Below are 144,179 nucleotides of genomic sequence, written 5' to 3'. Positions count from 1 at the left end.
CAATGCCAAATGGTATGTGTTTCACTTCTTTTCCATTTTTTCATTATATATTAGTTTAACCGATTAAGGTTAATTATTTTTAATTATTCATTAATTACAGAATACAAAATTTCAATTTTCAAGTCTTAAATACTTCTGTCTGGATTTTGCCCGTTGGAATTTCTGAATTTGGGTTGGAATGAACTCGAGGAAGTAGTCAATGAGTCAAGCGTGCCAAGCAACATGTATTTCCATTAATCCATTACTTCTAGTATTTTGTTTATTCATTTGTAGTTGTATGGTTTTTAATTTCAACTATTTATTAAAAGTCGATCTATATTAAAAAAAAAAAACCCAATATAATTGTAGAAATTAAATCACATTTATGATTGAAAGTAAAAAAGATCATAAATATAGAATCCAAAATTGTGAAATTTATAAAATGTATAGTTGTTAATAACTAACTATTAAAAATTTCGATCTAAATTGGCAAAAAGGAACACACCCGGTGGGACTCGAACCCACAATCGCCTGATTAGAAGTCAGACGCCTTATCCATTAGGCCACGGGTGCTTCTTGTTTACTCCTTGCATCGAATAATCTAAATCTGAAATTACTCGGTACCAAAATATAGATTTACTTGATGAACTGCACTTCAGTGCAGCAGCCTAATGAATTCTCTCATGGCATCTATATCGTCTCTTCCACCCTCAAATTTCCCGGCGGCGACGACGGCCGCCGCTGCTCTTCGTCCAGCACTATTAGTATCCGCTGCCATTACTCACCGCTGGCAACTACCTCCTACCTGCAATTTCTACTCAAACCCCCCTAAAACCCTATCTTCTCCATCACATATAAGGACAGCCACCTCCGTCGTTTCCATAACCGAAACCACACCATTGAATACTGAAGCTGAGGTCTCACTCCCGCTCAAGAAGGTTCTTTCTTCTTCTCATACTTCATAATCATCTGTGTATATCTATCTGCTGTTTGTTTGCGTTAATCGTTTCGTTTCACAGTTTTAGTCTCTTCTTTAAACTCGTAATTATTAGGAATATGCGTTGATTGGTTACAAACTTGAGTATCTTATCTCTACACTTGCTCAATTTTGACCAAATTTGAAAGTGGTTTCTATTGTTGTTGTACAATTGAAGTGTCATCTTTTCCCTTCTTTTACCTAACGCATTCTCTTTCAACAACTGAACTTTGATACTTTATCAAGGGTTTAGGCATTTCACATTTACATTCTGTACTCCCATTTCTTCCAATTGAGAATGAATAGAAGGCGAAAACATTCTTTTTTTTTTTTTTTTAGGTTAAACAGGTCAATTTTAGATTACAGATTAACATAGATTCCTTTCTTCATTCTCTATATGACTACAATGTTTAGTTTGTGGATTTTGAAGGTTTTGATTCCAATTGGATATGGCACAGAAGAAATGGAAGCTGTGATAATGGTAAACATCCTTCGCCAAGCTGGGGCCCATGTGGTTCTTGCTTCAGTAGAGCCTCAACTAGAAGTCAAACTTTCAGGAGGCACCATACTTGTTGCAGACGTTTCCATTTCTGAATGTTCAGATCAAATCTTTGATCTTGTTGCACTTCCTGTAAGTTAATCATTTTCATCTCCATTACTTTCTAAAATCCCTATTTGTAACCAATGGTTTTATGGTATTTCTTTCAGGGAGGAATGCCTGGATCTGTTCGATTAAGAGATTGTAAAACACTCGAAACAATTACCAGAAAACAAGCTGAAGAAAAACGGTTATATGGGGCTATTTGTGCTGCTCCAGCTGTCACACTTTTACCTTGGGGTCTTTTAAAAAGAAAGAAGGTATTATTCTATATATTAATCTTTTTTATTTTTATATGTTACTACATTTTAATAAAACTTGTTGGGACTAAAATTGAATTTATATTTCTCATTTTCAGACAACTTGTCATCCAGCATTTATACACAAACTTCCAACATTTCGAGCAGTTAAAACAAATCTTCAAATTTCAGAGGAATTAACAACAAGTCGAGGCCCTGGAACTTGCTTTCAGTTCTCTGTTTCATTAGTTGAACAGCTTTTCGGTGAGAATGCTTCAATGGAGATTGGAAAATTACTAGTAAGCCCTTCATGACTACATACTCTTCCATTTAAGTTTCAAGAGGGGTAATTCTGTCTTTTCCACTTTCGTAAAGTTAATGGACACTGCTGATGAGGTTTCTAGGAAGGAAGAGTTCAATGAAGTTGACTGGGCTGTTGACAATACTCCTCGTGTAAGATTTTCGTATTTGATCATTTTAAAAAAAAAAATTATATAAATAAATAATATTGATTTTATTATACAGGTTTTGATTCCAATAGCAAATGGAAGTGAAGATATTGAAGTGGTGACAGTTGTCGATATTTTACGAAGAGCTAAATTAGATGTTACGGTTGCTTCCCTTGAAAAAACTTTAACCGTTTGCGGGTCCCACGGTATAAAAACCGTTGCAGACGATTTAATCAAAAACGTTGCGGATTCGATATTTGATTTGATAATTTTACCTGTGAGGCAATTTATAGACATATTTTTAATAAATTCTATTTATTTCAAAGTTTAATATGTTTCTGAATAATAAAACATTAGGGAGGAATTCACGGCGTAGATCGGTTACAAAAATCCAAGATTTTGAAGAAGTTGCTTAAAGAACAAGTTTCTAATGGAAGAAAATACGGGGCGATATGTTCTTCGTCTATAATTCTACAAAAACAAGGCCTACTCCAAGTAAGTGGCTGTTTTTTTTCATTTTTTTTTATACATTTTTGTTTCTTTTTGCTAATGGCAAAAGTGTAATTTATGGTGTCTTGCAGGACAAGAAAGCAACGGGGCATCCGTCTATTGTGAGTAAGCTTGAGGGTAATGTGATTGTTGATTCTCAAGTTGTGATTGATGGTGGATTAATTACATGTAGGGGTCTTTCTAGTACCCCGGAATTCGCGTTAGCTGTTATTGCTAAGTTTTTTGGGCATGGAAGAGCAAAAAGTGTAGCATCGGGTCTTGTATATGAATATCGAGCAACTTAAATGCAATAATAAGAAGCTATTTATATTTTAAAGCAGTAAAATAACAAAGATGTGTATGGTCTTGTATAAGTGTAGGTTTCACTAGAAAAACCCAAATTGCAAAAAAGGTCAAATGACATTGGAAAAATATCTTACGTACTTAGGAGGCTTAAGGATTTACTAGGCGTGAAATCTATTTATTGACTATATGTTTTATATGTATACGACTTAAAAGGTTCAAATGATGTCAATGAGGTTGGTGTGGTATGTCGTAGGTGTGTTATTACAAAAATATAGGTTGGTTGTAATTTAAAAAAAATATATTTACCAATCTATTGTTGTTTTAAACTTATTTACCAAAACATGGTATATTTGTTTTTGGTAACTTCCAATTGCTTAATAAAATCCATCGTGATCTGCTTTCACTTTCACAGTGGAACCTTCAATGGCTGCAACTTTTCGTGAGGGCGTTGGTACTTAGCCTTAACCTTCCTGCAGGTTAAGTATCGCTCGACAAACCAGGCCATATCTCCCTTGATACACGGTCACCAATAACTATGTTTCATGTCAAGATACATCTTGGTAGCCTCCGGATGAATGGAGAATCTCGACTTGTGAGTCTCTTTCATCAATACCCGTTGAGCCCCACCTGTATTCGGTACCCAAACCTATCCATGAAAAGTCAAAAGCCCTCTGATGTCGATATCAAAGGTTGAAACCTGTCAAAAGCCGTCTGATGTCGATATCAAAGGCTAAAACCTGATTGATCACTCGCTTACTTTTCTGATTCTCTTCCTTTATGGTGTCCGATTGCGCTTCTTTGATTGTTTCCAAAACTGAGGTCATCACAGTCATCCTCAAACACATGTCCTGAATAGGGGTACTGATCGCCCTCTAGCTCAAGGTGTCGGCCACCACATTGGCCTTACCCGTGTGATACAGGATTTCACAGTTATAATCTTTCACTACATCCAGCCACCTCCTATGCCTCATATTCATGTTAGGCTGACCCATAAGATATCTCAGGCTCTTATGGTCCGTATAAATGGTACAACGAACTCTGTAAAGATAGTGGTGCCAAATCTTAAGAGCGAAAACCACCGCCCCCAATTCCGAATCATAGGTGGGATACTTCGCTTCATGAGGCTTAATGTTGTCTCGAAGCGTATGCAATCACACGCCCTCTCTACATCAACACAACACCCAGCCCCAAAATGGATGCATCACAATAGACCACAAAATGCTCAACTCCCTCCGAGAGGGCAAGTACCGGTGGCTCACAAAGTCTAGCAAAGAGTCTCGAATGATGCTTGTTGCTCAGGCCCCCAACTGAACACAACATCCTTCCTTGTCAACTTGGAGAGAGGAACTGCAATCTTGGAGAAATCTTGAATTAATCTCCTATAATATCATGCCAAACCGACGAAGCTCCAAATCTCAGATGGAGAATTTGGCACTTCCCACCTCATCACCGCCTCTATCTTGCCTGGGTGGACCACGATAGAGTTCTGATTGACGAGGTATCCTAGAAACTAAACCTCGCGCAACCATAAATCACACTTAGAGAACTTGACGTATAGCCTTTCCGTTCTCAAAACCCCAAGAATCTCGCGAGAAAGTTCATCGTGCTGCTCTATGGTCTTTGAATAAACAAAGATGTCATCGATGTAGACAATCACTGACCAATTCAATATAGGCCTACACACCCGGTTCACGAGATCCATGAATGTCGCATGTGCTTTGATGAGTCCGAAAAAGCTGATGGGATTTGAGCATTCTAACACTCCTAAGTGTACATGCAACCCTAGATACCTTGGATCTATGTTTTCTCTATTATACATGCAAATATGAACTTCCAAGGTATTATCCTAATCTAGCATACAAAACAATGAATATAACAAGATAGAATACATACCTCTTTGATGTAGAAAGTCTTCATGAAGCTTGAGTGCCTAGTGCCCCAAGTGTAACACCTCAAATGGTTCACACAACACCAAATACACTTGGAATAACTTGAGAGAAATCTACACTTCATGAAATCGGCTAGCCCTTCTATTACACTCTAGTGACTGATTTTGGTGAATAATATGATGCTTATATAGTGTGTTACAATTAGGGTTACACCATGTAAACCCTAATCGTCATGACCTTTCATTTCCATGACCCATGGGTTATGTAACCTCCATGGAGCATCCATGGAGCATCCTATGGGTTTAACTCAACTTGATTATCCATGGAGCTTTGACCCACTATATAAGTTATGGATGATTTGCACAATCAACCCATATACTTAATTAGTCTTCTTTTGATCACTTAATTAATCCTAGATTAATTCTTGATCAATACTAATTAAATAATCTTATTATTCTTATTATTAATATACTAGAACTTATAATATATTAATAACCATAAGTGTCTTATTTCTCTCATTTTAGTCTATCCAAGTGCATGATGCCATGCAACCCAAATGGACCATGCCGGGTCGGGTCAAGTCTTACCAATTATAGTTATGGACTTAGACGTTAATCCAACAGTCTCCCACTTGGATAAGTCTAAAACTATTATTGCGTATGACTTCAGGAACCGACTGGCAATCGTAGCTCTCAAAAGCTTTTGTCGAACTCTGACCTTGTCGATAAACTCTGACCTTTGTCAATGACTTGTCCATTAGATAAGGGATCATATATTCCTCCATTCTAGATATCATATGGACTGAGACATGGATTATAATCATTCTCTTTGTCCATTTGTTGTTTCTCGATTTCCGATTTATGACGACTGACTAATTGAACAAATCAAATCAGTCCTGGCCTGGCCGAGCACTTCCATTTGTCATCATCAAATCATCGAGGGGCCCACAGATATCGCTTTTATCCCGAAGGTAAAAGGAATGGATAAACTTCGACTCATATGGCTTGTTCTACTACTTGTTGAATCATACACAAAGACACGTTTTATAACATCGAGTTACCAATGCGTTTTCGTGCAATCAATGTACTATTAACTCATAGTAACAACTCATATCTCTAGGTTTGAAGAATATAAGATATTATCGTCTCATGATCACTCGTGATAAAATCCATGAAGTGATTCCAATGAGCGCGGGTTGAATCTAATACTCAGAACTTATGAGCATTCATGAGTGTTGTAGCCCTTTGTCCAACACCTTAGACCTCTGCAAGCCAACCCATGACAGTCTTAATTCATATCTACTTCCAACATATGACCGACTGTGGATGGTTTGAATAACTTAGTCATTTCGGAAGAATAACCTAGTTTATTCTGGAAGTCAAAACATGCAAAATGAAACACAAGAATAATTGAATCCAATATGGTATCAAAACCTATGAACATAAATAAAACACCTGTTATTTATCACCATATGATTACACATTATTCATTGTATACTGTTTCAGTTATCAACTTTATTCTTGAATTTAAAACAATAGTTGTCCCATGCTCCAAGCATGTACACTATGTTTTCTAAACACTAGTCATGCCACACACCAAGTATGCATACTATGTTTGTCTATGATCTTTACTTTGTGAAATTGATCAACTGAACATAAATCCAATGATCCTCTTTTCACAGTCCCAAATCCTTACTGCAAATGCAAGAATTCCAAATTCATGCCATTTACTAAAATCTGTTAGATTCTAAACTTATATGCATTGATCCCCTTGTAATGATTATGCACAAAGTCAGAAAGACTTGACAACAACCATTACAGAGCATTCCAAAGGAGATCAGCTCCTTAGAAACATCCTTCTTGCATTAAGTTTCCTAATCTTACACAAATTAAATAATTTCTAACTTTGAAACATTTCCAGATTCCATTTTGACTATCACTTCTGAACAAGAGTTGCCTCCTTACAAATTATGTCAATATGGTCCTTCCAGAATTATCACTATACTTCCAACTGTCCTTGAGCAACCAATCTTTGGTAAGCCTTAGATTGTCCTCAACAATTGCTTAATCCTTTTAGTCATATCCAATTCTATACCTTTTCCTTTCTTAATGCCCCAGGAATTAGGAAAATTTTAGAAAGGATAAATATAGCACATGTAGTTGATCCTATATCCGAAGCATATGGGACACGATTCATGATGTCTCACATAAAGACTAAACCAGTCTTTCGCTATAACATTTCCATTTCTATTTGTCAAGTTCTCGTAATTCAGATTATGAAAAGGGATGCCGTAATCATAATCGAATTTTAGAACGCAAATAATGGACCCATATATAGAATTTCCTTATGTTGAGCCATTCCAACATGAAATTCATATATATATATATATATATATATATATATATATATATATATATATATATATATATATATATATATATATATCCTTGACTAAATGATTAAAACCTCATGATCTAAGCTTATAGATTTGAGATGAAGTATAATTTCCTCTCCCTTAATTATAGCAAAACAACTCTTTCCCAATTGACACTTTTGTTTTCTATAATTAACATTGCTAACTTGCAATACTTATCATAATTATCATGCTCACACTAGCATGATGATTATTAGCATAACACTTATGCTCCCACTAGCATTGACATGTACTCAGAAATCAGCTCGACTTCTAGAAATCAATACTTTATTGACTTTCTTACCAAAGTTCAGATTTCTGATACTAGATTGCTTTGATAAAACTTTATCATAATCATACACCTTATCTTAGATAACTCACAGGTGTGTCTAAACAATTTTTAAGAACTATGAAAAGGGATGCCGTAATCATAGTCTCAAGTGTTAGACCTTTGCCACTTCTCACAAGTCCATGTTAGTGTGTCGGTAAACCACACACGCTCCACTAACGACTTTGAGAATGAAAATATCACAATTGCTATCTAGCTAAAATCTACTTAGTGAAAGTGTTTCCTCACCATCATTTTCATGAATCGGAGAGAAACCTTATGACACTTAGATTTAATGGTGTATGTGTTCTTATCCATGTGAATTGTCAAAATCATAGTCACAGGACAAGGATAATGACAAATCCAAACTCATATGGAATGAACTCAATCTAATTTCTTACCACCTGGCAGCTCAAGGGTCTGCCATTTCTTCCAAGTTGTTGTGCAACCAATTAAGAAATCTAAGAACTCATATGCAAAGACAACTTTAATTGGAATGGGCATAGAATATGTCAACACGATAGGTGATGAACCTCAAGTCGTGTGCTAGTGAGGAACTTCAGGTTTCATTCTTGATTAGTTCTTGAGACTTTCAAGACCTTTAAGACTCCCACTGTCCTCTTGACATATAAGACTCTCTTGTCAGATATTCAAGAGATAGTGTGGATTCTAATCAAGACAAACACTTCACACAATTGGCCTTAGTTGGTCTTTGTTTTATCCAAAACATCACAACTTAACAATTTCAAATGTACAAGAGTAGAAAACTTTTACTCTTACATTTGACAAGTGTTTTAAACATTCTCTAAGACATGTCACTCAAGTTACAATCTTGGAGTATGACTCTAAGACTTATATTGGAACGAAGTATGACTCATATTCTTGATTTAACCATTTCAACAATTCAAGATTCCTCTTCTTAGTCATAAGAATGCAATAAGATTCCCTTAGAGAAATAATTGTGCTATGGTTTCTTGATCATTAATATGATCACAAAACTGATACTAAAGTACTATCCCATCTTTTCAGATTTGAGAAACTTTTATCCTTCTGCCTAATTTGATTCTTCTTATTCGCTCTGCCATACATTGGAACCTTTTCCAATGTCTCAGAGTTACACTTAAGCTTGTAAGTATAATCATATTTACTGAGCTTTAGTAAACTATAGCGAATAGTCTTATCGATCTTTTGTGGTGGACTTGACCAGTGCACAAGAATGTGTACTCGATCCCTTAGTCCTTCACTTGACTCACACATCCATGTGAACAAGTAGTTAGTCTTAATTTTTTTTTCAATGCTTGAAAGTTCTCATTCATCATGCTATACAACTTGCATGATTCCAAGTTTCTATCCAACTGAAACTTGGGTGATGAGAATCTTTCCTTATTTGGTAAATTTAGACACTACCACAAATGAAAGAATCAAATTCATATTTCCACTCTTGCTCTTAATGGAATCTCATAAGCATCAAAAATTTCCACATATGCCATTGTAAGGATATTTTAAAATAAATAAAATCAAAATTTTCCTTTTATTTTAAAAAACTTTGCGGAAGAACTTGTCCTTACAATCCATATGAAAACTTGTTGTTGTCTATTCCTAAGCAAAAATATCATAACTCCTAAGAAGTAGCTCAAGAATCCAATCTTCAAACTATGCGATAGAAATCCATCTACGCGATCAGATTCAGCATATTCTGTCTCTAAGTTTCTTCACTTTTCTTTGATTCTTAAAACATCAACATTTGACCCAGTCACATCATGTATCAAGAATCTCAGAATAGAAACTTAGCAGAGTTAGATATGGATTTTACCTGAAGTAGAGTCAAACTTATTGACTTTAACATCCTTAGGTAAATTTGGTAGCTTCGCATCCAATGCCCCTTTCTTTGGCAATATATAAACATATGGACCCTTTGGTAATAGGACTATCTCAGACTTAGCTTTTCTCTTTACCATTTGGTCAACCGAGTTGACTATGGCCGATCCCTTTCCATTGGGAAGAAAGAGCTTTACTGGATATCCAATGTCATTATTGTCAATGTCCATAAAGTTTTAGGAAGTTGATCTTAGCAAATAGATAAGGTCATTAAGGGTCTTTTCATAGTCTGGTTCATAGGAGTCCCAAAGGAGCTCACTATGTGACTTAGAAAGTGATTGAACCACCAGCTTTCTCAAGACTTTGACACCCAACTCTCCCGGCTTGTCAATATGTGACTACATGTCCAAGATGTGATCTCACCTAGACCTTGACTTGCCAATAGGGCTTGAGTGACCTTAAAATTTTCAAGAACTTGTGGGTTACGGAGAATAATTGGAGGAGGTGAAAGAAGTACGATTTCCATGGGACATCATCTTCATTTAGGAAAGTTTGTTTCAAGAGATTTGGGAAGATCATAGATGTCTAAACCAGACATCTTTTGGGTGATATTCAAGATAGTTGATCTAAAGTCCTTAATATGACACCCAATATGAAATATTAAGGCTAGGACCCAACAAACTATTTTATAACTTAGAAGAGGGATGCCGTAATCCAAGCTATAAAATATTTGAAGGTAGGTGAATGACGATTCACCAATTTCCACCAAGATAAACGAAATGTATTATTAGGTTTTAATTGGTTTTGAAACTCCTAGATCTTTGAGATTCATTGAACTGTTCAATGGCATGTTTCAATCTCGAGTGTGCCCTTTAGGTTTTGTGACTGGGATGCCGAGGATCACAAAACAAGGTGTGAAGTAACCATGCAAATTACTTGGTACCCTTAAGTGTTTACCCCTCAATCGATGTGCCGGTTAACCACACACGCTCCATCGATACTATGATAAACATTAAGTTACCCTTTGCCTACCTTGTTAAATACGAGTTAGTGTGCCGGTTAACCACACACGCTCCACTAACCGACTTAAACAAAGTGCAAAGTGTAATTTCATGGATTAGCACAATATTTACATTTTCCTAAGTAACTAAGATTGGGTATTAATATAAGGTTTAGTTTCTTAGTATTTATCATTAATACTTTTAATGAAGGGAGAATTCTAGTCCTTGTCCTACCCGTTCGGATAACGACCCTCCACCGGTCAAGGAAGTGGTGGGTGAGAGTGGACACCCATTAAACTGCCATTTTATAGGCAGTAACCTTATACCCCCTTATAGACCGGCTTCGTGAATGAGGCCTACTAATGGTACGACTGACTTTACTCTTATACATATATATAAATATTATTAACTTATATTATTATAAAGTATAAGGGTTGAATTTTAACTTTTAAAATTCTAAGGGTTAACTTGGAATTAAAGTATTCATAAGTGAAAACTTTTCAAATTCCAAAACTTGAGGGCAAGTTTTGAAATTATTCAAAACTAATTAATTCCATAACTTATGTGTTTAAAGAAGTTTTAATCCAAAAACTCTTCAAGTTCCATAACTTCAGGACAAGTTATGGAAGACTTTAAACCAATAAAAGAATTAACTTTTCTTTATTTTATATCTTATGGAATTAATTAAGGTTACACTTTTTTATTTGTTTATTATTTAATGAAGAGACTCTTGGTCCTCCATAACTGGAGGACAAGTTATGGAGTCATAAAACCATTTAATTAGAACTAGACTCTTCATTTTTGTAACCTTTGCCAACTTTTATGAGTTTTATGAAACTTAAATGTGACTTTTCATATAAATTGAGGACAAGTTACAAAAACACATTTAAGAATCAACTCTTGGATTAATTTGGATTCAAAACAACTATTTCACTCAACTTTTCTATGAATCTAAGCAACTCATAAGAACAAGATAATTCAAATCAAACTTTTTCATGTAATTAGTCTAAACCTTAAACTAATAAAAAACATTAATCTATTGACAATTATCTTTGAAATTGGATTAGCATGAACATTACCACATCAAAAGCAAGTTTATAAGTCCAAAAACATCTTAGGGTAATGTTCCTAGTCCAATTCCAGCCAAAAAAGTCGAATTTATGGTGTCTAGGGGTCCAACTCGTCGAGTGCATGAACCAACTCGGCGAGTTGGATGCATTTTGCCTTGGACTCGGCGAGTCTGTTGGGCAGACCGCATCAAAACTCGATTTTTCAGCTACTTTTGGAAGTATAACAAGAAAACAAGCCTAGTCTCTGATACCAATGATGGGATTTGAGCATTCTAACACTCCTAAGTGTACATGCAACCCTAAATACCTTGGATCTATGTTTTCTCTATTATACATGCAAATATGAACTTCCAAGGTATTATCCTAATCTAGCATACAAAACAATGAATATAACAAGATAAAATACATACCTCTTTGATGTAGAAAGTCTTCATGAAGCTTGAGTGCCTAGTGCCCCAAGTGTGACACCTCAAATGGTTCACACAACACCAAATACACTTGGAATAACTTGAGAGAAATCTACACTTCATGAAATCGGCTAGCCATTCTATTACACTCTAGTGACCGATTTTGGTGAATAATATGATGCTTATATAGTGTGTTACAATTAGGGTTACACCATGTAAACCCTAATCGTCATGACCTTTCATTTCCATGACCCATGGGTTATGTAACCTCCATGGAGCATCCTATGGGTTTAACCCAACTTGATTATCCATGGAGGTTTGGCCCACTATATAAGTTATGGATGATTTGCACAATCAACCCATATACTTAATTAGTCTTCTTTTGATCACTTAATTAATCCTAGATTAATTCTTGATCAATACTAATTAAATAATCTTATTATTCTTATTATTAATATACTAGAACTTATAATATATTAATAACCATAAGTGTCTTATTTCTCTCATTTTAGTCTATCCAAGTGCATGATGCCATGCAACCTAAATGGACCATGCCGGGTCGGGTCAAGTCTTACCAATTATAGTTATGGACTTAGACATTAATCCAAAAAAAGCATCACCATGAACTCGTAATGCCCATAACGAGTTCGGAAGGCCGTCTTCTGAATATCCTCCTCTCAAACTCTTATATGATGGTAGCTAGACCTCAGATCAATCTTGAAAAACCAAGATGCCCCCTGCAACTAGTCAAAGAGATCATTGATCCTCGACAACGAATAACGGTTCTTCATCGCCAGCTTGTTTAGTTCCTGATAATCAATTCACATTCGGTGTGAACCATCCTTCTTCTTGACAAAAAGGATCGGTGCTCCACACAAAGAACTGATCAGTCGTATAAACTCCTTTCCTAATAGCTCTTGAAGCTGAGAGGGTAACTTGTGCATCTCAGGAGGTGCAAGATGATACGATGCATTGGCAATTGGCACCACACCAGGGATCAAATCGATCCAGAACTCTACTTGCCTCTTTGGAGGCACACCAGGTAACTACTCTGGAAAAACATAAGGGAAATCACGCACAACAGGAACATCAAAAATGGAAAACAATATCTTCTCACCCACCCAGGTACCCACCACATATGCCAGATAACCCATACACCCATGCTGCAATCTCTGTCTCGCCCTGGCGGCAGAACAGAAAGTCGATCATGACCTGGTAGCCTTGTCGTAAATGGTCAACACTCCCCCACTAGAATCGCGAACAATCACCATCTGCCGCTCACAGTCAAGTAGAGCCCTAAACTGGCTCAACCAATCCATACCCACGATAACGCAAATTTTTGGATTAGGTTTCTAAGTGTAGCACCTGGTTCCTGGTACGTACTCCTTGTAATTAATATTTCGTAATTTATGTAATTTTGCCTTGGACTGGGCGAGTTGAAGGACCAACTCGCCGAGTAGAAGCGGGATGAGACGCGGGGTCTGAGCCTCAGACTCGACGAGTCAGTTCCCGGACTCGGCGAGTAGGCCCTGTTTGGGCAAAAACCCTAACCCGGGTGTTTGCACCCTATTTAAGCACACTAACTCGGCCTCCCTTGTCCCTAACACTTCCAGGAGAGTTGTAGAGCGAAACCCTAGCCCATTTTTGTCCTTGTGAGTGATTTTGGCATTGTGAAGGAAGTTTGAAGCTCAAGAGAAGAAGAAGGAGGTGGGAGAGTGCAAGGAAGAGAAGTAGATCCGATATCTACCCTACAAGAGGCTTCCATTAAGGTAGAAAAGTTCCTACCTTGATCACTAGTTCATTAGATACCATTTTTGTCCCTAATTGGTGGTTTTCAAGCCTTAAAACACCATACTTCATGTGTTTGTGCTCTATGATCCGAAAGGACTTCAGATCTAGACCTTATGGACGTATTAGAAGTATAAAGTCTCTGTGGTTGAAGTGATTGAGATCCCTATTGAGTGTATTCATAAAGAGCTTGGATTTGCCTTTTGGAGCTTATAGGGCCATGCATGCACGTAAAGTTTGCAACTTTATGTGATAAGCATGCCCTAGGAACATATATCTATGGTTTACAAGCGTTGCATGTCTCATATTTGGTCTGTATGGGAAATAGGTCGAAGGGACTCGGCGAGTCCCAAAGTGGAACTCGACGAGTTCTATGAAGATGGTCTTAGACTCGGCGAGTTGAATGAACAACTCGACGAGTCCTATGAAGATTGCCTGGAAGTCGACGAGTTGTTCTTCAAACTCGTCGAGTTATATGAACTGTTACTGAATAAGAGGGGTTTAAGTGTTGAAGGTTCAGCCCCTCGTATATGCACGCGAAATTAGCCATTTAACGTGTAGTAATGGTCCCAGAAACCCAAATCATCATAAATGATGCTCTGATGAGGATTTGGAAGCGAGTAGGAGATCAACTCGTGGGAACTCGGCGAGTTGTTCTTGGACTCGGCGAGTCGGATCGCGGGTCGGTCCAATCGTCCCAAGTAGTGAGTTAAGGGTGACTCAGTGAGTTGGAAGAGGGACTTGACGAGTAGGACCAGGTTAGTAGGAGAGGGACTCGGCGAGTCTGTGCCATGACTCGGCGAGTCCAGTCCATTGGAAGCTGACTTTGACCAGGGAGTTGACCTTGAACCATGGGTGGGTCGGTCATTGACCTAAGGGTATTTATGAGTGTCTAATCTATGTTCATGATTTATAGTCAGAGGATTACCGGTTCAGCAGTCAGGCGCTTAGCAAGCAGACTTTCAGCAGCTTCTTTCTAGGTGAGTTACCTTCCAGTAACGGTGGGTCTACGACCACAATGCCGACCCACCAGTAGGAGTTGTATGATTAAATGGTTGTCTCTGTGATATTCATCTAGGGTTGCTACTACCTGCGATATGTTTATGTTCTAGTATGATATGATGTTATATGCTAGTGACAGTAGGGGAGATAGTCCCCAGATTACCGGTCGATAGGGCCGAAGGGGCAGTTATGCCCAACCATGCTAGATAGATTATGTGATATGTGATATGTGGTAGTAGTAGGGGGTGAAATAGTCCCCAGTATCTAGTCGAGAGGACCGCAAGGGAGACCAGCACCCAGATATGCTAGTCAGTATCCGGTCGAGAGGACCGAAGGGGAGGCCAACACCCATATATGCTAGTCAGTATCCGGTCGAGAGGACCGAAGGGGTAGGTCGGGCACCCCGATATACCTGAGAATATATGTATGTTATGTGGTTATATGGTATGTGGTACAGTGGGGGAACTCACTAAGCTTCGTGCTTACGATTTTCAGTTATTGTTTCAGGTGCCTCTTCAGCCAAGGGGAAGGAGCTGGCGCGGTAGCGGCATATCACACACACGCTCTTTGTTTTCCGCACTAAGAGATATTATGGGATTTATACTCTGACAATATTATGTTTTACATTTTGGGTTACAGTTACGAGACATGTTTTTATTAAATGATATGATCGTATGGCATTTTGTTACAAACGTTTTGCAAATCACTTAAATACAAAATGAAAATTTTGGCCCGTATTTTGGGATGTTACACTAAGCCCATAACTGTAATATCTATGTACTTAATTTGATAGTAGCATGGTCCTTCTGGGTTGCCTTCACCCTAGCAACTTGACATGATGACTTTTGGAGAGAGAGGTTGAATTTATTATTTGAAATAATAAATTGATTTATTAATGTATTATGAAAATAATATATTAATTAGAAATCATGTAATTTAATTAGTATTTAATCAGAAATTAATTTGGAATTAATTTTGGGATTAAATGTACTGATTAAAGGAACAGTGGCCGTTTTGCAAATCATTGATAGTTGTGAAACTAGGCAGCTAGACTCCTTAGAATGGAGTGGATGAAAGCTATAGGGAGGCCCTATAGATTTTATCCAAGGCTCCCTGATAAGGGTCCATGGGCTGCTTTAGCCTTAAGCAGGAAATTAGGCTTTCCTCTAGCAAACACTGTTAGCCCATAGCTATATAAAGACCTCAGCTGTTAGTATTTTCGGCCACTGATTACTTTCTACAAACCTTAGCCAAAATTATGAAGAACTCTTTCCTCTCTCCTCTCATCCTTTTGCTAGTGGTGTTTGTAAGCCATTAGAGTTGCGACATTTGAGGCGTTAAGCTTTCTAGAGTCAAGGATCTACAAGGTGTTCTTGTTATTACCACATAACAAGTAAAGTAAACATCAAAACCCTTTCATATGTAATTTTCGATTTATATATGCTAGATCTAGGGTTTTGCTTTGGTATTCAGTTTGCATGTTCAACTAGTCAAAAACTTAGATCCAAAACAATTAAGGTTGCATGATCACATAGGTTGTAGTTATGCTCAAAACCCATCAAGGCATCTCCCATCACAATAGGGATAATGTAACAACATAAATTTCAAAACAATTTTTCAATTTTTAAAAATGTAATTTCATTCATAAAGATTCTCAATTCTCAATGTATCACATAACTAATCCATAAAATCACATCCCAAGATCAAAATGTATGAAACTCCAATAGTGTGTACTGATCATGCCGGTGCCTTCCCGTGATCCTCACTGGTACCTGAAACACATACCACAAAACACTGTAAGCACAAAGGCTTAGTGAGTTCCCTAAAATACCACATATAACACATATTAGCCACTCGAGGCTATAACTCTATGGACATTCCGATCCTAACTCTGTGGACCCTCTGGTCCTAACTCTGTGAACCTTTCGGTTTTAACTCTGTAAACTCTGGAACATACACAACATGAATCACATAGAAATAATGCAGTGTATCACAATCACATAAATAGAATACAAGATACTCTGTCATATAACTCTAATTACCACTCTAGGTAAAGTATAGTGAGAAGACTCACCTCGGGTAACTCGGTAAATCTCGAACTCGGTAAAGATCTGGTCTAGCCTCCGCCTAATCACATGGAATAAGTACTCTAATCAATACAACTCTCAAGGCTAGACTAATCCCTCTCTTAGCACTCTCAGAAGGGTAAAAGATCATTTTACCCCTCTCATGGCTCAAAGACCCAAACATTGACCAGACCCTAAAAGTCAACTCTCCGAGTTACGCTGTGCGTACCAAACCTGTACGCTGGGCGTACCCGGCAACCTCATAGAATCAGGGAACGCGACTCCCTACGTTGTGCGTACTGGGATTACGCCCCACGTAATTCCGAGTTTCATGGTCCTTTGCTTTTGGGGTCTTAAACTGTTAAGACACACGTCCAACTCCCAGATCTGACTACCCCTAAGCCTCTTAATCCATAAAGTTGGTGACTTTAAGCCTTTGCATGGCTGTGAGAGTCACCAATACCCAAATCATTCCACTTCCAGCGCGTTAAGGCCTATAACTCAAACATGACTTCCTAATGACGACCAAGCTAGGATTTTTATGGATCAACAACACACATAACATTGAAATGGGACAAATCTAGCTCCATGGAACCCCATTTGCTCATAAAGTCTCCACCATTGGGACTTAAACCCTAGAAATGGACCATAAAACACTAAACCAAAATAAAGAGGAAAGTTCTAAGCTCTTTACCTCTAAGTGAAGCTCCTCCCCCTGAAGAACTTAGATCCAAGCTTGAACTCCAAACCCTAGCCTCCACAAGCAGCTCCCCTTCTTCTTCACTAACACACAAAGGCACTTTTAGCTCAAAACAATCACACACAAGCTTTAGGACGAAGGAAATGCTCTTATAGGGTTTCACTCTCTGAAATGGTGGCTGAGGATAAGGCCTTAGCATTCCTTTTATAGTGCACAAGCCACAAATTAGGGTTTGCATCTGGGCCCGCTACGCCCAGCGTAACCGTGGGTTCGCCCAGCATACCTAGGAGACACGTGGAAGGTATCTTGAATCTGACTCAACTCCACAGGTAGCTCCAAACGATATGCTACCCTGCCCACCCATATGGTCACCTTGAACGGACCAGTGTACCGGGGCCCCAACTTGCCCCTCTTCCTGAATCGGATCACTCCTTTCCAAGGAGATACCTTCAGGAGTACGAAGTCTCCCACCTGGAACTCAAGCTCGGACCGTCGCCTATCTGCATAACTCTTCTGGCGACTCTGAGCTGTTAACAACCTCTTCCTGACCTGTTATATTTGCTCTGTCATCTGTAGCACAAACTCAGTGCTACCCAACACTCGCTGCCCGACCTCGCCCCAACAGATGGGAGTCCGACACCTCCTCCCATACAAAAACTCGAAGGGAGGCATACCGATAGTCGAATTGTGGCCGTTGTTATAAGAAAACTCAGCCAACGGCAGATACATGTCCCAACTTCCTCCGAAGTCAAACACACATGCCCTAAGGATATCCTCGAGCTTCTGAATCATCCGCTCGTTCTGACCTTCCGTCTGTGGGTGGTATGCGGTACTGAAATGTAGTCTCGTACCCAACTCCTCATGGAATTTCTTCCGGAACCTGGAAGTGAAACACACCTCTCGGTCCGACACGATCAAGATCGGTACTCCATGCCGCGATACCACCTCTCTCACATACAACTCTGCCAGCCTCTCAGCAGAAGAGCTCTCACTAATAACAAGAAAATGAGCGCTCTTCGTCAGCCAGTTAACGATCACCCAAATTGCATCGACACCTCTCGTAGTCCTCAGTAATTTGGTAATAAAATCCATGGAAATCTGTTCCCACTTCTATTGGGGAATCTCAAGTGGCTGCAACTTGCCATGCGGTTGCTGGTGCTCGGCCTTAACCCTACGACAGGTCAAGCACCTCTCCACAAACCACACAACATCCATCTTCATACTGGGCCACCAATAGTCTCTCTTTTGGTCCAAATACATCTTAGTGGCCTCGGGATGGATTGAAAACCTCGATCTGTGTGCCTCTTCCATCAAAATGGTACATGCCCCACCCTTAAATGGCACCCAAAATCGACCCTAAAAGGTCAAAAGCCCTCGGCTATCAGCAATGAACTCAGATACCTGCCCAATCACCCGTTCTCTCTTGCGGTTCTCCGGTCTCACGGCCTCTACCCAGGCCTCCCGAATGGTGTCCAACACTGGAGTCATCACTGCCAACCTCATACAAACATCTCGTATCCGGGCACTCTCTGCCCTACGACTCAAGGCATCGGCTACAACGTTAGCCTTGCCCAGGTGGTATAGGATCTCGCACTCATAATCCTTTACCACATCCAACCATCTCCTATGGCGCATGTTCAGGTTGGGTTGATCCATCAAATAATTCAAGCTCTTGTGGTCCGTGTATATGGTACACCGAACCCCATACAAATAGTGACGCCAGATCTTGAGGGCGAACACCACAGCCCCCAACTCCAGATCGTGAGTAGGATACCTCGTCTCATGAGGCTTCAGTTGCCTCGATGCGTATGCTATCACGTGCCCTCTCCGCATCAGCACCGCACCCAATCCCGATATCGACGCGTCACAATACACCATAAAATCCTCCATCCCCTCCGGAACGGCTAACACTGGGGCTTCGCATAATCTCTGGTGAAGTGTCTCGATTGAGACCTGCTGCTCTGGGCCCCAATTGAAAGCCACGCCCTTCCGGGTCATCCTGGTGAGAGGAACAAAAATCCTGGAGAAATCCTTGATAAATCACTGGTAATAGCCGGCCAACCCCAGAAAACTCTTGATCTCTGAAGGGGATCTCGTCACCTCCCAACTCATCACAACCTCAATCTTGGCCGGATCGACTAATATCCTATTATGGTTGACAAGGTGTCCTAGGAACTGGACCTCTCGTAACCAGAAATCGCACTTGGAGAATTTGGCGTAAAGCCTCTCCGATCTCAGAACTCCGAGGATCTCCCTCAAATGCTCCTCATGCTGCTCTCTAGATCTCAAATACACCAATATATCATCAATGAACACGATCACCGAATGATCCAACATCGGCCTGCACACCCTGTTCATGAGATCTATGAATGCCGCCGGTGCATTGGTGAGCCCGAAAGGCATCACCATGAACTCGTAATGCCCATAACGAGTCATGAATGCTGTCTTCTAGATATCCTCATCACGCACTCTCATCTGATGATATCCAGACCTCAGATCAATCTTGGAGAACCAAGACACTCCCTGCAACTGATAGAACAAATCGTCGATCCTCGGTAAGGGGTAACGGTTCTTGACCGTTAGCTTGTTCAACTACCAGTGCACATCTGGTGTGAACCATCCTTTTTCTTGACAAAAAGGATCGGCGCTCCCCACGGCGAGCTACTTGGCCGAATAAACCCCTTCCCCAGCAGCTCCTGCAGCTGTGAGGATAACTCCTGCATCTCTGGTGGCGCAAGGCGATAGGGCGCCTTGGCGATAGGCGCTGCCCCCGGAACCAAATTGATACGGAACTCTACCTGTCTCTCGGGAGGCACTCCCGAAAAATCCTCAAGGAAAACATCCGGGAACTCACACACTATCGGGACCTCATCGACCGACCTTGGCCTCTCTGCATCTACTCTTGTATCCACTACATAAGCCACAAAACCACTACAACCCTGTTGTAGGCTCTGCCTTGCCCTAGCGGCCGAACAAAATGCTGACCCAGAACGGGTACCCTCACCATAAACTGCAAGAACTCCCCCACCAGGGTCTCATATGGTCACCAGCTGTCGCTCGCAGTCGATAACTGCTCCAAATCTACTCAAACAGTCCATGCCCACGATGACACAAACATCCCCCGTCACAATCGGGACCAGATCTATTGGGAAATCAACACCGAAGATCTCGAGTACACATCCTCGAATCACCTCAGTAGCATATACCGCTCGCTCGTCAGCTATGGAAACTTGAAGAGGTTGACACAACACCTCTCGACAGATACTGATGTGGTGACTAAAGGCTAACGACACAAAAGACCGACTCACACCTGAGTCAAATAACACCAAAGCAGGTACAAAACTCACAAGAAATGTACCTACGCATATCATAATATAAGCATAATATCTCAAACTCAAAATAAATAGATGAAAGATTACATACTAGCCACAACATCGAGCGCCGCGCGGACCTCCTCCGTTGTCAACTGGAAGGCTCTCCCACGAGCCTTTGGCGCCTCGGCCTTCACTGGCCGACACTCTGTAGCTCGTACGGCAGCAGGGGTAGATCCCTGCTGTGCTCCTTGTGCTGACCCCTGCAGCTATGGACACTCGACCTTCTGGTGGCCAGTCTGGTTGCAGTGGAAGCACACTGCAAATCCCTTGGGGAAATCCTTAACCACAAGTGCGGCCCTTCTGGTTCCCTAGTCTCGAATCGGCGGGCTTTGCCCGCTTGGCTGCCGGCTGGGACTGTGTCGGTCGCCGATCCCTCCCCCGAGACTCCGCCTCCTCCCTGGCCTGAGTCTCGAGCTCAATCTCCCTCTTCCGGGCATTTTCTTGAAGCTCGGCAAATGTCCGGTACGTTGAGTTCGCCACAAACACACAAATATATCTGCTCAGAATACTCAGGTATCGACTCATGCGTTCCTACTCCATAGACATATGCTTAGGGCAAAACATTGCCCTCTTGTGAAACATCCTGGTGATCATAGTAACAAACTCAGTACCCTGCTTAAGGGTCAAAAACTCTTGGGCCAACCGTTCCCTCTCCACCGGGGGAATGTACTCATCTCAGAACATAGTGGTGAACCTCTCCCAAGTCACCGCGACCAGCTCTGTAGAAATGAAGTGCGCTGTCACGAACTTCCACCAGTCCTTCGCTCCCAAGCGAAGCTGGTTCAGTGCGAACCGTACTCTCAGATGCTTCGGACAGGAACACGTGTAGAAGCACCCCTCAATGTCAGATATCCATCTTATCTCAGCTATCGGATCCTGAGTCCCATAAAACTCTGGTGGTTTCATGTTGCTAAAGTCTCGGAACAACAATGAGTCACCCCCTGCGGCCTGGCAGCAGTGACGGCTGCGGTGGCCATGGCAACAACAGCATCAGTAAGAGCGGCGTGCAGCTCATCAAAAGTCTCGATAAGCGTGGTCTTGATAGACCCAAACATCTCCGGTATCTCAGCCCGGATGGTCGCAGCCACCTCCTCATGAATCAACCTGCGGATCTCCTAGGATCCCAGATCACAAGTATTCTAATCTCACAATACATTAGCTACTCTCAAGTAGACCCCTCATAAGCTCCTTGCTGTTACCTACTTACTCTCAAGCATCTCACTGCAGCAGAAATCTCCTAGGCTAAGGCATCACAAATCAGGCCACTCTAGTCCTAATATAAGTACCTTGCCTGCTCTACCATGCATAACATATCATAATGTATCTCATAACACATAATGTAACGGTATTTTGGGAAATCACCGTTTGGGCGTTGGCTGACCGTACACACTGCTCTGTTCCGCTCATCTTAAACCCTTTAACTATTTTTAGAAAAAAATGTTATTGCGAAATTTTTTCTCAAATCCTCAGTTTGAGTTCAGATCGCCCGAAGGTGCATCCGAATCCCTCAAACCAAGGCTCTGATACCAACTTGTAACAACGTAAATATCAAAACAATTTTTCACTTTTTTAAAAATGTAATTTCATTCATAAAGATTCGCAATTCTGAATGTATCACATAACTAATCCATAAAATCACATCCCAATATCAAAATGTATGAAACTCCAATAGTGTGTACTGATCATCCCGGCGCCTTCTTGTGATCCTGAATGGTACCTGAAACACATAACACAAAACACTGTAAGCATAAAGGCTTAGCGAGTTCCCAAAATACCACATATAACACATATTAGCCACTCGAGGCTATAACTTTTGGGACCCTCTGGTCCTAACTATGTGAACCTTCCGGTTCTAACTCTGTAAACTCTGGAACATACACGGCATGAATCACATAGAAATAATGCAGTGTATCACAATCATATAAATAGCATACACAATACTCTATCATATAACTCTAATTACCACTCTAGGTAAAGTATAGTAAGAAGACTCACCTCGGGAAACTCGGTAAAGATCTGCTCTAGCCTCTGCCTAATTAAATGGAATAAGTACTCTAATCAATACAACACTCAAGGCTAGTCTAATCCCTCTCTTAGCACTCTCAGAAGGGTAAAAGACCATTTTACCCCTCTCATGGCTCAAAGACCCAAACATTGACCAGACCCTAAAAGTCAACAAAAGTCAACTCTCCGGGTTAAGCTGCGCATACCAAACCTGTACGCTGGGCGTACTCGACAACCTCACAGAATCGGGGAACGCGACCCCATACGTTGTGCGTACTGGGATTACGCCCCGCGTAATTCTGAGTTTTATGCTCCTTTGCTTTTGGGCATTTTGGTGCAAAATCCAGTCACTTTCGGATTTGAGGTTGTCACAAGGGCATGGTTTCAGATCTGGACTCCTCTAGGCCCTTATGGACATAAAGCCTCAAGCTTTATGAAGCTTTGGCCCTCCTCCATGTCCAAAACCTTCTTCTAAGGCTAGTTATGAGTGTTTTAGCATCATAGAGCTTTGCATGCACGTAAGGTTAACAACTTTACGTGATAACAACACCCTAGAAGCCTAGATCTACAGGTTGGAGCTTTGGTTTCACTTAAAAGCATGTGAATGAGAAATGTACTGAAGGAACTCGACAAGTTGCATAGTCAAATTGACGAGTTGAATGAGGGTTTCTCGCCTTCTGGATTCTGCATGAACTCAGAGAGTTGGAGAGGCAACTTGATGAGTTGGTTAGGGTTTTCCCGACATTGTGGACTATGCATGAACTCTACGAGCTGTCTAGAAACTCGGCGAGTCGAGTAGGGTTTTCATGATTTCTTGAGTTCTGAAGGAACTCGACGAGTCAGTTAGCTACACTCGACGAGTTGGGTCAACATGGACTGTTGACCTTGACCATTGAATTCGACTTTGACCAAGGGGTTGACCAGTTTGACTTCTGGGGATATTTTAGTAATTTGGAAATTTATAGATGGGGATCATTGGTGGATGTAGGTGTTTGAGTTTGGAGCTGTATTTGGGGAATTTGACATTATCATCCCGAGATACTTGTGAGGTGAGTTGTCCTCAATATACTAACAGAGTCAAAGGCACCAATGCCGAACCTTCTTTTGGATTGTTATCCTGGTTATTGCATGATGATATGCTTAGTGACCTGTTAGGTCGGTAGCCTGGTATATAGGATGATGCTATGTTAGTGACTGGTTAGGTCGGTATCCTGGTATATAGGATGAAACTATGGTTAGTGATTTGTTAGATCGGTATCCTAGTTATAGGATGATGCTATGTTAGTGACCTGTTAGATTTGTATGACTATCTTTATGTGCTAGCTAGCATATGATATTTATGTACACATGATTGTTTGATTAAGGGTTGGGTTGAGGCGGTCATGCTTTGTGCTTGTGCCAACATACCCAGTGCGGCCCGGATAGACTGCAGACTCAATTAGGGCGTACTAGTCAGGCCGAAGGCCCGATGAGTGGTCCAGGTATGCTGAAGGCCCTGAGAGGCGGTCTAGATGTGCCAATGGCTCGAAGAATAGTCCAGATAGAGTGATGGCCCTGCAAGGCGATCCATTTAGGCTGATGGCTCATTATGCATGCTGTTTATATGATATAGTTATGGTTTTTATGGCATTGGTATTTTGGGGGAAACTCACTAAGCTTTGGACTTCTAGTTTTGGATTTTGTTTCAGGTACTTCAGATGATCGCGGGAAAGCGAAGGCGTGATCGTGAACCTCCTTATATTTTTATGATTTGATTTTGGGATACTCTGACATGAAACCATTTTGAAAACAAATTTGTAATAATTATTGGTTTTTGAATGATTTAAAAAGTTTTAAATTGTCTTGAATTTTATGGATGTTACACATAGACACGACATTAACCCAGCTCCACAAATTATGGCAAGCTGCTGAGTCGGGAATGAAGAACAGTCATGCCGATTCTACAATGAGTGCTCATGTCACGCCCATTGGATCTGGGAAAGGAAAAAGAAGGAAGATTTATTCCAAATATGTCATACCCCAAAACCGGAACGACAAAAACGTTCTAGGGCGGAGGACATCATGTACAATATCACAACAATGCATAATAGCAAACAAGCAACATCATCCATTGCCAAAAATATGGTTTACATTACTGTTTATGTGAGAAGATCACAATGTGAATGCATTGGGAAAATAAAGATGTACTGTAGTATTGTATATAAGTAACTACCAACGTAGTAACTATCTTAAACCAATTTGTTAATTAAGGTAAAATGTGATGAGGGTGTTGTTGGATAAGGTGTCTAAGTCCATAACTATTTCTGGTTAGTACTTGACCCGACCCGACATGATCCATTTGGGTTGCATGGCACCATGCAATTGGATAGAATAAATGAGAGGAATAACACTTGGAGATTATTAATATATTATAAGTTCTAATATATTAATAATATTATTTGATTAGTTTGATCAAAGAATTAATTAAGTGATCAAAAGATAACTAATTAAATATATGGGTTGATTATGTAAATCATTCATATCTTGTATAGTGGGCTAAGAGGCTCCATGGATTATCAAGTTGGGTTCTACCCATAGGATGCTCCATGGATGCTCCATGGGAGTTAAAAACCCGTGGGTCATGGAAATGAAGAGTCATGACACATTAGGGTTTACATGGTGTAACCCTAGATGTGTCAACACTATATAAGGATCCCATTCTCCACCAAAATCGGCTACACACATAAGAAACAAGAGGGCTAGGCCGATTTCAAGTAGTGTGTATTCTCTCAAAAGTCTTTCCAAGAGCATTTGGTGTTGTGTGAAGCATTTGAGGCATCACACTTGGGGTGCTAGGCTCACAAGGTTTCAAGGAACATAAGCAACAACAAGGTAAGTTATTCTATCTTTCATTCAAGTTAGAAATTGTTCCCCATGTATGCTAGATAGGAATATAACCTTGGAATTCAACTTTGCATGATAATTAGACAAACATAGATCCAAGGTTATTAGGGTTGCATGTACACTTAGGAAGTGTTAGAATGCTCAAAACCCATCAGTGGTATCAGAGCCTAGGCTTGTTTGTTTATTATTTGTGCTTAAAAGTTGAAAAAAGTCGAAAAACTTGTTGTCTGCCTGATGAACTAGCCGAGTCCATAGGGAGACTCGCCGAGTTCACTTGTATCTTCAACCTACTCGCCGAGTAGGTTCATGCACTCGGCGAGTAGGAGCCACAGAGTGCAGATTTTCGACTTTAGTTGCTGGAAATGGACTAGAAAAATTACCCTAAACTGTTTTGGTACTTGAAAACTTGTTTTAGATGGTGTAATGTCTTTGCTAATCCATTTACAACAACTAGTTATCAAAATTACAAAATTTTAAGTGTATTTTTGATTCATGAAAGTGTACATATTCATGTTCTTGATCTTATGATGTTTAGATGATCATAGGAATTATTTGTAACCTATGTGGTAGTTTAATTCTTGATCATAATGTGTTTTAATGGAGTCCATAACTTGTCCTCAAGTTATGGAAAACCAAAAGTCACTTGAGTTAAAACCATTAAAAGAACACCAGAGTTAGAAAAATGAAGAGTCTTCATTTTTATTACTCTAATAAACTCATAAGTTACAAGAAATGAAAAGTTTTGAAAGTTTACAAAACTTGCCCTCAAGTTTTGGAACAAGTAAAGTCATGTTAAAAACTTTAGTTCCAACCCTTAGAATTTTAAAAGTTAAAATTCAACCCTTATACTTATATTATTATGATTTAATAATTATATATATATATATATATATATATATATATATATATATGTATGTATAAGAACAAAGTCGTCTTACCGCTAGTATGCCTCATTCACGAAGCCGGTCTATAAGGTGGGTATAAGGTTGTTGCCTATAAAATGGCAACTTAATGGGTGTCCACTCTCACCCACCGCTTGCTTGACCGGTGGAGGGTTGTTAGCCGAACGGGTAAGACAAGGACTTATAAATTCTCATTAAAAGTATGATGAATATTATAAAGTAACTAAATGTTTTATTAAATTCCTAATCTTAGTTACTTTAGGAAAAATGTGAATAAGGTGCTAATCCATGAAATTACACTTTACACTTTGTTTAAGTCGTTGGTGGAGCGTGTGTGTTTAACCGGCACACTAACTTGGACTTAACAAGGTAGGTAAAGGGTGACTTAAAGTTTATTATAGTATTGGTGGAGCGTGTGTGGTTTACCGGCACATCGATTGAGTGATAAACTTTAAGGGTACCAAGTGATTTGCATGGTTACTTCACACCTCGTTTTGTGATCCTCGGTATCCCAATCACAAAACCTGGAGGGCACACTCGAGATTGAAACATGCCTTTGAAAAGTTCATTGAATCTCAAAGAATCTAGGAATTTCTAAGAACCAATCAAAAAACCTAATATTTAATATTTCGGTTTTTGTGGTGGAAATTGGTGAATCGTCATTCACTTACCTTTCAAATATGTTATAGCTTGGATTACGGCATACCTCTTCTAAGTTATAATATATTGTGATTGGATCCTAGCCTTAATATTACATTTGGGTGTTTTATTAAGGACTCTCTTAATATCTAAACTAATCTTGTCCTTCTCTTTCAGATGTCTTCAAACAATGCTGCTTCTGGATCTAACCCTAATGGCTCCTTTACCCTTATAAACTTGTGTGGGAAAGTCACTTTTGATGGATCCAACTTCAATGAGTGGATCAGAAACATCAGGATGATTACCCGCTACGAGGACAAAGAATATGTCCTTGACAAGGAGCTTAAGGAGATTGATGAGACCACTGCAACTCCCTAGGAGATCGCTGACTTTCTGGCACATGAAAGGGATGCTACGAAAGTGGCATGCATCATGATGGCCACGATGACAGCTGAACTCCAAAAGTCTTATGAGGATTTCTACCCTTATGAAATGCACCAAGATCTGATGGAAAGATACCATCAAAGTGCACGACAAGAGAGGTATGAAATCATCTGCTCCATGATAATAACCATGATGAAGGACGGGGAATCCGTCACGAGCCACATGCAGAAAATGCAAAGGTATGTGGATCGATTGCTGAAGCTTAATGTGAACTTCCTTGAGGAGCTTGCAATAGATATCATTTTGCACTCCTTACCATCGTGCTATGATCAATTCCGCATGACATATCACATGAATAAGGAAGAGGTCACACTCAACAAACTTCAGGGACTTCTCAAGACCGCAGAAACAAGTCTTAAGGGGAAGTCGGTTGTTAACACTCCTACTCCAAACTCTACTTCGGTTTTGGCAATTGGGAAAAGTCGAAGGAAGAAGAGAAAGAGCTCTTCTAAGGGTACCAAGGCTCGGACCCTTGATGACTCTTCTTCAAGTGGAACCAAGAAAGGTTTTGTCACTCTTTCTTTTGACCCAAAAGAGGCTGAATGCTTTTATTGCCATGAAAAATCACATTGGAAGCGGAACTGCCCAAAATACCAGCAAGATGTGAAGGATGGGAAAGTTAAACCCAACCATGCAGGTATTTACACTATCATTTCTAATAACTAACCCCATTCTAAATCTTGGGTCCTTGATACCGGTTGTGGTATTCATATTTGTTGTGACTTGCAGGGACTAAGAAGAAGTGAGAATGTGGAGCAAGGAAGAATAAACTTAATCATGGGGAATAGGAAAGCTTTACCTGTCACCAAGATTGGAGTTTATACTTTATCGCTAAGTAGTGGGTTTAGTTTAGATTTGAATAAGTGTTGTTATTCGCCAGAAATGGCAAGAAATATTATTTCCTTTCATGCATTGTATAAATAAGGTTTAACCTTTTCGTTTGATAATGAAGTTGGTTCGATTAATGCTTTCTTTAATAATGTTCTTTATTTTAAAGCATTACCTTGTGATGGCGTGTATGAAACAATATCTGTGGTTGATAACTTAGGAAATAATGTATTGTGTATTGATTCTGTTAATAATAATAACTTGGATAAAGCATCATTATGGCATTGTCGTCTTGGACATATAAGCAAGAAACGCATAGGCCAACTCCAAAAGGATGGAGTCTTGGAGTCATTTGACCTAAAGTCAGATGATAGTTGCGAATCATGCTTACTTGGAAAAATGACGAAGTCACCCTTCACAGGCTCGTGTGAGAGGGGTGAAGGTTTGTTGGACCTTGTACACACGGATGTGTGTGGACCATTCAAACATGCCACAAGGGATGCTAATCGTTATTATTTGACTTTTACTGATGATTACAGTAGATATGGATATGTCTACTTGATCAAGCATAAGTCAGAGACTTTCGAAAGGTTTAAGGAATTTAAACAAGAAGTCGAGAATCAATTGGGCAGGAACATTAAGATGCTTCGATCCGATCGTGGTGGTGAGTATCTTAGTTTAGAGTTCCTTGACTATCTAAGGGAATGTGGGATAGTCTCACAATTGACACCTCCCAGGACACCACAGTTGAATGGTGTGGCTGAGAGGCGTAATCGAACCTTGTTGGATATGGTTCGTTCCATGATGAGTCGAGCTTCGCTACCAATCTCATTCTGGGGGTATGCCTTAGAGACTGCCGCCCATATCCTTAATCTAGTCCCTACAAAGAAAGTTGCCAAAACTCCTCACGAGATATGGACTGGTAAAGTGCCTAAACTAGACCACATCAAGATTTGGGGTTGCGAGGCTTTCGTGAGACGCGAGACTCATGATAAGCTCAAACCCCGAAGCGAGAGGTGTATTTTCATCGGCTACCCACAACAATCCTTTGGTTACCTCTTCTACAGAACTAGTGAAAATGTGGTCTTTGTAGCTAGGAGGGCTTTCTTTAGAGAGAGAGAGAGAGAGTTCATAAGCCAAGGAAACAGTGGGAGGCAAGTTGATCTTGAAGAAATTCAAGAGTCAAGCGGTGAAGGAACTTCAAACCCTAGCACTCAACTTGAGGAGGAAACTTCTGTTGAGCCAATTGACAAGTCTGTACCTCTGAGGCGTTCCACAAGGGTTAGGAATGCTCCTGAGCATTACTATGGATTCCATATTGATGTAGAAGGAGATACACTTATTAGTGATGAGACACTGATAGGTCTGGATGAACCTAACAGTTACGCGAAAGCCATGGCAGGCCCTGAGTCAGCCAAGTGGAAAGAGGCAATGGACAGCGAAATACAGTCCATGTATGACAATCAAGTTTGGAACTTGGTTGAGAATGTACCAGGTCATAAGACAGTTGGGTGCAAATGGGTCTTCAAGAAGAAGACCGACATGGATGGTAAATTACACACTTATAAGGCTAGACTGGTTGCAAAGGGCTTCTCTCAAATTCCTGGAGTGGACTATGATGAGACCTTTTCTCCAGTAGCCAAGATTAAGTATATTCGGGTTCTGTTGGCCAAAGCTGCATTTTATGACTATGAAATATGGCAAATGGATGTCAAAACCGATTTCCTTAATGGAAAGTTGGCTGAAGATGTTTACATGAGTCAGCCAGAGGGTTTTGTCAGCAACGAGTACCCTAATAGAGTGTGTAAGCTTGAGAAATCCATTTATGGATTGAAGCAAGCACCTCGCAGATGGAATCTTTGCTTTGATGAAAAGGTCAAGGAATTTGGATTTTCTAGGAGTGAAGATGAGTCTTGCATGTATGTCAAGGCTAGTTGGAGTATAGTTAGCTTTTTGGTGTTGTATGTGGATGACATACTACTTATAGGAAATGACATACCAACTCTGCAGGAAGTTAAGTCCTGGCTTGGGAAGTGTTTCTCTATGAAGGACCTAGGAGAAGCTACCTATATTCTAGGGATAAGGATCTTGAGAGATCGGAGTAAAAGACTAAATGGACTTAGTCAGAGTACCTACTTGGATAAAGTGCTGAAGAGATTCAGCATGCAGGACTCCAAGAAAGGAGAGTTACCCATCCAGAGTAACGCTAGATTGAGTAAGACACAAAGCCCTAACACTGAGGCTGAGATAGCAGAAATGAGTCGAATATCTTATGCTTCAGCTGTAGGATCGATCATGTATGCTATGACGTGTACTCGACCTGATGTAGCCTTTACCCTGAGCATGGTTAGCAGGAATCAGGCGAACCCTAGCAAGGCACACTGGACTGCGGTAAAGAATATCCTCAAGTACCTACGGAGGACTAAGGACTGAGTCCTTACCCTCGGTGGGAGTGATGACTTGAGAATTGTAGGGTATAGTGATGCTAACTTCCAGACTGATAGGGATAATTTCTGCTCTCAGTCGGGCTGGGTCTTTACCCTAAATGGAGGAGCAATTTCTTGGAAGAGTTCCAAGCAAGAGACAGTGGCTGATTGAACTTGTGAATCAGAGTATATTGCAGCTAGCGAGGCGGCAAAGGAGGCAATATGGATGAAGAACTTCATTGGAGACCTTGGAGTTGTACCAGCTATAAAAGAGCCAATGGAAATTTTCTGTGATAGTGAAAGTGCTGTTGCCTTAGCCAAGGAACCAAGGGATCATTGGAGATCCAGACACATCGACAGAAAATACCATTTTATCAGACATCGAATAGAAGAAGGACTCCTCGTGGAAAAGAGGGTATCATCGGATGAGAACCCAGCAGATCCCCTCACAAAGGGACTTACTCGGGTTAAGCATCTCCAGCATGCTCGGAGCATAGGGCTGAAGGATGATATTAGATTTAGTAGTTAGATAACCTTGAAATTTGTAAAGTGTAATTGACATTAGATGATGAATAAAAGGTGTTTTATTTATGAGTAAAGTGTTGCTATCTCTTGTCGATCGTTTACTATATTTCTTTTGCATGTTTTGACTTCCTGAATAATTTTGTTTGGTATAACATATTATTCAAACCTCCACATTCGGTCATATGTCGGAAGTAGGTATGAATTAATACTGTCATGATTGGTTGCAGAGGTCTAAGGTGTTGGACAAGGCTACAACAATCATGAGTGCTCATAAGTTCTGAGCATTGGACTCAACCCACGCTCACTGGAATCACTTCATGGAATTCTATCTCGAGTGATCGTGAGACGGAAATATCATATAAGTCTTCAAACCTAGAGATATGATTTGTTACTTACGAGTTGGTTATGCATTGATTGTACGAAAACGCATTGGTAACTCGATGTTATAAAACGTGCCTTTGTGTATAATTCAATGAGTGGTAGAACAAACATATGAGTCAAAGTTTATCTGTTCCTTCTTGGATTAGAAGCTGATATCTGGGGCCCCTCGATGATTTTGTTTTGACCTATGTACCGGGCCCGGTCAGAACTAAGTTGATGTGTTCAATTAAGTTCTTTGTCAAACAAATCGGAAATCGGGAAACAAACTGTTGGAAAATAAGTAAGACATTGTTCCATGTATTTTTCCGGCTGATATCTAGAACAGAGGATTATATGATCACTTATCTTAAATGGCGTATCAACATCTTCTCAGTTCCGAGAGACCTTGAAAGAGCTACGATTGCCGGTCGGTTCCTGAAGTACTGGAGTTATAGTTATTAGACTTATCCAAGTGGGAGACTGTTGGATAAGGTGTCTAAGTCCATAACTATTTCTGGTTAGTACTTGACCCGACCCGGCATGGTCCATTTGGGTTGCATGGCACCATGTAATTGGATAGACTAAATGAGAGGAATAACACTTGGAGATTATTAATATATTATAAGTTCTAATATATTAATAATATTATTTGATTAGTTTGATCAAAGAATTAATTTGGAATTAATTAAGTGCAAAAGATAACTAATTAAATATATGGGTTGATTATGTAAATCATTCATATCTTGTATAGTGGGCTAAGAGGCTCCATGGATTATCAAGTTGGGTTCTACCCATAGGATGCTCCATGGATGCTCCATGGGAGTTACAAACCCATAGGTCATGGAAATGAAGAGTCATGACACATTAGGGTTTACATGGTGTAACCCTAGATGTGTCAACACTATATAAGGATCCTATTCTCCACCAAAATCGGCTACACACATAAGAAACAAGAGGGCTAGGCCGATTTCAAGTAGTGTGTATTCTCTCAAAAGTCTTTCCAAGAGCATTTGGTGTTGTGTGAAGCATATGAGGCATCACACTTGGGGTGCTAGGCTCACAAGGTTTCAAGGAACATAAGCAACAACAAGGTAAGTTATTCTATCTTTCATTCAAGTTAGAAATTGTTCCCCATGTATGCTAGATAGGAATATAACCTTGGAATTCAACTTTGCATGATAATTAGACAAACATAGATCCAAGGTTATTAGGGTTGCATGTACACTTAGGAAGTGTTAGAATGCTCAAAACCCATCAGGTTAACCATACTTGATTGAATAGTAAAACACGACGATCAAATACGTCGAAACGATATGACATTCGTCACCCGGTCACACTGTAGCTAGCAGCAAGGTGTAGGATGATCAGTCCCGTATAGATCTATACACAAATTCACGCTCTCCCTCCAGGATACTCTGGTTACAAAACGTGACACAGCAGTAGATTGCCATGCCATGAAGTAGTGGCTCACATTAGTGTATAGTATTCTAGTGTTTGTATAGTATGTTCTAGTGGATTGTATGTTCTCTCTGTTCTAGTGTATGGTATGTTCTCTTTGTATAGTGTAGTGTGTGTTCCCTTAGTTTCTCATCATAGAATGTTCTTTCTGTTTCTCATAATAGTAAGTTTTTTTTGACTCATGAATGAACTGACTCTTGTATGTTTCATTGTACTAGAAATAGTGATTAGTAAATCCCTAAACTATACCTATTATAGTTTACTAGTAATGTTGTTTGAAATACTGAGTATGTTTGTACACCATTGCTACGCAAAGGTGTTGAACTAATGTAAGAACTTTTATATCTAGACATATATACATAATATATAACTAAGATTCAAACGACACTACGACAGATAACCTGATACCCTAAGTCCACAACCAAACAAGGAGTAGGAAATAAAGTGAGTTATCAGTCCTAAGCCCTTTCAACCTTACTTATATAACTATATCTATATAGGGATGATTTTGACAATATATAAGATTAAAAGAGTTTAATAAAGAGTTTAGCCTATAAAGGAGTTTAACATAAAAAGGAATTTTAACCATTTGAATGGTAACAGATGACTTGATGTCAGTTTCTAAAATGTTTTGAGGAGTTTGTTTGATAAGCAGTTTTGAAGTATATGAAATCCACTTGTTTGATAGTTATTAATCACATGTGATTGATATAATAACTATAATGTTATCAACTTGTATCCCCCCATAAAATCATTTAAAATCATTTAAAACGTAAGTTAAGGGGTATGAACTCACCTGTAGTGAGTGATACGGATGTAAGTTCGATATAGGATGCTTTGTGTAAATTGAAGCCTCAAGCACAAACGGATCCTATTAAGCATATAATGACACATATATGTATATAAATAGTGTTTATACAACTAAATATGCAAGGAAACCACCTTAGGGACTAGGAAAGACTTAGATTGAAGTGTTACAATCACATATGATTGGATCAAAGGGGTTATGGCCACACTAGGGTGTGTACGGCCAAGATGTGTATGGCCAATGGAGGGTACGACCGTACACTCATTGAAGAACATGCAAATGAGGTGTTTATGGCTTTATCTAGTATCCATTCAGTGATCATGATGATTTGTTGGGACATAAGAGGAGTTTGAGGCCAAAACGTGCACTAAACAAGGGTTTACGGCCATATGAGTGGTGTATGACCGTAAACCCTTGAAGTTCTTGCATTAGATGATGATTAAGGCTAGGAATCAAGTGTTTCTCAAGCTTAACTAGAATATGGAAGAGATACTTACACTTTTGGAGGTTCCTATGGACTTCTCGGCCTAAGAACTAGTAGGTGTTCTTGGTGAAAGTGTTGTATACTTGATGATCTACCCAAAAAGATGATTTTCATGGATGAAATCAAAGGTTGATACTAGATCAATAAAGATAATCAAATAATAAATGGAAGGAATGCTTACATTTTAGAAGATCAAGTTGAAATGCTTGATGATAGTTGAGAGAGAATTGACTTTTCTTGACTTGAAAGTGTAAGAAATGAATAGAAATGAAGGCAATACTCATATATGGGCATGATTTCACGACCATATTGGGTGTACGGCGGTACACCAATGTGTACGGCCGTTCACTCCTCTTGAAGGAGTGTTTGGCTCAAATGTAACACGATAAATTTAAGTGACTCATTCTTAAACCCATACCTTGAATGTACTTGTCTTAGAAATCTCAAACAAACTCTAAACAATGCTAAAAGATAGCGTAAATGAGTCTGAATTTGATTGAATTGAATGGTTGTACAAGACAAAAATTTTGGGTTGTCACATCATCCAGATTTTTGTCTCGAAATTAGTGTTTAAGCAATTACAAATAACTAAGTAAAAAGATGAGGATATTTTAGTTTCATTTGATCCTTGCGCTCCCAAGTGAATTTAGGTCCTCGCTTGGAATTCCAGCGAACATTCACTATCAGGATACGACTTTGCTTCATTTGTTTGACCTCTCGGTCTATGATCTCTATGGGCTCTTCCCCGTTGTTGAGGCTCTCGTTGATCTCAATCTCTTCGTGTGGGATTACAAGAGTCTCGTCGGACAGACACTTTTTCAAGTTCGAGATGTGGAAAGTAGTATGTACGTTACTAAGATCGCGAGGTAATTTGAGTTTTTAAGATATAGGGCCGATTCTAGCGATGATCTCGAAAGGACCTACGTATCTTGGATTTAGCTTTCCACGCTTTCCGAAGTGTATCAGACCCTTCCAGGGTGAGACCTTCAATAGCACAAGGTCACCCACCTAGAATTCCAAAGGTTTCCTTCTCTTATCTGCGTAGCTTTTCTGTCGATCTCTAGAGGCTTTTAATCGTTCACGGATTTGAACGGTCTTCTTTGTCGTTTCCTGAATGATTTTACGACCTGTGAGAGTGCTGTCAGGAACGTGTCCTTTAGCTAACTTTGTGTCACCCACCTCAGCCCAACACAGAAGGGATCTGCACTTTCGGCCATAGAGGGCTTCAAATGGGATAGCCTTTATGCTCCTGTGATAACTATTATTGTACGAGAACTCGGCAAGGGGTAGATGAGTATCCCATGCCTTTCCAAAATCAATCACATAGGCTTCCAACATATCTTCAAAAGTTTGAATAGTCATCTCACTTTGTCCGTCGGTTTGCAGATGGTAGGCTGTACTCATGTCTAGCCTAGTTCCTAACGAACTTTGTAGCGATTGCGAGAACCTTGAAGTGAATCTACTATATCTATTCGAGATAATGGATATGGGAACACCATGCAGTCGTACGATCTCCCTAATGTAGTTTCTAGTTAGTTTCTCCATCTTGTCAGTCTCTTTGATAGGCATGAAATGTGCGGACTTGGTTAATCTGTCTACGATTACCCATATGGTATCGAGACCACCCGTAGGCTTGGGCAACTTGGTTATGTAGTCCATTGCGATCCGCTCCCACTTCCATTCCAGTATCTCTGGTTGTTGTAGTAAACCTGATGGTTTCTGGTATTCGACCTTAACCTTGGTGCAAGTAAGGCATTTACTCACGAAGGTAGCAATCTCTGCTTTCATGTTAGGCCACCAGTATAGCTTTTTAAGATCCATATACATCTTATCTAAACCTGGGTGGATGGAATATCGAGTGTTGTGGGCTTCTGTCATGACCAAGTCTCTGAATCCACCGTGACTCGGTGTCCAGATTCGATCCATGAGATATAAGGCTCCGCCACCCTTGACTTCTAAGTTCTTATCCATCTCTCTCAGGTATTCACCCACCACATTGTCAGGTTTCAAGGCTTCTAGCCTAGCCTCCTTAATTTGTGTGGACAAATGTGAATGGATAGTCATAGTCAATGATTTGACTCTATGACCAAAGTACTCTTTCCGACTTAGGGCGTCAGCTACTATGTTGGATCTATCGGGATGATAATGAATTTCGCATTCGTATTCATTGAGTAGCTCGACCCACCATTGTTGTCTCATATTGAGCTCCTTCTAGTCGAATATATGTTGAAGGCTTTTGTGGTCTGTACAGATAGTGCTTTTTGTACCATACAGGTAGTGTCTCCAGATCTTTAGAGCAAATACAACTGCTCCTAACTCAAGATCATGTGTGGTATAGTTGACCTCGTGTGTCTTTAGTGGTCTTGAGGCTTAGGCGATGACCTTAACTCGTTGCATGAGGACATAGCTGAGTCCTTGGTTGGATGCATCACAATACACCACAAAGTCTTCTATCCCTTCTGGGAGGGATAGTATCGGTGCGCTGCATAAGGCTCGTTTCAGCGTTTGGAACGCCTTGTCTTGTTTCTCATCCTAGTCAAACGCCACGCCTTTCTGGGTCAATGTAGTAAGCGGTTTCGCGATCCTAGAGAAGTTACGAATGAACCTGCGGTAGTAGCCAGCGAGGCCTAGAAATTGACGAATTTCTGTAGGCATATTTGGTGCTGACGAGTTCTCAATGGCCTTTATTTTGGAAGGGTCCACATGAATTCCCTCTTCACTAACAACGTGGCCCAAGAATTCGACTCTTCGAATCCAAAACTCGCATTTATAGAACTTTGCGTAGAGCTTCTCTGATCGTAATGTTTTTAAGATCTGAAGAAGATGCTTACTATGCTCTTCCTTACTACGAGAGTAGATGAGTATGTCGTCAATAAACACAATGACGAACTGATCCGAGTAGGGACAACATACCCTATTCATTAAGTCCATGAATACTGCGGGTGCATTAGTCAATCCGAATGGCATCACTACAAACTCGTAGTGTCCATAACAAGTTCGGAAGGCTGTCTTGGGAACATCCTCCTCTAGCACTCGTAACTGATGATACCTGGATCTTAGATCAATCTTTGAAAAGTAATTCACCCCTTGTAGTTGGTCAAACAAATCGTCTATGTGAGGTAGAGGGTAACGACTCTTAATGGTTAGCTTGTTTAGTTCTGTATAGTCGATGCACATACGGAACGATCCGTCTTTCTTCTTCATGAACAAGACCGACGCTCCCCAGGGTGAGAAGCTTGGTCTAATAAAGCCCTTGCCGAGCAGTTCATTAAGTTGATCGGATAGCTCCTGCATCTCAGCTGGTGCAAGACGATAAGGAAATTTGGCTACTGGGGTAGCCCCTGGAACTAAGTTGAGTCTGAACTCGACTTGACGCTGCGGAGGTAATCCTGGGAGTTCTTCTGGAAAGATGTCGGGAATGTCGCATATTACTGGGATGTTCTTTATGTCTTTCATCTCTTGGCTCATATCAACAACATGAGCAAGAAATGCGTGACATTCCTTTTGCAAGTACTTTTGGGCTTGTATACTCGAGATGATACGAAGGTTCATGTCAGGTTTGTCGCCATAGATCACTAGGGTTTCGTTAGACGGTAGATTAAGGTGAACGACCTTTTCATAACACATGATGTCGGCACGATGAAGACTCAACCAATCCATGTCGATAATGACGTCGAAGCTTTTAATTGAGACCGAAATGAGGTCGATTGGAAATGAATGGCTATGTAGAGTTAGAGTACATCCTATCTATATACTGCTAGTGCTCTCAGTCTTTCCATTAGCCATCTCTACAGTGAACGGTTCTTTAAGTGCACGTGATTGTTGTTTAAGTAAGTGAGCAAATTTCTGGTTCACGAAACTCCTCTCCGCTCCACTATCAAACAATATACATGCATATGAGTTATCGAGGAGAAACATATCGGTGACCATTATAGGGTAGGCAACCACTTCCTCGTGGCCTATAGCCAAAACTCTTCCCAATCCGCTAGAGTTCCTTGCCTTCGGGCAGTTCCTCTTGTAGTGACCAACCTTGCCACATCCGTAGCAAGCCTAACCCACACCAACGCCGGGGACATGGGTGATTGGCCTTGCCGGAGCCTTGCAGAAATAGGCAGTGTGCCCTTTCCTGTTACAGTTAGCGCAATGCATTTCCCGGCAGGGTCCGTTGTGATGGAAGCTGTAGTTGTTGTATTTGGGTAAGCTCCCAACATACTGCTTCATCGACGTAGTAGCAGTAGGTGTTATCGCAGCATGAACGGCAAGGACCTAGTGCTTTTTGGTAGCATTCTGCGCCACATTCTTCTTCTTGTTATCCCAGAACTTCCGCTTGTTGCCAGCGGCCTTGGAGGGTTCTGGGATAGCCAGAGTTGTTGTTGTAGTTGGGGTGCAGACTCCATGATCGATGAGCTGTTGTGCCAATCGCTTGGCACTGTCGAAGGTAATGGGGTTTGAAGCTAAGACATTCCCCTGTAATGGAGGCACCAGCCCCCATATATACCTCTCTATTTTCATTCCCTTAGTAAGGATCATTCCCATACATAGTGCCACCAGATCGCTGAATTTGGCAGTGTAGGCCACTATGTCGGAGCCCTTCATGGTTAGGCTCTAGAGTTCTTGTTCAAGTTTCTGAACTTCGCCCCTCAGACAATATTCTTCAATCATGAGCTCCTTCAGAGCTTCCCAGCCCATATCATTAGCCACTATTAGAGTTAGTGACTTGACATGGCGATTCCACCACGTCAGGGCTCTGTCCGCGAAGGTGCAGGCAACAAATTTTACTTTGCTTCCTTCAGGATAGGAACAGATCTCAAAGATCGATTCCGTTTTCTCGAACCATTAAGAGAGGGAAATGATTCCACTAGTCCCATTGAAAGACCTGGGCTTGTACGAGCACTCTCTAGAGCGCATTGGAGTATCACGTTGAATGGAATAAACTGTTGTTCCACTCTCGCTAGTACCACTAGCACTGAATTGGGCTAAGGCTGCCGAAATAGCCGCAGCCACTGCAGCTTGGATAGCTTCCGGATTGTATTGTGGAGGAAGTGGAGGTTTTTGAGTAGGAGTTATCTGAGGATTATGCCTTGTCACTCTCCGTGGAGGCATCGATCAACTAAAATTTTATAAAGATGAAGATTATAGTAATAATCAGTTCCAAGTATAATGAGAGTGATCCATGGACTAACTCTCCATAGTACAACAAAACAAATGAGAGTATGATTGATATAGAGATCTAGCAGTAGAAGTCTGAAACTACTTGGATATGGGTTTCCCAAAAGATTCGATAATTGTCAATAATATTGGCATTAATGATGTAACAAGTTTGGGAAAAAAATGACCTAGAAGTAGGTCTTACATCACACCAGAATAAGAAAATTTTGACAGCATAGAGTCCTAGCAACAGTACTAGAAAGATAGGAATATTACAAGTAAAAGTGCTACATAGAGCATAGATACGAAGGCTATTCCTTAAACCAAAAGAAAGGACGAATAGAGCATCTTCTACTGGGGACGGGCACCCCAGGGTCGAACCCTCAAGTCAGCCAGCTGACGCTCCACATCAAGGAGGTGTCACTCGTATACTCTTTGACGTGCTCGGAGCTCTATGAATTCAGCTCGAGTTTCAGCTAAGGCTTGCAGCAGAGCCTCATTGTCCCTCATAGCTCTTTCGCGAGCATCTTCCAGGAGACAAATGCAAACCATATTAACTCCCGCATTGGCATTAACCTCCATGATTTGGTTGATGGTTGTCCTACCCTGCTCTTCATTTCGAGCAACCCTACGGACTAGAATAGGCAGGAATCTGTCTGCTGAGCCTCCCTCGCTCAGGTTGTAGAAGCTTCAGTCTCCATTGTATGGTAAGGGTTGACCCTGTTCCTGACTCCATGTTCCCAGATGTTCCGCCCATAGAGGCGTCAGGCCTTGAAAAGCCAGACGAGGGTTAGGATTTGGGATTGGAGCTACCAGGGGTAGATTGTTGACTTATGGCTCGGAGTCAGAATCCGGAAAGTTCTATGCGAAGTCATCATCCAACGGAATTGCATGATTCTCTTCAGGCTCCTCATCGATCCATCCTCCGATGACTTGGTTGGGAAAGTACGGATTGCCGAGGATATGGAATCCAGTCGTGTTATCTAAGCAAGAATAGGAGTAAAAGAAATAATTAATAGACATACTAATTAAGATAATTATAAGATGATCCTTACCAGTTACTCCAACATTTGCGTAGTGCATACCAGTCATATGTAACGAAAACAGGATAGACCTTCGAATAAGTGATCCTAACTCTAAGTCCACAACCAAACAAGGAACATGAAGTAAAGCAAAGATCATAGATTCTAAGTCGATAACACCCTAGTCACAAATAACTGTAGTGTATCCACTCAGAAACTATTGACATACTAATAAAGACGTTTTTAGTTTGCATATAAGTAATTATTGTAACACAAAATACTCCTATAGTATTTTAAGTTTTTGTTATATTCTAAAGTTTTCGTTGTAGTAGTGTCGGTAAGTTTTTAGACTTGGTGCAACATCACAACCATTCTTAGGCATACGCTAATCCCTTCTCAGAAAGATATAGTTGATCAGGATATATCATTCCCAAATCTTACTATATGTCCCCAAGCCTGCTTGTGCTGTCCAACAACCGCAATACTTTTGTTCTATCCTAGTGACACTGATTTTAGTATGAATGTAGGTGTGTATACTTCGGTTAAATATTTTATTATTTAATAGTATAAAATCTTGGTCAGAGTATTGTAATGCCGATGTCTTTATACTTTGTATATCTTTTATGGGTTGATATACTCAATTCACTATAAACAAAGTTCTGATACCAATCTGTCACACCCCAAAACCGGAATGGCGGAAACGTTTTAGGGCGGAGGATGTCATGTACAGTATCACAACAATGCATAATAGTAAACAAGAAACAACATCATCCATTGCATTAATAGCATAATTTGATACAAGTATGTTCTGTGTATAGTTTATAAGACACCGAAAATGAATAATCAAAGTAGAGATGAGTCTTGAAAGCTTCGTCTTCTCAAAACCTGGTCATCGGTACCTGTCTACTAGTGACCTGAAAATACAAGTTATTTTGAAAGAGTAGATCAGCATTAAAGCTGGTGAGTTCATAAGTATTTTAGTTTTATTGTTTGTATGAAAGTGTTTGTAAATGTTTGATGTAAATATTTGTAGGAGTTTGTAGTAAATGTTAGAATCTCCTAAAAAATCCTATATTTTCTACTAAAAATGTAGCCTTCTACCAAGGCCCGAATGTTTTGTATGTTGTTTGTTTGTAAAAGTGTGTAATTTTCCCAAGTATGTTTATCATTACCAAAAATATAGTTTACATTACCATTTATGTGAGAAGATAACAATGTGAATGCAATGGGAAAATAAAGATGTATTGTAGTGTTGTATATAAGTAACTACCAATGTACTAACTACCTTAAACCAGTTTGTTAATTAAGGTAAAATGTGATGAGGTTGAAACCATACTTGATTGACTAGTAAAACACAACGATCAAAGACGTCGAAATGGTATGACATTCGTCACCCGTAGACCTGCAGCTCCCACTGTAGCTAGCAGCAAGGTGTAGGACGGTCAGTCCAATATAGATTTTTACATAAGTTCATGATCTCCCTCCAGGACACTCTGGTTACAAAACGTGACACAACAGTAGATTGCCATGCCATGAATTAGTGGCTCACATTAATGTTATAGTATTCTAGTGTTTGTATATTATGTTCTAGTGGATTGTATGTTCTCTATGTTCTAGTGTATGGTAAGTTCTCTTTGTATAGCATAGTGTGTGTTCTCTTAGTTTCTCATCATAGAATGTTCTTTCTGTTTCTCATAAGCAGTGTTGAAGTATATGAAATCCACTCGGTTGATAGTTATTAATCAAATGTGATTGATATAATAACTATATTGTTATAAAATTGTATTCCCCCCCCCCATAAAAGCATTTAAAATCATTTAAAAGGTAAGTTAAGGGGTATGAACTCACCTATAGTGATTTATACAAATGTAAGTTCGAGATAGGATACTAAGTGTCAATTGAAGCCTCGAGCACAAACGGATCCTATTAAGCATATAATGACACATATATGTATATAATTAGTGTTTATACAACTAATTATGCAAGGAAACCACCTTAAGGACTAGGAAAAACTTAGATTGAAGTGTTACAATCACATATGATTACATCAAAGGGGTTTATGGCCACACTAGGGTGTGTACAACCAAGATGTGTATGGCCAAAGGAGTGTATGGCCGTACACTCATTGAATAACATGCAAATGAGGTGTTTATGGTTTTATCTAGTATCCATTCAGTGATCGTGATCATTAGTTGGGACATAAAAGGAGTTTTAGGCCAAAACATGCACTAAACAAGGGTTTACAGCCATATGAGTGGTGTACGGCCGTACACCCTTGAAATTCTTGCATTAGATGATGATTAATGCTAGGAATCAAGTGTTTCTCAAGCTTAACTAAAATATGGAAGAGATACTCACACTTTTGGAGGTTCCTATGGAGTTCACGGCCCAATAACCAATAGGTGTTCTTGGTGTTATTAGTGAAAGTGTTGAATACTTGAAGATCTACCCAAAAAGATGAATTTCATGGATGAAATCAGAGGGTGATACTAGATCAAGAAGGATAATCAACTAATAGATGGAAGGAATGCTTACATTTTTGAAGATCAAGTTGAAATGCTTGATGATAGTTGAGAGAGAATTGACTTTTCTTGACTTGGAAGTGTAAGAAATGAATAGAAATGAAGGCAATACTCATATATGGGCATGAGTTCACGGCCATATTGGGTGTACCACCGTACACTCCTCTTGAAGGAGTGTTTGGATCGAATGTAACACGATGAATTTAAGTGACTCATTCTTAAACCCATACCTTGAATGTGCTAGGCTTAGAACACTCAAACAGAATCTAAGCGAAAATGAGTCTGACTTTGATTGAATTGAATGGTTGTACAAAATAGAAATTTTGGGTTGTCACATAATCCAACAGGAAAGGGAAGGCCCATGCTGGAGGGTCTAGCATTAGGTCCAACTCGAAGGCCAACTTTGATGTCCGTATGATCAGTGATCTAAAGAAGGCCACTTGCTTCCATTGTAGTGAAATGGGTCATTGGAGAAGAAGCTTCCTAAAATATTTACAGGATTTGAAGGATGGTAAAGCTAAGGTGTCTTCTTCAGGTATTTACACTATTCATGTTAATAACACACAACTCTCTCATTCTTGGGTCCTTAACAAAGGATGTGATTTCCACATTTTTTTCTAATTTGCAGGGAGTAAGAGAAAGTAAGAAATGGAGCATGGAAGGATAAAACTGATCATGGGGGATATGCGATCTTCACCTGTTATCAAGTTTGGGACTTATGAGGTTGTGTTCAATAGTGGTGTTAGGATTAATTTGATTAATTGTTTTTATTCATCAGATATGACGCGAAACATTATTTAATTTCATGGATTGTTCAAACAATAATGCATGTTATATTGATTCATCCAATGGTGTGGAAAATGCATGTTTGTAGCATTGTCACCTTGGGCGCATACACAAGAAATGCATCGCCCAACTCCAAAAGGATGGAGTGTTGGAATCATCTGATCTTACGATAGATGGTGAATGCAAATCTTTTCTCTTGGGCAATATAACAAAATCACCTTTCAATAGATCACATGGAAGAAGTGAAGGGTTATTGGACCTAATCCATACGTGTTGAGTATTTTTGATATTGAAACTGATTTGGCATGTTTGGTTATTTAGGGAAGCCTTTGTTAGGGTTAATCATTTTATGATTCCCTATAGTGCCATAACAGTAGAAGTTCTTCATCGATCTCTTCTAAGGCATTGGTTTTATATTTATGGTAAATATTTTATGTTCCTTATAAATAATCATTAGGTTAGATTTTGATGTAAGCTTTTTCCAGATTAGGGTTTTCATTGTACGTTCATTTCATAATCAATATACACAAAATGCTTTATCAGATTACTTGCATATTATGGTGGTTGATTCTTGATTGTTCTTGATATTCTGCATTCTTCATCTCGGATTTATTCCCAACAAGTGGTATCAGAGTGGGTTCTTGTAGATCTCAGCGATTATTGCAAGAATCGATCTTGTTTATGGCGATATTTTATCATGAATCTCACCTTGTTCGTCAAGTTTTGTTAGTTTTCAGAAAAGAAAAAGTCTAATTCCTCGTTTTATTGTAAAATCTTGTTAAGATCTGTTATCTTCTACTCATTATTTCATTTGATTTGTTCTTGAATCGTGTTCTACGAGAGTATTAAAAGAAAATTTTCATGTTTATTCGAATGTTTTGTGTTCAAATCTACTTTATCTCTCTAAAAATTGTCCCAGGTCTATTTTCTCTCTCTAGAAACCATCTCAGATATGTTTTCTATCTGTAGAATTCTTATCAGATCTACTTTCTCTCTCTTCAAGTTTTCTTTCTTTAATAACATTGGGATCCAAAGTTATTAAAGAAAGATATTCGTTTTGGGATGTTCCTGAGTAATCAATGTTGAAGAATGCCATTGAGATGTATAATCTCTATGTTGATGAGAAAATTGGTGATTTCACACAGATTTCTTGTGATGGATTTAAAAATAATCATCTAGATGAAGATAAAGATTTGTTAAAGCAATTTTCCGTTATCAAAGAATATTTACTTCTGAATAAAATACAATAGAAGTTAGAGAAAGAAAAATAAAAAGAAGATGTTATTGGTGTTCTTGGAGAAGTTCATGATGTTCTTCAAGTTTCTGAAGAAAAAGTGACTCCAGATGTTCTTGTTGAGGGGGAGTCAAGTGTTTCAAGTTTTTCAGAAGCTTCACAATCTGAATCTAGTAGTTCTGAAGATGAATCTAAATGCAAAAATTCATAAATTGTTAAAATGAAGGGGTTTTGTTCTATTGGAACAACAACAAATGATTTTTTGTGTTATGGCAATGTTTTTAAAGGAATGGTTTCTTACAAAAAGCCAATTATTTAAGATATTCAGATTTACCAAACTCCTAAGGATTATGTTCAAAAGACTTCTGATGTTCAGATTCAGAAAGGTGAAGAGGTTGTTCAGATCCGAAATTCATTTAGGAAGCCTAGAAATCAGAAAATGAAGAAGGGGAAGAAGAACAAGATAAAATGAAGAAGGTTTGGATGCCCAAAGGTACAAGTACCTAATGCATGTGAAAATGTTCATAAAGCTGAAGTCAAGAATGTTCAAAGAAACTTCAATTCTTATTTTTCTTCAGATAAAGATGTTAGAAGTTGGAGGAAAGACAAAAGAATATTTGGTTGGTTTAATGAAGTTTTTGGAAATTTTTGTTTTCTAACTAAAAAGCGGGTATTATTTTCTGAAGATGATCGATTTTCTTCAAATAAATGGGTGTGCAAGAAACCAACTTCAATCTTGAATCTTAAATGGGTACCAAAAGTGTCATAAGAGTTTTGACCTTTTATAAAAAAAAAATCGAAAATAGGGACCAAATCTAGTGAAAGTGAAAAAATCAGTCAAAGATATGAAATTGTATTGAAGAAATCAAATTTTATTGATTTTTAATGTTTGGAAATGACAAAAGCTGAAAAAGTTGAAAAAGTGGGTGAAAAAAGACAATTTCTGCAAAAAAGAGGGCTGCAATCTGACATTACAACAAAAAATGGACTGAAATTCTCAGTGTACTGCAAAAAGAAGGGTCAGATTCGAACTTCTTGTCAAAAAGATGTACTTTCGAAATTTGGGTAAAAATTGCGAGTCCATTCAAACTTTAAGGGCTAAATTCGCAATTAAAGACAAAAATGGGTCACTTTTGGAACTCTGTGTACAAACTGCAACTTCATTAAAACAAAAAGGGTTCATAATGGAACTTTCGTCGATTACTTAAATGGGTTCCAGTAAAAGGACGTTGACCAACCAAAATCAGATTCGTGCTTCAGCTCTCTGGCAATCGGAACTAATTTTGGGTTCGTAATCGGAATCGATTTTACTGTTCGTCTCTGAATACCTCCGAACGTTCGGAGGCATTCGTAGTACTAGGTTCGGATGTTGCCGTTGATTCGCAATCGCTGTTTCAATCCCAAAATTGAAATTACTCGGAAGTTCATAAATTGTTCGGAATCGGAACCATCTCATTGGTACGAAACTTTATTTGGTTTTCTACATCCTTGTGGTCTTGGAATCGAACATATGAAATTGGAGTTGGAGTTCACTGACAACGAAGGTTCGCAATCGACAGTCGATCTTTGTTGTTTTCAGTCTATCACACAGATTGGATTTAAAACATTCGTATACGAAATCAGAGATTCGCATGTGTATCACAAATTGGAATTTGACGTTCGTCGTTCGCAGGCATTCGCAGTTCTGCATTCGAAGTTCTTGGTCTCGTAATCGGAAGGAATCTACAACACTTTTGGCTGGTTATGCGTTCTCATATTGCAACTGATTCGGAGTTCAGAAGTCAAAACAGATGGAAATCGGAATTTTTGGAATCGTAATCTGCCTTTGAATTTCAAAAGTCAAACAAACGCGTTTATCTAAAATTCAATTGAAAAAGATGACATATTTGTTTCAGCATTACAATGTTAGCAAACTTTACAGTTTCAACCCTCTTGGGCGCTGTTATTTGTTTCAGCGTTACAATGAAGAAGATGGGTTATATTTTCTTCTTTTGTCCCCCGAATTTCAGAACTTCACAGATTTAACCCCATATCTAAAATTCTTTTCAAATTTTATGGGTTTTTATCATCTTTACCCTTTTTTTTCAAAATATTTTCCCTTCTTATCCTTTTCTCTGGTCTTATTATTTTCAAACCCTTCTAAATAATTGTTTCTTACTTTATTCTTTTTGTCTAATATTTAAAAGTCGAAAATTACAAAATTAATTTTTGTTATTTTTCCGGTTTTAAGTGTTGAGCATTGGGGATATTCTAAAAGGATTTATTTCATCTAATCTGATGGGTTTTGAAGATTGTTAGTGATTCTTCTTAACTTTTCGGAATCTCTCTATGGTATTTGTTGAATATTCTAGGGGAGTGATGAGTATTCAAGGAGGAGCTCGTTTCTGGAAGATGATATTTGTTTCTCTCGCTTTGAAGACCCCATGTGCTGATGAGTCTCACAGTGTAGGGGGAGAAATGCCAAGAAGATCGAAAATCGTGATCTTCATCAGTTTCAACATCTAGGGGGGGATTATTGAGTATTTGAGATATTGAAACTGATTTGGCATGTTTGGTTATTTAGGGAAGCCTTTTTTAGGGTTAGTCGTTTTAGGATTCCGTATGGTGCCTTTACAGTAGAATTTCTTCATCGAGCTCTTCTAAGGCATTGGTTTTATATTTATGGTAAATCTTTTATGTTCCTTATGAATAATCATCAAGTTAGATTTTGATGTAAGCTTTTTCCAGACTAGGGTTTTCTTTGTACATTCATGTCATAATCAATATACACAAAAACCTTTATCAGATTACTTGCATATTATGGTGATTGATTCTTGATTGTTCTTGATATTCTTTATTTGGTAAAACATCGCAAATATGTTAGAGTTTGAGATGGATTCTAGGTCTATCAAACCACGCCCTTGTGGAAGCCCTAGCAGGTGATAGAGTCGTAATTTTGAGATGTGGATTTTCTTACCAGCGATTTCAAAGGTAATTTGTTCCTCCCATTTTTTGTAGCTTGCAGTAGAATATGCCTTGGACAGATGAACCAAGGGTACAATATCAGATTTCTTCAATGCTATGACCAGTGGGGAATAGTGGAGACACTCGACAACAGGTTAAAGAAAACCATCATACTTGGCAGGATCAAGGTCCCGAATAAGATTATGGTTTGCCTTAATGTTGAGAAGAGAAGATTGCGCCATATGATCTGCGACGGAGGGTGTCTTTGATGAAGCTGTCATGGAAGCTTGATGAAGACGATGATGAATAGTAGAGATAATAATCTTCGGGAGGATTTTGAATTCTTTTGAAATTATTGAATATTGAACCGTCAAAATCCTTTTATACCATATAGTAAGAGAGAGAAATCTGACGGTTGGTTACTTCAATCACTGAAAAGTCGCATAGAAAAGCGTGAGTGACAGCTGTGACATGTGTCAAGCTGCGTGACATCAGTGTCAGTTTCAAATTTTAACGTGCCTAAATCTTATCCTTTTAAAATGCCGTTTCAGTTACGCCCTTTGGCAACCGAGTCAGTTACACCCTTTCGCAATTAGTCGCCATCAATTGTTCTATGAAACTAAAAATAATCATAAGTACAACAAACTAGACTTTGGAAAATCACATGGATCTTCGTGCGAGAGTGTGCCAAAGATAATGAAATAAATTAACACTATTCAATGGGATTCTAGTGATGTCTGTTATGACCTGAAGCAGATGGATCCCGGGTAACGATCACTTTGAAGATAATATTTGTTTCTCTTGCTTTGAAGACCCAATGTGCTGATGAGTCTCACAATCTAGGGGGAGAAATGCCAAGACGATTGAAAATCGTGATCTTCATCAGTTTCAACATCTAGGGGAGATTGTTGAGTATTTGAGATATTGAAACTGATTTGGCATGTTTGGTTATTTAGGGAAGCCTTTTTTAGGGTTAATCTTTTATGAATCCCTACGGTGCCTTTACAGTAGCAGTTCTTCATCGAGCTCTTCTAAGGCATTGGTTTTATATTAAGGCATTAGTTTTATATTTATGGTAAATATTTTATGTTCCCTATAAATAATCATTAGGTTAGATTTTGATGTAAGCTTTTTCTAGATTAGGGTTTTCTTTGTACGTTCATATCATAATCAATATACACAAAAACCTTTATCAGATTACTTGCATATTATGGTGATTGATTCTTGATATTCCGCATTTGTCATCTCAGATTTATTCCCAACAATACAGATGTGTGTGTACCATTTAGATCCACCAAAAAGGATGCTAATCGATATTACATGACATTTATGGATGATTATTGCAGATATGGTTATATATACTTAATCAAACATAAATTGGAAACCTTTGCAAAGTTTAAAGTGTTTAAGCACGAAGTCTAGAATCAATTAGGTAGGAAGATAAAGGTAGTCAGATCTGATAGAGGCGGTGAGTATCTTAGTATCGAATTGCACGACTATCTCAAGGAATGTGGAATGGTTTCATAACTGACTCCTCCCAGAACACCACAAATTAATGTTGTGGCTGGGAAGCATAATCAAACCTTACTAGATATGGTTCATTCCATGTTGCAGACATCTGATTTTGGAATAAAAAGGTCGACATGATTTACTTGAGTGTATCAAAAACCTGCTCTAATACCAATTGAAGGTTTGTATCGATCGGATACACTTCAAGTATAAAGAACAAAAGTAAAACTAATCTAAGAAAAACAAAGATCAGAAAGTAAATATCATAGAGAATTATCCAAATTGTTCTTTCACCAAGAATGTGTTTTGTCTTCAACAAGAAGATGGTTTGTCACCAAGACGATTACAACACCAAGCCATGTTAACATTAGAGTTTCAACCTAATGTCCAATATATACAAATATATACAAGTATACCCCTTTATTGAATGGATTATATCTTATCTATACTAAGAAGAGATCTTCATAACAAAAATATCGGATCTGCTATCTATTATATACTTATCTATATCATTACCTAAGATACAAAAGATTATATATAATAAATATACTAAGCGTTGGCGCTGATAGGCTTGAAACACTGGCGCTGATGGTATAGACACTGACGCTGACAGATAGCGTGTAGGAGTGTTTGACTCATTAGATCATAAGGTGTTTGACTCATCAGTTGCTAAGTTAAAGGATTATGATTGCTATAGCTGCATTTCATGATTATGAAATTTGACAGATTGATGGTAAAACCGTTTTTCTTAATGGGATGTTAGCTAAGGACGTCTACATGAGTCAGCCATAGGGTTTTATATATACCAAGTTTCGTAATAGAGTGTGTACGATTGAGAAATCCATTTATGGATTGAAACAAGCATCTCGTGGCTGGAATCTTTTCTTCCATGAGGAAGTAAAAGAGTTTGGGTTCTCTAGAAGTGAAAATGAGTCCTGTATACATATATATATATATATATATATATATATATATATATATATATATATATATATATATATATATATATATATATATGTGTGTGTGTGTGTGTGTGTGTGTTAAAGCAAGTAGGAGTATAGTGACCTTCCTGGCCTTATATGTTGATGACATACTACTTATAGGAAACAACGTTCCAACTTTTTAAAAAGTAAGTCTTGGCTTGGAAAATGGTTCACTATGAAGGATCTAGGGGAAGAGTTCTATATTCTAGGAATAATGATTCATCGAGATAGAAAGAATCATCTTATTAGTTATAGCCATAGTACATATTTAGATAAAATACTTAAGTGTTTCAGTATGGAGAATTCAAAGAAAGGGGCATTCCCTATTCATAGTACTATCAGTTTAAGTAAGACTCAAATCCAAGTGTTGAGGAAGAGATTGCTGACATGAGTCGAGTCCCATATGCTTCGGCTGTAGGATCGATGATGTATGCAATGACATATACTCGCCCCAATGTGTCTTATGCTTTGAGCATGGTTAGTCGATTTTAGGGAAATCCTGGCAAAGCCCATTGGATTGAGGTGAAGAATATTCTTACATATCTGCGAATAATGAAAGACATGTTCCTAGTTCTTAGAGGAAGTGATACGTTAAGAGTGAGTGCTTACAGTGACACCAATTTTCAAACAGACCAAGACAATTTTTGTTCGCAGTCTGGCTGGGTATTCTTATTGAATGGAGGAGAGGTCATTTGGAAGAGTTACAAGAAAGACATGGTGGCTAATTCCACTTGTGATTCAGAGTGCATTGGTGTGAGTGTAGCATCTAAGGAAGCGGCTTGGCTGAAGAACTTTATCGGATATCTCAAAGTCATTCCAACTATTCAAGAGCCAATAGAATTGTTCAACGATAATGAAGGTATGGTGGCTTTGACAAAAGAACCAAAGAATCATGGTAGATCCAAGCATATTAACATAAAGTATCATTATATTCGACATCATGGAAAAGAAGGACACCTTCTGGTGAAGCAAGTATCATTAGAAGATAACGTTGCAGATCCTTTCACAAAGGCTCTGAGCAGAGTAAAACACTACTAGAATGCTAGGAGAATAGAATTAAGAGACGATATTAGTTTTAGTAGTTCGGTGATATTTTGGAAACTTGTAACAAAATAATTGTAATTGATTTGGTGAATGAATAATATATAATTATTTTTTAGTATTATACTGCATTATTCAATTATTTATTCTTGTGTTTCTTTTTAAATGTTTATACTTCCTAAGTAATTTGAATTATCCAAACTTCCATAGTCATTCATACTTTTGGAAGTAAGTAGTCAATTAAGACTGTCATGAATTGATTGTAGATTGACGATTAATGTTAACACATTGCAATTAGAATTGCTACAATATTCATGAGTACTTTGAAAATAAGGATTTTAAGTATTGCATAAACCCATGCTTAGAGATTACTTCATGGATCTTGTCACGAGAAATTCTATGACGACAATATCTTCTACTCTTAAAGCATAGATATATAGTTAATAGTTAACAGATCAGCTGTGCATTGGTTTACTCAAATGCATCTCGTAACTGGATGATATAAAGGCTTAATTCATGTGTGATTTGATATGTAAATTGTATGACTATATAGTTAAAGTAATTTTTTAAAGACCGATTTTCAGGTAAATCTCTAAAAATTCTAATTGTTCATTTATTTCTCATGGTGGCCTATTACACCAGGCGTAACTAAGGTTTGCTGGGCGTACATTGACGAATCTTGGACATGGGGTTTTCCCCCTAGTATGTTGGGCATACCTAGCATATGCTGGGCATACTCGAGTCAGGTGTAAACCTTAAAATTTAGGGTTTCGACCCTATTTAAGCACTTTATAACCTCAAGGCCTCTTCTATCATTAACCTCCTTCGTCCCAAAGCAGTTCGCACGAAACCCTAATCCCAATTTAGAGACTTTTGAGCATTTTGTGTGTTTTGGTGTGTTTTTAGTTGTAACACCCGTGTTTCTAGGTCAAAGTATAAATGATGATGTATCAGTCTAGGTCAACCATTGTAACTAGTTTTAAAATAATAAAGAGGAATTATGTGAATAGTATGTGAATTATGTGCTTATTTACTTAATTATTATGATTTAATAAGTTAAGAATAAAAATAAGCGTCAAAAATAAACGTTAGATAAACCTGATATCTATGAATGAAGTCGTAGTGTTTGAAACAAGGATTCCGGAGATATAAAGAATACCAAAATCCGAGTTATAACGAAGAAGTTATGACATGTCAAAGTTTCGCGGCAGAACCAGCACGACGCTGTATGACGTAAAAGTGAATTTACGATAAAGTGCTTTTTAGCCTTAGCGATCTAAATGAAAGTCGTAGTGTTCATTAAACCGAGAGTGTGCATAAAAAGAATGCCTAAATCTGACTTTGTATGAGAAAGTTATGATTTTTCTAAGTTTCAGCATAACAGTATGCAGCCCGAAACTCTAATTTTAGATCGAGTGATTTTTAGCTAAAACAACCTACACGAGAATCGAAGATCTCGTCATTAGTAGCTTAGCGATAAAAAGACAGACGAAAACGAACGTCGGATGAAGAAGTTATGAATTTGTTGACAGACTTTGCCTGTCCCGACCTGTTAAAAATATAACTTTAAAAATAAAGTCAAAATTAGCCAACGGAGTCTAAACGAAAGTTGTAGAGCGTAGTCTCACGTACATGTGGATATAAAGAACGTCAAAAACCGAGCTCGTATACGAAAGTTATGAATTTTTGAAGTTTGAAAATTCGGAGTACGCCCGGTGTACAGGAGTACGCCCAGCTTACTCATGTACTCAGTCTGAAGTTGGCCACATCGCCTACTCATTCGCATGATAGACGCGTGTTTGTAGCCTTGACACATCCGGGATGATCCCTTTGTACGCCCAACGTATTCGATGTACGCCCAGCGTACTGTGTGAAGAGGGATTACGCCCAACGTACTGTAAAGTCACGCCCAACATAACTTAAGTATTCCACCCTTATAAATAGAAAGCAAGACCTCCTGGTTTTTGTTTACAAAATCTATTCTCTCTCACTGGCTACTACTTTTCTAGCTACTTTTAACCCCGGAGGTCCCGGTATCTTCCCCGACACCCAAAGCAAGTCCCAAAGCCCCGAAGATCCCGAGAATAAGAGTTATCGAGCCGAAACTCTTCCCGTGTGGAGCCCGGTTTTTGAGAAAACATCCTGGTTTCATCGAAGAATGTTATTTTAAGAGACGAGCTGCTGCTTGATTACCATTTTATCAAGTGAGTGTATAGTCACTTTCTTCTTACACATAGATATATGAAGTATTTTCTATAAACTACGTGCTATGTGTAATTATATTTTTTGTTTATTTGAGATGGTTGTTGAATAGATATTTTATACAAGTTTTAAACTATATATGTATTTTTATCTACAAATATGTTGGGTAAGACATGGGTAGATGAAATAGTTGATCTATGTTAAAATGATGAGAGGCCTCGATATTGTTATTGTTTCAGTCATCTACCAGAGTATAGATGACAACCACGGACCTTTCTAGACAGTCCAATTGAACGCTAGCAGGCTCGCAACCTGTAGGTGTTTGTGAACTTAGTGTTCAATGGTATACTCCATCCCCCACATGGTTTCCTTATTTGACATAAATTGTTGAGGAATCCCCTAAAGCAGTTGTCACCCCGATGAAAATCCTTCTAGGTCCCTTATGAAAGGTGTTTAGGGACGTAAAGTGAGGATAACGGGAATGGGTAATCAGAGTTATTGTTGTTTGATGAAATTAATAAATTTATTTTTGGTTGTTGAAAATTAATAAATTTATTATTTGTGGGTTGAAACCCCTATATGCTCACCAGGATCCCAAGCCTGACCCACTCAGCTTTTTATATTATAGGTAGTGGACCCAGAGCATAGTTGGATGACAACGAGGGACTTTTTGATTATAGGCCAGTAGTTGTAAATAACTTTTGTAAGGCTTATAATGTATTGTTTATGCTTTTGGTATGTATCGGAACATGAAATCCCGAGGTTTTGTTATATAATGAAAATATATTTCTTTAAGAAATGTTTTGATAAATTTTTATTATATTTTGTTTTGGGAACAAATTCCGCAACATTCTTTGGAAAATTACTCTAATTTTATTTTAAAAGCATAAACTAAATCGATATTTTCTGGCCGAGAAAATTGGGGATGTCACATTAATTCATATTGAAGAAATAAGAAACCTTTGGAGAAGCATTTGTTGGCTAGAAGCTTGTGGATCCAGAATCTATTCACCTTCATCAACTTCCAAAAGGTATAATGTCTCAATCTTGGTGATTCTTTGTTTAGAGCTAGGCTTTTCAGGGTTTTTGGCATATTTTGGTCCCTTGGGTTGATTCATGTGAGTATAAGTTACTCCAGAAGCTTAGAATAGTATATCTTGGTGTTTTTGAGGTCCCTTGTTCATAAAATGGCATCTTGATAGATTTAACTCAACCATGCAAGAGTTGATGTTCATATTATGGATTTATAATGATAAAAATGGATGTTAACCCTCATTGATCCATGCAAAGGCATCAAGTAGATTACGTTATCATTTAAGACGTTTCCGAAGAGTAAGATCTATGATTTTGATGTTGGACTTAAGGCATTAAGTGCTTAATGTGAGTTTTAGTCATCAAGGGAAAACTTTGGGAGTAAGTTGGCATACACTCAGCGTAATGCAAGGCAACCCTGTTTTCCCTTGTTGTTAGAGCTTGTACGCGATGTATAGCAGGGTGGTATGCATATCGTACTCACCATATGACCTTTGGGTCATTATTTGGGCCTTGGATCTTTATGGGTTTGGACCATTGTTGGACTTTAGGTATTTTTAGGCCTTGGGTCTTTATGGTTTTGGACCATTGTTGGGCCTTAGGTCTTTTCAGGCTTGGGCCATGATTAGATGGTCAATTGAGAAAAGGGTAAAATGGTTTTTTAGCCATTATGTTAGATAATATTTTGGGCCATTTTGTATTGGCTATCACCCTAATTATTTATTAGGGTTAGTTTGAATGTGTTCAGTTAATGAGCCATCATAGCAGCAACATGTGTGTGAATGTTCATCATTTTATTTGGGTGAGTCTTCTCATAGTGTTTTGGTAGGTCGATGGCCCCAATGTCAGACCATTGATTATTCTTATTAGAGTACTAGCTGTCTGTGCGACTCTTGCATGTATCGTATGTGTTTATATGTATATTGGGAGGGGCCTGATTCCAGGCGAGGCCTAATGAGTGTTTTGGGAGGGGCCCATAACGTATGATGGACAGATCGTGTTGGGTGGGGCCCAATGTCGGGTGAGGCCCGATGGATGTTGGTCGAGGCCCACTGTATGTATGGTATGTGGTACTTTGGGGAAAATTCACTAAGATTTGTGCTTCCAGTTTAAGTTTATGTTTCAGGTATTTCTAGTTCGAAAGGGAAGGGTCTGCCTTGATCGCAACACATCCACCCATGTTTCTGCAATTTTATGATTTTGGGATTATACTATGATAACTATTTTTACTTTGACATACTCATGGATGGTCTGATATGAATATTTTATGGTTTTTGGTGGAATTAAAAATTAAATTTTCATTTATTATTTTTGCGACGTTACAAGTTGGTATCAGAGCCTTGGTTTGAGGGATTCAGGCACACTCTCGGGTGTGTATGAACTCAAATTGAGGATTTGGTAAGTTTTCCATAAAAAATTGATTTTATAAAAGGATTACTACTAGAATGAAAGGGTGTGATGCATGCTGTCGGCTGAGATCCAGTAAGTTTTCCCAAAATACCCATATATATTTGTTTGATTCAATATGTCAATAACATGCTAGATTAGGGCTAAGGATCTGCTCGGGATTTGTATGATAGGAGAGATGCCTTGTGTGCTTACTGTATAATCCCATAGAATTGCATGTTGGTATAGATTACTGATGATGTCTTAGAATGGCCTGTTAGGCAGTGCTCTGGTTAGAACTCGATGGTCGAATTCTGCTTGCTTTGTGCTTGTAGGAATCACTACTACTGTTGGCTGACTATCAATCGAATAAGTTAGGTTATATGTTACAAGAATTAGATAAGTTTAGAATCTTAGGTTTAACTCTAATGCACAACTCTGGTTTGAGTCCAACCATTGTAGTATGAGACCTTGCAGTTGAATAATTATCTAGTGTCTGTGGCATGTAATTATATTCGTAAGGTAGATAATAGGTGTTATTTGGGGTTTCTTCTACAAATGATGTCGGAGAGTGGTGGGAAGGGAATCCTAGGAGAACCTAGAAAGCATGTTAGCATTATCGGATATGTTATTTAGGGAGTCACATAGGAGAATTGGGACGACTCTTGAGGAAAGTATGGATAGGTGTGAAAGGTAGTATTGGGACCGTATTATTGGAAGCACAAGATCTATACTCGAGTCAAGGGAGTCACGGGGATACTAAGGGACCCGCTTGGTGTGAGATCCTTCGAGTGTTTTTTTGATGGTTTGTATGCTCTATTTTCAGTATGGTGGTCACTTGATGTGGTTTAATTCTTGGTGAAGGATCAGGTTTGGGCTCTTGAGCCAGACCATTGGATGATCAGATGCGGGAGCTCATTTCTTCTGAGATTACCGACAACATTTTGGAGCAGACTCTTGTGATCTTTGGTATGATCAAGTAGCGTATCATGGAGATTTTGGATGAGCGTTTGGGTGAATTTCACACTGACGTGGTGGCTATGGTGGGTGCACGCTCTCTGGCATTTTGAGAGTTTCATGCATGTGGGGCTCTTGTGTTCTTCAGAATGAAGGACCGCATTTATAGTAGACGGTGTTTGGTGGACATCAAAAATGCCTTCTGGACTAACTTATGCCCCGAGGGGTCGAAGGTCATATTTGCATCCCGTCTTCTGAAGGAAAAAGCTCGTGATGGTGGGAGGAGGTGGATTAGGATTTGGGAGGTGAGGCAGTTGAGACGATGTCTTGGGATGATTTTAGTATGAGATTCAAGGATGATTTTGTGCTCGTGATTGAGGTTCAACAGCTAGCAAGGGAGTTTCAGGACCTTCTCAAGACTACCAAGATTGTGGTGGAGGTCACCGCCATGTTCTGTTAGAGGGATTTGTTGGTTCCGCAGTATGTGGCAGACAAGAAGATGAAGAAGGCCCGATACCATGATATGTTGAAGGATGAGATATAAGAGTTTGTGAGTATATATAGTTGCATATAATTGTTGTTATGTAAGGATGTTCCTAGTAAACGGTGTTCCAAGTTTAGTTCTAATTTATTCAAGTGCCACCCGATGGTTTGTATCTCTTACGCTTAGCAAGAGGTTTGGTGACGTTCCATGGGAGCCTAATTATCCTTTAGAGGTAGAGATTTCCAATGGTCGTCCATTGTGGGTATCGAGGGAACGTCGGAGTTGTGATTTAGAGTTATTTGCTGAGCGGTATCCGATTGATTTGGTTCCCAAACCATTGTGTGAGAGCAAGGTGATCATAAGGATAGATTGGTTGAGCCCTAATGGGGTGATGATTGACTGCGGGCACCAGTTAATTCAGGTTGGAACCCTAAGTGGAGGAGAACTAGTTATTCATGGTGAGGGTGCCCAACGTGACCCGACTCTTTGTTCGGATGCGAGAGCTAGGAGATATCTATAGTATGTTTGTTCGAGTTTGTAGCCTATCTGTTGGACACTAGAGAGAAGAAGAAGAGTACGATTAATGATGTGCCAATTGTTTGAGAGTATAAAGATGTGTTACCGGACAACTTTCACAGAGTGCCTCCAGAGAAGCGAGTGGAGTTCTGTATAGATTGATGGGTTTGAGCCATAAGAACTTTCCTATGTGCACATGCAAACCCTAATGCTTGGATCTAGGTTTCTCTAATTGAAAATGCAATGTATCCAAGACTTATATTGATAGATCTAGTGTAAACATTCAAATCATAACATATGAAATCAGATCTAAAGGAATACCTTGAGTTGCTTGCTTGAATCTTCTTGTCTTTGGAGCTTAGAGTCACAATTGTCACTCCTCTAATTGCTTACAAACACCAACTAGCAAGAGGATGATAATAGAGAGAGAGAAGGGTGAGAAAATTGACTCTAGGGTGTCTTGAGATGCAAGAGTGCCGATTTCCTTCACCCCAAGGGTCTATATATACTATTGGCTACTAGGGTTACACCTTAAACCCTAATTGTAATAACTTAGGTCCTAAGCAATCCAATAATCCCTATAGACTAGGCCTTGAACGATTTCTAGGTTTCTCCAAACCCTAAAATCGTCCACCCTCTTATCCATAAAGATTCATAGCCCAAAATACAACTATCACACATTTGACAGATTATGCCCCTTTATTCAATTAACCTCTTTAAGTCACCAAATTAATTCCTAATTAATTTATGACTTATATTAATCAAATAACAATATTATTATTCCTTATATTATTCACATAATATATTAATAATATTTCTTCTTTCATTATAAATCATCCTGTTAAGTTTCTATGGTGAAGGCAACCCAAAATGACCATGCTCAACCGGGTCAAATACTTTCCAAATATAGTTACAACCTTAGACACTATTCCAACAGTCTCCCACTTGGATAAGTCCGGTAACTATATACACAAGCACAATTCGATTAGCAATCGTAGCTCTCAAAGACGCTGTCAAACTCTGATCTTATCAGTTATGTCCTTTAGATAAGGGATCATACAGTCCTCTGTTCAGATATCATGCAGACACAATCATAGTCCAACGTTTAGTTTCTCGATCTCAGATTTATTCGACATAGAACTTAATTGAACAGATCAATTCAGTTCTGACCGGGCCCATCACATAAGTCAAATCAAATCATCGAGCAGCCGAGATATCTCTTTTACCCTCTTAGGATAAAAGTAACAAATAAACTTCGAGTTATATACATTTACTTATTCACCAATCAATCATACACAATAATGCGTTTTATAACATCAATTTACTGATGCGGTTTCGCATCATCAATGTACAACCAACTAACAAATAACAAACCATATATCTAGGTTTTAAGACCATATGATATTATCGTCTTGCGATCACTTACAATATACATATATACCTTAAAGTGATTCCAACAAACGCGGGTTTGTTCCAATGCTCAAAACTAGTTCATAAGCACTCATGAATGTTGTAGCAAACCTTTGCTATGTCTAATACCATTTAGACAATCTACATACCAATTCATGACAATCTTATTTCATATCTACTTCCAACATATGAGCGATTGTGGACCATTCGAATAATTCGATTATTCTTAATAACTTAATTATTCAGGAAGTCAAAACATGCAAAGTGAAACAATAGTTAAATAATTAACATAAGACATTAACTTTACTTATAAATAATACTCCTTTATTTAATCATCAAATGTCAATTACATTTATCTATTATAAGTTTCTAAAACTATATAATCTAAACCAATATCATCCTTCAACCCAATACTCCTAGCATGCTACATGTGCTTAACCCTACTCAGTCCCTTCGTAAGCGGATCTGCTGGGTTATCTTCTGTTGATATCCTCTTAACCATGAGATGTCCTTCTTCTACTCGATGTCTAATAAAGTGATATTTTCTGTCGATATGACGAGATCTACCATGATCCCTTTGGTTCCTTGGTCAAGGCAACCGCTCCTTCATTATCACAGAAAATTTCCACAGGCTCCTTTATGGCAGGTATAACTCCAAGATCACCAATGAAGTTATTCAACCATATTGCATCCTTCGATGCTTTGCTTGCTGCAATGTACTCTGATTCGCACGTTGAATCAGCTACGGTTTCCTGCTTAGAACTTTTCCAAGTTACTGCTCCTCCATTAAGGGTAAAGACCTAGCCCGACTGCGAACGGTAGTTGTCCCTATCAGTCTGGAAGCTTGCGTCACTATACCCTCGCACCTTTAAGTCATCACTCCCTCCAAGGACTAAAAACCATTCCTTGGTCCTCCAAAGGTACTTAAGGATATTCTTGACTGCAATCCAATGAGCTCTGCCAGGGTTCCCTTGATATCTACTGACCATGCTCAAAGCAAAGGCTACATCTGGGTGAGTACAAGTCATAGCATACATGATTGAGCCAACTGCAGAAGCGTAAGGTACTCGGCTCATCTCTGCTATCTCGGCTTCGGTACTCGGACTATGAGTCTTACTCAACTTGGCATTACTTTGTATCGGTAATTCTCCCTTCTTCGAATTCTCCATACGAAAACATTTCAGTACTTTATCTAAGTAAGTGTTCTGACTAAGTCCTATTAGTCTCTTACTTCGTTCTCTCACTATCCTTATTCCCAAGATATAGGAGGCCTCTCCGAGGTCCTTCATAGCGAAGCACTTCCTGAGCCAGGACTTAACCTCCTGCAGTGTCGGGACGTCGTTTCCTATGAGTAGTATGTCATCGACATACAAAACGAGGAAGCTAACTATACTCCCACTGGCTTTGACATATACACATGATTCATCTTTGCTTCGTACAAATCCAAACTCTTTGACTTTCTCATCGAAGCAAAGATTCCATCTGCAAGACGCTTGTTTAAGCCCATAAATGGACTTCTCAAGCTTGCACACTCTATTTGGATGCTTTGTATCGACAAAACCCTCTGGCTGAGCCATGTAAACATCCTTAGCCAACTTCTCATTAAGGAAAGCGGTCTTGACATCCATCTGCCATATCTCATAATCATGAAATGCAGCTATGGCTAGCATCACCCTAATAGACTTTTTTTTCGCAACTAGTGAGAAGGTCTCATCATAGTCAACTCTGGGAGTTTGAGTAAAGCCCTTCGCAACCAATCGCGCCTTATATGTGTGTACATTCCCATCCACATCGGTCTTCTTCTTGAAGATCCATTTGCACCCAACAGTCTTACGTCCGGGCACATTATCAACCAAATTCCAAACTTGGTTGTCATACATGGACTGAATCTCGCTGTCCATTGCCTCTTTCCATTTTGCAGACTCCGGGCCTGCCATGGCTTCCTTATAGCTATTAGGTTCATCTAGATTTATTAGTGTACCATCACTAATATACGTTTCCGCTTCGGAAGTAATATGAAAACCATAAAACTGGGGTTGAACTCTAAGTCTTTCGGAACGTCTAAGAGGTAAGGACTTGTCAATTGGTTCAATCGGAGTTTCCTCCTCGGGTTGAGCGCAAGTGGTAGAGGTTCCTTCATCACTCGATTCTTGAATCTCTTCAAGTTCGATCTGCCTCCCACTGTCTCCTTGGCTTATGAGTTCTCGTTCTCGAAAAACCCCTCTCCTCGCAATGAAGACAACATTGTCATTCGGTCTATAAAAGAGATATCCAAAGGATTTCTGCGGGTAGCCGATGAAAATACATCGCTCACTACGAGGTTTGAGCTTGTCGTGAGTATCTCGTCTTATGAAATCCTCGCAACCCCAAACCTTGATATGTGCCAACGAAGGAGCTTTCCCTGTCCACATCTCGTGAGGTGTTTTGGCAACCTTCTTAGTAGGGACTCGATTAAGGATATGGGCGGCAGTCTCTAAGGCATACCCCCATAATGAGATAGGTAGTGAAGCACGACTCATCATAGAACGAACCATGTCTAACAAGTTTTGATTACGTCTTTTTGCCACACCATTCAATTGCGGTGTCATAGGTGGCGTCAATTGCGAAACCATTCCGCATTCTTTGAGATAGTCGTGGAATTCAAGACTTAGGTACTCTCCTCCTCGATCGGATCGATGCATCTTGATTTTCCTGCCCAATTGATTCTCCACTTCATGTTTGAATTCATTGAATTTTTCAAACGTTTCTGACTTGTGCTTGATTAAGTAAATATACCCATATCTACTATAATCATCGGTGAAAGTTACATAGAAGAGGTTCACATCCTTTGTGGTGGATCTAAAGGGTCCACATACATCGGTATGTATGAGATCCAATAAACCCTCACCCCTCTCACAAGTACCAGTGAAGGGTGACTTGGTCATCTTTCCAAGCAAACAAGATTCACACGTGTCATCTTCCCTAAGGTCGAATGAGTACAATCCTCCATCCTTTTGGAGTTGGGCTATGCGCTTCTTGTTGACATGTCAAAGACGACAATGCCACAAACATGCTTTATCCATACTATTGGAAGAATCCATGCATAAAACATCATTTCCGAGGTTATCTACAATCACAACAGTCTCATAAATTCCATTACAAGGCATTGCTTCAAAATATAAAACACCATTTAGATAAGTATAAATCAAACCATTCTCATTATTAAACGAATATCTAAATCCTTATCTAAACAAACCATGAAATGAAATGATGTTTCTTGCCATATCTGGCGAGTAGCAACAATTATTCAAATCTAAACTTAATCCATTACTAAGCACTAAAGAATACACTCCAATCTTGGTGACAGGCGACGATCTTCTATTTCCCATGATTAGATTTATTCTTCCATGCTCCATATCCCTATTTCTTCTTAGTCCCTGCAACTCAGAACAAATGTGGTAACCACACCCGATATCAAGAACCGAAGAAATAGCATGAGATGAATCATTAGATTTAATTGTGTAAATACCTACGAAAGACGGCTTGATCTTTCCATCCTTGATGGCTTGCAGATATTCTGGGCAGCTTCTCTTCCAATGCCCTATTTTGTGGAAATGGTGGCACTCTACCTCCTTTGGGTTAGGGTTAGGTTTAGCAAGATCTACCTTGGTCCCACTAGAAGAGGAACCATCTCGGGACTTTCCCTTGCGGTGGCTCTTCGACGGAGCCTTCCTCTTTTTGCCCCTTCCCTGCCCTATAGCCAAAACAGGAGTAGCGGTTGGATTGGGAGTTTGTGCAACAGACTTGTCCTTAAGGTTGCTCTCAGCAACCCTTAGGAGCCCTTGGAGCTTTCTTAGGGTGACCTCTTCCTTGTTCATGTGGTAGGTCATCCTAAATTGGTTGTAACACGGAGGCAAGGAGTGAAGGACCATGTCGATGGCCAAGTCTTCCCCAAAGTCGACATTCAACTTGCGAAGACGATCGACATACCTTTGCATCTTTTGCAAGTGAACGATTCGAGATTCTCCATTACCCATTTTAGTAGTGATCCTGTTAGTGAAGATCTCGTAACGTTCCTGCCTCGCGTTTTGATGGTATCTCTCCAATAAGTCTTGATGCATCTCGTACGGATACATGTCCTCATAGGACTTTTGGAATTCGGCGTTCATTATGGCTATCATGATGCAATGAACCTTCGTTGCATCATGCTCATGAGTCTCAAAAGCAGACATTTCAGCCGGAGTAGCGATTTCTGGATTTATCTTTTTGAGTTTCTCGGCAAGGACATACTCCTTGTCCTCGTAGCGAGCAATCGTGCGAATGTATCTTATCCATCGGTAAAGTTCGTTCCATCAAAAGTCACCTTTTGGCAAAGGCTCATTAACGTGAACGAGCTAGCAGCAGCGTTGTTTGCGTTCGACATCTACAAGTAGAAAAAAAGGACAAAGTTTGATTAGAATTTAATCCCCAATTATCACCCAATATGAAAAATTAGGGCTAGGATCCAACAACATTATTTACATATTAGAAAAGGGATGCCGTAATCCAATATGTAAACAATTTGAAGGTAAGTGAATGACAATTCACTAATTCTCCACCACAAAACATAACCTTAAGTTTTAAATGCATTTAGAATTCCTAGATTTCGATGAGATTCATTTAACTTTTCAATGGCATGTTTAAATCTCGATATGCCCCTCTCGTTTGTGACTGGGATGCCGAGGATCACAAAGTGGGTGTGAATAACCATGCAAATCTACACGGTGCCTTCATTGTTAGAATCACCTATTCGATGTACCGGTAAACCACACAAGCTCCACGGAACTATGATAAACAATGAATCACCCTTCGCCACCTTTGCTTAGAACCAATTAGTGTGCCGGTGAACCACACACGCTCCACTAACTTCTTAGCAAGGGTGCAAAGTGTAATTTCATGGGTTTGCATCAATTCACTTATCCTAAAGTAACTATGATTGGGAACTTGAAAAACATGTAGTTACTTTGTATTTTAATATTATACTTTTAATGAGGAGATAGGGTTGCCCTATCCTACCCGTTCGGCTAACGACCCTCCACCGATCAAGCAAGCGGTGGGTGTGAGTGTACACCCATTAAGTTCCATTTTATAGGCAGCAACCTTATACCCACCTTATAGACCGGCTTCGTGAATGAGGCCTACTAACGGTAAGACTAGCATTTTAATTATACATATATATTAAGCTTGTAATTATATAATAGTATAGGGTTGAATTTTAAACTTGTAAAATTCTAGGGTTTGAAATTTAAATTGTCCAAATTAAACTTTTAATCACAAAACTTAAATTTCAAAACTTGAGGACAAGTTTTAAACTTTTTTCAAAACATAAGAAATCAAATAACAAATAATTTAAATTAACAATTTAATCTCATAATTATCCATATTTGATTTATTTAAATGCTTCTTGCAAAACAATTTACCAATTCAATTAAAATAATCAATTAATATCGTATAAGGAAATTATCATTCAATTAATTGGTAATTATCTTTTTTTAGGTCAAGAATATACTCACATATATGTTAAAATTCAAATTTTATTGACCCATAAAGATTCAGGCAAGTTTCCATAAGAAAAACAGCAAGAAATCCCGAAACTAGCTCCATCTGACGCTCGAACTCGCCGAGTACCACAATGGACTCGCTGAGTTGAGGCCTACTCGCCAAGTCCACTATGGAACTCGCCGAGTTCATCAGGCAGATGGATAAAAATCGAATTTTGCAATCAACAAGCAATCAACCAATGCATCAATTCAATAGAAACCAATCAAGGCTCTGATACCACTGATGGGTTTGAGCCATAAGAAATTTCCTATGTGCACATGCAAACCCTAATGCTTGGATCTAGGTTTCTCTAATTGAACATGCAATGTATCCAATACTTATATTGATAGATCTAGTGTAAACGTTCAAATCATAAGTGGAGGAGAACTAGTTATTCATGGTGAGGGTGCCCAACGTGAACCGACTCTTTGTTCGGATGCAAGAGCTAGGAGATATCTATAGTATGTTTTTTCGAGTTTGTAGCCTATCTGTTGGACACTAGAGAGAAGAAGAAGAGTACGATTAATGATGTGCCAATTGTTTGAGAGTATAAAGATGTGTTACCGGACAACTTTCACAGAGTGCCTCCAGAGAAGCGAGTGGAGTTCTGTATAGATTGATGGGTTTGAGCCATAAGAACTTTCCTATGTGCACATGCAAACCCTAATGCTTGGATCTAGGTTTCTCTAATTGAAAATGCAATGTATCCAAGACTTATATTGATAGATCTAGTGTAAACATTCAAATCATAACATATGAAATCAGATCTAAAGGAATACCTTGAGTTGCTTGCTTGAATCTTCTTGTCTTTGGAGCTTAGAGTCACAATTGTCACTCCTCTAATGGCTTACAAACACCAACTAGCAAGAGGATGATAATAGAGAGAGAGAAGGGTGAGAAAATTGACTCTAGGGTGTCTTGAGATGCAAGAGTGCCGATTTCCTTCACCCCAAGGGTCTATATATACTATTGGCTACTAGGGTTACACCTTAAACCCTAATTGTAATAACTTAGGTCCTAAGCAATCCAATAATCCCTATAGACTAGGCCTTGAACGATTTCTAGGTTTCTCCAAACCCTAAAATCGTCCACCCTCTTATCCATAAAGATTCATAGCCCAAAATACAACTATCACACATTTGACAGATTATGCCCCTTTATTCAATTAACCTCTTTAAGTCACCAAATTAATTCCTAATTAATTTATGACTTATATTAATCAAATAACAATATTATTATTCCTTATATTATTCACATAATATATTAATAATATTTCTTCTTTCATTATAAATCATCCTGTTAAGTTTCTATGGTGAAGGCCACCCAAAATGACCATGCTCAACCGGGTCAAATACTTTCCAAATATAGTTACAACCTTAGACACTATTCCAACAGTCTCCCACTTGGATAAGTCCGGTAACTATATACACAAGCACAATTCGATTAGCAATCGTAGCTCTCAAAGACGCTGTCAAACTCTGATCTTATCAGTTATGTCCTTTAGATAAGGGATCATACAGTCCTCTGTTCAGATATCATGCAGACACAATCATAGTCCAGCGTTTAGTTTCTCGATCTCAGATTTATTCGACATAGAACTTAATTGAACAGATCAATTCAGTTCTGACCGGGCCCATCACATAAGTCAAATCAAATCATCGAGCAGCCGAGATATCTCTTTTACCCTCTTAGGATAAAAGTAACAAATAAACTTCGAGTTATATACATTTACTTATTCACCAATCAATCATACACAATAATGCGTTTTATAACATCAATTTACTGATGCGGTTTCGCATCATCAATGTACAACCAACTAACAAATAACAAACCATATATCTAGGTTTTAAGACCATATGATATTATCGTCTTGCGATCACTTACAATATACATATATACCTTAAAGTGATTCCAACAAACGCGGGTTTGTTCCAATGCTCAAAACTAGTTCATAAGCACTCATGAATGTTGTAGCAAACCTTTGCTATGTCTAATACCATTTAGACAATCTACATACCAATTCATGACAATCTTATTTCATATCTACTTCCAACATATGAGCGATTGTGGACCATTCGAATAATTCGATTATTCTTAATAACTTAATTATTCAGGAAGTCAAAACATGCAAAGTGAAACAATAGTTAAATAATTAACATAAGACATTAGCTTTACTTATAAATAATACTCCTTTATTTAATCATCAAATGTCAATTACATTTATCTATTATAAGTTTCTAAACCTATATAATCTAAACCAATATCATCCTTCAACCCAATACTCCTAGCATGCTACATGTGCTTAACCCTACTCAGTCCCTTCGTAAGCGGATCTGCTGGGTTATCTTCTGTTGATATCCTCTTAACCATGAGATGTCCTTCTTCTACTCGATGTCTAATAAAGTGATATTTTCTGTCGATATGACGAGATCTACCATGATCCCTTTGGTTCCTTGGTCAAGGCAACCGCTCCTTCATTATCACAGAAAATTTCCACAGGCTCCTTTATGGCAGGTATAACTCCAAGATCACCAATGAAGTTATTCAACCATATTGCATCCTTCGATGCTTTGCTTGCTGCAATGTACTCTGATTCGCACGTTGAATCAGCTACGGTTTCCTGCTTAGAACTTTTCCAAGTTACTGCTCCTCCATTAAGGGTAAAGACCTAGCCCGACTGCGAACGGTAGTTGTCCCTATCGGTCTGGAAGCTTGCGTCACTATACCCTCGCACCTTTAAGTCATCACTCCCTCCAAGGACTAAAAACCATTCCTTGGTCCTCCAAAGGTACTTAAGGATATTCTTGACCGCAATCCAATGAGCTCTGCCAGGGTTCCCTTGATATCTACTGACCATGCTCAAAGCAAAGGCTACATCTGGGTGAGTACAAGTCATAGCATACATGATTGAGCCAACTGCAGAAGCGTAAGGTACTCGGCTCATCTCTGCTATCTCGGCTTCGGTACTCGGACTATGAGTCTTACTCAACTTGGCATTACTTTGTATCGGTAATTCTCCCTTCTTCGAATTCTCCATACGAAAACATTTCAGTACTTTATCTAAGTAAGTGTTCTGACTAAGTCCTATTAGTCTCTTACTTCGTTCTCTCACTATCCTTATTCCCAAGATATAGGAGGCCTCTCCGAGGTCCTTCATAGCGAAGCACTTCCTGAGCCAGGACTTAACCTCCTGCAGTGTCGGGACGTCGTTTCCTATGAGTAGTATGTCATCGACATACAAAACGAGGAAGCTAACTATACTCCCACTGGCTTTGACATATACACATGATTCATCTTTGCTTCGTACAAATCCAAACTCTTTGACTTTCTCATCGAAGCAAAGATTCCATCTGCAAGACGCTTGTTTAAGCCCATAAATGGACTTCTCAAGCTTGCACACTCTATTTGGATGCTTTGTATCGACAAAACCCTCTGGCTGAGCCATGTAAACATCCTTAGCCAACTTCTCATTAAGGAAAGCGGTCTTGACATCCATCTGCCATATCTCATAATCATGAAATGCAGCTATGGCTAGCATCACCCTAATAGACTTTTTTTTTCGCAACTAGTGAGAAGGTCTCATCATAGTCAACTCTGGGAGTTTGAGTAAAGCCCTTCGCAACCAATCGCGCCTTTTATGTGTGTACATTCCCATCCACATCGGTCTTCTTCTTGAAGATCCATTTGCACCCAACAGTTGTGACATCCCCAAAATCTCGGCCAGAAAAGACCGATTTTCATTTATGCTTTTAAATATTTTCAGAGTAAATCCTTTTGATTTGAAAGAGTTGCGGAATTTGTTCCCAAAACAAAACATGATAAAATAATATTTATCAAAGCATTTCATCAAGAGATGCATTTCATTATATAATCAAAACTCGGGATGTCATGTTCCGATACAGACCATAAAGCATAAACGATAAACATTACAAGTCATTCAACAAATATATACATATACAGACTTGTAAACAAAACAACAAGATGATCCATCCATCTTACGCCCTTGTGCCACTTCCTGTAATACAAATAAAACTGAGTGGGTCAGGCTTGGGAGCCTGGTGAGCATATAGGGTTTTCAACCCACAATAAATAAGTTATATTTAATTTCACCAACCAAACACTATCCCGATTACCCATTCCCGTTATCCTCACTTTACGTCCCTAAAACAACTATCTCAAGGGACCTAATCTAGGATTTTCATCGGGACGGACATCACTGCGAAGGGGTTTCCTCAACAATAGATATCCTAAAGGCAACCATGAGGGGGATAGAGTACACCGGTGAACACATCGTTCACAACACCTACAGGTTATGAACCTGCTAGCGTTCCACTGGACTGTCTAGAAAGAGTCCGTGGTCGTTATCCATACTCCGCTGAATAACTAGATCAACAACAACAACAACAACGAGGCCTCTCATCTGTTTATTACACACCAACTATCTACCCATGTTCTACCCAACATATTAGTAGATAAAAATATACATTTGTATACATAGTTTAAAGAAAACCTGTATAGCATGCTTGAATCAACACATATATCACATAACAGATGAGGCACACACACACATAACACATATCTCATAAAGAAATAAGCAGATCTATAAGATAGAAGAGAGTGAATACTCATTCACACATAACACAACCAAATATATACACATAGCACGTATTTTTATATAAAATACTTCGTATTATTGTATTAGAAGAAATAACTACACACTCACTTGATCAGAAGATGATCGGACAGCACTACGGCTTATAGGAGTAGTATTCCTCAGCAGATCTGGAAGATCTTCACAAAAATCGACTTCTCGCGGGCAGAGCTTCGACTCGGGAACCGCGCTTCTCGGGATCTTCGGGATCTCGGGACTTGCCTCGGGGCTAGAGTATGATACCGGGGCTTCGGGGTGTAAAAATGCAGAGCTTCGGCGCAAAGATGAGAAGAAATGAGCAATTTAACCCTGAACCCTCGCATCCTATTTATAGTGAAAATATCTGATGGACTCGCCGAGTAGGGGACACCTACTCGCCGAGTTGGCCCCTACTCGCCGAGTAGGGAACACCTACTCGCCGAGTTGGCCCATGTGGCGGATTTCTGCTGGTGCCACGTGTCAAACTCTGGGTGGAGCCACGTCACCCCTATCGCGTGTTAGCCTTCGAACTTAGAAAAATCATAACTTTCGCATACGAGCTCCGTTTTTGACGTTCTTTATATCCACGCGTAGGTAAAATCAAGATCTACAACTTTCGTTTAGACTCCGTCGGCTAAATCTTGACCGATCTCAAATTCAACAGTAGGAGGCGTTTAGACTGTTAAACGACCGCGAAGAATTCGTAACTCCTTCATACGAACTCCGTTTTCGTCCATATTTTTACCGTTGAGTTCCTATTAATGAGATCTTCAACTCTCATTTAGGTCGCGTAAGCCAAAAACCGCTCGAACTAAAATTCGAGTTTCGGGTCGTGCACTGCTAAGCCGAATCTTAGAAAAATCATAACTTCCTCATACGAAGTCAGATTTGGGCGTTCTTTTTATTGACGCTCTTATCTTAACATAATCTACAACTTTTGTTTAGATTGATAAGGCTAAATCTCGCTCTATCGTAAATTCACTATTTACGCTTTCCGGTGCCGTGCCGGTTTTGCCGTAAAACTTCGACAGGTCATAACTTCTTCGTTATAACTCGGATTTCGGCATTCCTTATATCTTCGGAATCCTTGTTTCGACCACTACAACTTTATCCAATGATATCAAGTTTATTTTAAACTTAAATTTCGACGCTTATTTTTATTCTTAATTAATCAAACCACATAATTAAGCAATTAAGCACAAAACACATAATACTCAAATAATACAATCTTATTATTTCAAAACGGGTTACAAAGGTTAACCTAGACTATTACATTGCTAAAAACGGCAAGCCCGGAAACACAGGCGTTACAATTCTCTCCACCTTAGAATGATTCCGTCCCCGGAATCACACATCAACAAACAAATGCGGATAGCGACTCAACATGTCACTCTCCGTCTCCCAGGTGAGATTCGGCCCATTCGTGTGTTTCCATCGGACAAGCACTAACCCAACCATCTTGCGTCGCAATTTCTTAGTCTTTCGGTCAACAATTGCCTCTGGTTCTTCAATCAACCTTTTGTTCTCATCAATTCTCAATTCAGAAATTGGAATTATGTCGGGAACTTCTCCCGTGAACTTCCTCAAATAACACACATGAAAAGTGTTGTGAATTCCATTCAGTTCTTCGGGTAATTCGAGCTTGTAAGCTTGGTTCCCAATCCTCTGAAGAACTTTAAACGGTCCAATAAACCTTGGACTCAACTTTCCCCTTTTACCAAATCTTATAAGTCCCTTCCACGGCGAGACTTTAAGCAAAACCGAATCCCCAACCTCAAAAGTTATCGGTCTCCGCTTCTTGTCAGCATAGCTCTTTTGACGATCCTGAGCCGCTAACATTCTTTCCCTAATTATTTTCAACTTTTCAGCAGTTTGATGAACCAACTCCGGTCCCATAAACTGCTTTTCCCCAGCCTCAAGCCAACAAGACGGCGTACGACACTTTTGTCCATACAAAGCTTGGTAATGTGCCATCTTAATGCTCGAGTGGAAACTATTATTATAGGAAAATTCTACCAACGGTAAATGTTCATCCCAATTACCTAGGAATTCCAGAGTACATGCTCTCAGCATATCTTCAAGTGTTTGTATCGTTCGTTCGCTCTGACCATCAGTCTGCGGATGGTAAGCTGTACTTAAACACAACTTGGTACCCAATTCCTCTTGTAGACTTTTCCAAAACCTCGATGTGAAACGGCTATCACGATCCGACACAATCGTTAACGGAACACCGTGAAGCCTCACAATTTCCTTCACGTAAGAATTCGCAAGCTTATCCATAGACCATTTCTCCCTGGCCGCTATGAAATGCGCACTCTTAGTGAATCGATCAACGACCACCCAAATCATGTCGTGACCATTCTTTGTTCTGGGCAGTTTAGTGACAAAATCCATAGCAATGTCTTCCCACTTACCCATAGGCACAGGCAAAGGTTCTAAACTCCCGTACGGTTTCTGATGTTGTGTCTTGACTCTCGCACAAGTCACACACTCGGCCACATACTTTGCAACATCAAGCTTCATCGTCGGCCACCAGTAGTAGGGCTTCAGGTCCCTATACATTTTAGTGCTACCCGGATGAATCGAGTACATGGTCTTGTGAGCTTCTTCCATCAGAAGATCTCTGACTCCTCCTGTCTTAGGTATCCAAATCCGATCTTGGAACACCTTCAGTCCATGACTGTTTACACCGAACACCAACGTTTTGCCCAAACGTTCCTCCTTTCTGTCATTCTTCTCAGAAGCTTCGCTCTGAGCTTTCTTTATACTTTCCAAAATAGTTGAGACAACTTCAATTCTCAACGCTCTTGGCCTTTTCCGTTCGGGATTGACTTTCCGACTGAGAGCATCAGCAACAACATTAGCTTTACCGGGGTGGTAAAGTATCTCGCAGTCATAGTCTTTAAGTAATTCTAGCCAGCGTCGTTGCCTCATATTCAATTCTTTCTGATTAAAGAGGTATTGGAGACTCTTATGATCAGTGAAAAGTTTGCACTTCGTGCCATAGAGGTAATGCCTCCATATTTTCAGAGCGAAAACTACCGCTGCCAACTCCAAATCATGAGTCGGGTAATTCTTTTCATGCTCTTTCAGCTGTCGAGACGCATATGCTATCACCTTTTCTCTTTGGGTCAAAACACAACCCAATCCAACCCCAGACGCATCGCTATAGACAGCGAAGTCTTCAACTCCATCGGGTAGAGAAAGTATCGGTGCCTCGCATAGCTTCTTCTTTAGCTTCTCAAATGCTTCCTTATGCTTCTCACCCCAAGCATAAGTAGCTCCTTTGTGGGTCAAAGCTGACAATGGACTAGCGATCGAAGAAAAGCCTTGGATAAACCTTCGGTAATATCCAGCTAATCCTAAAAAGCTTCGAATCTCCGTGGGACTTTTCGGTTGTTCCCACTTCGTCACAGCTTTGATCTTCGCTGGATCAACCATTATCCCTTCTTGGTTGACCACGTGACCCAAGAATTGGACTTCACGAATCCAAAAATCACATTTGGAGAACTTAGCATACAGCTTCTCCTTCTTCAAGACTTCTAACACTTCTCGCAAGTGTCTGCCATGCTCCTCCTGGCTTTTCGAGTAAATCAGAATGTCGTCTATGAAAACTATCACGGATTTATCAAGGAGCGGGTTACAAACCCTATTCATCAAATCCATGAACGCTGCTGGAGCATCGGTTAGTCCAAACGACATAACCAAGAACTCGTAGTGTCCATATCTTGTTCTGAATGCAGTCTTCTCGATATCTTGCTCTCTTACTTTTAGCTGATGATATCCTGACCTAAGATCGATCTTCGAGAAATAACTCGAACCTTGCAATTGATCAAACAGGTCATCAATCCTCGGCAACGGATATCTATTCTTTATTGTTGCCTTGTTCAGCTCTCTGTAATCAATGCACATTCTCATACTTCCATCTTTCTTCTTTACAAATAACACCGGAGCTCCCCAGGGTGATGAACTAGGTCTAATGAAACCGTTGTCCAATAACTCCTGAAGTTGCATCATTAGTTCCTTCATCTCCGTTGGTGCTAATCGATAAGGTGCTTTCGCAATTGGCGTTGTTCCTGGCAACAAGTCAATACGGAATTCCACTTGTCGATCAGGCGGTAATCCAGGAAGATCTTCGGGAAATACTTCCGGATACTCACACACCACTGGAATATTCTGCATCACCTTCTTTTCCTTCTTAGCATCAATCACGAATGCTAAAAACGATGTACACCCCTTGGTCAAACATTTTCTGGCTTTCATCAATGAAATGATTCCAGAATTCACTCTGCGTTTATCTCCATACACCATAAACGAATCTTTCCCAGGCGGGTTTACTTTAACTATCTTTTTCTTGCATAAAATTTCGGCATCATTGACGCTAAGCCAATCCATTCCCAATACGATGTCGAAACCATTAAGTTCGATAGGCAATAATTCCTCGTGGAACTTATTCCCATTCAGATCAATTAAGATGTTTTTCATGCGATAGCTAACAGGTACAAACTTGCCACTAGCAACTTCGACTAATAAAGCATTATCTAGTCTAACAACAGGCAAAGCTAGCTTTCTACCAAATTCATGCGATATAAAGGAGTAGTTGGCTCCAGAATCAAATAAAATTTGGGCAGGCAATTCGTTAACGAGAAAGGTACCTGAAGCGACATCAGCTTCATCTTTAGCAGCTTCCAGTGTCATCTGGAATGCTCTCGCCTTTGGCTTTGGCGGAATGTTGGGTCTAGCTGTCTCCTTCTTCTTCGGGCAGTCTCTCGACATATGACCCTCCTCACCACAACCATAGCAAACTTTCTTTGTGAGGGTACACTCATTGGCATAGTGCCCTGGCTTTCCACACTTGTAGCACGTGTTCGCCACCTCACATCTTCCATGATGCTTCTTCTTACATTTGTCGCACCATTTCGCTTCACCTCCACTTCCCCTCGAACCAGACTTCGAGAACTTGTTTTTCTTGTTGGACCCTGAAGTTCCATCGAACTTCCTCTTTTCTCCAACATCTATTCTTTCCAGACCCTTTTCCTTCTGCTGGGCCTCCACATTCTTAGCTGCACGAATAGCCATTTTCAGAGTGGTTGCCATTTTGACTGTCGGACCAAAGTCAGCAGGCAGTCCGTTAGCAAACCTCTCAATCTTGGAGAGTTCCGTTGGCACTAGGTACGGAAACAACTTCATCTTCTCAGTAAATGCAGTAGCATAGTCATCTATGCTCATCTTCCCCTTCTTTAAGTTTTGAAACTCATTGTTCAGATCAATCAGATCTATCTCCGAACAATACTGCACCCTTAACTGTTCCAAGAACTCCTCCCATGACATTTTCAGGGCTTCTCCTCGTGGCATAGTATCTGCCAACAACTTCCACCAACTCAAGACTCCAGTCTTCAGTTGTCTAACCGCAAATACGGTCTTCTGTTTGTTGCTACAGTCGCAACTTTCAAATACCATCTCCATTTCGGAGATCCAATCCATTATCTCAACAGGCTTTGGGCTCCCAGAAAGACTTGGCGGTTTGGCGCCCAAGAAATTCTTGTACATACGCCCATCCTTGTTGTTTCTCCTTTCTGGATTGTTCCTTCGTTCCTCTTGAGTCCCAACTTGACTCACCATGCGACTATTGTTCCCTTCCTCCGATTGCTCGGGAATCAATTCCGGTTCCTCAATAGGTACGACAGGTTCATCCCTATTATTATGCAACATTTGTCGCATCTCCTCCCTTTGTTCAGCTAGCATAGCCCGAATCATGGCTTGCACCGCAGCCATTGTTATTGGTTCTGGTGCTGCTGCTACAACAGGTATTTGCTCAATCACTGGCGGTTGATTCCTGTTTTCATCTGCGTTTCCAACGCCACTCCTTGTTCTCACCATTTTTGATCTACACACCGAATAATTTCACCTTATTACTCCAAACGATTACATGCTAGTTCTAATATCGTATACATACGCTTAGAATCCTAAACACATAAACCTTCAGATCCGGTTGGCAACAAACCGTAGATCCGAACAAATAATATCATATATGGCAACATATAACATTTAGCACATAAAAGCATTTTAGGCAACTTTCCTAAAATAAACTAGTGCTCGTGTCTAAAACCCAACAGACACACATCTCATCATTACATTTAGCATTCTAAGTTTAAGTCTAGAAATCCTACAAATTCCTAGTTCGCTTAAACTAATGCTCTGATACCAACTGTGACATCCCCAAAATCTCGGCCAGAAAAGACCGATTTTCATTTATGCTTTTAAATATTTTCAGAGTAAATCCTTTTGATTTGAAAGAGTTGCGGAATTTGTTCCCAAAACAAAACATGATAAAATAATATTTATCAAAGCATTTCATCAAGAGATGCATTTCATTATATAATCAAAACTCGGGATGTCATGTTCCGATACAGACCATAAAGCATAAACGATAAACATTACAAGTCATTCAACAAATATATACATATACAGACTTGTAAACAAAACAACAAGATGATCCATCCATCTTACGCCCTTGTGCCACTTCCTGTAATACAAATAAAACTGAGTGGGTCAGGCTTGGGAGCCTGGTGAGCATATAGGGTTTTCAACCCACAATAAATAAGTTATATTTAATTTCACCAACCAAACACTATCCCGATTACCCATTCCCGTTATCCTCACTTTACGTCCCTAAAACAACTATCTCAAGGGACCTAATCTAGGATTTTCATCGGGACGGACATCACTGCGAAGGGGTTTCCTCAACAATAGATATCCTAAAGGCAACCATGAGGGGGATAGAGTACACCGGTGAACACATCGTTCACAACACCTACAGGTTATGAACCTGCTAGCGTTCCACTGGACTGTCTAGAAAGAGTCCGTGGTCGTTATCCATACTCCGCTGAATAACTAGATCAACAACAACAACAACAACGAGGCCTCTCATCTGTTTATTACACACCAACTATCTACCCATGTTCTACCCAACATATTAGTAGATAAAAATATACATTTGTATACATAGTTTAAAGAAAACCTGTATAGCATGCTTGAATCAACACATATATCACATAACAGATGAGGCACACACACACATAACACATATCTCATAAAGAAATAAGCAGATCTATAAGATAGAAGAGAGTGAATACTCATTCACACATAACACAACCAAATATATACACATAGCACGTATTTTTATATAAAATACTTCGTATTATTGTATTAGAAGAAATAACTACACACTCACTTGATCAGAAGATGATCGGACAGCACTACGGCTTATAGGAGTAGTATTCCTCAGCAGATCTGGAAGATCTTCACAAAAATCGACTTCTCGCGGGCAGAGCTTCGACTCGGGAACCGCGCTTCTCGGGATCTTCGGGATCTCGGGACTTGCCTCGGGGCTAGAGTATGATACCGGGGCTTCGGGGTGTAAAAATGCAGAGCTTCGGCGCAAAGATGAGAAGAAATGAGCAATTTAACCCTGAACCCTCGCATCCTATTTATAGTGAAAATATCTGATGGACTCGCCGAGTAGGGGACACCTACTCGCCGAGTTGGCCCCTACTCGCCGAGTAGGGAACACCTACTCGCCGAGTTGGCCCATGTGGCGGATTTCTGCTGGTGCCACGTGTCAAACTCTGGGTGGAGCCACGTCACCCCTATCGCGTGTTAGCCTTCGAACTTAGAAAAATCATAACTTTCGCATACGAGCTCCGTTTTTGACGTTCTTTATATCCACGCGTAGGTAAAATCAAGATCTACAACTTTCGTTTAGACTCCGTCGGCTAAATCTTGACCGATCTCAAATTCAACAGTAGGAGGCGTTTAGACTGTTAAACGACCGCGAAGAATTCGTAACTCCTTCATACGAACTCCGTTTTCGTCCATATTTTTACCGTTGAGTTCCTATTAATGAGATCTTCAACTCTCATTTAGGTCGCGTAAGCCAAAAACCGCTCGAACTAAAATTCGAGTTTCGGGTCGTGCACTGCTAAGCCGAATCTTAGAAAAATCATAACTTCCTCATACGAAGTCAGATTTGGGCGTTCTTTTTATTGACGCTCTTATCTTAACATAATCTACAACTTTTGTTTAGATTGATAAGGCTAAATCTCGCTCTATCGTAAATTCACTATTTACGCTTTCCGGTGCCGTGCCGGTTTTGCCGTAAAACTTCGACAGGTCATAACTTCTTCGTTATAACTCGGATTTCGGCATTCCTTATATCTTCGGAATCCTTGTTTCGACCACTACAACTTTATCCAATGATATCAAGTTTATTTTAAACTTAAATTTCGACGCTTATTTTTATTCTTAATTAATCAAACCACATAATTAAGCAATTAAGCACAAAACACATAATACTCAAATAATACAATCTTATTATTTCAAAACGGGTTACAAAGGTTAACCTAGACTATTACATTGCTAAAAACGGCAAGCCCGGAAACACAGGCGTTACAACAGTCTTACGTCCGGGCACATTATCAACCAAATTCCAAACTTGGTTGTCATACATGGACTGAATCTCGCTGTCCATTGCCTCTTTCCATTTTGCAGACTCCGGGCCTGCCATGGCTTCCTTATAGCTATTAGGTTCATCTAGATTTATTAGTGTACCATCACTAATATACGTTTCCCCTTCGGAAGTAATATGAAAACCATAAAACTGGGGTTGAACTCTAAGTCTTTCGGAACGTCTAAGAGGTAAGGACTTGTCAATTGGTTCAATCGGAGTTTCCTCCTCGGGTTGAGCGCAAGTGGTAGAGGTTCCTTCATCACTCGATTCTTGAATCTCTTCAAGTTCGATCTGCCTCCCACTGTCTCCTTGGCTTATGAGTTCTCGTTCTCGAAAAACCCCTCTCCTCGCAATGAAGACAACATTGTCATTCGGTCTATAAAAGAGATATCCAAAGGATTTCTGCGGGTAGCCGATGAAAATACATCGCTCACTACGAGGTTCGAGCTTGTCGTGAGTATCTCGTCTTATGAAATCCTCGCAACCCCAAACCTTGATATGTGCCAACGAAGGAGCTTTCCCTGTCCACATCTCGTGAGGTGTTTTGGCAACCTTCTTAGTAGGGACTCGATTAAGGATATGGGCGGCAGTCTCTAAGGCATACCCCCAGAATGAGATAGGTAGTGAAGCACGACTCATCATAGAACGAACCATGTCTAACAAGTTTTGATTACGTCTTTTTGCCACACCATTCAATTGCGGTGTCATAGGTGGCGTCAATTGCGAAACCATTCCGCATTCTTTGAGATAGTCGTGGAATTCAAGACTTAGGTACTCTCCTCCTCGATCGGATCGATGCATCTTGATTTTCCTGCCCAATTGATTCTCCACTTCATGTTTGAATTCATTGAATTTTTCAAACGTTTCTGACTTGTGCTTGATTAAGTAAATATACCCATATCAACTATAATCATCGGTGAAAGTTACATAGAAGAGGTTCACATCCTTTGTGGTGGATCTAAAGGGTCCACATACATCGGTATGTATGAGATCCAATAAACCCTCACCCCTCTCACAAGTACCAGTGAAGGGTGACTTGGTCATCTTTCCAAGCAAACAAGATTCACACGTGTCATCTTCCCTAAGGTCGAATGAGTACAATCCTCCATCCTTTTGGAGTTGGGCTATGCGCTTCTTGTTGACATGTCAAAGACGACAATGCCACAAACATGCTTTATCCATACTATTGGAAGAATCCATGCATAAAACATCATTTCCGAGGTTATCTACAATCACAACAGTCTCATAAATTCCATTACAAGGCATTGCTTCAAAATATAAAACACCATTTAGATAAGTATAAATCAAACCATTCTCATTATTAAACGAATATCTAAATCCTTATCTAAACAAACCATGAAATGAAATGATGTTTCTTGCCATATCTGGCGAGTAGCAACAATTATTCAAATCTAAACTTAATCCATTACTAAGCACTAAAGAATACACTCTAATCTTGGTGACAGGCGACGATCTTCTATTTCCCATGATTAGATTTATTCTTCCATGCTCCATATCCCTATTTCTTCTTAGTGCCTGCAATTCAGAACAGATGTGGTAACCACACCCGATATCAAGAACCGAAGAAATAGCATGAGATGAATCATTAGATTTAATTGTGTAAATACCTGCGAAAGACGGCTTGATCTTTCCATCCTTGATGGCTTGCAGATATTCTGGGCAGCTTCTCTTCCAATGCCCTATTTTGTGGAAATGGTGGCACTCTACCTCCTTTGGGTTAGGGTTAGGTTTAGCAAGATCTACCTTGGTCCCACTAGAAGAGGAACCATCTCGGGACTTTCCCTTGCGGTGGCTCTTCGATGGAGCCTTCCTCTTTTTGCCCCTTCCCTGCCCTATAGCCAAAACAGGAGTAACGGTTGGATTGGGAGTTTGTGCAACAGACTTGTCCTTAAGGTTGCTCTCAGCAACCCTTAGGAGCCCTTGGAGCTTTCTTAGGGTGACCTCTTCCTTGTTCATGTGGTAGGTCATCCTAAATTGGTTGTAACACGGAGGCAAGGAGTGAAGGACCATGTCGATGGCCAAGTCTTCCCCAAAGTCGACATTCAACTTGCGAAGACGATCGACATACCTTTGCATCTTTTGCAAGTGAACGATTCGAGATTCTCCATTACCCATTTTAGTAGTGATCATATTAGTGAAGATCTCGTAACGTTCCTGCCTCGCGTTTTGATGGTATCTCTCCAATAAGTCTTGATGCATCTCGTACGGATACATGTCCTCATAGGACTTTTGGAATTCGGCGTTCATTGTGGCTATCATGATGCAATGAACCTTCGTTGCATCATGCTCATGAGTCTCAAAAGCAGACATTTCAGCCGGAGTAGCGATTTCTGGATTTATCTTTTTGAGTTTCTCGGCAACGACATACTCCTTGTCCTCGTAGCGAGCAATCGTGCGAATGTATCTTATCCATCGGTAAAGTTCGTTCCATCAAAAGTCACCTTTTGGCAAAGGCTCATTAACGTGAACGAGCTAGCAGCAGCGTTGTTTGCGTTCGACATCTACAAGTAGAAAAAAAGGACAAAGTTTGATTAGAATTTAATCCCCAATTATCACCCAATATGAAAAATTAGGGCTAGGATCCAACAACATTATTTACATATTAGAAAAGGGATGCCGTAATCCAATATGCAAACAATTTGAAGGTAAGTGAATGACAATTCACTAATTCTCCACCACAAAACATAACCTTAAGTTTTAAATGCATTTAGAATTCCTAGATTTCGATGAGATTCATTTAACTTTTCAATGGCATGTTTAAATCTCGATATGCCCCTCTCGTTTGTGACTGGGATGCCGAGGATCACAAAGTGGGTGTGAATAACCATGCAAATCTACACGGTGCCTTCATTGTTAGAATCACCTATTCGATGTACCGGTAAACCACACAAGCTCCACGGAACTATGATAAACAATGAATCACCCTTCGCCACCTTTGCTTAGAACCAATTAGTGTGCCGGTGAACCACACACGCTCCACTAACTTCTTAGCAAGGGTGCAAAGTGTAATTGCATGGGTTTGCATCAATTCACTTATCCTAAAGTAACTATGATTGGGAACTTGAAAAACATGTAGTTACTTTGTATTTTAATATTATACTTTTAATGAGGAGATAGGGTTGCCCTATCCTACCCGTTCGGCTAACGACCCTCCACCGATCAAGCAAGCGGTGGGTGTGAGTGTACACCCATTAAGTTCCATTTTATAGGCAGCAACCTTATACCCACCTTATAGACCGGCTTCGTGAATGAGGCCTACTAACGGTAAGACTAGCATTTTAATTATACATATATATTAAGCTTGTAATTATATAATAGTATAGGGTTGAATTTTAAACTTGTAAAATTCTAGGGTTTGAAATTTAAATTGTCCAAATTAAACTTTTAATCACAAAACTTAAATTTCAAAACTTGAGGACAAGTTTTAAACTTTTTTCAAAACATAAGAAATCAAATAACAAATAATTTAAATTAACAATTTAATCTCATAATTATCCATATTTGATTTATTTAAATGCTTCTTGCAAAACAATTTACCAATTCAATTAAAATAATCAATTAATATCGTATAAGGAAATTATCATTCAATTAATTGGTAATTATCTTTTTTTAGGTCAAGAATATACTCACATATATGTTAAAATTCAAATTTTATTGACCCATAAAGATTCAGGCAAGTTTCCATAAGAAAAACAGCAAGAAATCCCGAAACTAGCTCCATCTGACGCTCGAACTCGCCGAGTACCACAATGGACTCGCTGAGTTGAGGCCTACTCGCCAAGTCCACTATGGAACTCGCCGAGTTCATCAGGCAGATGGATAAAAATCGAATTTTGCAATCAACAAGCAATCAACCAATGCATCAATTCAATAGAAACCAATCAAGGCTCTGATACCACTGATGGGTTTGAGCCATAAGAAATTTCCTATGTGCACATGCAAACCCTAATGCTTGGATCTAGGTTTCTCTAATTGAACATGCAATGTATCCAATACTTATATTGATAGATCTAGTGTAAACGTTCAAATCATAAGTGGAGGAGAACTAGTTATTCATGGTGAGGGTGCCCAACGTGAACCGACTCTTTGTTCGGATGCAAGAGCTAGGAGATATCTATAGTATGTTTTTTCGAGTTTGTAGCGTATCTGTTGGACACTAGAGAGAAGAAGAAGAGTACGATTAATGATGTGCCAATTGTTTGAGAGTATAAAGATGTGTTACCGGACAACTTTCACAGAGTGCCTCCAGAGAAGCGAGTGGAGTTCTGTATAGATTGATGGGTTTGAGCCATAAGAACTTTCCTATGTGCACATGCAAACCCTAATGCTTGGATCTAGGTTTCTCTAATTGAAAATGCAATGTATCCAAGACTTATATTGATAGATCTAGTGTAAACATTCAAATCATAACATATGAAATCAGATCTAAAGGAATACCTTGAGTTGCTTGCTTGAATCTTCTTGTCTTTGGAGCTTAGAGTCACAATTGTCACTCCTCTAATGGCTTACAAACACCAACTAGCAAGAGGATGATAATAGAGAGAGAGAAGGGTGAGAAAATTGACTCTAGGGTGTCTTGAGATGCAAGAGTGCCGATTTCCTTCACCCCAAGGGTCTATATATACTATTGGCTACTAGGGTTACACCTTAAACCCTAATTGTAATAACTTAGGTCCTAAGCAATCCAATAATCCCTATAGACTAGGCCTTGAACGATTTCTAGGTTTCTCCAAACCCTAAAATCGTCCACCCTCTTATCCATAAAGATTCATAGCCCAAAGTACAACTATCACACATTTGACAGATTATGCCCCTTTATTCAATTAACCTCTTTAAGTCACCAAATTAATTCCTAATTAATTTATGACTTATATTAATCAAATAACAATATTATTATTCCTTATATTATTCACATAATATATTAATAATATTTCTTCTTTGATTATAAATCATCCTGTTAAGTTTCTATGGTGAAGGCAACCCAAAATGACCATGCTCAACCGGGTCAAATACTTTCCAAATATAGTTACAACCTTAGACACTATTCCAACAGTCTCCCACTTGGATAAGTCCGGTAACTATATACACAAGCACAATTCGATTAGCAATCGTAGCTCTCAAAGACGCTGTCAAACTCTGATCTTATCAGTTATGTCCTTTAGATAAGGGATCATACAGTCCTCTGTTCAGATATCATGCAGACACAATCATAGTCCAGCGTTTAGTTTCTCGATCTCAGATTTATTCGACATAGAACTTAATTGAACAGATCAATTCAGTTCTGACCGGGCCCATCACATAAGTCAAATCAAATCATCGAGCAGCCGAGATATCTCTTTTACCCTCTTAGGATAAAAGTAACAAATAAACTTCGAGTTATATACATTTACTTATTCACCAATCAATCATACACAATAATGCGTTTTATAACATCAATTTACTGATGCGGTTTCGCATCATCAATGTACAACCAACTAACAAATAACAAACCATATATCTAGGTTTTAAGACCATATGATATTATCGTCTTGCGATCACTTACAATATACATATATACCTTAAAGTGATTCCAACAAACGCGGGTTTGTTCCAATGCTCAAAACTAGTTCATAAGCACTCATGAATGTTGTAGCAAACCTTTGCTATGTCTAATACCATTTAGACAATCTACATACCAATTCATGACAATCTTATTTCATATCTACTTCCAACATATGAGCGATTGTGGACCATTCGAATAATTCGATTATTCTTAATAACTTAATTATTTAGGAAGTCAAAACATGCAAAGTGAAACAATAGTTAAATAATTAACATAAGACATTAACTTTACTTATAAATAATACTCCTTTATTTAATCATCAAATGTCAATTACATTTATCTATTATAAGTTTCTAAAACTATATAATCTAAACCAATATCATCCTTCAACCCAATACTCCTAGCATGCTACATGTGCTTAACCCTACTCAGTCCCTTCGTAAGCGGATCTGCTGGGTTATCTTCTGTTGATATCCTCTTAACCATGAGATGTCCTTCTTCTACTCGATGTCTAATAAAGTGATATTTTCTGTCGATATGACGAGATCTACCATGATCCCTTTGGTTCCTTGGTCAAGGCAACCGCTCCTTCATTATCACAGAAAATTTCCACAGGCTCCTTTATGGCAGGTATAACTCCAAGATCACCAATGAAGTTATTCAACCATATTGCATCCTTCGATGCTTTGCTTGCTGCAATGTACTCTGATTCGCACGTTGAATCAGCTACGGTTTCCTGCTTAGAACTTTTCCAAGTTACTGCTCCTCCATTAAGGGTAAAGACCTAGCCCGACTATGAACGGTAGTTGTCCCTATCGGTCTGGAAGCTTGCGTCACTGTACCCTCGCACCTTTAAGTCATCACTCCCTCCAAGGACTAAAAACCATTCCTTGGTCCTCCAAAGGTACTTAAGGATATTCTTGACCGCAATCCAATGAGCTCTGCTAGGGTTCCCTTGATATCTACTGACCATGCTCAAAGCAAAGGCTACATCTGGGTGAGTACAAGTCATAGCATACATGATTGAGCCAACTGCAGAAGCGTAAGGTACTCGGCTCATCTCTGCTATCTCGGCTTCGGTACTCGGACTATGAGTCTTACTCAACTTGGCATTACTTTGTATCGGTAATTCTCCCTTCTTCGAATTCTCCATACGAAAACATTTCAGTACTTTATCTAAGTAAGTGTTCTGACTAAGTCCTATTAGTCTCTTACTTCGTTCTCTCACTATCCTTATTCCCAAGATATAGGAGGCCTCTCCGAGGTCCTTCATAGCGAAGCACTTCCTGAGCCAGGACTTAACCTCCTGCAGTGTCGGGACGTCGTTTCCTATGAGTAGTATGTCATCAACATACAAAACGAGGAAGCTAACTATACTCCCACTGGCTTTGACATATACACATGATTCATCTTTGCTTCGTACAAATCCAAACTCTTTGACTTTCTCATCGAAGCAAAGATTCCATCTGCAAGACGCTTGTTTAAGCCCATAAATGGACTTCTCAAGCTTGCACACTCTATTTGGATGCTTTGTATCGACAAAACCCTCTGGCTGAGCCATGTAAACATCCTTAGCCAACTTCTCATTAAGGAAAGCGGTCTTGACATCCATCTGCCATATCTCATAATCATGAAATGCAGCTATGGCTAGCATCACCCTAATAGACTTTTTTTTCGCAACTAGTGAGAAGGTCTCATCATAGTCAACTCTGGGAGTTTGAGTAAAGCCCTTCGCAACCAATCGCGCCTTATATGTGTGTACATTCCCATCCACATCGGTCTTCTTCTTGAAGATCCATTTGCACCCAACAGTCTTACGTCCGGGCACATTATCAACCAAATTCCAAACTTGGTTGTCATACATGGACTGAATCTCGCTGTCCATTGCCTCTTTCCATTTTGCAGACTCCGGGCCTGCCATGGCTTCCTTATAGCTATTAGGTTCATCTAGATTTATTAGTGTACCATCACTAATATACGTTTCCCCTTCGGAAGTAATATGAAAACCATAAAACTGGGGTTGAACTCTAAGTCTTTCGGAACGTCTAAGAGGTAAGGACTTGTCAATTGGTTCAATCGAAGTTTCCTCCTCGGGTTGAGCGCAAGTGGTAGAGGTTCCTTCATCACTCGATTCTTGAATCTCTTCAAGTTCGATCTGCCTCCCACTGTCTCCTTGGCTTATGAGTTCTCGTTCTCGAAAAACCCCTCTCCTCGCAATGAAGACAACATTGTCATTCGGTCTATAAAAGAGATATCCAAAGGATTTCTGCGGGTAGCCGATGAAAATACATCGCTCACTACGAGGTTCGAGCTTGTCGTGAGTATCTCGTCTTATGAAAGCCTCGCAACCCCAAACCTTGATATGTGCCAACGAAGGAGCTTTCCCTGTCCACATCTCGTGAGGTGTTTTGGCAACCTTCTTAGTAGGGACTCGATTAAGGATATGGGCGGCAGTCTCTAAGGCATACCCCCAGAATGAGATAGGTAGTGAAGCACGACTCATCATAGAACGAACCATGTCTAACAAGTTTTGATTACGTCTTTTTGCCACACCATTCAATTGCGGTGTCATAGGTGGCGTCAATTGTGAAACCATTCCGCATTCTTTGAGATAGTCGTGGAATTCAAGACTTAGGTACTCTCCTCCTCGATCGGATCGATGCATCTTGATTTTCCTGCCCAATTGATTCTCCACTTCATGTTTGAATTCATTGAATTTTTCAAACGTTTCTGACTTGTGCTTGATTAAGTAAATATACCCATATCTACTATAATCATCGGTGAAAGTTACATAGAAGAGGTTCACATCCTTTGTGGTGGATCTAAAGGGTCCACATACATCGGTATGTATGAGATCCAATAAACCCTCACCCCTCTCACAAGTACCAGTGAAGGGTGACTTGGTCATCTTTCCAAGCAAACAAGATTCACACGTGTCATCTTCCCTAAGGTCGAATGAGTACAATCCTCCATCCTTTTGGAGTTGGGCTATGCGCTTCTTGTTGACATGTCAAAGACGACAATGCCACAAACATGCTTTATCCATACTATTGGAAGAATCCATGCATAAAACATCATTTCCGAGGTTATCTACAATCACAACAGTCTCATAAATTCCATTACAAGGCATTGCTTCAAAATATAAAACACCATTTAGATAAGTATAAATCAAACCATTCTCATTATTAAACGAATATCTAAATCCTTATCTAAACAAACCATGAAATGAAATGATGTTTCTTGCCATATCTGGCGAGTAGCAACAATTATTCAAATCTAAACTTAATCCATTACTAAGCACTAAAGAATACACTCCAATCTTGGTGACAGGCGACGATCTTCTATTTCCCATGATTAGATTTATTCTTCCATGCTCCATATCCCTATTTCTTCTTAGTGCCTGCAATTCAGAACAGATGTGGTAACCACACCCGATATCAAGAACCGAAGAAATAGCATGAGATGAATCATTAGATTTAATTGTGTAAATACCTGCGAAAGACGGCTTGATCTTTCCATCCTTGATGGCTTGCAGATATTCTGGGCAGCTTCTCTTCCAATGCCCTATTTTGTGGAAATGGTGGCACTCTACCTCCTTTGGGTTAGGGTTAGGTTTAGCAAGATCTACCTTGGTCCCACTAGAAGAGGAACCATCTCGGGACTTTCCCTTGCGGTGGCTCTTCGATGGAGCCTTCCTCTTTTTGCCCCTTCCCTGCCCTATAGCCAAAACAGGAGTAACGGTTGGATTGGGAGTTTGTGCAACAGACTTGTCCTTAAGGTTGCTCTCAGCAACCCTTAGGAGCCCTTGGAGCTTTCTTAGGGTGACCTCTTCCTTGTTCATGTGGTAGGTCATCCTAAATTGGTTGTAACACGGAGGCAAGGAGTGAAGGACCATGTCGATGGCCAAGTCTTCCCCAAAGTCGACATTCAACTTGCGAAGACGATCGACATACCTTTGCATCTTTTGCAAGTGAACGATTCGAGATTCTCCATTACCCATTTTAGTAGTGATCATATTAGTGAAGATCTCGTAACGTTCCTGCCTCGCGTTTTGATGGTATCTCTCCAATAAGTCTTGATGCATCTCGTACGGATACATGTCCTCATAGGACTTTTGGAATTCGGCGTTCATTGTGGCTATCATGATGCAATGAACCTTCGTTGCATCATGCTCATGAGTCTCAAAAGCAGACATTTCAGCCGGAGTAGCGATTTCTGGATTTATCTTTTTGAGTTTCTCGGCAAGGACATACTCCTTGTCCTCGTAGCGAGCAATCGTGCGAATGTATCTTATCCATCGGTAAAGTTCGTTCCATCAAAAGTCACCTTTTGGCAAAGGCTCATTAACGTGAACGAGCTAGCAGCAGCGTTGTTTGCGTTCGACATCTACAAGTAGAAAAAAAGGACAAAGTTTGATTAGAATTTAATCCCCAATTATCACCCAATATGAAAAATTAGGGCTAGGATCCAACAACATTATTTACATATTAGAAAAGGGATGCCGTAATCCAATATGCAAACAATTTGAAGGTAAGTGAATGACAATTCACTAATTCTCCACCACAAAACATAACCTTAAGTTTTAAATGCATTTAGAATTCCTAGATTTCGATGAGATTCATTTAACTTTTCAATGGCATGTTTAAATCTCGATATGCCCCTCTCGTTTGTGACTGGGATGCCGAGGATCACAAAGTGGGTGTGAATAACCATGCAAATCTACACTGTGCCTTCATTGTTAGAATCACCTATTCGATGTACCGGTAAACCACACAAGCTCCACGGAACTATGATAAACAATGAATCACCCTTCGCCACCTTTGCTTAGAACCAATTAGTGTGCCGGTGAACCACACACGCTCCACTAACTTCTTAGCAAGGGTGCAAAGTGTAATTGCATGGGTTTGCATCAATTCACTTATCCTAAAGTAACTATGATTGGGAACTTGAAAAACATGTAGTTACTTTGTATTTTAATATTATACTTTTAATGAGGAGATAGGGTTGCCCTATCCTACCCGTTCGGCTAACGACCCTCCACCGATCAAGCAAGCGGTGGGTGTGAGTGTACACCCATTAAGTTCCATTTTATAGGCAGCAACCTTATACCCACCTTATAGACCGGCTTCGTGAATGAGGCCTACTAACGGTAAGACTAGCATTTTAATTATACATATATATTAAGCTTGTAATTATATAATAGTATAGGGTTGAATTTTAAACTTGTAAAATTCTAGGGTTTGAAATTTAAATTGTCCAAATTAAACTTTTAATCACAAAACTTAAATTTCAAAACTTGAGGACAAGTTTTAAACTTTTTTCAAAACATAAGAAATCAAATAACAAATAATTTAAATTAACAATTTAATCTCATAATTATCCATATTTGATTTATTTAAATGCTTCTTGCAAAACAATTTACCAATTCAATTAAAATAATCAATTAATATCGTATAAGGAAATTATCATTCAATTAATTGGTAATTATCTTTTTTTAGGTCAAGAATATACTCACATATATGTTAAAATTCAAATTTTATTGACCCATAAAGATTCAGGCAAGTTTCCATAAGAAAAACAGCAAGAAATCCCGAAACTAGCTCCATCTGACGCTCGAACTCGCCGAGTACCACAATGGACTCGCTGAGTTGAGGCCTACTCGCCAAGTCCACTATGGAACTCGCCGAGTTCATCAGGCAGATGGATAAAAATCGAATTTTGCAATCAACAAGCAATCAACCAATGCATCAATTCAATAGAAACCAATCAAGGCTCTGATACCACTGATGGGTTTGAGCCATAAGAAATTTCCTATGTGCACATGCAAACCCTAATGCTTGGATCTAGGTTTCTCTAATTGAACATGCAATGTATCCAATACTTATATTGATAGATCTAGTGTAAACGTTCAAATCATAAGTGGAGGAGAACTAGTTATTCATGGTGAGGGTGCCCAACGTGAACCGACTCTTTGTTCGGATGCAAGAGCTAGGAGATATCTATAGTATGTTTTTTCGAGTTTGTAGCGTATCTGTTGGACACTAGAGAGAAGAAGAAGAGTACGATTAATGATGTGCCAATTGTTTGAGAGTATAAAGATGTGTTACCGGACAACTTTCACAGAGTGCCTTCAGAGAAGCGAGTGGAGTTCTGTATAGATTGATGGGTTTGAGCCATAAGAACTTTCCTATGTGCACATGCAAACCCTAATGCTTGGATCTAGGTTTCTCTAATTGAAAATGCAATGTATCCAAGACTTATATTGATAGATCTAGTGTAAACATTCAAATCATAACATATGAAATCAGATCTAAAGGAATACCTTGAGTTGCTTGCTTGAATCTTCTTGTCTTTGGAGCTTAGAGTCACAATTGTCACTCCTCTAATGGCTTACAAACACCAACTAGCAAGAGGATGATAATAGAGAGAGAGAAGGGTGAGAAAATTGACTCTAGGGTGTCTTGAGATGCAAGAGTGCCGATTTCCTTCACCCCAAGGGTCTATATATACTATTGGCTACTAGGGTTACACCTTAAACCCTAATTGTAATAACTTAGGTCCTAAGCAATCCAATAATCCCTATAGACTAGGCCTTGAACGATTTCTAGGTTTCTCCAAACCCTAAAATCGTCCACCCTCTTATCCATAAAGATTCATAGCCCAAAGTACAACTATCACACATTTGACAGATTATGCCCCTTTATTCAATTAACCTCTTTAAGTCACCAAATTAATTCCTAATTAATTTATGACTTATATTAATCAAATAACAATATTATTATTCCTTATATTATTCACATAATATATTAATAATATTTCTTCTTTGATTATAAATCATCCTGTTAAGTTTCTATGGTGAAGGCAACCCAAAATGACCATGCTCAACCGGGTCAAATACTTTCCAAATATAGTTACAACCTTAGACACTATTCCAACAGTCTCCCACTTGGATAAGTCCGGTAACTATATACACAAGCACAATTCGATTAGCAATCGTAGCTCTCAAAGACGCTGTCAAACTCTGATCTTATCAGTTATGTCCTTTAGATAAGGGATCATACAGTCCTCTGTTCAGATATCATGCAGACACAATCATAGTCCAGCGTTTAGTTTCTCGATCTCAGATTTATTCGACATAGAACTTAATTGAACAGATCAATTCAGTTCTGACCGGGCCCATCACATAAGTCAAATCAAATCATCGAGCAGCCGAGATATCTCTTTTACCCTCTTAGGATAAAAGTAACAAATAAACTTCGAGTTATATACATTTACTTATTCACCAATCAATCATACACAATAATGCGTTTTATAACATCAATTTACTGATGCGGTTTCGCATCATCAATGTACAACCAACTAACAAATAACAAACCATATATCTAGGTTTTAAGACCATATGATATTATCGTCTTGCGATCACTTACAATATACATATATACCTTAAAGTGATTCCAACAAACGCGGGTTTGTTCCAATGCTCAAAACTAGTTCATAAGCACTCATGAATGTTGTAGCAAACCTTTGCTATGTCTAATACCATTTAGACAATCTACATACCAATTCATGACAATCTTATTTCATATCTACTTCCAACATATGAGCGATTGTGGACCATTCGAATAATTCGATTATTCTTAATAACTTAATTATTTAGGAAGTCAAAACATGCAAAGTGAAACAATAGTTAAATAATTAACATAAGACATTAACTTTACTTATAAATAATACTCCTTTATTTAATCATCAAATGTCAATTACATTTATCTATTATAAGTTTCTAAAACTATATAATCTAAACCAATATCATCCTTCAACCCAATACTCCTAGCATGCTACATGTGCTTAACCCTACTCAGTCCCTTCGTAAGCGGATCTGCTGGGTTATCTTCTGTTGATATCCTCTTAACCATGAGATGTCCTTCTTCTACTCGATGTCTAATAAAGTGATATTTTCTGTCGATATGACGAGATCTACCATGATCCCTTTGGTTCCTTGGTCAAGGCAACCGCTCCTTCATTATCACAGAAAATTTCCACAGGCTCCTTTATGGCAGGTATAACTCCAAGATCACCAATGAAGTTATTCAACCATATTGCATCCTTCGATGCTTTGCTTGCTGCAATGTACTCTGATTCGCACGTTGAATCAGCTACGGTTTCCTGCTTAGAACTTTTCCAAGTTACTGCTCCTCCATTAAGGGTAAAGACCTAGCCCGACTGTGAACGGTAGTTGTCCCTATCGGTCTGGAAGCTTGCGTCACTGTACCCTCGCACCTTTAAGTCATCACTCCCTCCAAGGACTAAAAACCATTCCTTGGTCCTCCAAAGGTACTTAAGGATATTCTTGACTGCAATCCAATGAGCTCTGCTAGGGTTCCCTTGATATCTACTGACCATGCTCAAAGCAAAGGCTACATCTGGGTGAGTACAAGTCATAGCATACATGATTGAGCCAACTGCAGAAGCGTAAGGTACTCGGCTCATCTCTGCTATCTCGGCTTCGGTACTCGGACTATGAGTCTTACTCAACTTGGCATTACTTTGTATCGGTAATTCTCCCTTCTTCGAATTCTCCATACGAAAACATTTCAGTACTTTATCTAAGTAAGTGTTCTGACTAAGTCCTATTAGTCTCTTACTTCGTTCTCTCACTATCCTTATTCCCAAGATATAGGAGGCCTCTCCGAGGTCCTTCATAGCGAAGCACTTCCTGAGCCAGGACTTAACCTCCTGCAGTGTCGGGACGTCGTTTCCTATGAGTAGTATGTCATCAACATACAAAACGAGGAAGCTAACTATACTCCCACTGGCTTTGACATATACACATGATTCATCTTTGCTTCGTACAAATCCAAACTCTTTGACTTTCTCATCGAAGCAAAGATTCCATCTGCAAGACGCTTGTTTAAGCCCATAAATGGACTTCTCAAGCTTGCACACTCTATTTGGATGCTTTGTATCGACAAAACCCTCTGGCTGAGCCATGTAAACATCCTTAGCCAACTTCTCATTAAGGAAAGCGGTCTTGACATCCATCTGCCATATCTCATAATCATGAAATGCAGCTATGGCTAGCATCACCCTAATAGACTTTTTTTTCGCAACTAGTGAGAAGGTCTCATCATAGTCAACTCTGGGAGTTTGAGTAAAGCCCTTCGCAACCAATCGCGCCTTATATGTGTGTACATTCCCATCCACATCGGTCTTCTTCTTGAAGATCCATTTGCACCCAACAGTCTTACGTCCGGGCACATTATCAACCAAATTCCAAACTTGGTTGTCATACATGGACTGAATCTCGCTGTCCATTGCCTCTTTCCATTTTGCAGACTCCGGGCCTGCCATGGCTTCCTTATAGCTATTAGGTTCATCTAGATTTATTAGTGTACCATCACTAATATACGTTTCCCCTTCGGAAGTAATATGAAAACCATAAAACTGGGGTTGAACTCTAAGTCTTTCGGAACGTCTAAGAGGTAAGGACTTGTCAATTGGTTCAATCGAAGTTTCCTCCTCGGGTTGAGCGCAAGTGGTAGAGGTTCCTTCATCACTCGATTCTTGAATCTCTTCAAGTTCGATCTGCCTCCCACTGTCTCCTTGGCTTATGAGTTCTCGTTCTCGAAAAACCCCTCTCCTCGCAATGAAGACAACATTGTCATTCGGTCTATAAAAGAGATATCCAAAGGATTTCTGCGGGTAGCCGATGAAAATACATCGCTCACTACGAGGTTCGAGCTTGTCGTGAGTATCTCGTCTTATGAAAGCCTCGCAACCCCAAACCTTGATATGTGCCAACGAAGGAGCTTTCCCTGTCCACATCTCGTGAGGTGTTTTGGCAACCTTCTTAGTAGGGACTCGATTAAGGATATGGGCGGCAGTCTCTAAGGCATACCCCCAGAATGAGATAGGTAGTGAAGCACGACTCATCATAGAACGAACCATGTCTAACAAGTTTTGATTACGTCTTTTTGCCACACCATTCAATTGCGGTGTCATAGGTGGCGTCAATTGCGAAACCATTCCGCATTCTTTGAGATAGTCGTGGAATTCAAGACTTAGGTACTCTCCTCCTCGATCGGATCGATGCATCTTGATTTTCCTGCCCAATTGATTCTCCACTTCATGTTTGAATTCATTGAATTTTTCAAACGTTTCTGACTTGTGCTTGATTAAGTAAATATACCCATATCTACTATAATCATCGGTGAAAGTTACATAGAAGAGGTTCACATCCTTTGTGGTGGATCTAAAGGGTCCACATACATCGGTATGTATGAGATCCAATAAACCCTCACCCCTCTCACAAGTACCAGTGAAGGGTGACTTGGTCATCTTTCCAAGCAAACAAGATTCACACGTGTCATCTTCCCTAAGGTCGAATGAGTACAATCCTCCATCCTTTTGGAGTTGGGCTATGCGCTTCTTGTTGACATGTCAAAGACGACAATGCCACAAACATGCTTTATCCATACTATTGGAAGAATCCATGCATAAAACATCATTTCCGAGGTTATCTACAATCACAACAGTCTCATAAATTCCATTACAAGGCATTGCTTCAAAATATAAAACACCATTTAGATAAGTATAAATCAAACCATTCTCATTATTAAACGAATATCTAAATCCTTATCTAAACAAACCATGAAATGAAATGATGTTTCTTGCCATATCTGGCGAGTAGCAACAATTATTCAAATCTAAACTTAATCCATTACTAAGCACTAAAGAATACACTCCAATCTTGGTGACAGGCGACGATCTTCTATTTCCCATGATTAGATTTATTCTTCCATGCTCCATATCCCTATTTCTTCTTAGTGCCTGCAATTCAGAACAGATGTGGTAACCACACCCGATATCAAGAACCGAAGAAATAGCATGAGATGAATCATTAGATTTAATTGTGTAAATACCTGCGAAAGACGGCTTGATCTTTCCATCCTTGATGGCTTGCAGATATTCTGGGCAGCTTCTCTTCCAATGCCCTATTTTGTGGAAATGGTGGCACTCTACCTCCTTTGGGTTAGGGTTAGGTTTAGCAAGATCTACCTTGGTCCCACTAGAAGAGGAACCATCTCGGGACTTTCCCTTGCGGTGGCTCTTCGATGGAGCCTTCCTCTTTTTGCCCCTTCCCTGCCCTATAGCCAAAACAGGAGTAACGGTTGGATTGGGAGTTTGTGCAACAGACTTGTCCTTAAGGTTGCTCTCAGCAACCCTTAGGAGCCCTTGGAGCTTTCTTAGGGTGACCTCTTCCTTGTTCATGTGGTAGGTCATCCTAAATTGGTTGTAACACGGAGGCAAGGAGTGAAGGACCATGTCGATGGCCAAGTCTTCCCCAAAGTCGACATTCAACTTGCGAAGACGATCGACATACCTTTGCATCTTTTGCAAGTGAACGATTCGAGATTCTCCATTACCCATTTTAGTAGTGATCATATTAGTGAAGATCTCGTAACGTTCCTGCCTCGCGTTTTGATGGTATCTCTCCAATAAGTCTTGATGCATCTCGTACGGATACATGTCCTCATAGGACTTTTGGAATTCGGCGTTCATTGTGGCTATCATGATGCAATGAACCTTCGTTGCATCATGCTCATGAGTCTCAAAAGCAGACATTTCAGCCGGAGTAGCGATTTCTGGATTTATCTTTTTGAGTTTCTCGGCAAGGACATACTCCTTGTCCTCGTAGCGAGCAATCGTGCGAATGTATCTTATCCATCGGTAAAGTTCGTTCCATCAAAAGTCACCTTTTGGCAAAGGCTCATTAACGTGAACGAGCTAGCAGCAGCGTTGTTTGCGTTCGACATCTACAAGTAGAAAAAAAGGACAAAGTTTGATTAGAATTTAATCCCCAATTATCACCCAATATGAAAAATTAGGGCTAGGATCCAACAACATTATTTACATATTAGAAAAGGGATGCCGTAATCCAATATGCAAACAATTTGAAGGTAAGTGAATGACAATTCACTAATTCTCCACCACAAAACATAACCTTAAGTTTTAAATGCATTTAGAATTCCTAGATTTCGATGAGATTCATTTAACTTTTCAATGGCATGTTTAAATCTCGATATGCCCCTCTCGTTTGTGACTGGGATGCCGAGGATCACAAAGTGGGTGTGAATAACCATGCAAATCTACACGGTGCCTTCATTGTTAGAATGACCTATTCGATGTACCGGTAAACCACACAAGCTCCACGGAACTATGATAAACAATGAATCACCCTTCGCCACCTTTGCTTAGAACCAATTAGTGTGCCGGTGAACCACACACGCTCCACTAACTTCTTAGCAAGGGTGCAAAGTGTAATTTCATGGGTTTGCATCAATTCACTTTTCCTAAAGTAACTATGATTGGGAACTTGAAAAACATGTAGTTACTTTGTATTTTAATATTATACTTTTAATGAGGAGATAGGGTTGCCCTATCCTACCCGTTCGGCTAACGACCCTCCACCGATCAAGCAAGCGGTGGGTGTGAGTGTACACCCATTAAGTTCCATTTTATAGGCAGCAACCTTATACCCACCTTATAGACCGGCTTCGTGAATGAGGCCTACTAACGGTAAGACTAGCATTTTAATTATACATATATATTAAGCTTGTAATTATATAATAGTATAGGGTTGAATTTTAAACTTGTAAAATTCTAGGGTTTGAAATTTAAATTGTCCAAATTAAACTTTTAATCACAAAACTTAAATTTCAAAACTTGAGGACAAGTTTTAAAATTTTTTCAAAACATAAGAAATCAAATAACAAATAATTTAAATTAACAATTTAATCTCATAATTTTCCATATTTGATTTATTTAAATGCTTCTTGCAAAACAATTTACCAATTCAATTAAAATAATCAATTAATATCGTATAAGGAAATTATCATTCAATTAATTGGTAATTATCTTTTTTTAGGTCAAGAATATACTCACATATATGTTAAAATTCAAATTTTATTGACCCATAAAGATTCAGGCAAGTTTCCATAAGAAAAACAGCAAGAAATCCCGAAACTAGCTCCATCTGACGCTCGAACTCGCCGAGTACCACAATGGACTCGCTGAGTTGAGGCCTACTCGCCAAGTCCACTATGGAACTCGCCGAGTTCATCAGGCAGATGGATAAAAAATCGAATTTTGCAATCAACAAGCAATCAACCAATGCATCAATTCAATAGAAACCAATCAAGGCTCTGATACCACTGATGGGTTTGAGCCATAAGAAATTTCCTATGTGCACATGCAAACCCTAATGCTTGGATCTAGGTTTCTCTAATTGAACATGCAATGTATCCAATACTTATATTGATAGATCTAGTGTAAACGTTCAAATCATAAGTGGAGGAGAACTAGTTATTCATGGTGAGGGTGCCCAACGTGAACCGACTCTTTGTTCGGATGCAAGAGCTAGGAGATATCTATAGTATGTTTTTTCGAGTTTGTAGCCTATCTGTTGGACACTAGAGAGAAGAAGAAGAGTACGATTAATGATGTGCCAATTGTTTGAGAGTATAAAGATGTGTTACCGGACAACTTTCACAGAGTGCCTCCAAAGAAGCGAGTGGAGTTCTGTATAGATTGATGGGTTTGAGCCATAAGAACTTTCCTATGTGCACATACAAACCCTAATGCTTGGATCTAGGTTTCTCTAATTGAAAATGCAATGTATCCAAGACTTATATTGATAGATCTAGTGTAAACATTCAAATCATAACATATGAAATCAGATCTAAAGGAATATCTTGAGTTGCTTGCTTGAATCTTCTTGTCTTTGGAGCTTAGAGTCACAACTGTCACTCCTCTAATGGCTTACAAACACCAACTAGCAAGAGGATGCTAATAGAGAGAGAGAAGGGTGAGAAAATCGGCTCTAGGGTTTCCTGAGATGCAAGAATGTCGATTTCCTTCACCCAAAGGGTCTATATATACTATTGGCTACTAGGCTTACACCTTAACCCTAATTGAATAACTTAGGCCCTAAGCAATTCAATAATCCCTATAGACGAGGCCTTGGACGATTTCTAGGTTTCTCCAAACCCTAAAATCGTCCACCCTCTTATCCATAAAGATTCATAGCCCAAAATACAACTATCACACATTTTACAGATTATGCCCCTTTATTCAATTAACCTCTTTAAGTCACCAAATTAATTCCTAATTAATTTATGACTTATATTAATCAAATAACAATATTATTATTCCTTATATTATTCTCATAATATATTAATAATATTTCTTCTCTCATTATAAATCATCCTGTTAAGTTGCTATGGTGAAGGCAACCCAAAAGGACCATGCTCAACCGGGTCAAATAGTTTCCAAATATAGTTACAGCCTTAGACACTATTCCAACATAGATTTGATCCCAGGTCCAGCTCTGATAGCCAAGGCACTTTATTTGTTGGCACCACTGGAGATCCAGAAGTTGTGTACATAGCTGGAGAAGCTGTGAGACAAGGTGATGAGTTTTGAGCATTCTAACACTCCTATCATGTACATACAACCCTAGAAACTTTGGATCTATGTTTTCTCTAATATTCATGCAAATTTGATTTTTTCCAAGGTTTACATCCTAATTAGCATGGCATGGGGTACTTGTAATATAAAACTAGTAGAATGACATACCTTTCTTGTAGAGTGGATTCCTTAAGACTTTGTGAGCCTAACACCCCAAATGTGATGCCTCAAATGTTTCACACAACACCACAAATCTTGGAATAACTTGATAGAAGATCACTTGAGCACAAAAATCGGCTAGCCCTCACCTTATTGTCTTAGAGGTCGATTTTGATAGCTATAGGGCTCTTTATATAGTGTGCAACATGTAGGGTTACACCATGTAAACCCTAATGTGCATGGCTTTTCATTTACCCATTATGCATGGGTTTTAACCTCCATGGAGCACCCAATGGGTCCTAGCTCAATCTAGCGAATCATGAACCATAAGCCCACTATATCAGAATGAATAATTTACAAATCAATCCCCATATATTTAATTTTCTCTTTTTTTTATCACAAAGTTAATTCCAAATTAATTTTTGATCAATACTAATCAAATAATATTATTAATATATTAGAACTTATAATATATTAACAGACCATAAGTGTCATTTTCTCATTTTGTCTATTCAATTGTTGTAATGTCATGTAACCCAAATGAACCATGCCAAATCGGGTCAAGTACATACTAAATATAGTTATGGACTAGACACCTTATCCAACAGTCACCCACTTGGATAAGTCTAATAACTATAGTTACAGGTATGAACTCAGGAACCGACCAACAATTGTAGCTCTTTCAAAGTCTCACGGAACTATGATGATGATGCTCCATTTAAGATAAGTGACCATATAATCCTCTGTTCTAGATATCAGCCGGACAAATAAATGGAACAATGTCGTACTTATTGTCCAGCAGTTTGCTTCCCGATTTCCGATTTGTTTGACATAGAACTAAATTGAACACATCAATTTGGTTCTGACCGGGCCCGATACATAGGTCAAAACGAAATCATCAAGGGCCCCAGATATCGCTTCTAATCCTCCAAGGACTAGAAGGAACAGATAAACTTTGACTCATATGCTTGTAGTAACTACTTGTTGAATTATACACAAAAGCACGTTTTATAACATCGAGTTACCGATGCGTTTTCGTACAATCAATGCATAACCAACTCATAATCAACATCTCATATCTCCAGGTTTGAAGACTTATATGATATTACCGTCTGACGATCACTCAAGATAAATTCCATGAAGTGATACAAGTGAGTGTGGGTTGAACCCAATACTCATAACTTATGAACACTCATGAATTTGTAGCAACTTTTACTATGTCTTACACCGCAGACATTTACAAACCCAATTCATGACAGTCTTGATTCATATCTACTTCCAACATATGACTGACTATGAAGTGTTTGAATAAAGTGATTATTCTAGAAGTCAAAACATGCAAAATTGAAACAATAGTAAATAATTGACACAAGATAGCAACACCTTACTTATAAATAAACAACAACTATTACATTTTACAAGTTTCAGAAATAGCTATCTAATCTGTAAATAATATCATCCTTTAGCCTGATGCGCCTCACATGCTGCAAATGCTTAACCCTACACAGTCCCTTCGTGAGGGGATCTGCTGGGTTCTCATCCGATGATACCCTCTTCACCACGAGGAGTCCTTCTTCTATCCGATGTCTAATGAAGTGGTATTTTCTTTCGATGTGCCTGGATCTACCGTGATCCCTTGGTTCCTTAGTTAAGGAAACTGCACCCTCATTGTCATAGAAAATCTCCATAGGCTCCTTAATAGCTGGTACAACTCCGAGGTCTCCAATGAAGTTGTTTAGCAATATAGCCTCCTTTGCCGCATCGCTTGCTGCTATGTACTCTGATTCGCAAGTTAAATCAACCACTGTTTCCTGCTTGGAATATTTCCAAGTAATTGCACCTCTATTTTGGATAAAGACCCAACCCGACTGAGAGCATAAATTATCCCTATCAGTCTGGAAACTAGCATCACTATACCCCACCACTCTCAAGTCATCACTCCCACCAAGGGTAAGGACCCAGTCCCTAGTCCTTCGTAGGTACTTGAGAATATTCTTCATCGCAGTCTGGTGATCCTTTCTTGGGTTCCCTTTATATCTGTTGACCATGCTTAAAGCAAAGGCCACATCTGGGTGAGTGCAAGTCATAACATACATGATCGAGCCTGCAACGGAAGCATACGGTACTCGACTTATCTCAGCTCTCTGAGCCTCTGTACTCGGGCTCTGAGTGTTACTCAGTTTGGCGTTACACTGGATTGGCAAGTCTCTTTTCTTGGAATCCTGCATGCTGAACCTCTTCAGCACCTTTTCCAAGTAGGTACTTCTACTAAGTCCAATTAGTCTTTTCCTCCTGTCTCTCAATATCCTTATCCCTAAGGTCCTTCATAGCGAAACACTTGCAAAGCCAAGATTTAACCTCCTGCAAGGTTAGGATGTCATTTCCTATGAGTAGTATGCCATCCACATACAATACCAAAAAGCTAACTATACTCCCACTAGCCTTCACGTATACACATGACTCATCTTCACTTCTCGAAAAATCAAATTCTTTGACTTTCTAATTGAAAAAAAGATTCCATCTACGTGATGCTTGTTTCAGTCCGTAGATGGATTTCTCAAGCTTACACACTCTATAAGATTTCTTTGCATCGACAAAACCCTCTGGCTGACTCATGTAAACATCCTCAGCCAACTTTCCATTAAGGAAAGCGGTTTTGACATCCATTTTCCATATTTCATAATCATGAAATGCAGTTATGGTTAGCAAAACCCTAATAGACTAAGTCTTCGCTACTGGTGAGAAGGTCTCATCATAGTCAACTCCTGGAGTTTGAGTAAAGCCCTTCGTAACCAGTCGCGCTTTGTAAGTGTGTACGTACCCATCCATGTCATTCTTCTTCTTGAAGATCCATTTGCACCCGACCGTCTTACGACCTGGTACATCATCAACCAAGTTCCAAACATGATGGTCATACTTGAACTGAATCTCGATGTCCATGGCCTCTTTCCATTTGACGGACTCAGGGCCTGCCATGGCTTCCTTAAAGCTGTTAGGCTCATCCTAATTTACCAGTGTACTATCACTGATAAATGCATCACCTTTCGTAGTAATATGAAAACAATAGTAATGCTTAGGTGGATTCCTAACTCTTGTGGAATGCCTCAGAGGTATGAACTCATCAACGGGAGTTTTCTCCTCAGGTTGATTAGTAAGGTTTGAGGTTCTTTCACCGCTTGACTCTTGAAGTTCTTCAAGGTCAATTTGCCTCCCACTGTTTCCTCGGCTTATAAATTCTCTCTCTCGAAAGACCCCTCTTCTTGCCACAAAGACCACATTCTCACTGGGTCTATAAAAGAAGTAACCAAAAGAATTATGTGGGTAGCCGATGAAAATACATTTCTCACTTCGAGGTTCGAGCTTGTCCTGCGTATCACACCTTTTGAAAGCCTCGCAACCCCAAATCTTGATGTGGTTTAAATTGGGAACTTTCACATTCCACATCTCGTAAGGTGTTTTGGCAACCTTCTTGGTAGGGACTAGATTTAGATATGGGTGGAAGTCTCTAAGGCAAGCCTAGGCTTTCATCAATAAAATTCACATAATCCCTTGTGGCGGTTCTTAAGGGTCCACACACATCTGTGTGTATAAGGTCTAACAAACCTTCACCCTTAGCACAAGTACCAGTGAAGGGTGAATTTGTCATTTTTCCAAGCAAACAAGAGTCGCAACTATCATCTTACCTTATGTCAAATGAGTCCAAGACTCCAGCATTCTAGAGTTAGCCAATGCGCTTTTTGTTTATATGTCCAAGACGATAATGCCACAAGGATGCTTTATCCAAACTAGTGCAAGAATCGATATGTAATACATTATTTCCTAAGTTGTATACAACCGACATAGTTTCATATACACCATCACAAGGTAATGCTTTAAAATAAAGAACATTATTATAAAAATAATTAATACAACCAACTTCATTATAAAATGAAAAAGTAAATCCTTGTTTGTACAAACCTTGAAAAAAAGTAATATTTCTCGCCATGTCAGACGAGTAACAACACTTATTCAAATCTAACACTAACCCACTACTTAGCAACAAAGAATAAACTCCAGTCTAGCTGACAGGTGAATCTTTCTTATTCCCCATCATCAAGTTTATCTTTTCATGCTCCACATCCTCACATCTTCTTAGGCCCTGCAAATCAGAACATATATGAATATATGAACCTGATTAAAAAACCCAAGAAGTAGAATGTAATGAATTATTAGACAATATAGCGTAAATACCTGCATGGGTAAGTTTGACCTTCCCATCCTTAACCTCTTGCAGGTACTTGCGGCATTTTCGTTTCTAGTTCCCCTTTTCCTGACAATAGAAGCATTGAGCTTCCTTTGGGTTGGAAGAAGGAGTGACAGAACCATCTTTGGCTCCACTTGAAGAGGGGCGATCAAGATACTTTCCCTTGGTACCCTTCGAAGGGGTCTTCCTCATCTTCCCTCTACTTTGCCTGATTGCCAGAATAGGGGCGGTATCAGGAGTAGGAGTGGTAACAACCAATTTACCTTTGAGACCGCTTTCAGCGGTCTTCAAAAGTCCTTGAATTTTGCTGAGTGTAACCTCCTCCTTGTTCATGTAATCGGTCATTCAGAACTGATCATAACATGTAGGTAAGGATTTCTATATGATATTAATAGCCAATTCCTCGGGGAAGTTCACATTCAACTTCAACAGACGGTCCACAAACCTTTGCATTTTCTGTATGTGGACGTTGATGGATTCACCATCCTTCATTCGGGTTGTTATCTTGGAAGAGATGATTTCATACCTCTCTTGACGAGCACTTTGATGGTAGCGGTCCATCAAGTCCATGTGCATCTCAAAAGGGTAAAAGTCCTCATAGGACTTCAGGAGTTTAGCTGTCATTGTGGCCAACATGATACATGCCACTTTAGTAGCATCTCTCTCATGTGCCCTGAAGTCAGCGATCTCCTCTGGAGTAGCAGTTGACTCATCAATATCTTTCAGCTCCTTATCGAGGACATATTCCTTGTCCTCGTACTGCGTGATCATCCTGATGTTCCTGATTCGATCATTAAAGTTTGAACCACCAAAGATGACTCTCCCACAAAGGTTCATGAGAAAGAAGGAGTCGGTAGGGTTTGATCCAGAAGCAGTATTGCTGGAAGACATCTGAAAAGAAGAAAGACAATTTTAGATTAGATATAGAATCCTTAATAAGACACCCAAATGTAATATTAAGGTTAGGACCCAACGCAATACTTTAAAACTTGGAAGAGGGATTCTGTAATCCAAGCTATAAAATATTTGAAGGTAGGTGAATAACAATTCACTAATTTCCACCATGAACTTTCCAATGGCATGTTTAAATCTCGATTGTACCCTCTCACGTTTGTGACTGGGATGCCGACAATCACAAACAAGGTGTGAATAACCTTGAAAATTAATTTGGTCCCCTTAATCTTTATCACCTAATTGATGTTCCGGTTACCCACACGCGCTCCACCGATATATGATAAACATTAACTCACCCTTTGCCACTCTTACTAGTCCATGTTAGTGTGTCGGTTACCCACACACGCTCCACCAATGACTTGGTAAGGTACAAAGTGTAATTTCATGGGATCGCACCAACCTCACATTTTCCTAAAGAAAATAAGATTAGGAATTTATAAAAGGTTTAGTTACTTTATATTTTTCCATTATACTTTTAATGAGAATTATAGTCCTTGTCCTACACGTTCGGCTAACGATCCTCCACCAGTCAAGGAAGTGGTGGGGTAGAGTTGACACCCATTAAGTTGTCATTTTATAGGCAACAACCTTATACACCCCTTATAGAACGACTTCGTGAATGAGGCCTACTAACACTTAGACTAACTTCGACGAGTAGGATGCAAATTCGCTTGGACTCGTCGAGTCCCCCCTTGGGCTCGGCGAGTCCACTGAACAGTGGGTAGAAAATTGATTTTTTCAAGCATTTTGCATCAAATATCAAAAAAGCAGGCCTAGGCTTTGATACCACTGATGGGTTTTGAGCATTCTAACACTCCTATGGTGTACATGCAACCCTAGAAACCTTAGATCTATTTTTTCTCTAATATTCATGCAAATTTCATTTTTTTCGAATGTTTACATCCTAACTAGCATAGCATGGGGTAGTTGTAATATAAAACTAGTAGAATGACATACCTTTCTTGTAGAGTGGATTCCTTAAGACTTTGTGAGCCTAGCACCCTCAATGTGATGCCTCAAATGTTTCACACAACACCATAACTCTTCGAATAACTTCAGAGAGGATCACTTGAGCACAAAAATCGGCTAGCCCTCACCTTATTGTCTTAGATGTCGATTTTGCTAGCTATGGGGCTCTTTATATAGTGTGCCACATGTAAGGTTACGCCATGTAAACCCTGATGTTCATGGTTTTCCATTTCCCCCATGATCCATGGGTTTTAACCTCTATGGAGCACCCAATGGATCCTATCATAATCAAGAGAATAATAAACTATAAGCCCACTATATAAGAATGAATGATTTACAAATCAATCCCCATATATTTAATTAGTCTCTTTTTTATCACAAAATAAATTCCAAATTAATTCTTGCTCAATACTAATCAAATAATATTGTTAATACATTAGAACTTATAATATATTAACAAACCATAAGTGTCCTTTTCTCATTTTGTCTATCCAATTCTTGTAATGCCATGCAACCCAAATGTACCATGCCAAATCGGGTCATCTACATACTAAATATAGTTATGGACTACACACCTTATCCAATAGTCTCCCACTTGGATAAGTCTAATAACTATATTTACATGTATGAACTCAGGAACCGACCAACAATCGTAGCTCTTTCAAAGTCTCGCGGAACTATGATGATGATGCGCCATTTAAGATAAGTGATCATATAATCCTCTGTTCTAGATATCAGCCGGACAAATACATGGAACAATGTCGTACTTATTGTCCGGTAGTTTGTTTCTTGATTTCCGATTAGTTTGATATAGAACTACACTGAACACATCAATTTGGTTCTGACCGGGCCTGATACATAGGTCAAAACAAAATCATTGAAGGGCCCAGATATCGCTTTTAATCCTACAAGGACTAGAAGGAACATATAAACTTCGACTCATATGCTTGTAGTAACTACTTGTTGAATCATACACAAAAGCACATTTTATAACATCGAGTTACCGATGCGTTTTCGTACAATCAATGCATAACCAACTCATACTCAACATCTTATATCTCTAGGTTTGAAGACTTATATGATATTACTGTCTCACGATTACTTGAGATAAATTCCATGAAGTGATACAAGTGAGTGTGGATTGAACCCAATACTCAGAACTTATGAAAACTCATGAATGTTATAGGAACTTTTACTATGTCTTACACCTCAGACATCTACAAGCCCAATTCATGTCACTCTTGATTCATATCTACTTCCAACATATGACTGACTGTGGAGTGTTTGAATAAAGTAATTTTTCTGGAAGTCAAACCATGCAAAGTTGAAACAATAGTAAATAATTGACACAAGATAGCAACACCTTACTTATAAATAAATAACAACCTTTATTCAATCATCAAATGTCAATTTACATTTTAAAAGTTTTAGAAATAGCTATCTAATCTGTAAAACTAATATCACCCTTCAGCCCGATGCGCCTCACATGCTGCAAATGCTTAACCCTACACAGTCCCTTCGTGAGGGGATCTTCTGGGTTCTCATCCGATGATACCCTCTTCACCACGAGGAATCCTTCTTCTATCCGATGTCTAATGAAGTGGTATTTTCTGTCGATGTGCCTGGATCTACCGTGATCCCTTGGTTCCTTAGTTAAGGCAACTGCACACTCGTTGTCACAGAAAATCACCATAGGCTCCTTAATAGCTGGTACAACTTCGAGGTCTCCAATGAAGTTCTTTAGCCATATAGCCTCCTTTTCCGCCTCACTTGCTACTATGTACTCTGATTCGCAACTTGAATCAGCCACTGTTTCCTGCTTGGGACTTTTCCAAGTAATTGCTCCTCCATTTAGGGTTAAGACCTAGCCCGACTGAGAGTGGAAATTATCTCTATCAGTCTGAAAACCAGCATCACTATACCCTACCGCTCTCAAGTCATCACTCCGACCAAGGGTAAGGACCCAATCCCTAGTCCTTCGTAGGTACTTTAGAATATTCTTCATCGCAGTCTAGTGAGCCTTTCCCGGGTTCCCTTTATATTTGCTGACCATGCTTAAAGGAAAGGCCACATCAGGGAGAGTGCAAGTCATAGCATACATGATTGAGCCTACAACAGAAGCATACGGTACTCGAATCATCTCAACTATCTGAGCCTCTATACTTGAGCTCTAAGTCTTACTCATTTTGGTGTTACACTAGATTGGTAAGTCTCTTTTCTAGGAATCCTGCATGCTGAACCTCTTCAACACCTTATCCAAGTAGATAATTTGACTAAGTCCAGTTAGTATTTTACTCCTGTCTCACAATATCCTTATCCCTAAGATATAGGCAGCTTTTCCAAGGTCCTTCATAGGAAACACTTCCCAAGCCGGGATTTAACCTCCTGCAAGGTTGGGATTTCATTTCCTATGAGTAGTATGCCATCCACATACAATAGCAAAAAGCTAACTATACTCCCACTAGCCTTAACATATACACAGGACTCATCTTCGCTCCTCAAAAAATCAAACTCTTTGACTTTCTCATCGAAACAGAGATTCCATCTGCGAGATGCTTGTTTCAGTCCATAGATGTATTTCTCAAGCTTACACACTCTATAATGTTTCTATGCATCAACAAAACCCTCTGGATGACTCATGTAAACATCCGCAGCCAACTTTCCATTAAGGAAAGCGGTTTTGACATCCATTTGCCATATTTCATAATCATGAAATGCAGTTATGGCTAGCAAAACCCTAATAGACTTAATCTTAGCTACTGGTGAGAAGGTCTCATCATAGTCAACTCCCAGAGTTTGAGTAAAACCCTTCGCAACCAGTCGCGCTTTGTAAGTGTGTACATTCCCATCCATGTCGGTCTTCTTATTGAAGATCCATTTGCACCCGACCGTCTTACGACCCGGTATATTATCAACCAAGTTCCAAACTTGATGGCCATACTTGGATTGAATCTTGTTGTCCATGGCCTCTTTCCATTTGGCGGACTCAAGGCCTGTTATGGCTTCGTAAAATTTGTTAGGCTCATCCAAATTTACCAGTATATTGTCACTGATAAATGCATCACCTTCCGTAGTAATATGAAAACCATAGTAATGCTCAGGCAGATTCCTAACTCTTGTGGAACGCCTCAGAGGTATAGACTCATCAACAGGAGTTTTCTCCTCAGGTTGATTAGTAGGGTTTGAGGTTCCTTCACCTCTTGACTCTTGAAGTTCTTCAAGGTCAATTTGCCTCCTACTGTTTCATTGGCTTATAAATTCTCTCTATTGAAAGACCCCTCTTCTTGCCATAAAGACCACATTCTCACTGGGTCTGTAGAAAAGGTAACCAAAAGAATTATGTGGGTAGCCGATGAAAATACATTGCCCACTTCGAGGTTCGATCTTGTCCTGAGTCTCACGCCTTTCAAAAGCCTCGCAATCCCAAATCTTGATGTGGTCAAAATTGGGAACGTTCCCAGTCCACATCTCGTAAGGTGTTTTGGCAACCTTCTTGGTATGGACTAGATTTAGGATATGGGTGACAGTCTCTAAGGCATACCCCCAGAATGAGATTGGTAACGAAGCTCGAATCATCATGGAACAAGCCATGTCCAACAAGGTTCGATTGCGCCTCTCAGCTACACCATTCAGTTGTGGTGTCCTAGGAGGTGTCAGTTGTGAAACAATTACACGTTCCTTAAGATAGTCAAGGAACTTTGTACTATGATACTCTCCTCCTCGATCGGATTGGAGTTCTTTAATGTTCCTGCCCAGCTGATTCTCGACTTCCTGTTTATACTATTTGAACTTTTCAAAGGTTTCTGACTGATGCTTGATTAAGTAGAAATAACCATATCTATTGTAATCATCAATAAAAGTCACATAGTCCCGTGTGGTGGTTCTAAAGGGTCCACACACATCTGTGTGTACAAGGTCTAACAAACCTTCACCCCTAGCACAAGTACCAGTGAAGGGTGATTTTTTTCATTTTTCCAAGCAAACAAGATTCGCAACTATCATCTTACCTTAAGTCAAATGACTCCAAGACTCCAGCCTTCTAGAGTTGGCCTATGCGCTTCTTGTTAATATGTCCAAGACGACAATGCCACAAGGATGCTTTATCCAAACTAGTGCAAGAATCGATATGTAATACATTATTTCCTAAGTTGTATACAACCGACATAGTTTCATATACACCATCACAAGGTAATGCTTTAAAATAAAGAACATTATTATAAAAATAATTAATACAACCAACTTCATTATAAAATGAAAAAGTAATCCTTGTTTGTACAAACCTTGAAAAAAAGTAATATTTCTCGCCATGTCAGACGAGTAACAACACTTATTCAAATCTAACACTAACCCACTACTTAGCAACAAAGAATAAACTCCAATCTTGGTGACAGGTGAAGCTTTCTTATTCCCCATCATCAAGTTTATCTATCCGTGCTCGACGTCCACACTTCTTCTTAGGCCCTACAAATCAGAACATATATGAATACCTCAACTTGTATCAAGAACCCAAGAAGTAGAATGTAATGAATTATTAGACAATATAGCGTAAATACCTGCATGGGTAAGTTTGACCTTCCCATCCTTAACCTCTTGTAGGTACTTGCGGCATTTTCGTTTCCAGTGCCCCTTTTCCTGACAATAGAAGCATTGAGCTTCCTTTGGGTTGGAAGAAGGAGTGACAAAACCACCTTTGGTTCCACTTAAAGAGGGGTCATTAAGATACTTTCCCTTGGTACCCTTCGAAGGGGTCTTCCTCATCTTCCCTCTACTTTTCCTGATTGCCAGAATAGGGGCGGTGTCAGGAGTAGGAGTAGTAACAACCAATTTACCTTTGAGACCGGTTTCAGCGGTCTTCAAAAGTCCTTGAATTTTGCTGAGTGTAACCTCCTCCTTGTTCATGTAATCGGTCATTCAGAACTGATCACAACATGTAGGTAAGGATTTCTATATGATATTAATAGCCAATTCCTCGGGGAAGTTCACATTCAACTTCAAAAGACAGTCCACAAACCTTTGCATTTTCTGTATGTGGACGTTGATGGATTCACCATCCTTCATTCAGGTTGTTATCTTGGAAGATATGATTTCCTACCTCTCTTGACGAGCACTTTGATGGTAGCGGTCCATCAAGTCCATGTGCATCTCAAAATGGTAAAAGTCCTCATAGAACTTCTGGAGTTCAACTGTCATTGTGGCCAACATGATACATGCCACTTTGGTAGCATCTCTCACATGTGCCCTGAAGTCAACGATCTCCTCTGGAGTAGTAGTTGACTCATCAATATCCTTCAGCTCCTTATCGAGGACATATTCCTCGTCCTCGTATGGCGTGATCATCCTGATGTTCCTGATCCAATCATTAAAGTTTGAACCACCAAAGATGACTCTCCTACAAAGGTTCATGAGAAAGAAGGAGTCAGTAGGGTTTAAGCCAGAAGCAGCATTGTTGGAAGACATCTGAAAAGAAGAAAGACAAGTTTAGATTAGATATAGAATCCTTAATAAGACATCTAAATGTAATATTAAGGCTAGGACCCAACACAATACTTTATAACTTGGAAGAGGGATGCCGTAATCCAAGCTATAAAATATTTGAAGGTAGGTGAATGACAATTCACCAATTTCCACCATGAACTTTTCACTGGCATGTTTAAATGTCGATTGTACCCTCTCAAGTTTGCCACAGATTGCAGATTTTCGACTTTTGCTGCTGGAAATGGACTAGAAACATTACCCTAAACTGTTTTGGTGTTATAAAACTTGTTTTAGATGGTGTAATGTTTGTTCTAATCCATTTACAATGGCTAATATCAATTTTTCATGATTATATGTGTTCATATGGTCTTGAAACTTTGATATGGATATTCATGTTCATGATCTTATGAATTTAGATGATCATAGGAATTACTTGTAACCTTCTTGGTAGTTTAATTCTTGATCATAATGTGTTTTAATGGAGTCCATAACTTGTCCTCAAGTTATGGAAAACCAAGAGTCACACTTGAATTAAAACCATTAAAAGAACACAAGAGTTAGAAAAATGAAGAGTCTTCATTTTTATTACTCTATTTAACTCATAAGTTACAAGAAATGAAAAGTTTTGAAAGTTTACAAAACTTGCCCTCAAGTTTTGGAACAAGTAAAGTCATATTAAAAACTTTAGTTCCAACCCTTAGAATTTTAAAAGTTAAAAATCAACCCTTATACTTATAATACTATAAGTTAATAATAATAATGATAATATATATATATATATATATATATATATATATATATATATATATATATATATATATATATATATATATATATAAGATCAAAGTCGTCTTACCGCTAGTACGCCTCATTCACGAAGTCGGGCTATAAGGTGGGTATAAGGCTGTTTCCTATAAAATGGCAACTTAATGGGTGTCCACTCTCACCCACCGCTTGGTTGACTGGTGGAGGGTCGTTAGCCGAACGGGTAAGACAAGGACTTATAAATTTTCATTAAAAGTATGATCAATATTATAAAGTAACTAAATGTTTTATTAAATTCCCAATCTTAGTTACTTTAGGAAAAATGTGAATAAGGTGCTAACCCATGAAATTACACTTTACATTTTGTCTAAGTCGTTAGTTGAGCGTGTGTGGTTAACCGGCACACTAACTTGGACTTAACAAGGTAGGTAAAGGGTGACTTAATATTTATCATAGTATCGATGGAGCGTGTGTGGTTAACCGGCACATCGATTGAGGGGTAATTTATTAAGGGTACCAAGTAATTTGCATGGTTACTTCACACCTCATTTTGTGATCCTCGGCATCCCAGTCACAAAACTTGGAGGGCACACTCGAGATTGAAACATGCCTTTGAAAAGTTCATTGAATCTCAAAAGAATCTAGGAGTTTCTTAAAAAAAACCAAATTAAATATTTATTAATATTTCGACTTTGGTGGGAATTGGTGAATCGTCATTCACCTACCTTTCAAATATGTTATTACTTAGATTACGGCATACCTCTTCTAAGTATAATATATTGTGATTGGGTTCTAGCCTTAATACTACATTTGGGTGTTTTATTAAGGACTATCTATATATCTAAACTAATCCTTCTTTCTTCTCTTATCAGATGTCTGCAAACAACGCTGCTTTTGGCTCTAATCCTAGTGGCTCCTTTTCTCTTATGAACTTGTGTGGGAAAGTCACTTTTGATGGATCCAACTTTAATGAATGGATCAGAAACATCAGAATGATTACTCGCTACGAGGGCAAGGAATATGTCATCGATAAGGAGCTTAAGGAGATTGATGAGACAGTTGCTACTCCTATGAAGATTTCTACCCCTATGAGATGCACCAAGACTTGATGGAAAGATACCATCAAAGTGCTCGTCAAGAGAGGTATGAAATCATCTCCTCCATGATAACAACTCGCATGAAGGATGGCGAACCCATCACGGGCCACATGTAGAAAATGCAAAGATTTATGGACCGTTTGCTGAAGCTAAATGTGAACTTCCCTGAGGAGCTTGCAATAGATATAATTTTGCACTCCTTACCTTCATGTTATGATCAATTCCGCATGACATACCACATGAACAAGGAAGAGGTCACACTCAGCAAACTTCAAGGACTCTTAAAGACCGCGGAAAATAGTCTTAAGGGTAAGACGATTGTTACTCCTACTTCTACCAACACCGCCCCTGTCTAGGCAATCAGGAAAGGACGAGGGAAGAAAAGAAGTAGTTCTTCGAAGGGTACCAAGGTTAGGACCCTTGATGGCTCTAATTCAAGTGGAACCAAGAAAGGTTTCATCACTCCTTCTTCTGACCCAAAAGAGGCTGACTGCTTCTATTGCCATGAAAAGGCACATTGGAAGCGGAACTGCCCAAAGTACTAGCAAGATGTGAAGGATGGGAAAGTTAAACCCAACCATGCAGGTATTTACACTATCATTTCTAATAACTCACCCAATTCTAACTCTTGTGTCCTTGATACCGGTTGTGGTATTCATATTTGTTATGACTTGCAGGGACTAAGAAAAAGTGAGAATGTGGAGCAAGGAAGTATAAACTGAATCATGGGGAATAGGAAAGTTACACCTGTCACCAAGATTGGAGTTTATACTTTGTCGCTAAGTAGTGGGTTAAATTTAAATTTGAATAAATGTTGTTACTTGCCAGAAATGGCAAGACATATTATTTCCTTTCATGCGTTGTATAAACAAGGGTTCACCTTTTCATTTAATAATGAAGTTGGTTCTATTGATGCTTTCTTTAATAATGTTCTTTATTTTAAAGCATTACCTTGTGATGGTGTGTACGAAGCTGTGTCTGTTATAGATAACTTAGGAAATAATGTGATGTGTATTGATTCTATTAATAATAATAACTTGGATAAAGCATCATTATGGCATTGTCGTCTTGGACATATAAGTAAGAAACGCATAAGCGAACTCCAAAAGGATGGATTCTTGGATTCGTTTGACCTAAAGTCAGACGATACTTGCGAATCATGCTTACTTGGAAAAATAACAAAGTCACCCTTCACAGGCTCTTGTGAGAGGGGTGAAGGTTTGTTGGACCTTGTACACACGGATGTGTGTGGACCATTCAAACATGCCACAAGGGATGCTAATCATTATTATTTCACTTTTACTGATGATTACAGTAGATATGGATATGTCTACTTAATCAAGCATAAGTCGTCAACTTTCGAAAGGTTTAAGGAATTTAAACAGGAAGTCAAGAATCAATTGGGAAAGAACATTAAGATGCTTCGATCCGATCGAGGTGGTGAGTATCTTAGTTCAGAGTTCCTCGACTATCTTAGGGAATGTGGGATTGTCTCACAATTGACACCTCCCAGGACACCATAGTTGAATGTTGTAGCTGAGAGGCGTAATCGAACCTTGTTGGATATGGTTAGTTCCATGATGAGTCGAGCTTCGCTACCAATCTTATTTTGGGGGTATGCCTTAGAGACTACCGCCCATATCCTTAATCTAGTCCCTACAAAGAAAGTTGCCAAAACTCCTCACGAGATATGGACTGGTAAAGTACCCAACCTAGACCACATCAAGATTTGGGGTTGCGAGGATTTTTTGAGGCGTGAGACTCATTACAAGCTAGAACCCTAAAGCGAGAGGTGTATTTTCATCGGCTACCCACAAAGATCCTTTGGTTACCTTTTCTATAGACCTAGTGATAATGTGGTCTTTGTAGCAAGAAGAGGAGTCTTTCGAGAGAGAGAGTTTATAAGCCAAGGAGACAGTGGGAGGCAAATTGATCTTGAAGAAATTCAAGAGTCAAGTGGTGAAGGAACTTCAAACGCTAGCCCTCAACTTGAGGAGGAAACTCCTGTTGAGCCAATTGATGAGTCTGTACCTCTGAAACGTTCCACGAGAGTTAGGAATGCACCTGAGCATTACTATGGTTTCCATATTCCTGCAGAAGGTGAGACACTTATTAGTGATGAGACACTAGTAGGTCTGGATGAGCCTAACAGCTACACGGAAGCCATGGCAGGCCCTGAGGCTGCTAAATGGAAAGAGGCTATGGATAGCGAGATACAGTTTATGTATGACAATCAAGTTTGGAACTTGGTTGACCATGTACCTGATTGTAAGGTAGTTGGGTGCAAATGGATCTTCAAGAAGAAGACCGGCATGGATGGTAATGTACACACTTATAAGGTACGACTGGTTGCAAAGGGTTATTCTCAAACTCTAGGAGTTGATTATGATGAAACCTTTTCACCATTGGCCAACATAAATTCTATTAGGGTTCTGTTAGCCATTGCTGCATTTCATGACTATGAAATATGGCAAATGGATGTCAAAACCGCTTTCCTTAATGGAAAGTTGGTTGAAGATGTTTACATGGTTTAGCCAGAGGGTTTTGTCAGTACAGAGTACCCCAATAGAGTGTGTAAACTCGAGAAATCCATTTATGGATTGAAACAGGCACCTTGCAGATGGAATCTTTGCTTTGATGAGAAAATCAAGGAATTTGGCTTTTCAAGGAGTGAAGATGAATCTTGTGTCTATATCAAGGCTAGTGAGAGCATAGTCAATTTTTTGGTACTATATGTGGATCACATACTATTCATAGGAAATGACATCCCAACCCTGCAGGAAGTAAAGTCCTGGCTTGGGAAGTGTTTCGCTATGAAGGACCTTGGTGAAGCTGCCTATATCCTAGGGATAAGGATTTTGAGAAACAGGAGTAAAAGACTAATTGGACTTAGTCAAAGCACCTATGTGGACAAAGTGTTGAAAAGATTGAACATGCATAACTCCAAGAAAGGTGAGTTACCCATTCATAGTAACGCCAGATTGAGTAAGACACAAAGCCCTAGTACTGAGGCTGAGATAGCAGAAATGAGTCGACTACCTTATGCTTCAGCTGTAGGTTCGATCATGTATGCTATGACGTGTACTCGACTTGATGTAGCTTTTGCTTTGAGCATGGTGAGCAGGTATTAGGGGAACCCTGGCAGGGCACACTGGACTGCTGTAAAGAATATCCTCAAGTACCTGCGAAGGACTAAGGAATGGGTCCTTACCCTTGGTGGGACTGATAGCTTGAGAGTTGTAGGGTATAGTGATGCTAGCTTTCAGACTGACAGGGATAATTTCCGCTCTCAGTTGGGCTGGATCTTTACCCTAAACGGAGGGGCAATTACTTGGAAAAGTTCCAAGCAGGAGACAGTGGCTGATTCCACTTGTGAATCAGAGTATATAGCAGCAAGCGAGGCAGAAAAGGAGGCTATATGGCTAAAGAACTTCATCGGAGACCTTGGAGTTGTGCCAGCTATGAAGGAGCCAATGGAGATTTTCTGTGGCAGCAATAGTGCGGTTGCCTTAGCCAAGGAACCAAGAGATCATGGGAGATCCAGACACATTGACAGAAAATATCACTTCATCAGACATCGAATAGAAGAAGGAATCCTCGTGGAAAAGAGGGTATCATCGGATGAGAATCCAGCATATCCTCTCACGAAGGGACTAGTAGGGTTAAGCATCTCCAGCATGCTCGGAGCATAGGGCTGAAGGATGATATAAGTTTTAGTAGTTAGATAAATTATGAAAGTTGTAAAGTGTAATTGACATTAGATGATGAATAAAAGGTGTTTTATTTATGAGTAAAGTGTTGCTATCTCTTGTCGATCGTTTACTATATTTCTTTTGCATGTTTTGACTTCCAGAATAATTATGGTTGGTATATCATATTATTCAAACCTCCACAGTCGGTCATATGTCGGAAGTAGGTATGAATCAAGACTGTCATGATTGGTTGCAGAGGTCTAAGGTGTTGGACATGGCTACAACAATCATGAGTGCTCATAAGTTCTGAGCATTGGACTCAACCCTCGCTCACTGGAATCACTTCATGGAATTTTATCTCGAGTGATCATGAGACGGTAATATCATATAAGTCTTCAAACCTAGAGATATGATTTGTTACTTATGAGTTGGTTATGCATTGATTGTACGCAAACGCATTGGTAACTCGATGTTATAAAACGTGCCTTTGTGTATAATTCAATGAGTGGTAGAACAAACATATGAGTCGAAGTTTATCTGTTCCTTCTAGGATTAGAAGCGATATATGGGCCTCTCGATGATTTTGTTTTGACCTATGTACCGGGCCCGGTCAGAACTAAATTGATGTGTTTAGTTAAGTTCTATGTCAAACAAATCGGAAATCGGGAAACAAATGCTGGACAATAAGTAAGACCATGTTCCATGTATTTGTCCAGCTGATATCTAGAACAGAGGATTATATGATCACTTATCCAAAATGGCGCGTTCTAGTTCAACAGAGTTTAAAGAACTACGATTGCTGATCGGTTCCTGAATTCATACTTGCAACTATACTTATTAGACTTATCCAAGTGGGAGACTGTTGGATATAGTGTCTAAGTCCATAACTATATTTGGTATGTACTTGAACCGACCCGGCATGGTCCATTTAGGTTGCACTTCGCCCGAACAATTTATGGATAATCTTTTGAGGATAGTACAAGTTATGATTTATTAATATATTATAAGTTCTAATATATTAATATAAGATCATATTATTTAATTAGTATTGATCTATAATTAATCTAGGATTAATTTATAGATCAAAGATATTACTAATTAAATATGGGCTTCTATATTTATATAGTGTGGGCTAATGCTTATTTGGAATGGGCTAGGCTTGCATGGAAAGTCCATGGATACTCCATGGAGCTTTAACCCATGGATCTCATGGAAATGAAGAGACATGGGTATTAGGGTTTACATGGATGTAACCCTAATCCACCACACTATATAAAGGAGGCTTTGGTTCTTGAAATCACACTAGTTGAAGTGAGAAAAGCAAGAGGGCCGATTTCAAGATAGTATTGACTATTCTCTCAAAGTTCCAAGTTTGTGGTGATTTGTGATTTCCATTTGAGGCATTCACACTATTGGTGCTAGGCTCTAAAACTCCAAGCAATCAACTACTACTACAAGGTAAGTATTTCTACTAGCTTTATTTGATTCATGTTTGTAACACCCCGGATTCCTAGGTATTAATTTTATTCTTTTATTTTTGGGTGATGTGAGGAGACTCGGCGAGTTGGAGTCTAAACTCGCCGAGTAGGATCGCGGTTTTTGCACGCGGGTTCGCGTCTGGACTCGGCGAGTCCAAAAGTGGACTCGGCGAGTCCATGCTGTTTAATGAAACCCTAATTTCCAGGGTTTGAGACCTATTTAAAGGGGCTTATGGTCGTCATTTGCGGCCACCAACCCCAGAGAGAAACCCTAAAGAGATTTTGAGCGTTTTGGGAGAGAGAAGAGGCCATTGTTTACCTTTGAAGCTTTGTTTGGCAAGGCAAAGGAAATTCTAGCTAATAGGAGGCAAGGGAGGTCGACATCCTTTGATTTTGGAGCTCAAAGCATCATTTTGGAGGTATATTTTGGCTCCCTTTTCTGTTATTATGATGAACATGGGGGTTTAGGGTTTCTTGACCCCTTTGTTGGTTAGATTTGATGTCCATTTTGTCCCTATTTGTGATGAGGCTTGAGATAGGATCCATAGAGGTCCAGAGAACCTTTATTCCTTAAGCTTTATGAGGATTCATGGGATTTTTGACCAAGGGTTATGAGATATGGGGCTAAAACATCATATAGGAGCAAATAGTTGTTGTTTGAACACCAAGGTTTGGACTTTACGTGATTATCATGCTTGGGGAGGCCAGATCTATGATTGTATGGAACAGATCTGACCTCAGAAGTGAGTTTGAGTTTATGCATGGCATGGACTCGCCGATTCTGAAGAACAGACTCGGCGAGTAGCATGAAGTTTGCCCGTAACCACTCAGCGAGTGGTCTTGTCGAGTTGAGGGGTCGACTGAGTGAGTCAGGGAGAGTCCGGGGGGGGGGGGGGGACCGAGTCAAGTCGGAACTCGTCGAGTTGTTCCTGAGACTCAGTGAGTTGAGTCGTGGTGGCCCTGCGATTCATGCCAGGTGAAACTCGTCGAGTCAGAGAAGTACTCGGCGTGTCAAGAGAGGATCCAAGGGAGTCAGTGGACATGTATAGACTCGCCGAGTCGCCCTAGTGCACTCGCCGAGTCCGGTCAAAGTGACCGTTGACCCTGTTGACCTTTAGGGTTGAGTACAGTTGTATTTATGAGTGTATTACTTTGTGTGATTAGGCGGAGGCTAGATCACATTTATTCCGAGACAGATATTTACCGAGACATCGAGGTGAGTCTTCTCACTATACTTACCTAGAGTGGTATATTGTGTAGACCAGAGGGTCTTATGTGTTATGTGCTATGTGTATGTTGTATGTTGTTATAGACCGGACCGAAGGGTCCAACGATACAGACCGGGCCGGAGGGCCCACCGAGCTATGACCGGAACAGAGGGTCCAACGAGCTATGGGAGTAGAGGGTCCCGCTGAGACATATCGACCGTATGGTCGTATTATAGCCTTGAGTGGCGTATGTGTTGTATGTGGTATATTTGGGGAACTCACTAAGCATTTATGCTTACAATTGTTGTGTGATGTGTTTCAGGTACCAGTGATGAGTGCGGGAAGGCGCCGGCATGATTCGTACACACTTGAGGAGTTTATGTTTTTGGATTCTGGGGAAATGTCTTGTGATAAGTACATTTGAAACAATATGTTGATGATATTTTGTGAAAAATTATGGTTTTCAAAATGAAAAATTTGTTTGAAAAATCTATGTTGTTACAATGTTCCCCATGCCATGCTAGTTAGGATATGAACCTTGGAAAAATAATGATTTGCATGTATCTTAGACAAACATAGATCCAAGGTTTATTAGGGTTGCATGTACACTTAGGAAGTGTTAGAATGCTCAAAACCCATCAAGAAGAACCCTTTCAAGAACCATTTGTTGGCTAGAATCTTATGGATCCAAAATCTATTCACCTTCATCATCTTCCAAAAAGTATAAAGTCTCAGGTGATTCTTTTTTTAGACCTAGGCTAGTTAGGGTTTTTGGTGTTTTTTGGTCCCTTGGGTTGATTCATATGAGTATAAGTTACTCCAGAAGCTTAGAATAGTATATTTTGGTGTTTTTAAGGCCCCTTGTTCATAAAAATGGCATCTTGATTGATTTAACTCAACCATACAAGAGTTGATGTTTATATTATGGAATTAGAATGATAAGATGGGTGTTATGCCTCTTTAAGCCATGCAAAGTCATCAAGTAGCTTACTTTATCATTTAAGATGTTTCCCAAGAGTTAGATTTGTGATTTGAATGTTATACTTAAGGCATTAAGTGCATAACATGATTTTTAGTCACTAAGGGAGTACGTTGGGTGTAAGGTGGTGTACACTCAACGTAAGGCAAGGCAACCCTATTTTTCCCTTTCTATTAGAGCTTGTACGCGATGCATAATAGGGTGGTATGCGTAGCGTACTCACCATAGGACCTTTGGGTCATTATTTGGGCCTTGGTTCTTTATGGGTTTGGACTATTGTTAGGCCTTAGGTCTTTTTGGGCCTTCAGACTTTATGGGTTGGACCATTGTTGGGCCTTAGGTCTTTTTACGCTTGGGCAATGATTAGATGGTCAATTGAGAAAAGGGTAAAATAGTCTGTTACCCTTAGTATGTTAGATGATAATACATGCCATTTTTTATGGGTTATTACCCTGATTATTTATTAGGGTTAGTGTAAATGCGTTCAGTTGAGGATCCATCTTAGCAATAGCCTGTGTAACTGTTCATCATTTGATTGAGGTGAGTCTTCTTACAGTGTTTTGGAGGGTCGAAGTCACCAATGTCGGCCCATTGGTTATTGTTATTAGAATGCTAGTTGTTTGTGTGACTCTTGCATGTATCATACGTGTTTACATGTATATCGGGCGGGGCCTGATGCGAAGCGAGGCCTGATGAGTGTGTTGGTTGGGGCCCATCTCATGTTATAAACAAATCTATACCGGGTGGGGCCCAATTTCGAGCGAGGCCCATTGTAAGTATGGTTTGTGTTATTTTGGGGAAAACTCACTAATCTTTGTGCTTATGGTTTGAGTTTATGTTTCAGGTACTTCGGATTCGAAGGGGAAGAGATTGGCTTGATCGCAACGCATCCACCCATGTTTCCACACTTTTATGATTTCGGGATTGTACTTTGATAACTATTTTTGCTTTGACATACTCTTAGATGGTTTGATATGAATATTTGATGGTTTTTTGTTGAATTAAAAATGAAATTTTTACTTACGATTTTTTGGACATTACAAATTCGTTCCTTTTGCTCTAACAAGGAAAAGGCAATATCATTGGGCCCCTCGATGATTTGATGTTGAAATTATAAGTGTTGGGAACAGGTAGGACTAATTGATGTGTTCAATTGGAGTCAAATAAAGTCTTTACAAATCAGGAAATCAAGAAACTGAATCTTGGACAATGAGATTGATTCTGATCCATGTATCGTGTCCATACGATATCTTGTATAACGAAGGGACAGTTGATCGCTTATCTTAGGGCTAGTTGCTTATTTGAATATGAGTTTGGCAGTGGCTTTGGAAAGCACTCTTTGTTGTTTACTTCAATGTCAATAATTGCAATTGTAGTTACAGACTTATCCATTTGGGAGACTGTTGGATTAAGGTGTCTAAGCCAATAAAAAAATTGGTATATTCTTGAATTAGCAGCAAAGTCCTTTTTGGGTTGCCTTTATAACTAGTAACTGAATAAAATGATTTTTAGAGATAGAGGAAAAATTATTAATTTATTATATGATTGATGAATTAATTATAAATCAAAATAAATGATTTACTAATATATTATATGATTAATATATTAATAAGAAATGGTATTAATTAATTTATAATTAATCATATATTAATTGGAATTAATTTTGTGATTAATTAAATTAATTGAAAGTGCACGGACTAAAGGTGATAATGTTTAAAATTTCAATGTTGAAGGCTTCCAGAACCTTTCCATAAGGGAGGACGGTTTTTAGAGGCTTCCTAGCGTTTCTAGGAGCCCTAGGAGCCAGGAACTGGGGTGTGGGTTATCTAGGTCTATCTGCCTTAGTTAAGCTTCCTTATTCACCTATAAATACCCCCTTATGGGTTCTCTATTTTCATCCCTCCACTCCCTAATACAATATCTAAATTATTTCTCTCATTTCCCTATTTTAAAGTCTTATAGTTGCTAGGGTTTTGGGTAAAAGCCATTAGATGCATCCAATCTTTTGGTGCTTCCTTTCCAAGGAATTCAAATGAGATTTTGGTTGATTATTTGCTACATTAATCAAAAGATATATAACCATAAGTCTTCTTGGGGTTGTAGATCTGACGTAAAACGTCTGAATGGACTCGCCGATTCGATGAGTTAACTCGATGAGTCGGCTAGGGTTTTCCCCAATGAGTTTGGACATGGGTAACTCGGCTAATTGACAAGACAACTCAACGCGTTAAGTTGGATTTTCGCGACATTATAGTGGAATCGAGGGGACTCAACGAATCACATAGATGCACTCGGCGAGTCGGGTCAACATGGACTGTTGACTCAAGTGTTGACTTTTATTGACTTTAGGGTTTGTTCAAGGTAGGGATTATGGGGACCATGGAGGGGTAAAATGGTCTTTTACCCATTCCAAGAGTTGAAAGAGAAAATAACTTATTTTATTTAGAGTCATGATTTAAGTGTTGATTAGAGATAATTATCCTACGTGTTAGGCGGAGGCTAGTTTGAGATTCGCGTACAAGGTTATTAATTTGCTTGCTTACAAGGTGAGTCTTCTCACTACACTTACCTAGAGTGGTAATCTTGTGTGACCGGAGGGTCTTATGTGCTTATATTGAGTGTTGTGATATCTTGCATTATGTCTTTGTGATTTATGATGTGTATTATCCTGAGTTTACAGTTAGGACCAGAGGGTCCACCCAAGTTGTGGGATCGGAGGGTCCCACTGAGACACATTAACCGAACGGTCTTATCTGAATATAGCCATGAGATGCTAATGAGATATGTGCGGTATTTTGGGGAACACACTAAGCTTCGTGCTTACTGTGTTATGTGTTTCAGCTTGTTGGGTCAAAAATGTGGTTTATACTTTGCTTTTCCAGGAAAATATATTTTTATGTAATGTTGTATGTGTTTGCAGTTTGTGTGTACGACCGTACACGTGTGTACGGCCGTACACAGGGTGTGCGGCTGTACACAAGTGTATGGCTAGAGGTCCATATAAATAGAGGAGTGCATGTGGGAGTATATGAAAAAGAAGACGGCTAGAGAAGAGAGAGAAAGTTAGAAAGAAGAAGTGTGTGTGTGTGTGAGAGAGATAATCTATTGTAAGGAGCATCAATCATATCATCAATACATTAGATTCAAGTTATTCTTCTTCTCCTTCTCTTCTATATTGATCTTAAATCATCCAATTGATTAGAATTCCACACCATCAATTGGATCTGATTGATACACAAGCAATTTTGGGGACTTACAATTGGTATCAGAGCTTGGTTGTATCAATCAATTTTTTCAGATCTGGAGCTTATTTAATCTTATTTTGAAAAGACAATAGCGTTTTTGGATAGATCTCGCAAAAATAGGGGGTTACTTCTTTGCATTTTTCATAAAAACGCGTTTTTGATCGAGTTTTGGAGCAAAAAAGGGTGAAAAACGTCGTTTTTTTTGCGAATCTGTTGAAGGTGTGCGGCCAGACTTTGAAGTGTGCGGCTCAGCAGCCTCGGTGTGCGGCCTCAGTGTGTGGCCTCGGTGTGTGCGGCCGGCTCGGTGTGTGGCTCGAAGTGTGCGCCTCCGTGTGCGGCTCGGACGTGTGCGGTCACGGTGTACGCCTCAGAGTGTGCGGCTCGGTCTCGCCTCGGATTCTCGGCTCAGCTGCTTTGCTCTCGTATCAACAACGTCTTCGGCTCACACTTGGCTCACCTTGCAAGCAGCAACCTCGCACAGCAGCCCTTTCATAAAAAAAGGAAACGAAGTTGAGGTGCCAGGGATCGAACCCTGGACCTCCAGATCATTGCCCCAGCGCCTTACCATCACATCTGGAATACTCCTTGTGTCACTCCTCCGAAATTTAAAACATAAATTTTGCTTCTCGGTTATTATTTTCGAAAATTGGCACTTTTAACCCTAAAAATCAATTTTTTTATTTCTAAATTCTATTTTCAACCTAATTTTTTTTTTTAATTTTTGATTTTATTTTTAACTTTGACCTTAAAATTTTGACTTTGACTTTTAAAATTTGACCTTTGACTTTAATCTTTGATTTTAATCTTTGACTTTTTCATTTAACTTTTAAATTTTCAAATTTAGCTTTTTTCGATTTGACTTTTAAGTTTGACTTTTTAAATTTGACTTTTAAAGTTGACTTTCTCGGCTTTTAAGTCAAAGGGAAATTAAAAAATAAATAAATAAATAAAATTAAAAAAAAAGAAAAGAAAATGAGTTCCGCATCAATTCTGGTAAATAAAGTTTCATGTACTCCATCTTGTGAAACTACTATTAAATTTCTCCAAGATCAAATCAATTTATTAAAAAGAGAAAATGAAGACCTCAAACACGAAGGCTATACTCTTAGGAAAGGACAGAAACCGTTAAAAGCTCAATTAGAAACCAAAATCAAGGATTTCCGGAAATTACAAAAAGATTACAGCAACAAGTGTGAAAATTATGATCACATTAAGAAAAAACTTGATGCTGTAACTGAAGAATTTGACGCTTTGAAAATTAAGTGTGGAAAAACAGATGTTAGTTTCAAAAATTACATTGTGTCAAGTAAGACAATCGACTCCTTATATGAAACCCAATTAAAATTCAAAGAAAATCAAAACAAGGGTCTAGGGTATGACAGCGTTCCTCCACCTTTCAATCATAACTACACATCCATCCCTATGACACAGGACGAAATTGACAGGGAGGCACATCTTCGATATGGAAAACCAGCTGGATTTGTGTCAGGAGGTATTCAAGTTGAAGATATTAATGCTTCTAATTTATGTGCAGGTAAAGTAGCAGAGGATGAGAACAAGGAGAACACCATTAAACAAACCAACATCTCCTTGAACTCTGAATCTGTTGTTTCGATCTCAACTGCTTCTGATCAACCTGTCGTTGAGAAATACAGGCCACAAATTTCAACGCAACAGAGTTCTTGTTGCAAGTGTGCATGTGGGAACAACAAGAGACAAGGCATGGACACGCCACCAGGGGCAGGAAGAAACAACTCCACAGTGAAGAAAAAGACATGTTTTCACTGTGGAACCCTTGGACACATTGCCAGAAATTGTCCAAATCGTGCATATGTTCCCTACTACGCACATGGCTGGCAGAAAACACCAAGAGGGAGATACTCCAAAAGAAACCCCTCAAGGCCACATTTAGAAAATAGCGGTTGGAATGCCACGAAGGCCAAAAATCAACCCCACAAGGCCAAGAAATCAACTCCCAAGGTCAAGAAGGGAATGTCGGCCAAGAAGCCAAATCCAAGAGATGCTCCCGTGAAGCCAAAATAAAGGTCGTCTCGATGATCGGCTTCAAGTTCAAAATCAAGTGCCGAGGCACCCATCCGCTCGAAAAAGAAATGGGTTAAACCCAACTACAGATGGGTACCGAAGGTGCAATATCCCAAATCATCTAATGCTTCTAATATTTCTACATTTTCTGTTTGTGATAAACAGGATATGTCATGGGAGAGAGTATCGTGCAAAGATGACAAAGGTCGACCCAGTTCCAAAATGGACTGGGTTCCCAAGACAAACTGATCCCGCTATGTGTCGGAGCAGCTATGGAGGCATATCATCAGACTTCGGTTTGTTGATAGTGGTTGTTCCAGACACTTGATAGGAGGAATCTCTCAACTGTACCACACTCGGAATTTTGTTTGAGAGTATGTGTCCTTTACGGGAAGTGAAGAAAGGAAGGGATCACATGGGGTTTATGCTTAATGACATGAAGAATTTTCGGATATGTTCGGAGATTACGCGTGCTGCTCTCAGACCTTCTAGATGCAAATTCAATTGGTGACTTACGGTTTGAGTTTTCTTCTCTATACTCCTAAGTTTTTCTTAAGCTGATTCGCTTTAAAGACAAATTTTTGTTTTAGGATAGTTTAAATTTGTGCATTTACTTTCGTTTCTCTCCTATGCACAAATTTAGGGGGAGAAATAAAAACAAAAACAAAAATTAGAAAATTTAAAAAAAATTCAAAAATCAAAAAATAATAATATGTTGTTTATGGAATGTGCTTGAGGGAGATGTTTTCGGAAGTGATATGATTATGTGATAACAGGCAACCTAAGTCTGTGTAACGTACCCAAAGTTGAAGGGTCTATGCTCTGGTTTGATGCGTCGGTAGGCACGAAAGATTCTAAATGGACATGACTAGGCAGAGTTGAACTTAAGAAATCAAATGACTTGACAAATCTTGACCAAGTTAGATCCGTTTAGCCGGACAATACGACGTTTGGATAGGTTGAGCAAGGAGATATATATGAGAATCTACTCGTCACATTAAATGAACCCGTATCTGGAACCGTGGTTTAACTTTTCCTCCATGTGCGGATTCTGTCCTTAATTCCGGTATTGATGGGGCAACTGGTAAATTCCGATAAATTAGGTCTGTAGAGAATCATTTTCTTTCTTTCTGTCTGTTAGTCATATGTTACCTCCTCTGCTTGATTGGAAGAGATCCGACCTGGACTGTAACATATGCAACTCTATTTCTCTGCATAATATTCATATATATATATATATATATATATATATATGAAATTCCACTTATCTGTTAGCCATATGTTGTCTCCTTTGCGTGACTAACAATCCGACCTGCTACACAGCATATGCACTATAAGTGATAATACTCTGAATCTGTCTTCTCCCCTAATGATGGTCTGCTCATCCCATGTAAGGAGTACTCTGGAAGTCCTTGATTATCGGGGCATATCTGGAAGCGGAAAACATGTTCCAGTACAAATTAAAATTGAACACTCAAAGATTGTCTATAGATCTCGCTGCTTAATTTAGGTGGACAACAATATCCCTAGTCGTCGTCAGCTGAATGGTCCTTAAGATATAGTATCTAGAAACTTAGGATCAGATATAATATCTAGGAACTTAGGATCACATTGTCTTGTCACTTATAGTATGTCCTAATTTTGTCACAATTGTTCGTGTTTAAGTGGACAACAATACCGGCGATCGACCAGACTAAGACGTGAAGATGGAAGGTACCGACAAGCGGATAAAGGCTGTCTAAAAACTTTGATCCCAAATCATTCTTAAAGTTAGATATCATTTTATTTTTGTTAAATTTGTGCATAGAGGAAGGGGGAGAATTAAAAATAATTCAAAAATCAAAAAATTAAAAATCCAAAAATAGTGTTATTTCTTATTCAGAAAATCCAAAAAAAAAATATTTTTTTCTGTTTTTATTTTTCTAGAAAATATAAAAAAATCCAAAAAAAATGTGTGCTAATTGTTCTTTTAGTTTTGTTTTGTCTTGAAAGTGATTTCAGGCGTAGATGAGACCCGTGGAGACTGTATTGAAGATCTTCTGAGCCAAGGCTTCATCCGTGAGCATCGAAGAATTCGCATTTGAAGGAGCAAGAAATGAAGATTATTCTTTCGATATTTAATCTGTCAACCCCAGAAGCATGGTGAAGTTGTACTTGAAGATTATGTGACATATTGCATTGAAGCCTCCTCAATCAATTTGCTGCTATCTATGAACCTGCTGAAGTGATCCAGAAGATTATTTCTCTCTGTTGTTCTCTCTGAAGATTCCCAAGCTGAAAGCACCATCTTTCATGAATTTCTACAAGAAGCCTCCTCACCTAATGTGCGTTCAATGTCAAATTCTGCAGAAATCCCTACTGCTCAAGATGAAGTCATTTATTGAAGATTCATATGTTCATCTTGATGTTGTGAAGAAATTTGAAGATTAATGTTGAAGCCAAGCTCCCAATGAAGATTAACAAGAAAAGTCAGCTACTTTTAGGCGGAGTCTGTTGGGCCAATTAGAAAAGAAAGTTATAAACCAAGGGGGAGATTTTTGGGTTAAAAATATGGTTTATACTTTGCTTTTCCAGGAAAATATATTTTTATGTAATGTTGTATGTGTTTACGGTTTGTGTGTACGGTCGTACATGTGTGTATGGCCGCACACCCTGTGTACGGCCGTACACATGGTGTGCGGCTGTACACATGTGTATGGCTAGAGGTCCATATAAATAGAGGAGTGCATGTGGGAGTGTCCGAAAAAGAAGATGGCTAGAGAAGAGAGAGAAAGTTAGAGAGAAGAAGTTTGTGAGAGAGAGAATCTATTGTAAGGAGCATCAATCATATCATCAATACATTAGATTCAAGTTATTCTTCTTCTCCTTATCTTCTATATTGATCTGACATCATCCAATTGATTGGGATTCCGCACCATCAATTGGATCTGATTGATACACAAGCAATTTTGGGGACTTACACAGGTACTTCTCAGGATCATGGGAAGGCACCGGCTTGATTATGCACACACACAAGTTAGAGATATGTTTTGGAGGATCCTGGATTTTGTTTTAAACAGTTTATGAACAAGTGTTATGATAACTCAATAATTTTGGGGGTTTTGTCATTGTGTTAATGAGATTAAAGTGGATTTTAAATGAAAAATTTTGTTTCAAAATTTAAGGTGTTACAAGTTGGTATCAGAGCCTTGGTTTGAGAGATTCGGATATACCTTCGGGTGTGTCTGGACTCAAACTGAGGATTTGAGGGATTTTTTAAAAGAAATGATTTTTCCAAAATGAGTAAGAGTTTAAGAGAAAAACGAGTTGGAGCAGTGTGTACAATCAACCAGAGCCGGAACGATGATTTCCCAAAATACCTTTACTTATTTGTGTTATGAGATATTTATGAGATGTTAAGGATGCATGCTAGAGGATAGGCTAGGTATTTCATATTTAGGGCTAGAGTTGCCTGATTTGTGATGCCTTAGCCTAGGAGTTGCTGCTTTCTTTTGTTGCCATGAGTATGTGCTGAGTAGGAGTATCTAGCAGGAATCGCGTAGAAGGAGTTTTGAGTCGAGGGATAATCTAGTAGGGGTACCTAAATGAGAATATGAGGGGTCTACTGAGAGAGTAGTCTGTTATTCGTGAATAATAGAGTATGTGTGAATTGGGATCCAAGGATGAGGACTTGGGGTGACTACAGGTTGGTGTGGCAGGTAGTATTGGGCCCGTACTACTGAAAACACTGAATCTGTATGCAGCCCAAGTAAGAATCCTTAGGGTACTAAGGAGCATGTAGGCATGGGAAATCGAGTGTGAGTATGCTCGAGTGAGTCTCTCAAGATTTTTTGTTGTGTTTCAGAGACATCATGGTGGGTATGCGCCATAACCCCGATGGCGGTAGCGCTAGTGACGAGGAGATCTGTCGGATCATTTATGAGGAGGTGTCCGCAACTATTCGAGAAGCGATACCGAAGATGTTTGGGTCTATTAATACCATACTGATTGAGACATTTGATGAGCGCTACGTTGCTGTTATTGAGGTTGCTGCTGCTACAGCCACCACAACTATAGCTGCTGCTAGGCCACTGGAAGCTGACTCATTGTTGTTTTGAGAGTTCAGCAACACGAAGCCACCAGAGTTTGATGGGACACGGGATCCAATTGCTGCCATGAGATGGATTTCCGATATTGAGGGATGCTTTTATACGTGTTCATGACCAGATCACTTGAGAGTTCGGTTTGCACTGAACCAACTTCACCTGGGAGCGAAGGACTGGTGGAAGTTTGTGACAGCTAGTTTTACTCCTGCAGACCATGTTGCACTGATGTGGGAGAGGTTTACGCAGTTGTTTCGAGACGATTATGTTCCCCAGGTGGAGAGGACCAATTGGCCCATGAGTTTTAGTCTCTCAAGTAGAAGACAAAAATTGTGACTGAGATTTCGAGGATTTTCCATGAGAGGGCATTGTTTTTCCCTAAGCACGTGTCTACTGAGCAGGCACATATGAGTGGTTATTTGAGTATTCTGAGGAGGGATATATGGGAGTTCGTGACTAACGCGTCTTACCGAACATTTGCCGAGTTGCAGAACAATGCCCGAGGAAGGGAGATTGAGCCAGAGTTACGGGCCAGGGAGGAGGGGAGTCCTAGGGGAGGGACTGGATACCGGTACAGTCGTAGCCGATGACAAAGCGGGTAAAGCCCGCTGATGTGAGAGTTGGGGGCCAGAAGGGCCGCACTTGTGGCAAGTGCGGTAAGAGTCACGAGGGATCTTGTCGGGCAGGGATTTGCTACACATGTGGCAAAGAAGGGCACATGGCGAAGGGTTGCCCCAAGGGGTTTGCAGTTTGCTTTCATAGCAACTAGATCGGCTATCAGAAGGCCAACTGCCCTCAGCTTGTTTAGGGATCAGCCTAGGGTTCCACTCCTGTTGCTTTGCGTGCTACTGATAGTCGGCCGGTGAAGGCCGAGGCTCCGAGGGCTCGTGGTACGTATTTCCTAATTTATTTTTCTTTTGAGATTTGTTGTGCTTATTTTATGTTGTATATAGGTAGTTTTCTGGTGAGTTCTGTGCCTGCTTTGGTGATGCCTTTCGGGCTCATCAATGCACCGGCAGCGTTCATGGATCTCATGAACCGGGTGTGCAAACCCATGTTGGATCGATCAGTGATCATGTTCATCAATGATATTTTGTTGTACTTGAGGTACAAAGAGCAGCACGAGGAGCATATGCAAGAGATTCTTAGAGTATTGAGGGCTGAGAGGTTTTATGCCAAATTCTCCAAGTGTGATTTCTGGTTATGAGAGGTCCGGTTCTTGGGGCATCTCGTTAACCAAAATGGGATATTGGTTGACCCAGCCAACATTAAGGCGGTTATGGCATGGGAGGTGCAGAGATCCCCATCTGAGATCAGGAGTTTTCTAGGTCTGACTGGCTACCATCGGAGATTTATCAGAGATTTCTTCAAGATCGTTGTTCCTCTCACCAGAATGACCCGGAAGGGTGTTACTTTTGCCTAGGGCCCAAGCAGCAGGCCTCATTTGAGACTCTTCGCCAGAGATTGTGCGAAGCAGTGTTATCCCTTCCTGAGGGAGTGGAGGACTTTATAGTTTACTGTGATGCATCTATATCGGGGTTGGGTGCAGTGTTTTTGTAGAGGGGGCATGTGATAGCTTATCCATCGAGGCAGTTGAAGCCTCATGAGAAGAGATAGCCCACCCTTCGATTTGGAGCTGGGGGCGATGGTGTTCACCCTCAAGATCTGGCGCCATTATTTTTATAGAGTCTGGTGCACCATATACACAGACCATAAGAGTCTGAAGTACCTCATGGATCAGCCCAACCTGAATATGAGACAGAGCAAGTGGTTGGATGTAGTGAAAGACTACGACTACGAGATCTTATATCAACCAGGAAAGGCTAATGTGGTAGCCGATGCCTTGAACCATAGAGCAGAGAGTTCTCCTATTCAAGATGTGTTCATGAGGATGACAGTGATGACTCAAATCCTAGATACCATCCGAGAGGCTTAGGTGGAGGCTGTGAGGCCAGAGAACCTCAAGTAGGAGCAAGTGATCGGACATGTTTCCGAGTTTCAGACGGATAGTCGGGGGCTTATGACTTTCCAGGAGCGGATTTGGGTGCCCTATACAGGTGAAGCTCGGCGCATATTGATGGAGTAGGCACATAAGTCTAGATTCTTGATCTATCCATGATCCACTAAGATGTATTTGGGTCTGAAGAGAGATTACTGGTGGCCATGTATGAAGAGGCATGTGGCATGGGTAGTTGAGAGGTGTTTAACCTTTCATCGGGTTCAGACGGAGCACCAGCGTCCACATGGCCCGTTACAATCTCTAGAGATTCCCCAGTGGAAGTGGGAGCAAATTTCCATGGATTTTATCACCAAATTACCAAGGACTGTGCGAAGTGTCGACGCGATATGGGTGATTATGGGCCGGTTGACGAAGACTACTCACTTTTTTGCTATCGGTGAGAGCTCTTCTATAGAGTGATTGACCGAGATTTATGTGAGAGAGGTGGTGGCACAGCATGGAGTGATGACATCGATAGTTTTAGATCGGGATGTGAGTTTTATTTCCAGATTTTGGAAGAGGTTTCATGAGGAGTTGGGTACCCGATTGCACTTCAGTACAGCATACCATCCACAAACTGACGGGCAGAGTGAGCAGACGATTCAGACGCTTGAGCACATGCTGCGAGCATGTGTTATGGACTTCGGAGGAAATCGGGACACCTATTTACCTTTGGATGAGTTTTCCTACAACAACAGCCATCATTCCAGTATTGCTATGTCTCCCTTCGATCTCTTATATGGTAGGAGATGTCGGACTCCCATCTGTTGGGGAGATGTAGGACAGCGAGTGATGGGTTGCACTGAGATAGAGCTAAAGACGATCGAGCAAACTCAGTATGTCAGAAAAAGGTTACTGAAACCCCATAGTCGTCAGAAGAGTTACGCAGACCAGAGACGATCCGAGCTTGAGTTCCAGGTTGGAGATTTTGTTCTCCTGAAGGTATCCCCGTGGAAAGGGGTGATCCGATTCAGGAAGCGGGGAAAGTTGGATCCCAGATATATCAGTCCTTTTAGAGTGACTGCCAAAGTGGGTAAGGTAGCTTACCAGTTGGCGCAAACTGCAGAGTTGAGCAAGATTCATAACACCTTCCACGTGTCTCAATTGAGGAAGTGTGTAGCCGATGAGACGGAAGTGGTACCACTAGAGGACATTTAGGTAGATGCGAGCCTTAACTACATTAAGAGGCCGGTAGTGATATTGGATCGGAAAGTGAAAGTTTTGAGGAATAAAGAGGTGCCCCTGGTTCAGGTCCAATGGAAACATCGGAAGGGGTCCAAGTGGACTTGGGAGCCGGAATCTGTGCGCGAGTAGTAACCAGAGTTATTTCTGAAGCATGACTTTGAGGGAGAAGTCTGATTCTAGTGGGGGAGAATTATAACATCCCGAATCCCAGGTATAATATTTAAATATTTAATTATGACTTAAGTGGGAGACTCGACGAGTGGGTGCCCCAACTCGTCGAGTAGAGACGAATTGACCACGTGCGTTTTTAAACCAACTTGGCGAGTTGGTGCTGCGATTGGAAACCCTAATCTCTCGGGTTTGTATCCTATTTAAAGGGCCTTAAGCCCTCATTTCCGCCTCACCAGCCACCCAACTTCCCTATGTGAAACCCTAATTGATTTTTGATTTGGATGAGAGAAAGAGAGACTAATTTAAGTGGTTTTGTGCATCCTTTGAAGGGGATTTGGAGAGCTTGGTGTGTTCGATCAAGGAGGGGTTGTAGATCCAGAGTTATTCAGTGGTTAGCTTCATTGCAAAGGTAAAAAGCTCCTATCTTGACCTTTCCTTTGTGAGATCTTAGTTTAGGGAGGTTTTATGGGTTTTCTCCCATCCATCCTTGACAATGAGTTTTTTGAACATATCATGAGGTTGAAACCTCAGATCTGGACGGTAGAAGGAATTGAGATCCCAAAGATTTGGGCATTATTGAGCTAGAGTCTAACTTTTGTGCATCTAACCCTTGTTGGAGTTTGTATTGGCGTTTTGAGTCTAATATGTCGTGCATCAACGTAAAGTTTGCAGCTTTACGTGACATTCAAGCCTTGGGAGGCTAGATCTAGAGTTTGGGATTGTAGATCTGAGTTAAAACCTCTGAATAAGGAAATAGTCTAAATGGACTCGCTGAGTCAGCTAGGGTTCTCCCGATGAGTCTGGACATGGGCAACTCGGCGAATTGATGAGACAACTCGACGAGTTAAGTTGAATTTTTGCGACGTTATAGAGGAATCCAGGGGACTCGACGAGTCACATAGATGCACTCAGCGAGTCAGGTCCACATGGACTGTTGACTTCTGTTGACTTTAGGGTTTCGTCAAGGCAGGGATTATGGGGACAATGGAGGGGTAAAATGGTCTTTTACCCATTCCAAGAGTTGAGAGAGAAAATAACGTAGTTTACTTAAATTCATGATTTAAGTGTTGATTAGAGATAATTATCCTATGTGTTAGGCGAAGGCTAGTTCGAGATTCACGTACGAGGTTATTCATTTGCTTGCTTACGAGGTAAGTCTTCTCACTATACTTACCTAAAGTGGTAATCTTGTGTCACCGGATGCTCTTATGTGCTTATATTGAGTATTGTGATATCCTGCATTATGACTTTGTGATTTATGATGTGTATTATCCTGAGCTTACTGAGTTAGGACCAGAGGGTCCACCCGAGTTGTGGGACCGGAGGGTCCCATTGAGACACATTCACTGGAGGGTCTTATCTTAGTATAGCCATGAGAGGATAATGAGATATTTGTGGTATTTTGGGGAAGTCACTAAGCTTCGTGCTTACCGTGTTAGGTGTTATGTGTTTCAGGTACTTCTCAGGATCACGGGAAAGCACCGGCTTGATTGTACACACACACGAGTTGAAGATATGTTTTGGAGGATCCTGGATTTTGTTTTAAACAATTTATGAACATGTGTTTTGATAACTCAATATTTTTGGGAGTTTTGTGATTGCTTTAATGAGATTAAATTTAATTTTAAATGAAAATTTTTGTTTCAAAATTTACGGTATTACATATTGGAAGCCTAGTAGTTTTACCTATTAATGAAATAAGACTTATTATAGATGCCTAGTTCAATTAAGTTTAATATTGGGTAGTCTCATTCGAAAATCAAATACCCGAATCCTAGAAACATACTGGAGATTCAACTTCGAATACTGTTACAAATGGCGAAAGAATGCAAGATGTTCGTTTGGAAGGGGAGCATACGAATATACCTTCAGGTGTTGAGGGGGAGCATCCTTTCGAGGGGGAGAAGAGTAGTATGAATGATAATTTCGAGGGGGAGCATCAAAATGACAATTATGTTGAGGGGGAGCATAATGAAATAGATACAATAAATCTTGATCAAAATGATGAATTTCATGAAATTAATGATAATATTTCTGTTGCAGGATCTGAAAATGAAGATATATATGAAGATGCACCATTAGAATTTGATCCATCATATCCACCACTAGAGAAATGGACGAAATATCATCCAAAAGAGCAGGTTATAGGAAATCCACAAGATGGAGTTTTAACAAGAGCTCAAATTCGTGTAAAAAATAAGGTACTCAATACGAATCAAGAATTATGCTTGTTTAATGTTTTTATTTCGAAAATTGAGCCAAAGACAATTAAGGTTGCTATGGAACACTCAGATTGGGTTGTTGCAATGCAATCTGAACTTGCTAAATTCAAACGAAATAAGGTTTAGAGATTGATTCCAAAACCAAAATACGTTTCGATTGTCGGGTTAAAATGGATTTTCAAAAACAAAACCGAAAAAGAAGGCAATATCATTTGAAATAAAGCTAGGCTAGTAGTTAAATGTTATTCGCAACAAGAATGTATCGACTATGAAGAAACGTTTGCCCCCGTCGCAAGACTCGAGGCTGTTCGAATATTTTTAGCCTATGCAGCTCAGAAGGACTTTGATGTTTATCAAATGGATGTCAAATGTACATTCTTGAATGGAGAGATTGAAGAAACTGTGTATGTTGAACAACCACCAGGTTTTATTAACAAAGAATTTCCTAATCATGTATACATCTTAGATAAGGGTGTTTATGGGTTAAAACAAGCACCAAGAGCATGGTATGAAATGCTTACCAATTTCTTAAAATAGTCGAAATTTAAACAAGGATCAGTTAACCCCACATTATTTCGTAAGAAAGTTGGGAATCATCTAATGCTTGTTCAAATTTATGTTGACGATATAATTTTTGGCTCTACTGACCCAGCTTTGTCTAGTGAATTTGAGAATTTGATGAAGAGTCAATTCGAAATGAGCATGATGGGTAAAATCAACAATTTTCTTGGGTTAAATATTCGTCAAAGCAGAGAAGGAATTTTCATTAACCAAGAAAAGTACACGAAGAACTTGCTTGAGAAGTTTGGAATTACGAATAGCACGAAGCTAAGAGTGCCAATAGCAGTTGGAACGAAATTAACACCTTCGTTAGATACACCTGCTGTTGATCTTACTTTGTTCAGAAGCATGATAGGTTCTCTACTTTATTTAACTGCAAGTAGACCTGATATCATGTTTTCTGTATGTAATTGTGCTAGACATCAAGCGAATCCAATAGAATCACATTTAATAGCTGTGAAAAATATATTTTGTTATCTCAAAGAAACAATTTCGTTAGGATTGTGGTATCCTTCGAAGTCTGGATTTTTCATTCAAGCCTTTTCAGATTCAGATCTTGGTGAATGTACTCTTAATAGAAAAAGTACAATTGGAGGATGTCAATTATTGGATGGGAAGCTTGTCAGTTGGCAATCGAAAAAGAAAACTTGTGTTGCAATTTCCACTGCTGAAGCTGAATACATTTCTGATGCTGCTTGTACTTCTCAAATCATCTGGAATCAAAGCCAATTGCGTGATTATGCAATTAATATGAAAAAAATTCCATTTTATTGTGATTCACAAAGTGTTGCATTTGTCATAATCCAGTACAACATTCGAAAACAAAACATATTGCCCTTCGTTATCACTACATAAAAGATCACATTGAAGATGGAAATATTGAAGTTCATTTTGTAAAACCAACTGATCAACTTGCTAATATTTTCAAAAAACCTCTTGATGAAAAAAAAATTATGAGAATTTTGGCAGGTTTGAGAATGTTAGATGCGAATTCTATAACAGAATCAGTCATACAAAATTAACGAAGCGTCTATTGGTGAAAAGGTGTCTATTCAGAGGCAAAATAATTCATTCAGAGGCTGATCGAATTAACCATTCATGGGTTACTGTTCACATTCAGTGCTTCGACACGCTTCGTTTTCGTATATTGGAGCTGCAAATTTTCGTGTGTTTGGTATCATCTTTTAACTTTAATAGTTTCTCTTTTTATTTTGAGAAAAACTGAAAAACAAAAAATATTTTCATTACTTTGTAATCATTTTCGAAAAATCAAAAATTTCAAAAAGAATTTCTTTTGTCGCATGTTTCATTTTTCGAAAAATTCAAAATCACAAAAATATTTTTCTTTCTTTTAAAAAATATAAAATCCAAAAAAAAAGATTTTTTTTACTTTGTTATTTTTTTTATCAGGCATCACAGATATTTACACAAAGAATTTTTCAAGGGTCATGCTTATGGTTCTTAGGGAAGGTATTTTTCTTCAAACTATGCACTAATTAAGATGTCCCTAGAAGCATGTTGTTGCATGTCGACTCAACCCTCCAAAGACTCAATGTGTGTTTATGAAAGCCTTAATGAAATTTTCCTACGAAAGTTTCTTCCCAATCAGGTTTACATTCATATTAGTCACTGAGCTACCTTACTCTTCTCAAATGAGTTAAGAGTTTATTGTTTGGTCCATGTTTAACAGAGGTACATTCGAATCTTTTACTATATTGTTCATCACAAAATTCTTAACACTTTTTACACACAAAGACACATGTTCAAGAGGTCATTGATAAAACCAATCATGACTTAAACATGTCAAAAATATGTGTTAATGATCTTAAATCATGAGATCGTGATGTAAGTGAAACCCAAATATACAAAATCATTAAGGAATTGACGGGGAACTTCGGTCCAGATTCTTACAAAACACTTTTTTCAGTACCAAAAATTTTGTATACTCCAAATCACATTCTTTCGTATGAGAGGTCTTGATCAAATGTTCGAAGCCCACGACATTTGTTTCCCAACAAGATCCAGCTTAAATATTTTTCTTTGGATGTGATTTCTGTGTGAGTATCAATTCTTTTCCTTAGTCACTTTTACATAATATGCCAAAGCAACTTGTCACTGACTACATTGGTCAAACAAGTAATTTCGGTTACAATTACTCACCTTATGTTTAGGTTGATATGTAACAAAATTTGTAAGCCACCCTTTGAAGCCTTGAAAAAGAAGCCCTTTGATACTTCTCTATAAGTATTTAATTGTAATTCACGAGAACATACACAAGCTGTTGATTATCTCTTTTGATAATTAACGAAGCAACCTTTGCCTAGGGTTTAACTGACTTCGTGTCTAAATTTTAGACATCACAGAACCCAAATTTTTGTTAATTTGCTTCTTATATTTTTCTTTGGCACACATCACTCACGTAATCCTTGAGGTTCTAAGTAATACCAACTTAGGCTGATGATTTCACAAGACTGGCAAATGAATTCGTTTCGAATCCCGAAAACAAAAGAGCCCAACCTCCAATCTGAAGGGTTTGATCTTATCCACTTTGTACTCACGAACAGTCTAAAGTTATCGTTTGGCAACTTGGCCCTAGTTTGAAGGTACTTTATCAAACGTGATGGTAAAAACGGCTACTGGTGCGAGTTTCAAGGAATGATGTAGCCTACTCATTAATGATAAACGGTTCAAATTATTTTGGGCTTACATATAAAAGGAAAATCCTTTTCCTTTTATCACTACACGATCAAAAATTCACAGACGAACAAAAAGCCCTAATTTTTCCAAAAAGCTTTCAAGAACTCACAAATGGCTGCTGTTCAGAACTCCAACACTGAAGAAATTGAATCTCAACCATTGATGAAAATTCAAAGCACAAATTACCAAGTTGAGTCCAATGTTTCATTATATCTAGAAGACTTGAAGATGCTAATCGTTTCCCTGAAACGATCTGGATTAGCAACTGCTATGTTCAACTCATTCGCAGTTCCAATGACATGGTTGTTAATGGCTGCTTCAACTGCTTCTTATAGCAAGGCTACCGATGTCATTACTTTTAATCTGGTTAATGAGAAGAAAGTTTGATTGACAAAGAAGATGTTCACTCAGTTTCTGGATATTCCTAACTCTCCACCATTCTTCAAGCCTACGTATCCATAAATCATACACATGTTCAACGAGATGGGTTACCAGCCCCCACTCGAAAAGATTAGTGATTTCAAGAAATCTAGACTTCTGTGTATGTGGAACTTTTTTTCTTTGGAGTTTACCTTAGATGCCTGAAGGGAAGAAGTGTAGTACTTGACAATGGCAGATTGGAAATGTATGCAATGGTAATGGGTCTGTACTATGACTTGAGTGTTGACTATGCCACTCAGTTGTGGAAGGAGTTTGGCAAAAGTTTGCTGAACAAAAATATGGTAAAGGGGATTTCGTGTGCAAGGTACTAGAGCCTTGTTCTTGAGAAAGTATATAAAAAAGAAGGAATCCAAGTCCCTGATGATGAACCTACTGCTGAATTTGCTAAGTATCAGTTTCCGAAAGTTGTGGAGGATGATGTGAATATTTTTCCAAGTGTAGCGCGTATTCCTGATGCTATGCTAAAGAAGGTGAACCCTACTCACAAGATTCTTGTGAAGTATTTGCAGAAGATTAATCCATATGTGGAAACCGGGGTTTTGCTTACAGTCGAAGCTGGAACTTCTAAACAATCTAATAAGTCGAAGGATGATGAAGCAGAGGTACCAGTTACAAGTACGAAAAAGTCTACACCTAAGTCTCCTAAGAACAAGCCTGACAGTGATACGAAGTGAACATAAGAGGTTGGTTTTGTTAAGCCTTCAAAGGAGGTGATGCCATCGAGGTCAGGAGTATTGAAAAGATTAAGAAGATTATATCACAAATGAAATTTGTCTGATAACTCACAAACAGTTCGTAAAGTTCAAATCAATAGTAAAGGGGTTATTGTTCGTGAGATCCCCGCTCCTTCTTCTCAATCATCTAAAAACGAAGGGCTCAAGATGTAATCAATCATATATCAAAGAAGAAGAACAAACATAAAATCGTTCTTCGTGACGATTCGTCCGAAAACAAAGTGGTCTCTGATACACTACCAATTTCGTCTACTCCCATGGTAACTTCTGTTCCTATCATTTCATCCATTGCTCCTATTATTTCTATTGAAACCACAACAACTATTCCACTCGAAATAGTGGTGACCAAGTCAATTCCTAACGAGGTCCCTATTTCAAACATCCCTGCTAACATATTTGATACGGGAGCAAATGCTTCAATGAGTGTCGATGTTACGCATCCTATTTCTCTTTCAACTTCATTACCAATCATTTCATCATCCTCCTTAGTTTCGTTACCACCATTTGTTCTTCTTACATCAACTGTCACCACATAACCAATCTTTGACAATATCCTAAACCAACCTATCACAACTTTGTTTTCCTCACAATCCACTGAGCCACAAAAACCTAATTCTGATGATGAAACCGAAGGAGGAGGTTTCGGAGGTACATTGAATATTTGCATTTGGATTCAGAGGAAGAATAAATTCCTGATCATATGCTAATGTCAGGAAAAAAATTTAAAGTGCTAAATACAAAGCTTAATTCTATTCTTCAATTTCAAGTAGACTCTGGCTCCAAGCATTATGTATCAGGAATCAAAGTTGATGTGATGCTAAAAGCAGTAGAGCATCGTTTTTAACATAAAATTCATGTAAATGATAAAAATAACAAACTTCGGATCAAGGCTCAGAATGATCTGTATACCTCTTCGTTAAAGGAGCTTTGAAATGTTGCAAAAGAAAGGCATGTTCTCTTCATAAAAGATGTGAAGAAGCTATGAGTGGATGTGAATTTCAAACTCGAAGAATTGAAGAAGGAATTTTCGAGTGAAATTCATCAAGTAAATGATCGTTATAATTCGATTAAGGAGAAAGTTGATATTATAGCGGGGGAAGTCACTAATTTCATTCAAACATTTCAAGCAACTGTTCCAACATTCGAAGCCAAGGCAAATGAAGATAAAAATCAGTTTGCGAAACTGAATGCTCTTCTTGCAGAATTAAAAGAAGTTGTCCCCAAGCCTACTCCAACATCATTCTTAACTCCTTAGTTTCTTACTCAAAAGTTAAACCTTCTTCATGAAGTCATCCTAAAGGTTGTTGCTCCTATCACGAAGTTTGCTCAAATGTTACCACAGAATGCCCTACCTGCTGTCACAGGGGTGCAAGGGGGAGAAAGGAGGATGAGTAAAGGTTCAAAAAACGATAATAAGGGAGAAGGCATTGGAAATAGAAATGAAGATGCAAAGGTTGTAGGGAAGGTACTGACTTCGCAAATTCCAATTTCATTACCTATCAACACTGATTCTATTTCAACAATGATTGTGACAACAAAACCACTTGCAAGACCTGTTGTCAAAGGAATTGTAATTGGTTCATAAATTGAGGGAGGAAGCTCAAGTTCCTCAAAACCGAATCCAGATTTGAAAGATAAGGGAAAGGTGTTTTAGTCGAAAAGTCTAAAGAAGAAAAAAATAAGCAGAAGTCAAAGCTGAGATAGAACTGTTGGATAAGGTGTCTAAGTCCATAACTTATTTGGTGTATACTTGACCCGACCCGGCATGGTCCATTTGGGTTGCACTTCACCCGAACAATTTATGGATTATTTTATGAGAGTTATACACATATGTTTATTAATATATTATAAGTTATAATATATTAATATGAAGTTATGTTATTTAATTAGTCTTAGTCTTAAATTAATTATGAATTAATTTGGAGATTAAAAGGAAGACTAATTAGATTATGGGCTATTGATTTTATATGGTGTGGGCTAACACTCATTTGTTAATGGGCTAGGCTTGGATGGAAGTCCATGGATGATCCATGGAGCTTTTAAACCATGGGTCCTTGGAAAAGGAAAGGTCATGGGTTATTAGGGTTTCACCCTAACCATGTACACTATATAAGCATGCTTATGGTGCATGAAATGTGAACTAGTGAACTAGTGTGTGTGCTTGTGTGTGGCCGAAATTAGTGTGTGTATACACTCTCTCAAAGTTTTCCAAGAGTTTGTGGTGATTTGTGATTTCATTTGAGACATTCACATTATTGGTGCTTGGCCCTCAAACTCCTTAAGAATCAAACTCATGAAAAAGGTATGTAATCTCTTCTAACTCTTTTATGTTTAAAAGTACCCCATGCCATGTTAGATAGGTTATGAACCTTGGAAAATTATTATTTTGCATGTATTTAGACAAACATAGATCCAAGGTTTATTAGGGTTGCATGCACACTTAGGAAGTGTTAGATTGCTCAAAACCCAACAGTGGTATCAGAGCCTAGGCTTGCTTGTTTGATACTTGATGCAAAATAGTTGAAAAAGTCGAAAAACTTGCTGTCTGCCTGATGAACTCGCCGAGTCCATGGGGGGACTCGCCGAGTTCATGTGTATCTTCAACCTACTCGCCGAGTAGGTTCATGCACTCGACGAGTAGGAGCCACAGAGTGCAGATTTTCGACTTTTGCTGCTGGAAATGGACTAGAAACATTACCCTAAACTGTTTTGGTGTTTTAAAACTTGTTTAGTTGGTGTAATGGTTGTTCTAATCCATTTACAATAGCATATATCAAAATTCCATGATTTTTATGTGTTCATATAATTCTTGAAATTTTGATGATCATGTTCATGTTCTTATGAATTTAGAAGATGATAGGAATTATTTGTTGAATTGTTTAGAATTAATTCTTGATCATTTATGTGTTTTAATGGAGTCCATAATTTGTCCTCAAGTTATGGATATCCAAAGGTCACTTTCTTTAACACGCACATTTAAACACATAAGTTACATGAAAATGAAGAGTCTTCATTTTTATGAACCTTTAATTCATAAGTTATGAAATGAAAAGTTTTGGATAGTTACAAAACTTGCCCTCAAGTTTTGGAATTTGTAAAGTTTCACACACTTTAATAAACTTTAATTCCAACCCTTAGAGTTTTAATAGTTAAAATTCAACCCTTATACTATTTATAACATTAATGGTTAATTATTATATATATGTATAAGAATAAGTCGTTCTACCGTTAGTAGGCCTCATTCACGAAGCCGGTCTATAAGGTGGGTATAAGGTTGTTGCCTATAAAATGGCAACTTAATGGGTGTCCACTCTCACCCACCACTTGCTTGACTGGTGGAGGGTCGTTAGCCGAACAGGTAGGACAATGACTTTAAATCCTCATTAAAAGTATAATGATTATTATAAAGTAACTAAACCTTTTTAATTCCCAATCTTAGTTATTTTAAGAAAAATGTGAACATGGTGCTAGTCCATGGAATTCACACTTTGTACCTTACCAAGTCATTGGTGGAGCGTGTGTGGTTAACCGACACACTAACTTGGACTAGTAAGGATCACGAAGGGTGACTTAATGTTTGTCATAGATCAATGGAGCGTATGTGGTTAACCGGCACATTGATTAGGTGATAATATTAAGGGTATGAAGTGAATTAGCATGGTTATTCACACCTTGTTTTGTGATCCTCGGCATCCCAGTCACAAAACTTGAAGGGCACAATCGAGATTGTAACATGCCATTGAAAAGTTCAATGAATCTCAAAAGAATCTAGGAATTTCAAATCCAATTAAAACCTAATAATTCATTTTGTTTTTCATGGTGGAAATTGATGAATCGTCATTCACCTACCTTTCAAATATATTATTACTTAGATTACGGCATCCCTCTTCTAAGTATAATATATTGTGATTGGGTCCTAGCCTTAATATTACATTTGGGTGTCTTATTAAGGATTCTATATATCTAATCTAAACTTGCTTTCTTCTTTCAGATGTCTTCCAACACTAATGCTTCAGGCTCTAACCCAACTAGTTCTTTCTCTCTCATGAATCTTTGTGGGAGGGTCATCTTTGATGGTTCCAACTTCATGGATTGGATTAGGAACATCAGGATGGTTACTCGTTATGAGGACAAGGAATATGTCCTCGATAAGGAGTTAAAAGAGCTTGATGAGTCTACTGCTACTCCTGAGGAGATCGCTGAATTCAGGACACATGAGAGAGATGCTACTAAGGTGGCATGTATCATGATGGCCACGATGACAGCCGAGCTCCAAAAGTCATATGAAGATTTCTACCCTTTTGAGATGCACCAAGACCTGATGGAAAGGCACCATCAGAGTGCTCGTCAGGAGCGGTATGAAATAATCTCCTCCATAATAACTACCCGCATGAAGGACGGTGATTCGGTCACGGCCCACATGCAAAAGATGCAAAGGTATGTGGACCGTTTGCTGAAGCTGAATGTGAACATCCCTGAGGAGTTGGCAATTGACATCATTTTGCACTCCTTACCTTCTTGTTATGACCATTTTCGTATGACATATCATATGAACAAGGAGGAAGTTACCCTCAGCAAGCTTCAAGGACTCTTGAAGACCGCTGAAACCGGTCTTAAGGGCAAAGCGGTTGTTACCTCTACTACTCCTACTCCAACATCTACCCCTGTTTTGGCTATCGGGCAAGGCAAAGGGAAAAAGAGGAAGCACCCTTCGAAGGGTACCAAGGGAAAGTCTCTTGAAGGCTCCTCATCGAAGACCAAGAGCGGTTCTGTCACTCCTTCTGCCATTCCCAAGGATGCTGAATGCTACTATTGCTATGAAAAGGCACACTAGAAGCGAAACTGCCCTAAGTACTTGCAGGATCTAAAGGATAGGAAAGTGAAACCCACCCATGCAGGTATTTACACTATATTGTCTAATTACTCAACATATTCTAACTCTTGGGTGCTTGATACAGGATGTGGTATTCACATATGTTCTGATATGCAGGGCCTAAGAAGAAGTGAGGATGTGGAGCACGGGAAGATAAACTTGATCATGGGGAATAGGAAGGCTTCACCTGTTTCCAAGATTGGATTTTATACTTTGTTGCTTAATAATGGGTTAAAATTAGATTTGAATAAATGTGTGTACTCGTCTGAAATGGCGAGGAATATTATTTCTTTTCATGCTTTGTACAAACAAGGTTTTACCTTTTCGTTTGATAATGAATGTGGTGGTATTA

General features: G+C 39.3%; 1 protein-coding gene and 1 non-coding gene across 2 annotated transcripts; one reads left to right on the top strand and one right to left on the bottom strand.

The window, feature by feature from the left end:
• Positions 1–479: 479 nt before the first annotated feature.
• TRNAR-UCU (transfer RNA arginine (anticodon UCU)) lies at positions 480–552 on the bottom strand. The gene has a single exon. It is a non-coding gene; the product is annotated as a tRNA-Arg (tRNA).
• Positions 553–623: 71 nt separating this feature from the next.
• Positions 624–3,067, top strand: LOC111903165 (protein DJ-1 homolog C). The gene is made up of 8 exons (XM_023898948.3): positions 624–917; positions 1,386–1,586; positions 1,664–1,813; positions 1,912–2,091; positions 2,168–2,245; positions 2,318–2,518; positions 2,599–2,736; positions 2,823–3,067. The coding sequence occupies exons 1-8, from the start codon at positions 651–653 to the stop codon at positions 3,033–3,035; spliced, it is 1,428 nt and encodes a 475-aa protein (XP_023754716.1). The 5' UTR covers positions 624–650; the 3' UTR covers positions 3,036–3,067.
• Positions 3,068–144,179: the final 141,112 nt, after the last annotated feature.

Source organism: Lactuca sativa, chromosome 9 (assembly GCF_002870075.4).
Source record: "Lactuca sativa cultivar Salinas chromosome 9, Lsat_Salinas_v11, whole genome shotgun sequence".
In the NCBI taxonomy this organism is placed as follows: Eukaryota; Viridiplantae; Streptophyta; class Magnoliopsida; order Asterales; family Asteraceae; genus Lactuca; species Lactuca sativa.
The sequence above is the reverse complement of the archived record's forward strand: the minus strand, read 5'-3'. Positions and strand labels throughout refer to the sequence as shown.

Bases quoted from the DNA above. Each gene is read 5' to 3' on its own strand.
- LOC111903165 (XM_023898948.3), top strand. From the start codon at position 651: ATGAATTCTCTCATGGCATCTATATCGTCTCTTCCACCCTCAAATTTC. The intron at 918-1,385 runs GTTCTTTCTTCT...TGGATTTTGAAG, and splicing joins TCTCACTCCCGCTCAAGAAG to GTTTTGATTCCAATTGGATA. The intron at 2,246-2,317 runs GTAAGATTTTCG...TTTATTATACAG, and splicing joins CTGTTGACAATACTCCTCGT to GTTTTGATTCCAATAGCAAA.